Here is a 115706-nt window from a genome sequence, read left to right as displayed (position 1 = left end):
CAAGTTCGGTTTGATTTATTTAAAGCTGGATGTGGACAAGTTCGGCTTGACATGTTTAAAACTCGAATTAATCTAATCTCATTTGTTATCAAGCTCGAGTTTGAATAACAAATTTTGTTCGTTAAAAAACTTGAGGCGAGTATTATTAGTGTTCGACTTGAACTCGGCTCATTATCGATTCGGACTCGACTCGTTAAAGCATAATATATATATAAGCTCATGATCAAATAGAAACCACATTAAAATAAAACTAAAAACCAATCCTTTATACTCCCAGCAACTCCACCTTATCTCTTTCATCAACCCCACTTCATCGCTCTCCTCTCCTTCCACCTCTGTAACCACATCTATGCCCACACACTTATACCAACATTGCCATCCATGTCATTGTTTTCGATTTCACTATCATCATCACCACTTGTTGTTGATATGTTTACAAATTCCTTTAATATTCTGATATACTACTAATGATATCGGCTATACATTTTAGTGATATTCTCTTTCGAAATTAGTGATATTCGCTGTAGAAATAGTGATATTTGTAAAAATCTCCAAATTTGATGCAAACTTTCAGATCTGTTTCTATTTGTTGATTCTGGTGATGATGGGGGTGGTGGACATGAAGGGGGCGGGGGCATGGAGGATGCGGGGGTGAGGGTTGAGATGGTGGAGGTGGAGTTATGGCAGAGGTAGGGGCTGAGATAGCGCGCGGATGAAGGTGGTGGTGGTACCAGTGTCGAGGTGGAGGTGATGATGGCAGAGGTCGAGATGAAGGGGGTGGAAAAGGTGGAGGTGGGGTGGGCATGAACGGGGCGACATGAGACGACAAATGTGGAGGAGCGACGAACATGCACTACACCATAGATTGGCTATTGTAACCATATTTTTAAAAAATTGTCAGAAAATGTTGCAAATGAAAGAATATATTACATGTATTGTAAGGATTTTTAAAAGCATTGCAAATGAGGTGCAAAAAATGGAGGTAGTTAAAAACTAGAATTCTATTGTAATGAATTCTGTAATGTGTTGCGATAGGTTCGAATTTTGAGCTAATAATATTGTCGGCTTCTAAATTATTTGGGTAAAAACTTTTGCCGGGTTAACCAAAAATAACAAGGAAAAGAAAAGAATAAAACACAACACATGTTGATAAGAAAAGAAAATAAGTGATAAATGAATTGACTATAAATTATTAAATGTGTTTGGATAATTTTACTTTTATAAATTAATTGAGTTTTTGATAATTTAAAATTATAAATTGAGAAAATCATATTATCTCTTCTTTTTCATCTTATATTATTCTCGATATTATTTGTACATATCAACTTAATATTGTCAAATTGATTTTACATATATCATATTTATACAATAGTTACAATTTTTATATCCATAAATTGTAATACAACCATGCATCTACCCAACTAGGGCTTATTTGACTGAACTTAAAAAAAGTGACTTATTGTTTAAAGTATGGAAGTGGATTATAAGTGAAAAACTAGTTTGAACTTATAAGTTATTAAAAATGTTTGAATCCCCGTGACTTATTCTGTTATAAGAAGCTCTAAACCCAAAAAAAAACTAGAAAACCCAACTTTTTTTTTCCCTTCAAAACCTCATTTTAAGTACTCCTAATTTGCTAAACAGTATCTAAATAAGTTGAAGGCGCTTCTCTTTCAAATAAGCCATAAGCTCGGTTTGCCAAACACCCACTAAAAATCTATCTCCCTCCGATAGTTTTCTGATTACGGGCCGGTGCATGCAATGATTAGTTCGAAGTGCTAATGGGTTTCAATTAGTCACAATGCCATGCCAAGAATCTGATTTAGGATAAGTTTACATTAATGTTTGGAAACCAAACCATGTTTACCATTAATTATTCAGACATAATCATTCACATCACATAAAGATAAACCGAGTTAGTAGTGTCCAAATCTGATAAACTAATAGATGAACAAGTTGAAAAATAAGACCATCTTGATTAATATCAAAAAAACCCGGTGGTTAACTATTTCATGTTCGTGCAACCACAAAGAAATTGTAGCTGGACTTGTCAATGAGTAGTCCAATGAATGAATCATTTAACTACAAACATGTAGTTACAAATATGCAAGGGAAGAAGACAGTAATATGCTTTGTTTGCAAGACAAAGGAGTAGGTAAGGCAAATGTGCACTTTATTGTTTCCCCACTCCATCCTTATAATGAATCATTTGACGATATATATGACCTAGTCAGAGAATTATCTGTTACCGGATTGAATTAGATAATTTAACTAGATGCTTGAAATAGATTTTTTTAATAGTGTATTGAATTAGTGATTTTTTGTAAAATTGTTTGGTAGAGAGATGTTTGCTTAGCTTTTTATGATACATACTAAAACGGTTAATCCAATAAAATTTCAAAATAGCTTTTTAGCCCAAACCTCTATTTCAATCGAGGTCAAATCTTTAAAACACCTCAAACATCTAGTTTTATCCAAACCTCTAATTTTCAAACACGTGTGTTGCCGAAGTAAAAAAAACACATTCTTTTTATGGAATATCGTCACAGACTTAGAGTTTCAGAAGGATCAGAATTAAAACAAGAATAGTCTTACGTATCCCAAATAAATTTTCCAAATATTTATCAAATAATGTCATATAACACACAACAAATTTTAATTTGCCGAACATATCTATTGGAGTAAAATTTTTGGGAAAAATTTGGAGTATCTAGCATATGTTATGTCATATCTTAACATAGCATATTTTTCCCAACACTCTCTCAATTTCTTATTAATTTAAACTAATAGTTACCTGTCCATGTATAATTATCCTCTCGATAAAATAAGGAGATAATCAATTATTACTCAAAACGTATGATATCTTTTAATTTCAAAAAGATAACACAACTTGAAAATATATAATATTAAAATTAATTAATTCAATATTTATAGTACATACTAGTTTATCTGTAAAGTTTTTCGAGATAGGTTCAATAAGAATACAATTACATAAATTTCATCCTATAAAAACATAGGCATGCAGATTTTATAATATAATATTTGATATCCGAATTAAATCGAGGCATCTCTCAAACACATCATTTTTTTCAAAAAATTTTAAATTGTTAAAATCATTGTTAAATTTAAATTCTCCGTCAACAAGGTATTTTTGGAAAAAATTATATTATTTTTTCGAATATTAATTATGACGGTGAGTTACCGTGAAACTGCTTAATCACACTTTGTGTCGGATGTGAACTCATAGCTATTTTACCCAGCACCAAATCTTAAACTAGGCTCCGTTTGGATCGTCACATACATTTCTTGTTCATCATTATAGATGCAAATGCAATCTTTTTCTCCTCCACTCTCATATTTTCTATCATTGTTCTATTTATATTATATACATCAATTCGAGTACACGGCAAGAGACACGTAGATAGAAACTTAAAATCTCGGATCTTCTTGTTTAATTTTTTTTAAAAAATTTATTATTCATAAGTGATAAATATGTTTCAATTTATGTGTTTAAGTTGTTTTGATATTTATATTTTATCAAATTTCAAACAACCGAAAATGAAGTTACAAGTTGTTTGCGATTTCAAACGAGTCTGGAATGAAGCTACAAGTTGTTTCCAACTTCAATCTAGTCAATAATGAAGCTACAAGTTGTTTCCGGGCTCAAACGAGTCAAAAATTAAACTACAAGTTGATTCCAATTTCAAACAACCGAAAATAAAGCTACGAGTTGTTTTCGACTTCAAACGAGTCTGGAATGAAGCTACCAGTTGTTTCTAACTTCAATCTAGCCAATAATGAAGCTATAAGTTATTTCTGGGCTCAAACGAGCCAAGAATGATACTAGAAAGTGATTCCAATTTCAAACAACCGAAAATTGAGCTACAAGTTGTTTTCGACTTCAAACGAGTCTGGAATGAAAGTACAAGTTGTTTTCAACTTCAATCTAGCCAATAGTGAAGCTACATATTGTTTCCGGGCTCAAACGAGTCAAGAATGAAACTACAAATTGATTCCAATTTCAAACAACTGAAAACAAAGCTAAAAGTTGTTTGCGACTTCAAACGAGTCTGGAATGAAACTAAAGTTGTTTCTAACTTCAATCTAGTCAACAATGAAGCTACAAGTTGTTTCCGGGCTCAAGCGAGTCAAGAATTAATATAATAATTATCAATATAATAATAATATATTATAAATGATTTTTAAAATAATCTTTAACATTTTTATAAAATCAAAATAAATCACAAAAAATCTAGAATTTTCAACTTATCAGATCTTGTTTTGTAAACTAAAATTGATTTATAATCTTTTTACACAAATAGTAGAGACTCGTAAAATTAGAAGATGCGTTTCAAAACCTATCCAAACACTCCACTTGTAAAATTATAAGAATGTAGCTGAGGGCCTGAGGCAATTAAAATTAGCCGAGAAGTGTCACCACTTGGGTGCACAGTGCACGGATATATCACATTTATCAGTTTTAGATTTTACTCTTGCGGATTTGAAATATTAATAAGCTGATTTGACAAATGCAAAAGTTGTTTGGCACATGTATTTGTAGCTTTTGCCTAAATTTTGTGTCTAATCTGTCTCTAATTTGCATGTTTTCCGAAGGGAATTCCTGTTTATACTGTGCTTTTAGCTGGTACTTGATACCATATACATTACTCTAGTATTGTTCCGGGCTTCACGATTGTCAAAAACCAGAACCCGAATTAAAACCAGAACCCGAATTAAAATGAACGAACATTATTGTTCCAGCTTCATGATTGTCAATAATCCGGATTCCAAACTCAAATTAAAATGAACGAGCAGTAGTTTCAGACTTTGTAAACGATTGTCAATAATCCCGACTCAAAAATCCGATCATAACTTATAAGTCGGAAGTTGAACTATGGGGCCGTTTGGATGAGCTTAAAATAAGTGCTTCTTTGCTTAAAATAAAAAAGTGGAGTAGAAGTTAGAAGCAAATTAAGACTTATAAGTGATTAAAGTGTTTGGAAAATAAGCAAAAAACCCTGAAACAAAAGCTAGCATTCCTAACTTTTTATAAGTGCTTCTTGACTTTTTACACAAAAAGTACGAATAAGTGCTTCTAACTTATAAATCCAGAAGCCCGACTTTTAAGCCGGAAACAAACGCCCCGTATAAAACCCGACCAAACATGCACATTGTTTTTGGCTTTCGCCTTTCAAGGCTACCCGAGATAGAAAGCAGGAATGGAGCTGGGGGTCAGATGCCCAATCCCAAACAAGCACATGCATATGGAATGCTAGTTCTCCATGGCCCCATATGTTATGACTTTGAGATGTATGTGCACAAAAGACTACAATAATGGGCTCGACCACTCCCACCCCCAGCTCATATTATAGTATAGCCACCCAGTTTGTAACTTCTAAAGGTGATAACATCTTACCACATTTCCTCTAACTATTGCATCATGTCAATCATATTGTCCATGGTTTCAGTACCAACTGCTCATCTCACAACTAGATTATCAACAGATACCATGCATATAGTTTCTGTCGAGACACTGGTGTCGTCTGAGACTCCGTCAAGCAGGTAATGGAACTAAACAACATAATGTATGGAGAATGATTCAAGAATGCATCAGCAGAACAATCAAGATGGTACACTATGAGACCAACAAAAATTTCAGTCTGCAGGATAAAAAGAGAACTGCATGACCAGTCTTAGAGACGAGTAAACTGATTTTTGCAAAGAAAGTTGGGGTATATTAATGTTACATTAAAGTTACATTGCATTACTACATTTCTACCTACATGTTGGGCGAGAAAGGACGGTGGCCATATCTTAAAGCCATTTTTCCTTGTTTCAGAGCTTTCCAAGCCATCGCTGCTTATTGTAAAAACTTTCGCCAGTTCCTCAAAAATATGTTGATGAACCGACTTTGAACCAGAAAAAGTTGGGGCTTCATCAGTCTATGATGGATACGGCATAGTTCAAAAATCAAGTAGTTAGACGGGGGAATCACAAAAAGAATAATTTTCCAAAACCTTCCAATTTCAGCAAAATTTGTAGATAACTTTCCTACTGTTCAGGGCTCCAGGCCCACAAGTCTAAGGAAGCATCTGATCCATCAATTCACAAAGGGAATCCCAGAAGGAACCTGTTCGGCATAGACTTCATATCTTGACCCAAAAAACTGCTCCAAGAAGTACTCTTCGTATGGTATCCGTTGTGAGAAAAAACGCCAAACGACAAGTGCAAATGCAACCATGGATATTGGATTGCACAGCATTATTTGAGTGCCAACCGACCACATGAGAAAACCAGAATACCCAGGATGACGAACAAATCCGTAAACTCCATGCCTAACCAATTCATGGTGCTCCTCATGATCAACTTTGATCTGATGGGTGAATGCCCTCCCAGCAGTTATTATTGCCAATTTCCTTATACTTTCCCCAATTACGACCATGGCAAGGCCAAAGTTACTTATCCACCAGTGCTCCTTTAGACCAGGAAATAAATAAATTTCAACCAAGTACTCTAACAATGAAAAAATCATCGCCACAAGATAGTTTTTGCTGATCAGCAGAGACTTGAGGGTAACATTTGACTTCCCATGGAAGATAATTGCTAGAGTGTATTCTGAAACATGAAAAAAAGCTATAGAAAATAGCATTTCAGAAATCTGTCTGCAGGACGTGTAACCAAAGACTTCTTTCATGTTGTCTAATATTCTAATTAACGAATAAGCACCACTGCGTAGATGAAAGTCCAAACTACACCTATTATTGCCTTTAGCAAAGAGATAAATAACTGCAGCCTGTAAGCCCTGACTTGAAAATTTTCCCAAGCTAAATGGCAATAATAATAAAGTCTGACCTTCCACCTCAATCTAAAAAAATGCTTTTACAGTACCATCACCTGCAAAATATACATAAAGGAATGTTATAATAAGTAGGAGGAATTTGAAAGCAAATCAAAAAATTTCATGGCATATTGAAGGGAAAAAGAGCGTCACAGTACAACTTTAGTATAATCTCATATATGGTGATGTTGTCAATGCAAAAGATTTCAAAGTCAAACTAAAGTAAGAAACTTGCCATTTCTATTTCTGGACTGCGTATTCTGGCTTTTCAAATTTCGTTGTTATTAGTCCCATTTAGATCTTAAGTCTTAATATACTAATACTACTATACTAGAAGTTAATTATTACCAAAAACACACATATGGTAGAGCCATTGACATTAACTAGACTAATCCATGAAGATCATCAAGTCCACACAATATCAAAAAGGTGATCTTTATGTCAACTACAAAATGGTGAAAAGAGTGACATTATTGCCTTTGGTCATTTCCAAAGCAACAACATATGCCTTCTATCGACTTTTATCAGTTCACCAATAACAAATTTTCAACATTCTACATCCATGTTATACAAAATACAACTAAACCATGGGAATAAAGAGTGGAGTTTTTTAATTGATCAAGCTGACTGATTTCTTTTATGAGTACCACCAACATTTGTCTTCGCTGACACTTTGGGTTGAGTAAGAGTCATCTAATTATTTATAATTCTCTTCTGAAGAGACATTTGTTTCTGGATGGTGAAGTAAAGCTTCAGTTATAAAACGTCCCCTGACGTTGAGAATGGACTAGAAAAAAAAGAAGACGAAAGCTTTCATTTAAATTACGAACATGGTCATTTAATCAATGGTCCATCAAATGGCTGGTCGCTGCCATAAATTTAATGTTCGACAACAATACAAAGGTATAGTAGCAGTAGATATGAGAAGACAATATCAAGAAGCAAAATGAACAATACTTCAAGTTCAAAGGAAGTTGTACAGCTTTTCCGAAAATGGTTTTTTGCACTCCGTGTTGCCATTGAAGTGAATAAGCGAATTATGAAGTACGTAACAACACTTAAATTACATTAGGCATTTGAAGCAAATTTAATGAATGCAACAGTACTTAAGTTCTATTTAGCCATTGAATAAACCTTTAAGAACTAATAGCAAACAAATTTCCGAAAACATATTTAAAAGATCGAAGCACACTTTTAGGACTACGAGACCATCAAATTCCTAAGACACATCAACGGGTAAATCATATTTCCACACCTCTATATTTAGCCATTGATTCCTCTTCGTAATAACAGCAAACTATATGACTCACTTCTTCCAACCTGTTTGACACATTATAAAACACACTATATACATTCTATATAGCCCACATCAATCCATTAATTACAATAAAGATGGTAACTTTAAGATGTACTCAACCAATGCACATACTCAAGAATTAAAAATTATAACTTGGTTATCAAAATCACAACTTCAAGTGATACCCCACTCAGCAAAACAATAAAAAAGATAATAAAATCACAAACTGCAATCAGATGCCATCACATAGATCCAAAACATTTTTTAATCAATTATTTAATCAAGTAGAGTAGTAATTAGCAACAGAACTCAAAGCTAATAAATTAATGGTAGTTAAAAAAATGAATGAAATTTCAAGAAATACAAGAACTGGGAAATTTAGAACTCATTAGATACAAACCTGACAGCTTAGTTTAAGTTGCAAAGCAATCTGCTTCATAGGAGGTTCTGTGTTTTGATGCTTGTGTTGTTTGTTGTCTGTGCAGTGTGTGAGTTGAACTGACTGGTGGATCCAAAATAAACCCTGATTGCTGTTGACTTATTGTTATTTTTAAGCCCACACGTTGTTTTACAAGCCCATATTTTATGTACTTGCATCAGACTTGCAGAGGGAGAGGGAGAGCAGGTTCGAATAAATTTACATACGCTCTTTTTTTAAAATCGATGATTAATTGTCATTAATCACGTATGTTTCGTAATTTATCGGACTGATTAAGTGGGTGTTTGGGTGGGATTTTTAAGCTCCGTTTTTGGAGTTTTAAGTCAGAAGCACTTATTCGTACCGTTTGTGTAAAAAGTCGAGAATTACTTGTAAAAAGATAAGATTCTTAACTTTTGTTCCACGACTTCTACTTTTTTCCCGAAAACTTTAATCACTTATAATTCTTGACTAACTTCTAACTTATATTTTACTTTTTTTACTTTAAACAAGAATCACTTATTTTAAACTCACCCAAACGGCCCTTATATCTGATTATTTAATTAATCATGTGATTAACTCATAACTTTACTATTCTCAAAAAAAAAAACTCATAACTTTACTAATTGAATTCGTTTCTCATTTTTCACAATACTGTAAGTGGGATAATAAAATTAAAAAAAACTCATTACGTAACTAATTTTTCGTTATTATGTCATTGCATTAATAGCGTGTATTTAATTTTAACTCGAGATTTACTGATTTAGTGTCGTTATACAGATAATGTTATACTCAAACTCTGGTCACAATTTTTTTCATTATTTATAGAAAAATGACACAATTATCTTTTAATATAGTAGCAATTATTTTTCAATTATTTATGTAAATGCAATTGGAACAAATAAGATTTAAATAATTTAAAATCTGTAACTTTAAAGATATAGGCATCCCTGTTTGCAACTACATTCTAACAAGATCCCAAATTAGAAGAACTCGTTATTTTGGACACGCGATTTATAGTATAGCTGCTTCTCAGAGAGTAAATTTCAATGATTATCACACAAGTGTTTATTTATAGAAAATGATGAACAAAAGTTTGAGTTGGATTGTGCTGCAACTAATTACTCTTATGAATACTACTTCCTGCTTTGCAAAAATTTGAGAACATCTATGTCAAAACAGAAAGATATTGACAGGATCCTACAAAGATTTCTCCGCTGAGGAAAAATTATTTCGCGCTTTTTCTGCCATTACATATTTTGCGATTTCCTGCCATTACATATCAGCATGATTACTTGATACATGATCTGCAGAAACATATGCAAAATTATGAGCATAATAGTTACCAAAATGGAGTACACTGTACAAAATCCATGATATGCAGAAACATATGCAGAAATGTACATGACTTGATACATCATCCATGTACAGATATCCAAATACAGTTCCTACTACTGGACAATTTTTAATGATTGTAAGTTTCACTAACTAAATATATACCTTCAATTACTGTAGTCTGTAGTCAGTAGCTAATTCATGGAATTAGTCTTGAACAAATGAGCGGAGATGTAAAACACACCTACATAACGCTCCAGATCTTGGGTTAGATTAAATTAAAGATGTAGTCATTCCACTACAATAGAAAAGAAGAAGAAAACACACAAAAAACCAAGTTGAGAGAAAATTTAAGAATCATGCCTACCTTCCAATATCTGCATACCACCAAATTCACTAGCCTTAATCATTGTTCAAACTCCAGAACAGTATTAGATACTAAAGTACCAAATATTTCCCAATATTTCTTTCTTTTTGACAGTTTCTTTGCCGAAAGCAATGAATTTTTAAATAGTTCTCACTCGTGAAATCAAAAATTTCTTAATCATTCCTGATTCCTGAATTCGGCCAAGAGTGTGAAATTAAAGATCTCAAATTTGAATAGTTGAATTAATTGTAATATCTCGTATATTTCAAAGTTTGTAACTGTAAGGCATCTAGACCTTACGTAGTGAATCAGCAATAGTGGGCAAACTTTTTGAGGTCTATTATTATACAGCTTAAGATTTGTCCAAATCAGATGATTTAAAGGTTTTTGTAGAAATATTCTTTTGAATTTTCTTTCAGGACGATGTAGTTCATTATGCTCTACCCACTTTTTTTTGGTTAGGACTTAAGTAGTATGTAATATATTGTCACTTAAAGCATAAACCTATAGACAACTACAAGATGCTCGGTCTCTAAGTCATTATCTATGAACCAGAGACGGTCCTCACCTTAGCTCAAATATCTAATGCACTAGCAAGCTACTAGTTGTGAAGCAAGGAATTAAAACATTGATATGTATACAATATTAAATTATTATTTAGGGATGGAACTAATCAGAACTTATCATGAAATTTAATTACAAGTAAATAGTGTGTTAGGTAAGTTATAATCAAGAGATTATGACTTCTCAGGTAAGTTTTAAAGCTATACTCCTAAATAAGGAGATGTAATCTTTTACTATTGTCAGACTTTAATAAATTATTGAAGCGAGACTTTTCGCTTTTCATGGGTTTAAAGTTGCAACCCACAATTTGATCTCTTTCGTTGTTGAGATTTGAGAACTACTCGGCATAGTGGTTCTTCCAGGGTTTAATCACCTTATGACCAGTGGATTCCTGTTAATAATCTACCAAAACTTATTTGTATACTGTTTTCCTACCTTTAACTGTTGGGCTGCATCACTTTCTACCAAACAAATATCTTTGTTTTTTTAAGCCGATAAACAGTCTACAAACTCAATATCTGAAACACCAAGGCCATACATGCCACTTAAAAAAAGGATTAGAACAATAAGCATGGTGTATTCAATTTAGATTTAATAGATTGTAGCTGATTTATATTCCAAATTGAATACCCCCAGATTTTTGAAATCCAAAAGAATCCTATGATCTTCTCTAAGAAAAAGCCAAGTGATGATTCTCAACTTGATCATTTACTTGGCACTAATACAAACTGTAGACATTCTTCTTTGCATACATAGACCCTCACAAATAGTATGTTCAGTAACAGTAGGATTATGTGCAACTAAGATCAAGTATTTGACTGTTGAAGTTTTACTACAAGGAAGCTTAACAAATGGTGGCAAGCAGAGAAAGAGAATTTCATAACACGGTCACCTAAGTTATCAAAGAAAACCAAAAACACCGGTTCAACCAGCAGAGAGAGCAAAGAAAAATCATCAAATATTTCCCTGGCCATACCATTAAATAGTGCTGTAATCCGATCCGGGCAGCTCGCGAGCTCGCCCGGCTCGAACTCGTTTTGATGGGCTCGGCTCGGCTCGTTTAGTTAATCGAGCTCGAGTTCGGGCAGAGGTTTTGGCTCGTTTTGTTAAACGAGCTGGCTCGGCTCGACTCGTGAAAATTAACGAGTCGGATTCGGGTAGCATTTTAGGCTCGATTTAGTGTTAAATTAAACGAGCCGGCTCGCCCGACTCGTTAAACTCGGCTCGTTTAACTAAACGAGCCAGCTCGACTCGACTCGTGAAAATAAACGAGTCGAGTTCGGGCAAAGGTTTAGGCTCGTTTTCTTAAACGAGCCGGCTCGGCTCGACTAAATAAAACTCGGCTCGAATTATGCCCGGCTCGAAACTCGGCTCGCCCGGACCGAATAACAGCCCTACCATTAAACCAAGAAACTCCAGAGGTAGTTGCCAAAATTTGTATGTCCAATATAGAACCTGCAATGTTCTAGTAATCTAATTTCATAGTTTATTCCTTTTTCACCTGCAACACTGCAATGACATCTAGAAGGCCCTCATCTCTGTTTTCTCTTTTTTTTACTATATGTTTTTGTTTGCGTAGGAACTCAAAATGACACAAGTACAATTGAAATTACTAAAATATATTCAAAAGACAGCGACGAATATAAATTATGAACTCACCATCTAACAAGTACAATTGAAATTACTAAAATATATTCAAAAGACAGCGACGAATATAAATTATGAACTCACAATCTATTACTCTGGTTTCAATTGATTTTGAGGTTGAGCAAAAAATTGTTTTGCATTGTTTGCCACCTCTGCCTCTACAATAGCTTCCAAAACTAGGTCAGATCCACTGACACTTCCTGGCATCAGACATAATAGATAATAAGAACAGGACAAAAAAATTGCACAGACAAGTCTTTCGACAAAATCGACAATAAATTATGACAAAAAGCAACAAGTATGACCTTGCTTGTTAAGGAAAAGTGCACCACAGCTGGGACTAACTAGTGTCTAATTATATTCACCATATATCTTATATCTAAATATAGGTTATAGTTAAACCCTACTTAGGATGCTAATTCATCTTGCTATAGACGAGTGCACACTCAGTCCCCTCATGAAATTAAAGGTACACATGATAGGGATGAAGGTCTTTTCCAAAAACTCAATTACACAGATAAAATCTCAAAGAAGCACAAATTTAAATTGCAAGAGGACTTCTCTCATAGCGAAGCCATCCATCACACAAATCAAACAAAGTTCTGATATTCCATTACACTTATCCGTCATGAGCACCTGACCAATGCTATTAGAACCAAACTTGCAACATGTAAAGAATAAGATAAATGTTGTGTAACAGGTGCCCCTTGGCCAAATAAAATGAGAAAATTCACCCTTGCGATTTGGGAGCAATCCAGCACTTTCTGCTGATACAGGAAGGACAGCAAGAAGACCAGATTTATCACTTATATCACTAGTCCCAGGCCCAGAATTTAAAGCAGAGGATTCAGCCAAACTTGCATAAGCAGTTGCTTTGCTGTATTTATCAATCGAGCTTGACACAGCTGCTTTGCTTTGGATATTAAACGAGCTTGAGGCTTTTAAACTAGAATCCTGCAAATCATCAGGCTATGTAGAAGTTAATAAAACAGAGGTATCATATATATTCAAATAAGAAAACTATCGCTTTTGTGTTGCACCAACCTTAGGAGTAGTTGTCCTTGATATGTTCTCTTTTATTACTTTTTCTGATTCTGTGCTTTCTAATCCACCCCACGTAAAAAGTACAACTAAAATAGGTGCTCACACAAGATATAAAAAAGTATTTTACAGATTATAAAAGAAGATCGTACCATTTGCTGCAGTTGTCTGATCAAGATTATCCACCAGTCTTGTCGTCAATTGACCAGGATTCATAAAAGAGACGGTTCTAATTTCATGACGTATAGCTTCCAATTGAGCCATTGTATCTTTTAGTTCTTTATGCACCTGTAATCAAATAAAGACATATAACCAAATTGCAACATATATGTAGCAAAACTCTGATATCAACTTCTTTTACGTACTAACAAAAGAAAACCAAAACATTATGGTACTCGGAAGATTAGCAGAACTGCCAATAGGTCCATGAAACATGCCTTGCAAGAGAGATTCATCTAATAATGAATAAAATATATTATACTTTATTTACTTTCCTCTCCATGGTCAGCATAATGTAATATGTTCATTAAGCGAGAATATGATCCTACAATCACATTCTAGAGTAAATTTGTTACAGTTGATAAATTACAAAAACTACTTTAACTGCTGAATAAAATTCCTTTATCTTAAACACGTATAGAGACAGAATTCAGTTTATCCTTTTGAGTTATACATAATTACAATGTACTTAACTTAGTAATCCCCTGGAATTTTTATAAATATATACTCACTGAATATCTCTGTAGAAACAAGTGAAGATCAAAAAATTTACTTAGTATACACTTGGTTATATGAATAAAAATAATAAGGCAAATATAATATCATAAAAAAATTTAATGCCTGGGGTAAATGTTATCTTCTGTGAATTAATCTTGTTACCATTCTCCCTATTTCGTCAACAACTTTGAAATGAGACAGACACTTGTTCGAGTCCATTAATTTGGAATAGTGTACACAATTCACTTCATTCAAAGGTAGCTTTGATCATAACCTTCAAGGTCTCCGAATCGGAAATTATAAAAATCATAGTATAATTCTTTCGTAAATAGGAACCTTGAAGCCTAACAAAACAAAAACCAGTACTTGCCACATTTATAGCTCGACACTTGCATAAATTTTCCAATATCAACAGAATATGAATGCAATAAACAATACAAGTAAAAACAGAAAACAAAATCGAATTGAATTCAGTAAACGATGATTCGAGAAGTGAGGAGAGACCTGCTGAGCTTGAGATTGGTGCATGATAACATCGAACTGACCACGAGCTAACTGAACATAACCAATTGCACGACCAGCCATCCTCCCCGCTAATCTGGATACGCGTGGGAAGTCCTTTGGGCCTAAGAATTGATTCAATTCAATACAACGATGATAATGTGTGTAGAATGGAAGAAAGAAACAAAGAGACAGAGGTATAGAACAATTGAGGTACCTGTGAAGGCGACAACAGCTCCGATCAAGAGGAGGAGCTGTCCGTATGAGACTCCGAGCATGAGGGTACTGCAATCACCGGATTACAAGAATCGATGCTCAGCCCGCTGTATCTCTATTCGCTTTCTACTTGATGATTTTAGACGGTCACAAACTCACAGTACTCCTCAAGTGTTTAAGTCGGGACGTGTTCTGATGTTGGGCCTGTTTGGCAACCAGAAGCAGAAGCTGCCTCTGCTTTTCTTGACCCGTTTGTGTAAAGAAGTAGAAGCACTTTTAAGAAGCTAACTTCTCTCTCACAGCTTCTGCTTCTTTTCCAAACACTTTATTAGCTTATTTACTTCTCACTTCTACTCCACTTCTTTACTATAAGCAAGAAGTCACTTCTTTTAAGCTAACCCAAACGGCCCCAAGTTATCATAAAAATTTTATAGATTGACAAATTGTTTTAGATTTTTTAATTTGAAAATATAATTACATAATTTATTTTTAATTTTTTGATGATTAGGAATTTAAGTACAAAATTTTATTTAATTCGAAAAATAAATTATGAAACTAATCGGTAAAACTTAAGATGTGTGAGCGAAAAGGAAGGAGCGGTACCTGCTGGGAAGAGCATGGCCGGTTTGGCTCAATTTTCGGATAAAACTGGATCTGCAACTATATATTTTTGGATTTTAAAATTAAAAATCGCAATCGTCTGTTCGGTTTTGATTTAACAAGACTCGGTTCGATTGTAATCGGATCAGCAGGGAGTTATAACTTGAATCTAACTATTTAAATCAGTTTGGTTTATAATTTTTCGATTGCAATTTCAGTTCGGTTAAAAAATTTTTCTGATATTTCGATTGCAATTTCAGTTCGGTTAAATTTTTTTTCTGATATTTCTCGACTTGGGTTCCAAATTGATTTTTTTTCTCGGCCTAGTACACGCTCTCGGGCATAGTTGAGTAAATGTAAATCTGTCGCTAATTGATCTAAACTCTCCTCGTTTCTTTATACTATTTTCCCTCCTTTATTCGGTACTCCCTCCGTCCCACCAGATTCTTTACAGTTTCCTTATTTGGTCGTCCCACCCATTTCTTTACATCATAAAACTTTCCTAAAATAGTTAATGGGTCCCACCACTTTCTCACTTTTTCTTCTTTTTCACGCTACTTTTACTCCACCAACTCCCTTTTATATATTAAAAATCAATGGGTCCCACCACTTCACCCACTTTTCCTTCTCTTATCCACTACTTTATACATATTTCTTAACCTCCGTCCCAAACCGAATTGGGCGGGACTGAGGGAGTACAACAATTTACATATATTTAAATCCCCTCAGTCTCCACCAAGTCTTCTTTCTTACTCACTTTATTTCCCTTTTCATGAGATCACTGATCCATTAACAACCCTCATATGATTACGAAACCAAGCAGCTGCAAGTTACTTATAGTCAGAAACACGAGTATGTCTGCGTGAGTATTTAAATTTCTGTAATCGATCGTTACGAGAAAAGTATACAGGATTCTCCGATCCACCTCAGTTCTTAACCTGTAAGTTTTCCTCTATCGCTCTGTTGTATAATTCCAAACATTTCTGTCCCCTTATGCATGCGTGTACTTATCACTAATTTATTTTTATTTTATTTTTTTTGTGGAATCTTGATTATTTTTGTTACAGAAGTGTAAAATGTTGTCGTTTCTGCGGTGTGTGCTTTGTTGTGATGATGAAATAAACACTGGACAGTCTGAATCTGAGTCGTATTATGATGAAAGTCCCTCCCAGCCCTTTAATTATCGCGTAATTCTTGATAATTATGACACATTTTCAAGAACTCAAATTGATAAGACGACTCGAACTCATGACATTTGCACTACTTACCGGTTTCCCCCAAAATCAAACCCTCCCCCGGTTTATAATCCACCAAAACAAACCCTGTCAAGAATTAATGACAAAGTTATTTCAGAATCGAAAAAAACACCCACTGGAAAAGATACTATTGTCTTTCCGAGACCAGCTAGTTCCTCTTCCCGTGTTGTGTTACCACCTCAGCCATCCCCGATATCTCCTTCACTGTCAAAGAAGCCTATTCTGGCTCCTGCCCCGTCTAGTTCGACATTAAATCAGGCAAAGAGTCAATATAATGTGGTAGAGCAGGGTTCGACCCCTCTTTTTGTGATTCCGGAAGACATTAAAGGCTTGATCAGGAAAGATATTGTACCCGGAGTTTTGAAGAAACCTTTGTCTCCACAAACGTACAAGGATTACTTTGAGGCACTGCTATATGCTGAGGACTATTACCTCGAGGTACTTGCTTCGAAGTTTAAATGAAGTTTACTGCTTATTCCTTGCTAATATAATGAATGTACACAGACATAAATTTTGAGTTATATAATTACACATGTTGCCCAAGGTAATCACTTATAAAGTAAGTGCTTTGTATTTAGTGTAATTGTTTGCTACTGTATAACTGTCCTTTGCCAGAAGTATTGGTACTTTATATGTAGCTGTAATACAACATTCACGAACGAATTATGTTTTTGGTAATATGTGGCTATTGGAAATTACCCTCATAGCAAGGTGTATCTGTAAGTGTTCTGCATAGTTGTAGTATCAAGGGGCAGCCTTCTAGAATCTCGAAATCTAATCTTAAATTGGTAGTGTATATTAGTTCTATATATATTTGACATCGTTAGTATCTTGTCAGAAACTTGATGCCTCTTAATATTTGGGTTCGGTGTACAATTCATTTTGCTATATCTAGTTTGTGTACTAAAGTATGAAAGTGTGTTGATTGCTGCAAATATAGAGATGTTGTTTTACTGTTTTTGAATTTATCCCTGATGTTCAATCTGTTCAAATATGATCAGAAATGGGATGGGTTTGAGATGACGAATGTAACTTTGAAGTTGAATGAAGCTGAAATACATCGCAGGAAAGGCAAATCAAAAAACAAGAACAATAACCAAAAAGATGAAAAGATTTTTGTGGAATTTGAGGTAGACTCCATTCCTGAGAGGCGACCGTTTCTTCTATCAAGGGACTTTGCCTCTGTGCGACCTACTGGCACCAAAGTTGATCCATTTCAGGTAAGCATTATATACCATTATACCTTTGTATATCCTTCTGTCACAGTTCACAAATTAAGGTTCAAGCTTTTCCATTCTTCTCATAGCAACTAAAATTATTCAGATGAATTGATGTAACATATTTTATATATTGATATAGGAATTAATTTCTACACACTCGTTGCTCCTTCAATTAAGTATGTAACTATTTAGTTACCCGACATATGGGACGACTTACTGTTCCGATGACATCACGCTGAAGTAACTAACAATATATTTTCAAGTTGTCAATTACAACTAATTCTAGTTAAATTTGAATAGGGCATCATCTTCCGGGTAGTAAGAAGCAATATTGTGCTAGTTGAATTTGGGGAGGATTTTCATGCTCAGCATTACTCTTCATGCAAATACGACGTTAAGTTCTCATTTAACAGAGTATGTTTGAAGAGGGCTCACCAAGCAATTGCAGCAGTATCAGATATGTTCTTCAGGAAATTCCTATTTCCAGACTGCAGGCCTGAGAAAGTTTTATTGAAGGGAAAAATTCTGTTTAGCAGTCACAAACTCGATTCATCTGCTATTAGTCGAATCATAAACCTTAGTGGCCCCCCTGCTTATCTGTTGGAAGGCCCGATATCAGTAACTCGTGACAAACAATTGTCAAGAACTGGAATGGTGATTCGAGATGCAGTAGTCCAATTATGTCAAGTCTCATCACATAACAGAATTCTTATCTGTGCACCCACAAACAGTACATGTGATGTATTCATGAGAAGCCTGCGGAAAGAAGTTGGCGATTCTGACATATTTCGAGCCAATGCTGCCTTCAGAGAATTAGATGGTGTACCTATTGACATCCTCCCTTTTTGCCCTTACAAAAAGAAAGAAGAAGTCTTTTCTTGTCCTTCACTTTCACAACTTCAGAAATTTAAAGTTATTCTTTCAACTTTTATGAGTAGCTTTAGGCTTCACAATGAAGGGATAGAAGGTGGACATTTTACTCATATTTTCCTGGTTGATGCTAGCTCTGCAATTGAACCAGAGGTTCTGGTGCCTCTGACAAACTTGACAAATGCATCAACAAACGTAGTGATAACAGGTGCCCCAGAAAACCAGTCGGGATGGGTTCGTTCCACCATTGCTAGGCAAAATGGATTGAAGACTTCATACTTTGAGAGACTCCGGCAGAGCAAACTATACAGGGATCTCAATCCAGAGTCTATAACACAGATAAGTGATGACTCTAGTTCATCTTTATCATACTTCAGGTAAGCTAACGGTTCTCGAAATGTGTCAATCTTAGCCCATTAGTCCATTCTGTTCTATAATAATAATGGGCGTGAACTGGATTTGAATTCGTTGCTTTCTCATGAACTCTTCTATCAGCACACTTTACTTCTAGTTGTGCATGTTTGTAGTTTGTAAAATGCATGTGTGAACATTTTTGTTATATCCTAGTAGCTTTGTGTTAAGGTTTTGATCAATATAAAAAAAAGGAGAAGGAGATGACCAATAAAACAATTCAACAAACGAGGTAAATTTCGAAGCATCAACGTGCAATGATCTATGACATGACCAACCTCTATCAAAAATAAATTTTAAAATGAGAATAACTAACGATCACTCGGAGATAGGAAGTTGTGAAAGAGATTTTTTTTGAGTTTTTTTCTAAAATTTGTCTCTCAATTTTCCCCCAGAAAAAAATTCAGAAGACACAACAAAGGAATATATTGAAAGTCTTTCTTCCATTAATAAACAAGCTTGTCCTTTAAAAGATTCACTTAAGCTGAAAGGAAAGGAAGTCACTGTGAAGTCTCCTTTCTTTATTATACTTTTTTCTCCTTTTCACTAGTGCGATCATTTCTCTTGTTTAAGTCTACAATTACTTCATTTGCTTTCTCTTGCCAGAGCTGATCACTCACCTGCTGAATAATATCTCATAAACAAATCCTATATGATTTTCATGCCAAGCAGGCAGAATCTTAAGCCCAGCAAACTAGGCACGACGGAGACATATACGTGTGAGTATTTAAATTTCTGTAATCGTTGATAAAACTTTTTCTGGAAAACATTTTCTGGCAAACAAACAGAGCCCGAGTTTAGTCTTGCTTTCTAAATCTTGATTACCTATTGTTATCAAACACTACAGATATGTTGCTGTGAAGATTATCTAGATACTGGACAGTCTAATATGCTGAGATCTTATTGCAGGATATTATGATCTGAATTCTAGTAATACCATCATATTTACATATATTGTACACTTTGCTTTCAACTACAAGGATTCAAGTAGTCAAGAGCAAAGAAGAAGTAAACATGTTTGGTTTCTTTTTCTCGGCCCTTAAGAAAGTATATCATTTATTCCGGAAGGTTTTTGGTAATCGTCAGCAGTCATTGCCTTCGACAAAACAAGACCTTAAGGATCCTCAGAAATATCATCTCCGTCAGCAGTTATTGCCTTCGACGAAACAAGACCTTAAGGATCCTGACACATATCATCTTCTTCAGCAGTCATTGCCTTCGACAAAACAAGACCTTAAGGACCCTGAGAAATATCATCTTTGTCAGCAGTCATTGCCTTCGACAAAACAAGACCTTAAGGATCCTCAGAAATATCATCATTGTCAGCAGTCATTGCCTTCGACGAAACAAGACCTTAAGGATCCTCACAAATATCATCACAATGCTTTTTCGTTTTCAAGAATTAAATCACCTGATTCATTCCCCAGTGCTCAAAATGCTCCAACAACTCAGCGTCAGACCTTGCCCTCCCCGGTTTACAATCAACCGAAAGATACCCTACCTAGAGTTACACTGAAAGTTGATTCAGGAATTAACACTAGAAAAACACCATATGCACCAATTGAAACTCATAGTGCATTACCAGGTTCCGCAAAATCTCCTGCAGTGTTAAATAAGCCTGTTTTGTGTCACGCTGCACCTGGCTCCACATCGCACCTGACAAAGAGTACATATAATATTGTGGAGGAAGGTTCCACTCCCCTTTATGAAATTCCGGAAGACATCAAAACTCTGATCAAACGAGATATTGTGCCGCCAGTTCTGAAGAAGCCATTGTCTCCACAAACTTACAAGGATTACTTTGCAGCATTGCTTTATGCTGAGGACTATTACCTCGAGGTACTTCAATGCTTAAGTATAATATAGTGTTGCTTACTAATATGTTTCAGTCTGGCATCTGTTTCCTCATCTCGAGGTATAAGGAGGAGCCGGAGGGCTTACCAGGATCATATTATATTCTAACACTGCAGCATGTCTTACTACTCTTTGTTTTGTAAATCGGAATTCAGTAACTGGCCGGTTATGTTCAGTACTGGACTAGTCTGAGATCAGTAATGAGATTAGCTAGTCGTTTATTAATGCTAGTGAAACTCAGCTGCCTAATCTTGAAATCGCAACATATAGAAGCGTACTGCATCATCACATGGGATTATATTTTTGGTCATATGTAGTTACTGGAGACTGAATCTGTAATTAGGTGCATTTTTACTAGAACTATCCCACAGAGCTGCAGTAATTAGTGGAAGTAATGCTCTCCGGAGCCTCTAATCCAATGTCGCCTTATTAGTCCTTACTAGTTCTATCCTGTCAAAGGCCGCCTTTGACAGGATAGAACTAATAAGGCGTGTACCTCTTAATATCTGGTTTCCTGTAGAGTTGTTTTTTCTTTTTTCCTTGCTCAAGTATAAAATTGTCCCTCTAGCTTCATATATAGTAATTATTTGATGTAGTTCATTTTATATCTTTTGCATTCTTCCCTGTTAATTAACTTTTTAATACAATCAGAAATGGGACGGGTTTGAGATGAAGGATGTAACTCTAAGGCTGCATGAAGCAGAAATATATGAAAGGAAAGGCAAGTATAAACAAAGTAGCGGTGTTAAAAAAGATGATAAAATTTTTGTGGAATTTGAGATAAGTGCCATTCCTGAGAAGCGGCCATTTCTTCTATCCCGGGACTTTGCCTCTGTACGGCCTTCTGGCAGAAACATTGATCCATTTCAGGTCCGCCTTTCATCCCTTAAACGAGTTTTCTTTCCAGATGAAGCATGATCCTATAATTTTTCATTTTTATTCCATATTTATAGGGCATCATCTTTCGAGTGGTGAAGAGTAACATTGTGCTAGTTGAATTTGGAGACGATTTCCATGCCCAGCATTACTCGTCCTGCAAATACGATGTCAAGTTCTCATTCAACAGAGTCTGTCTAAAGAGGGCTCATCAATCAATTGCATCAGCATCCGATATGTTGTTCAAGAAGTTCCTCTTTCCCAACTGCCAGCCCAAATATAGCTCTCACTATTCTACTGCTATCACCCGAATTATAAACATCACCGACTCACATCCATATCTTCTAGAGGGCTCACTGTCAATAACCCGTAACAATCAATTGTCAGGAACCGGAACTCTGGTTAGAGACACAGTAGTCCAATTATGTCAGACCTCTTCCCTCAACAGAGTCCTCATATGTGCACCTTTGAATAGCACCTGTGACGTTTTCATGCGAAGCCTACAAAGAGAATTTAGCGATTCTGAGATATTCCGGGCCAATGCTGCCTTCAGAGAGGTCGACGGTGTCCCTGACGACATCCTCCCTTTCTGTCCCTACAAACAGAAAGAAGAGGTCTTTACTTGTCCATCACTTCCACAACTCCTGAAATTCAAAGTAATTTTATCGACGTTCATGAGTAGCTTCAGGCTGCATAGTAATGGCATAGAAGGCGGGCATTTTACGCATGTAATCCTGGTTGATGCAAGCTCAGCAACTGAGCCAGAGATCATGGTGCCTTTGACAAACCTGACAAGTGTATCAACAAAGGTCCTGGTAACTGGTTCCCCTGGAAACCAGTCTCGTTGGGTCCGGTCCGACATTGCCAGGCATAATGGATTGAGGACATCGTATTTCGAGAGACTGAGGAAGAGCAATTTCTACAGGGAGCTCAATCCAGAATTTATAACACAACTAGAAGATGATTCTGGTTTTCCAGCTACATCATACTTCAGGTAAGCTTTTTATTTATATTTGTAAACCGGAAGATGTTTGGATTTGCTTGTCGCGATAAATTCGCTTTCTGTGTGAAAGTTCTTGAGCTAATTATGCATGTTTGTAATTTGTAAGTGTGAACAATTTTGTTATCACTCAGCTTTGTAATAATCTTCTTTCTCAAGAAAATGAACACTCCAGGAGAATTCCCCTGACGGAAATTCTGTTGCAAAATTCGCTGTAGGGAATGCTTTTGCAGCGGATTTTGTTTCCGTTGCTAAATTCCTTTGCTAAATTATAATTGATTGTAAAATTATAATATATGTACATCATAAGATAATTGATCCTAATTATAGCCATTCTTGTCATGTCATCCAACTAAAATTGAAGGAGTTTGAAAAAAAAAAATTAGTAAAATCTAAATGTAGCTTAGTCTTATTTATAATATGCATAGGAACACTAGATATATTTTGGCATAATGTGTTAGAAAATGAGAAGTTTGAGACATAATATTTATATGTTCATCATTCAATTTCCGGAAACTAATCATTGGAGATTGTTTCCTGTTATGAAAACTTCAAACTTTCATATTTGGATCGAAGTCATTTCTTACAACAGAATTGTTCTTTGAGAATTTGATCAAGCTTTTGTTAAGAGCCAGGTGATTCTCCTTTCTTTTGTTAAATAAGTTTATGATTATTTTTGCTTGATGATTGTTTCGTTCATTGGTTAATTTCCTGTTTTTACTAATCTGGGATTATATATTTGTTTCATTGTTGCGAATATTCTCAAAATTGTGTTTATGTGATGGCGGATTAAGGTGGTGTTTGGCCAACACTTAAAACTCCGACTTTTGTGTTTATAAGTTGGAAACACTTACTCGTACTGTTTGTGTAAAAAGTCAAGTACTTAAAAAAGTTAAGAATCCTATCTTTTGTATCCTGACTTCTACTAAGCAAAAAACACTTATTTTAAGTTTACCCTAAATTCGGAATAAATTGACGTGTGAGTTAAAAAGATACAGTAATTTCTGGGGTCAGAATCCAGTAGTATTTCCTGGTTCCTCCGCTTTACGTGTAACTACTGAACCGAGTTGAAATCATCTGAACAGACAATGAAAACAAACAGGACACATCGGTTCTGAGCCCATTTAATCCGGCTGCTCCTTCAAATTTATAACCACCCTGAACTACTCTTAACAAAACTGACCACAAAAAATTTCGTTTTATAAATCTAACCACCCTAAATCATTCACCCCTGGGCGAACACAGAAGGCTTAAATGTTTTTCCGAAAACCCCACCCACAGGCGGACATAACAGGAAACATAGCTTCTTGTTCGCCCCACCCACGGGCGGACATAACACGGGCATACAACCAAGCTCCACCTTCACATTGTTTTTGAACTTTCCTTTTCCAAAGAAAACAGCCAGCTAAAACATTAAAACTAGGGCATCTTTTACAAGTCTTATAATATTAAATGAAAATAATATTATATAATATCAAATAATATTATTATCAAAGTACTATTATATATTTTGAGATTATAATATAATAATAATTTTTTTTGAAAAGCAAAAGCAAAATATAAATAATATATTTTTGACATTATAATAATATATTTTGATAACATAATATATAATAATATATTTTTATATTATAAATAATAATATATTTTGGTAATTGAATATAGAATATAATTTTTAATAGTATATTCTGATATTATATTATAATATCAAAATATATTATTATATCATTATATATTATTATTTTGATATATTATATTTATAATATAATATTAATTGATATATTATATAATATTATAATATAATATTATTATAATATTATCTCGTAAAAGAAATTAGCCTTTAACAAATCATATCGCTCTTAATTTTTCAGCTTTTCTTTTCGGTTTGTACAATTTTTGAAGCTCACAAGACAACTCTCAAAATAATATTATTTGGTATTAATACATCAAATATTACATCATATTGTTATATTATATCACATTATCATATTATATTATATTATAATATTATATTATTATATCATAATATAATATACTATATCAAAATAATAATATAATAATATTATGATATTATAGTATAATATTATATTTTGATAATATAATGTAATATATTAAAAATATAATAATATAATAATATATTTTGATATTATAATATTATAATCACAATATAATAATATATTGTGATATTAATGAACTGATGTCAAATAATACTCCATTCGTCTCTCTTTGGTTGTCACTTTGACTTTTTGCACGTAATTTATAATGATTAAAAAACATATTTCCACTTATTAATTTTAAAATATAAACTATAAACTTTAATTCAGAAAAAAAAATTTAGAAAAACAAGAGAAAGTAGAAAATACTAGTCAACTCAAAAGTAGAACTAAAAGGGAATTTAAGGGAGAACATGAATCTTAAAAAACTCAAAACTCCCGATATAATAAACCCAGTGTGTTCGCCCGAACCTGGGTCGGACACACTATCATTGCCCAAGTGTGTCCGCCCGGATGTGGAGCGTTATAAGTTTTTTTCTTGCCTTCTGTGTTCGCCCGAGAGGTAAATGATTTAGGGTGGTTAGATTTGTAAAACGAAATTTTGGGTGGTCAGTTTTGTAAAGAGTACGTTCAGGGTGGTTATAAATTTGAAGGAGCCCATTTAATCCCATATAAACCTGACGAGTCACTTTCTGAGCGGTCCAGAGTTCACGTGGATGCAGAATCATAAAGCAGTGCAGAGATTCAAATACAGGTCTCATCCTAAATAGTGACACAAAGAATTAGATGCCCGACAGAAAGTTTTCAGAAAAAATGGAATGCAAGAGAATTTCAACTATCCAAGCATTTCATTATCCGGCAGTCTCTATCACATTTATGCTTCTTCGGTGGGTTTAATATTAGCAAGAAAAATTTGCTAACAAGGATTCGTGGATTCGATTTTTGAAATTCTCGAATCAATTCGATTATTGAAATCAGATTAATCACTATATAATTTTTAGAATCAACCCAGTGAATTTTAAAAACTAAAATTTTTTTTGATTATCCAATCAATACCTAGCCGTTTAACTCTGGCTCTGGCTTTTTACAACACAAATACCATGTTTATAACCGTAAATGAGTTGATACGCTCGATAATTGTTCGGTGTTCGGTTCGAAAAAAGCTCGATTCGATTCATAAACGAGTCGATCTTGAGCACAATTTTAAGGTTTGTTTTATAAACGAGCTGAACTTGAGAACAGTAGAGTTCGACTCGATAGTTCGCGAGCAAGTTCGAATTATGAGTTCGTGAACTTGGCTCGTGAGCGTAGTTCATGAATTAGCTCGTGAACATGGCTCATGAGTGTAGTTCGTAAATTAGCTCGTGAATTGAACTCGTTAACATGCTCAATATTTTATAAATATTTAATTGTATTAATATAAATATATATATAGTTAATATTTTATTAAATTGAATTGCTTGTAATACTTTTGAAAAATTAATAATTTCAGTTAGTAAAAATAAAAAGTTAACGTGTTTTAGCTGAAAAAAACAATATTTTTTTGTTTGAAAAAATAAAAAAGCTAATATGTTTTGGTTTTAAGGTAAAGATCATATTTTTGCAAATGAAAGATTTTCAGTTATATATAACATATATTGAAATTTTGGAATATAAGTATATTGCATGTATGTGTTAAAACTAGATTAGGGTTTGGAGGAAAATTTTGACAATGAGTTAGTTAATGAGCGGTTCGTGAGCGATGTTCGTGAGCGGTTCGCAAACCATCCGTGAACAGAGTTATTCTTTAATGAGTTCATCCTCAAACGATATTTTTGGCTCAATCAAAGCTCGAGTTCGAGTTCGCTATTCCCCGGTCATCTTGCATGTCCGACGATTAGATAATAAGCTTTATTGAATGAAAGAATTATCACGGTGATTTACCGATTCTCGTTGAGATTTATTCTCATTTTCAAAAAAAGAAAAAAAGCTCGAGTTCGCTAATTTTTTTAACAAACGATACACGAGCACTCTAGAGTTCGGCTCGGCTCGGCTCGACTCATTTATACCCCTACTTATAACGGATTTGCATAACTTAAAAAATGATTATTATTTATAAATAAAAGTTATTTATAAGTGAGAAATAACTTTTATTTCGTATATTTGGATAAAATTTTTGATGTTTATAATTTAATGTGTAATAAAATTACTAATATAATAATATCTAAGCATGGGTGACTGGTGACATGGGTCATTGATAGTCTCGGCACTTTATATTGAAAAATTTGTAAGCAAATCTAAAACTCATGTAAAAGAAGGGAATCAAAATCTCTAGTGCCTGTAGAATGTAGATCCTACGAGGACAGTGTCACGTGAACCGCGAGGTACTCGCCTTCCTGATCAAGTTAATACTTTACACAACGGATATACCCTTTTCCGATTCCCCGGTTCAATTAAAATAATTAAAAAAAATCATACGTAGAAAATCTTCAAAGAGGTTGTCTATAATGGTGGGGTAAATTGAATCGGCAGGATATCATGTAAAATTTGTTAAAAACGTAAGACATTTTGCTTCGATGGTATTGAAATAGTATTGATATTTAATATTAATGGATCGATTTATATACAAATAAAATGATCCAGATTCAAATATGTACAACCTAACAATAATATGATCACGTATTTGAGCAGAGAAGCACCCGGTACCCGGACCGTTTTACTGCCATAGTTAACATATTCTACCCTCTGCGCATGGGCTGATTGCGTTTTCAACCTGGTGCCAACAGCAGTTTCTTCGCTCGAGGTCGGACATAATAATATCTGCTTCATATCCTCCCCCGATTTCCCTCCCTCCTCTATCACCGAATGTATATATAGCTGTCCACACACACCATTCTGCAGAATACTCAGATTGCTAGGTAGCTAGAAGGTACTGTAGTACTAGTTTAATGTTGATTTCTTGAGGATTGAACCCATGTTCAACCATGTTTATGATACGGAATTTTAGCCCTTCTAGGCAAGTGTTAGCAGCAGTGTCATAAGTCTCTTATGACTTTAAGCAAAATCCATGGGGTTGAGGATTTTGGTGTCTATACTATAGTCTATACAGTATACACCCTCCGTCCATGTGAATAGTATATATCGGGGATGAGGACGCGACATGTTGTTATATAATTTGGGATGAAGTAGTATTAATTTTTCGGTTTTGTTGGAGCGGATATAAAATTTAGTGCATGTTTAGCTGATAGTACTTATGATTCTTTTTAATATTAAAACCGGTTTTTACTTTTCTTGATCCGTTTGTGCAAAAAGCCAGAAGCATTTATAAAAAGTTGAGAATGCTAACTTTTGTTTCGGACTTCTACTTCTTGTTGTCGAGTATTTTCAAGAGTATCGTTCGCAGGGAAGGACTAATATCAATACCAATTTCAAGTCTTTTATCTCTTGTAATTCAGAAGTGTGGAGAAGAATTTGGTGGGTTTTTCTATCAACTAATTAATATAATAAATAAATAAATATAATAAATATGAGAGAAAACAACCCAAGAATTAGAGTTCTTCAATGGCTATCATGAATGTCTAATTTATATCTCTTGATTGCTAAAAACAATCCTTCTAATATTTATAAACTCCTCTCCCAAGGTAGATTATAATGCCTACAATTATCCATTAAAAGCCACTCCCATGGTCAATTAAAGAACACTTGTAAACTATTAAGAACCAAGGATTTTATGTCTCACAATTCTCATATCAATCTCCCGATCCAATACTCAAATTGTGTCCATCATATCATGTACTAGAATTATAACTCCTCTCCCGATTCGTTATAACTCCTAGAGATTCAATCACAAGTTAGCTACTCCTGTAATTGTATAAAGCGCTCAATGACAGATTAACAAATCAAGAGAAAACACAATCCAACTAAACAAACATAATGAGCCAAAGAATACTACCTAACTCTTGGATTAAGGAATTAACTACTCATGATAAGATGAAACAAATATGTATTTATACCACAGACCATGAGTGTAAGAATATAATTACGAAGAATACAACTTGACGAAAGTGCTCGAAGCCCGGATGAATCCCTTCACTCCTTCTTCCAATCTCTCTCTCACAAGTGTTTCTCTCCCTTTTCTCTCTAAAAGGCTATCTCTATATTATTCTATATGATACAAAGTTAGTTGTCTCTAATCTCTATCAAAACCCTAATATATATAAGAGTTTTCTTAATTTACAAGAAAATAAAATCATATCCTAAAACAGGTTGGATTCTGATGCTGAAATTCGTAGGCTGCTGTTCAGGCCTGATTCTGGGCTGATCCAGTTAGATTTTGATATCTGGACCACCTTAAACTTGTAGAAAATTCCAATATCTTCGCGTGGGCTGTTGAATCGCCCAATTCTGACATCCAGAACTCAAGTTACGGCCCAAACAAGATTTGCTTCGCTGGCTATCCATAAAGTTCGAATTTCCATCTAATTAAGCCCAAATAAGCTTGATTTAATCCAACTTCAGGAATATTTATTTTCCTGAAATTAAACACTTAAAATCAATTAGTAACATCCCGATTATTTACAAAATACTAAAATTATGGGAATAAAATCATATAAAAACATATATAAATATATGCTCTATCAAATATCCCCACACTTAGTCTTTTGCACGTCCTCGGGCAAATAAAATAAATAAAACTAACACCTAATAGATATATACCACTTCCGTAGGTGATCACGGTTGCATTTGGCATATGCAACAAGCCCTTTAAACCCCTAGGCAGCCCTAGTGGACGAGTAAGGTCTCGTGAGGGCCTATAGTGAATGTACCCACAAAATTCATCTAGCTCATGTAATAATAATATAGATGACCACAAGAACACAAGCATGGAGTGAAACTACATGAATGCAACTAATAAATAAATATGTATGGATCCCAATAATAATAGTATATTCCAAGTTAGTCATAACCATCAGATTATGCAACAAGTTTAGACACATCAAGCTCACACCGCAATAAAACCACTTAGTGAATACAAGTACAGAGTGTGCGTGTGTGCTTAGCTTAACAACATGCTCTTCTTTGAATCAAGAACAGAGACACACAAGTTTCAACATGACTAGTCATGTGAGTTAATAGCTCCCAACTTGATTACTAGAATAAATCTTAAACACTTCGTTACTTAGCACTAGCTATCATTCAAGTTTACAAGGGATTTCTATGTCTTCTTTTTATTTCTATAATACTACTATATATAATTTTTTATTCTTTTTTTTTTAACATGCTTGGTCTAAAGTCGGGACGCTCCTCAGGGTAAGTGAGTTACGACCACCAAAAGACTTCACAAGCTCTTTTTTTTCTTTTTTTTTAAAGTCAAGTAATTCTCCAGTAATCAAGGATAATGAAAAGTCACCAAGAAAATTATATTTCCAGCACAATTGCACTTAATACCAGCACAAGTACATGGGTCGTCCCTTTCATTTTCGTCACCCATTGATCTCAAAGGAGTACTTGATACTTTATTGATTTTTTTCTTTTTTTTTTCTCTTTTTTTTTGAAGAAAACATTTACACCCCACAATCACCTCAAACTCAAGCATTTACGTACTAAGCTCAAAAGGGAATAGTCAAAATTCTAATCATCAACAAGCGGCTACCCCTCAAGAAGCAAGTATATCTAAGTCTCAATTCGATATTTAAGAGCATAATAAGCTTGTGTCAATAAATAAACTCTGCACTAGTGACACTACGCATGTAACATCGCTAATATGTGATCATAGCAAGAATTAATCAAAAACAAGCTACACATAGTATCATCATAGGTTACTACTTGGACTATTATATGGGATCATGCTATGTTATGCTATGCAATGAAACATGTTATGCAACTATATGAACTAATGTATGCAATGTATGAGTGTTTATCCTAGCATGATATGATCATCTAACTATTTTACAAGGCTAGAATTATTTTTGATTTTTAAAGTTATAGTTTTTTTTTTTTGTTGTGTTTTTTTTAATCAATCATACTATTGAGAACACATCCCCACACTTAAATGAGTCAATGTCCTCAATGACACACTAATACTCCTCCTATAAATAAAATAAAGTTAAGAATACTCCCCTATGCATACGCATGAAGTGCCGTTTGAAAAATAAGCGAAGTGTGTTGCCTCTAAGTCGATGCACCGCGGGCACCTTAACCATGCCCATGGTGCAAATCATTCTGCCCGGACTTCATAAACTGACCTTCTGGACCTTAAAATCCGATCTCCACCGTTCAGAATTTAGATATTAGTGTAAGGAAGATGCTGTCCAAAATTCAGGACGATCCGACCGTTGGAACTCCGGGAAACGCAAAAATAAGGCAGCTGATGCAACCAGAAAAATTGCTGCGAATTTTTGATTTTCAGCACCTGAAACAACCACTTCAAACAAACACATCAAGGTAACTTGTGGGAGTAAAAAAAAATCAAAATCTATCTAATATTATAATCATGGGTTGCCTCCCAAGAAGCGCTTGTTTATTGTCATTAGCTCGACTTATTCACAAACAAGTAGCAAAACTAATGTGGTGAAAAAGCAAATAAGTGCACATATCTACGAATCAATAATATAATTATGATGTGCAAATATATATATGGTCCAAAAACATATAAGAAAATTAAAATGGACCACACTTGCTCAAGAGACCTCGTAAAATCAAAGTAGCTAGAAAAGTCGTCAGAATAATCATCATAAGTACGACTCATAAACTCTTCCCAAACTGGATCCTTATACTCCAAAGCAAAATTATCAAGTATCACATTCTTCTCAAGTATAATTGGACACTCATCAATTTTTATCTCATCTACCAATTCGTTGAGCACAACATCATCATCTAAATTTGGTAGAATTTCAGCTACATCCAATTTATCACTTTCAAGCAAGGGACAATTGTCATCTAGACAAGTAGATTTATCAGACACTAAATTTTCATCAGTTGCTAAATAAGTATCATGACAAAGTGGAAAATCGACACAAGGAGGAATCCTAAAACAACCATCATGCATCACAAGTTGAACTTCCATAATAAAAGTATTTCTTTTAGCATTCTCCTCGTACCAACTTATCGAATCTTGACAGATTATATCACGCTTATTAGCAACTTCAAATTTTGGTTCATTAATATGTGCAAAAAGTCCCATAGACATTAAAGAAGAATTGTACTGAACTAAGCTTTTATCAACATCATAACATGGGTAAGGATCATAACATTGATTTTCAGATGCATAAAAACAATCAATGTTAGGTGGGTATGGAGGGTAATATGAGTTGCAACAATCAAACGAGTTCACCTGATACGCATTAAAATCTTGAAAATAATTATAATCTAGATATCGTTCTTGATCATTGTAGAAATTCTGAGCATTATTCCAACCAAAATTGTAATCCATGTCGTCTCTTTAGCTCACAACTTTTTTGGTGTCAACCTCTAAGAACCTGTAGACACACCAAAAACAACAAAAGACGGAAAAAAAAATAAATAATAATATACAACAATAAAATCTAAACCACAAGAAACAATTAACCTAAAATCAGTATTGCTGCCTTCCCCGGCAGCGGCGCCAATTTGTTGTCGAGTATTTTCAAGAGTATCGTTCGCAGGGAAGGACTAATATCAATACCAATTTCAAGTCTTTTATCTCTTGTAATTCAGAAGTGTGGAGAAGAATTTGGTGGGTTTTTCTATCAACTAATTAATATAATAAATAAATAAATATAATAAATATGAGAGAAAACAACCCAAGAATTAGAGTTCTTCAATGGCTATCATGAATGTCTAATTTATATCTCTTGATTGCTAAAAACAATCCTTCTAATATTTATAAACTCCTCTCCCAAGGTAGATTATAATGCCTACAATTATCCATTAAAAGCCACTCCCATGGTCAATTAAAGAACACTTGTAAACTATTAAGAACCAAGGATTTTATGTCTCACAATTCTCATATCAATCTCCCGATCCAATACTCAAATTGTGTCCATCATATCATGTACTAGAATTATAACTCCTCTCCCGATTCGTTATAACTCCTAGAGATTCAATCACAAGTTAGCTACTCCTGTAATTGTATAAAGCGCTCAATGACAGATTAACAAATCAAGAGAAAACACAATCCAACTAAACAAACATAATGAGCCAAAGAATACTACCTAACTCTTGGATTAAGGAATTAACTACTCATGATAAGATGAAACAAATATGTATTTATACCACAGACCATGAGTGTAAGAATATAATTACGAAGAATACAACTTGACGAAAGTGCTCGAAGCCCGGATGAATCCCTTCACTCCTTCTTCCAATCTCTCTCTCACAAGTGTTTCTCTCCCTTTTCTCTCTAAAAGGCTATCTCTATATTATTCTATATGATACAAAGTTAGTTGTCTCTAATCTCTATCAAAACCCTAATATATATAAGAGTTTTCTTAATTTACAAGAAAATAAAATCATATCCTAAAACAGGTTGGATTCTGATGCTGAAATTCGTAGGCTGCTGTTCAGGCCTGATTCTGGGCTGATCCAGTTAGATTTTGATATCTGGACCACCTTAAACTTGTAGAAAATTCCAATATCTTCGCGTGGGCTGTTGAATCGCCCAATTCTGACATCCAGAACTCAAGTTACGGCCCAAACAAGATTTGCTTCGCTGGCTATCCATAAAGTTCGAATTTCCATCTAATTAAGCCCAAATAAGCTTGATTTAATCCAACTTCAGGAATATTTATTTTCCTGAAATTAAACACTTAAAATCAATTAGTAACATCCCGATTATTTACAAAATACTAAAATTATGGGAATAAAATCATATAAAAACATATATAAATATATGCTCTATCACTTCTTTCTTAATAGTTTAATCACTTTTAAGTCTTAATTCACTCCTCCCTATTTGTCCATTTCTTTAGCACTTTTTTTTTAATTTTACCCAAACGACCGTTTAGTGTTCATGTTCCCTTAGGGTGGCAATATCAGACACTACACGAATCCGACCTAAACCCGCAACCCCATTTACTGAGACAAAACCCGAAAGTGACCTGAAATTGAAATTTCATTTCTAAAAATTTCAATTTCAAGTTTTATTCAATTTTAAATAATTTTAGGTTGATCCGAAATCGACCTAATTACTGACACAAACTGTTACCCGAAATTGCCTTACTTATGTTCCCCGTGCTGCCCAAAAGCCATACTACAAAGATTCTAGAGAACCAGGTCTAAAAAATGACATGGGACGAGGGTGGGGGAGGTATTAATAAGTTTTGATTGATTAAAGATGATTGACAAAAGGACAGAGAGAGCTCGATGGGGACAAGGGCTTGGCAGGGACAACACAAAAAAGCTCAAATAACAGTAATAATAATACTAGTCCTCCTCCTTAGATAAAGCATGCAACTCCTTTTTCATCTGCGCCAAAGGCGCTTCTGTTCTCCTCAGACTACTCCCTGCATCTTTTTTCACCAGAATACACTTTTCTTCCTCTTGTACAAAACCCTTCCCTTTGACCTTTTACTACTCTCATTCTCACGTTCTCAGTATTATTATTTTACTTCTACTAGTTTATCATCCCCCGGTTTATCTGTTTACCCCGCATAAATTTTCAGCATTTCAATCATCATTATGAAGAATCTAGGTAATTACTCTACTCATTAGGGTAATGTATTCTCAGACAAAGGATGTACATCCGCACGTTGCTTGTGATATACGTACTCCCCGTCTCCGGTTACTTGTCGTGTTTGATAGGTCGGGACTGTTCATGACATATAAATTATTAATTTACGTATAATTTATAAATGTAATATTAGATAAATTATTAATTTACCTATAATTTATAAAGGTAAAAATAAACGTGAGTGATTTTGTTGATTCAGTATCAATAAGAATACTTTAGTGCGAAATCAAAAATATTTATAATAAAAAATATGTGTTGGTAAAAGTGATATTGGAAAATAAAAAAAATATTAATATATGAAGGGAATAACTATTATTGCCATGTACATGTACACCATTGGCACATGATCACCCTTTCTTAAGGTTTTTTTCATTACTTAACATTATTTTAAGATGTATATAAAATATAATTTTTGTAAATTATTTTTAAATGTTCAATTTTTATATACATAATTTAATATTAAATTTTGATTTAAAAGAAAATTTTAAAAGAATTTATAAAACTAAATTTTATAAAATATTTAAAATAGGTGAAAAGCCGTGATACTCTGCCATAAACAGTCCGGGTTAAATGGAGTACACAAATTCACGAAATGTAGGGTTGAGCAAAGGTCTCACGTATTCTCGATTTGTTAAAAGAGAATGTATATTTTAAGTAAAGATTCACTGTTGGTCCTTAAATTTTTAAATACATCATTATTTGATGATTGTCAAGATTTCAAAATTTAGAAAATAATCCAACTATGTTCATCCACCTCCGGTAAAAGGAAGTATTATACGTTCAATCCGCTCGATCAAAATTTCAAAATCTAGAAATAATCTAAGATGTACTCACATCTAATGAAAGATATGATTATAGGTTCAATCTGCTCAACTTCATCAACCACCCACAATAACAAATATCGCAATAATGTAGATGATGTTCGGCTTTTTTCCTAATGCTCAATTGCGACGAAGATTTTGAAAAAAAAAATGCAAAATCACGATTTGGTGCGATTTTTACCCTTTAATTACATTAAACCGAACCGAACCGCACACCGCACGGTGGAAGGCAAACCCTGTCCAAGAGTTTCCACATTTAATATAATTTCTGCGCATAATAACAGGTTATATAAAGTCCTAGGGGGTTCAAGACCTACCAAACCAAACACCCCTTTCTCTCTGCCAACTCCAGTCCACACACATTCTCTCCCTGCAAGATATTGACTACTACATTTGTTGCTGGTAGCTGCAAGACAGAGAAGTCAGATGGAGGTGGTGATAGGAGTGTATTGTGAGCCATGGATCTTGGTTGAACAAGGAAAGAAGAAGCTGAGGAGCTTGTTTTGGAGGGCCAAGGCTCAAGTCAAGAGACAGATAATGTGGAGGAAGATGGAGAAGCAGAGATTCAGCTTCCATTATGATTCTTTCAGTTACTCTCTCAACTTTGATAATGGTGACTTTGGTTTCTTCTGCTAGTATCTCATCACTATCAAACTTAGTCACATTATATATTCAAGCTAGTGTAGTATGTAGGGAAGGTTAGGAATATATATCAGCTTTTTTTCTTTTTTGTTTTGTTGGTCTCCTTGCTTGTGAAGTTTTCACTCTTTCCATTTGCAACTAGAAGTTACTTTTATGTGGAAAAGCCAATTCTGTTTTCTGGGTCCATCAAGATTCAAGTTATTAGAGGTGTTGACTGTTTGACATGTATCTAGGTCTTTATATTCACTTGTGAAGTTGTGTTCATCTCTTCTCTAACAATGAAACATACTCAGGAAAACAAAATCAAGAATAATATAAGAATTGCAATGTTTTCCCCATGATCATAAAAAGAGGAAGGTTCAGATTCCATGCTGTGTGTATATAAAACTTGTATACTTGACATGTGATGGTACATTGTAGCATTGGTGATGCAAGGTTTCTCTTAAATTTTTCTCTTCTAACAAACAAGAAAAGCTTAATCTTTCTCTTCAATGCATGAAACATAGTAGTAGGGTACATTTGACTCATTTTATTTTTTAGAAATAAATCAATATTTTTGAGAAAATAGAGATAAATCACTTATTTCAGAAGTTAAAAGAAGTATGTAATGCAAATATGGAATGTTAAATGATTATTAATTCTTTCATACAAAAAAAATATATAAATATGGTATTCTTTTTCACGAAATAAGCCCTTATCTTCGTAAAATAAGGTAAGCCAAACACCCTCTGTTGAGATCATCATTACAAGGAGATAAGACAGTAAAAAGCCACAAGGAGGTAGCACAGTGCAGCAATTGCATCTTTGTTTCCCAAACATAGGCAACAAAACAGTATATTTCAGGAAGATAATATAATTAGATGACAGCAAAAAAACAAGAAAAACGGTGCCCCAAGTTACAATTGTTTCCAAAAGAACTGCTGAGATTGACGGGCTTCAAAATTTTAACATCTTAAAATCAAGGAAAGATCTAGATTACGGTGTTTGGTCTTTTAATACAAAGTTTGATTAACCTTGCACAAAATATATCTATTCATAATCCACTACAGTTTATGTTGCAGGAGTCAATTGCTTCAGTTTAGCTTGTAAAATTACTCCCGCCTCATCCGCTATACTTTTCTTCTTAGCTGCCACCTGCATTGGAATAAACAGTTTTAATCCAAAAGAATCCAGTAATGCCTTATGCTAATTTGCTACTTCGAATTATGTTGCACTTGCAAAGGAAAAACAAGGATGAATGCTCTATTTACTAGTATGAATAACTCAATGTGAATGAATGCTCTATCCAACAGTATGAAATAACAATTTGTGTAGTACTTATGTTTCACAGAAAAGCTCACATTTTTCCTCAGTATCTATGCAGAGGTGGAAAATAACATTTTAGTGTCGTGATGTGTTACAACTGACTGGTAAGGGAACTAAAACTAGAGGTAAGGTTGCCAAAATAATATAAATCTGTAATATGAGCTGAGATGCTTGCATTTTGACTTGAGCAGACAAATAAGTCGAGCTTCAATATTCTTCTTATCCAAGCTGAGCTAAACCTCTCTAATCTACACTTTAACTCGACACTTCATCTTGACACAATTATGATTAATATTACAGAAATTGTGTAAATTTTAACCATTAAAGAAGACATATTTATCAATTTTTACTCACTAATGCAAGTTCTGATTACATCCTAGTTTCTTGTTGTCTGTTTCTCATGAAATCGAACCACAAAAAACAGGTTATGCTTAATTGATCAGATTACAGCAAGTTGACTAGCTATATCTCAGTTTGTGGCGAGACAGCCTAAACACATATGTGAGATGATGTAATTCTAAACTCGGCCCAACTTGTGAAAAACAGAACTTGAGGCTTGAAGTTTGGTAAAAGCTCGGTGAATCTCAACATGAACTAAATCATTTTATTAAGAACTGACAGTTCTACCATTAGTAATCGATTCACCTACTTAATTTAACGAAATTATATTTTATGATAGAACCAATAGGAGAAGAAACACTCAACATGAACCAAATCATTTAATTAAGAACTGACAGTTCTACCATTAGTACTCGTTTCACCTACCTAATTTAACGAAATCATATTTTAAAAAAGAACAGATAGGAGAGGAAACACGGTGATTTGTCGAAAACCCCTACACACTTTATTCCTGTATAAACAATATAACTATATCAAATAATGCTAAAGAATACCTAGAGTGCATTCAACATCTTACAATTGAAGGGAGAATCAAGGCAAACTTGGGATGCACATACATAATTCAAGTTTTTATAGGACAGCAATCTTGAGAGGAAATTTTGATCATAAAAGGATTTGCTTAGACCTCATACATGATCATATTATAACGAGGTCATTAACATCAAGATATAAATAAAAGTCAAACAAAGCAATCTACCATATGCGTACCTCAAAAAGCTGGTCATAATTTGATTTCAGCAAGTTAATCTTCCGCTCACAGTAATCCTTCCCCTCAAGCATTGTTTTCTAATTTAAAAGAAGAAACATTGGTTGTCCAAATCAGTAGAAGAAAAAACTGTCAACACATGTAGTGGATTTCAATTTTTAGGAGTTCCTCTGTAATAATTAATAACATTTAATGGCATTCACTAACTCAACAACTGAAGAGGGAGCTCCAGTGTTGAGTTGCATTATAAATTCCGTCGCACGAGAGGTTATATTAATTTGACCAACAAGGCAACGATTGTAATAATTTTTATATCAACATCTTTTGTAAGTTTGTAACTACTGGGCCTGGCCATAGGTGGTACCAATAATAATATCGAGATACAAGGTCTTCCAAAACAACAGATTACAAAAGATCATTCGCAATTTACTAGACAATTAACACCAGGTTTATTTTATCTGTAACTTATCTCAACAAACATATTTTTAGTAATTAATAACGCATCCCCGGAAAAACAGGTAATAAATGATATCCCCAGAAAAAGAGGTAATAAAAGAAATATGTTGCAGGACGGAAAGAACTTATGGTACAAACTAATCCAGGCGACACAATTTGGGAAATCATGCATGATTTCTCTTCCATTTATTGGCTATTGCAACAAATATTATGGGGCGGATAAGCATCACATCCTCTTTAAAGCTACAGATATGAAGAGCACTGTATATTATAAGAATTTAAAAAGCCTTTGAAACTAATATTGACAGAAAGTGTCAATCATGCAATCTCTTTGACTAATACTAAATTAAATTTGCAATAGGCTAACATGCAGCTTGTGGTAAAAAAAAACATTTCTTCAGCTGCTTGAGCAATAATAATGAAAGCCCCACAGACCTAAATTAAAAAAGCTCACGAATGGCAAAACATCAAATCTTAATTCTGAGTTCTGACAACAAATAAGAAAACAACTAAGGGGATCCATATCATATATCTTCCCTGCAAATCGCTAAAAAAACTGTTGCAAAACACGTAAAATTGTTAAAAGAGAAAGCTTCAATTGAGAAGCGCGATTACTCGCACGATTTTTTGCCAAATATGAAATTATCTATATAATTATCTATATTGATACTTATATAATTTTGAAAATGTTTTTCTAATATCTCACCATTTTTTAGTCGTTCGCGCGAGGGACTATCCTTTCTATCGCTTGTTAAACAATAGAATAGTACTTAAAATAGTTTCAAACATAAATAAAAGTCTCGAACATAGTGGGAACATCAAATGAAAGTATCAAACTATCAATCAATAACATTTAGCAAGTCAAAGGCTTCCCAATTGTTTAGCTCGATCTCAATTCCCTCAAATTCTTTCTCTTCCTTGTAAAGGGCTATAACTTATAAAGATGAGTAGGGGTTTCTTTTTAACTTGGGTATCTTAGTCTTTTTCGATTATTTTTTTGCGTATTTTTGTGCAATTTTTTGAGTGTAATCATGAGTCAAGAGCTGTTTTATGCCAATTTCATAATCGCACTAACTCGCTCATACGGAGCTCAGAGAACTCTTAACGCCTATGTGGCAAAGCAACTTCATGAAGAGCAAAGCGTGCCTAAGCGCGAAGCTATAGAAAAGCCCGCTTCAGTGAAGCTAAGCGCACGATCATATAATTAATGTTATTGGGTCAATTTTACGGCCCAGTACTAACCAAAAACAGAACTAGACTCATAAGCCCAAATAAAAAGATTATTTTAATTTCCAACAACCTAAAAAAGGGATATAAACAACCGGAGGAGTTTACAGTGTTAAAGAACATGTAACTGGAAGTCGAAGAAATGAAAAGGGCTGTCCAAAAGTTCCATCAGAGGTGAAAAAAGAGACCGAAGAGTGGATGGCTGGCAAGCAGCAGGATAAAAAGGATAAAAAAAATACCATTTCCAAATCTGGGATCAGATTCAAAAGATTTAGAGGAGACCGTAATTCTGCAAAAGAGCATCACAAAGACATCTTGTGCCTCAACTTCAGAACAGCAAATGGAGGGGGCACTTGATTTATGGTTGAGGCCACGTCCTGAAATTTCGGTGCAAAACCTTAAGGGACAGACAAGGATGTTGGATGAAAACAACGCTGTTATGAAAGAATTAGGGGTCAGGCCATGTAAGAGCTTTTGCAAGCCGGATGTATGACACAGCGTATTCCATTAAATGGAGTGAACTATGAGAGTTCCGATACAGCAATAGAGGCTATCGGACAATATGGTTCAGGAATGAAGCCACCAAGTTACCTATGTAAATTTATATATGACCTAAATGATATTATTTTAAAAAATTTAAATTGTGCGCCCAGCTTCAAAGAAGTGCACGCCTTGCTTCTGCACTCTCCGCCTAGACTACAGGGAGCTTTCTGCCCCAGTATGCATAACGCTTCCGATAACACTGATAAATATCTATATATTGTTTTTTTTGATCTTTTTGAATAGAAAGTCCGGTAATTCTGTTGCTCGATCACAGAAAAGAAATAACGAAATTCCAACTTATATATATCCATTTCATAGTGAAAGCTCTATCTTACTAATCATTCTACAGGAAGAAGCTAGCAAAAAAATAAAAAGCCAAGGGGAAGGGGAGGGGGAGGGGGAGGGGGAGAGAGAGAGAGACCTCAATGAAGTAGCCAGTACCAACATCAACCAGAACTTTATCAGAATCATCAAGCGTTCCAGGTACATAAAGCGACGCCGTTAAAGGGACCAGCATTTTCTTTCCTAAACCCCCAAATATACAACCAATAAATCAATTCACTTGCAATCAAAAACCCATACATACAAACCCTGTATACGTATATTTAAGGAGAGGGACATATAGAGAGAGAGGGAGGGAGAGGGAGAGAGAGGGAGAGAGAGGGAGGGAGAGGGATGGAGGGAGGGAGAGGAATGGAGAGAGAGAGAGGGGAAGGGGGAGAGAGGGAGAGAGAGATTACCTTGGGGACGGAGGGAGAGATCATGAAGAGCGGTGGAAGCGAGATCGAGACGAGAAGTGGCGGTGCGAATATTCGTGAGACTGTCTTGCAAGAGATTGACTTCGAGATCTGTTTGTTCTTTAACTGCTTTCAGCTGCTCCACGCTCATTCTCTCCATCTCCGCCGTTGCTGTCGTCATCATCGTCTTTCCTCCTTTCCCCGCCGTCGCCATTTCTCGCTCTCCGACTTCTTTCTCTCTGCTGCTCTAACAAGTCTGCTTTTTCTTATTACTGGTCGTCAACACGAGCCAAAGGTAACTCTATAATTTTAATTTTAATATTTTTTTAATATTGATGAATTAAATTATATTGAGCAATTAATTGTATTTGCTCTCAAAAAAATTAGATTTTACAACATTTTTATATAATAAATCACTAATGTAAGTAAAAAATATATCTATCTGTAAATATTTTTCTAATATTAATATATGATAATATATTTTTCAATTAATTTTAAATCATATGTTTCATATTTTATATATCTTTGTTTATATGGAAAAAATTTGTCCTATGATACTCACAATATCATGGTTAAAAAAGATTATCGACGTGAAATTTGTCCAATTTTTATACACAAAATGATTGTGACTTTATATAATTTTTCTAAAATTAACTTTAGAAACATTTTTTGTTAATTTAAATTTTTATAAGATCCCCAAGACATTTGATATCCGTTAATATGAGGTAAAATTTTGAGTTAGAAAGTATATGTACCAAATTTTGAGTTAGAAAGTTAGAAAGGATATTAGTTGTTAATATGCACCAAAAAGATATGTAACAGAGAAAGACACTTAGAGCATCTCCAAGAGCCTGGCTCCTAAATATAATATAAAAAATGCGGTTCTTAGTAATTTAGGACAAAATTAAGAGTGTAAACTCCAACAATACTCTCTACATCTCTTCTCTATTTCATATTTTATTCATATATTGGGCTCCACTACAACAAAAGAGAGTGAAAGATGGAGGTTGATTGGAGGGAAGGATTTTTTTATTGTGAAAAAATAAGTTGGGAGCCATGTGGGACTTTGAGGAGAGAGGAGAGAGAAACAAGAGGCTCTTAAGATTTAAGAGCCACTTAAGAGTCTCTTGGAGCAACATTTTGCTTCTCCCTCCTCAAATCTCAAGTTAGGAGTCTAAATGAAGAGCCTCTTAGAGATGCTCTTAGCAAATAAATAGATAAACTGAGACCAATTGAAGAAAAGCAAAATGTTGTTAATTTTCTACCACCTTCCACACCAACCAGTAAATTATACATATGATGAGATATGCTTAACAATATAGAATAGGGCTTAGCAACAAATCAACACACAGGATGATAAAACTCCTTACAATAGAAGGTAACAATTATTTTCATTTTTGTACGAATAACTTATATTTATATTTATGTTAGCTCTTTGAATGAGAGTGTGTGTAATTCAGCATTGCCAACTTCTCTTTCTTTCTCAACTTCATTGCCTAGGGTAGTGACCTCTCTTAACTTTTCTGCCTCAATTAGTCATCCACTTCTTTCTTGCTCAACTTCAAGGATCATTTCTGAGGCATTATCACAATGTTTGTCCAAAAACAAAAGCATTTCTGATACTTCTTAAACGAAGAACGTAAAACTTTCTGCTCAAGGCATTGCATGACAGGTGGCTTAATTAGAGTTTTTATGAATAAAGTTTTAGTTAAATTTGGCTTCTGCAAAAGTAGAAGTAGGAATAAACCCACGGTCATAATATATTTGATAGTGAAAGCTCTAGTGTTTTCGTACTTGTTTCATTTCTGAAAGTTCATGGATAAGAAACTTCTATCGCTTTGGAGGATTTATAAGCTAAACGTGCCAATGTTGACGCAGCCTACATATTTAGATAACAAATCTAGTTACATTGCATTCACAGTGATAAGAAAACTGACTCGGAAACTCCTACAGATTACCGGAGTTGCTACTTGAGGCGCGTCACTGCATATATATTTCAAAAGGACTGGAATTGCCTCTTTTATAACTTTGCCGCACTTGTCAAAACTTAAACGCGAGAGAATTCCAGCAGCCATAGACTGACACAAGTGCAAAACTGTTGTGTCCTTGATATAGAAAAGATTGTAACAAATTTTTAATGTACACAGCATTAACACTCAGCAAACCTGAATGTCAAAAAGGTCAATTTCTTCGAGGATCTTAACAAGACGCGAAGCAACTTCAGAGCTTAAAAGATCAGCCAATCCTCGGCCTGTTTGTCATTAGTTTCCTCAACTTTCAATATTCAAATTGTACTACATTGCGTATAAATAATAAAATAGAGTTGGACATTCTTTGACCTTCAGTCACAAAATATATATCTACAACGGCCGTCCGTAGCTTCTCAATTGAGGTGGTCAAATGCGGATCCAAATTCTTAGACAAATAAACAGAAGACCTTACTTTCGGTTTTAGGCTCGAGCACAGTATTATAATACGTTTCGAACAATCCTCCTCCACCAAGAAATTGCTGGATTTCAGGAACTCGGCAACATATTTATCAAGTTCCGGATCCTGGAGATTAGTACCAACAAATATGTAAGACAGCCTATAAAGAAATCAATCAATACACAATAGGTATCTAATACATTACAGCCACAGAGCCACTACAAAATAACGAGGATAAGAACTGTTATGTAACCAACTTCCCCAATACAATATCGATTTGTCTATAAATTCTTCTCTTCTGTGACTTCTCAATCTGTCACTATCTTGATTCCTAGATAAGAAAAAAAAACATAGACTATCTATCGGTGTACACAACAAAGCTTCATTTAAGCACAACGAATTAATATTTTACATGTCACAACAAATTAAGGATAAAATTGTCACTTGCTTGATTTTATTCAACTTATATATTAGAAGTGATTATTTTTTCAAGTGACACGAATAGAAGTAAATTTAATTAGGTTACACAGAAGAGGTTACACAGAAGAAAAGGCTTAGCTGAAAGACGTGAGTGCTTTCATTAACAGTGCCAGGTCAACTCAACTAATTCAGAATTTTGCAGACCGTTCTCAGAATAAAAACATTATTCATATAGTAAGCCACTTTCCAATCTGAGTTAGATGTATAATGTAGTAAATAATTAGTCAGTATATCAATGTCTAATCTGAATTTGTGGAATTTTAATCAAAAATCTGAAAGAGATGACATGACTAAAACTACAGTTAATTGCACAACATCAAGGAAAGCTTTAAGATATATCGTTATACCTCTTTGGATGTTTTGGCGCCAGAACATCTTGGTCCATGTCAAACTTTTGCATTGTCGCCAAAGATGATTTTTCCCAGACCCTGTCCACCAATATTTGACATGTCTGGTCCATCCGACTCTTGACCTTAAGGTGGGGTGCTGCCTGGAGAGGTAAAATCCAAATACACATGAATACAAACCTGGAAATCCCAATCTTTCAAAACATGTCACTAATATTCTATTGCAGCTTGCTCTACATCACTTCTATAATAAATTAGGGTTCTAAAAAGAAAAAAAAATCTAAATTTTCAAGGTTGATAATTAATCCGGACACCAAAATCATTAATCCATCAAAAAGTATACAAGCTAAAAATTAATACAAAAGCTAAATGGAATATAGAACGATAAAGAGAGCAAATATAGTACACGTTTTAAAGCAGAAAGATAAAAAGTGGATAAATTGCTTCTCAACACTAATAGATAAATCTCAGCAAATTTAAGATCAACGAAAATATAAAATTGGAACTTTCAGTATCGTTATAAATATGAAATGCCAATTTGAAATTTCAGACAATGATTCATGCAACAGAACAAAAACTATCTTGCATGATTCAACTGCAACACCACACAACATTAATCAGAATAAATACATTGACAAATCTTGGGTTATTGAAGAACGACGAATCAGTCACTGTGGGTAAAATGGTTTCGTTGTTTTGTGATAAGAGCAAAGCCTTTCTGGACCATGGATGTGCCCCGTAATGCTGCTTGGTGTGTTAGAAAAATACTCAATTTGCGTCATGATGCTCTGAAATTTGCGCATTATTCAGTGGAGAGGAATGATAGGATGCATACGCCAGGTCATGTGAGGTTTCCCCATCAAATTAGACGGTTGGTTTTTAGAATGGTTGGTGAAAAATTGTTCACATGTAATGCTTTCAAAGTAGCTACAAGAAAAAATGTTGCTCTATTAGCTCTGCTATATTAGATGTAGTTTATGTTGCTCTGTTAACGTAGTCTGATGGTTAGTCATTTAGCTTTTAGGTGAGTTCTTACTCTTCTGTGCAGCATATGCCCCTGATCTTGTATATTCTTGTTCTTCTATAAAATTTAACTTTAGCAAAAAAATAAAAAAATCACTGCCCCAAGAGCTTTATAACAACCATAACAAAAAATAAAATATATAATCCCATAACTTTTTAAACAAAAATGTCACTCCTCAAAATGCCTAAAACATGACCATCCCACCTAAAGATAACACCTTACTGGAGTAGGGGCATAGTAGAGCCTATCAAATATATAGAACATGGTTGAACAAGTTTAGAACAGGGTGAAACTGCTCCGATCAATAACTAACACAAACAAAAAAAATAACTATCTCACGGGAACCAGAGTTTCTACAAAACTTGAAAAACCATTAATATACCCCGTTGAATGATCCAGCGGAATTTTCTTCAAGGATCTAGTTTCAACATCATAAAAGAAAAACACCTGCAACTGATCAAAGCCCCTCTTCAAACATGCTGTCCGGTCAAGTAACATCAATCCATTAGTCCAATAACCCATGGGATTTACATAACTACACAAAGTATCAGCAATTTGAAAGAGGCGAGTCCAGGAATTATCAATACCATAATCATTCATCACCCATACTTCGAATAAGTTCCCTCGTTCCCCGCACCAATGTATCATGGCTAATCTTTCATCTATCACCGAAAGTTTCCAATCATCAAAAGATCTCTCATCATCATCCACCACTATATCAAAAATAGCACTATAATTATCAAAGACATTCATAATTCCTACCTTCTCATCTTTAACTTTATAGTACACAATATAGTCGGTCTCATTTGTTCTGTGCCATTTGCTCCTTTTGGTGGCCCAATGAAAAGATCCATTCAAGAAGACAGGAGTCCGAACTCGATAGACAGTCGGAATGGAATCAACACCAGCAAAATAATTGCAATGAATAGTTGTCCAAGAATCGGCCCTCATCTTGTAGACCTCAATATCGAATCCCGGAGATCCAACTTTTACAATCACATAATCATTAATTTCGGGGACATAACCAAATTCCAGAACATCGGGCTTACAAGTAGACTGATGTTTAGGGAGAAACCTACATTGTCTAATAACCGGATTCCATAATAGTAATGAAAAATCAGGAGTTTCGGCATTAGCAGTATGATCATACCAAACAGCAACACAAATCAAACCGTTGCACGAACCAATAACAGAGCAGAAAGTTGTGGCAGTAATTGGAATGGGGGGATTAAGGGGTAAACAAGAAAAACACTATTAAGAATACACTTTCTCTAGAGTGGTGGGTGAACTTGATATGTTAAATCTGTCTAATTAATAAGATGATAAATAACTGTAATTTGTTGGTAAGTTCACAAGTATTTTAAATGTCTATATTTTTACAAAACGTGAAATTACAACTGCACCTAGTATTTTATTTGATAATTAGTATCATTTGATTGCCATGATTTTATGTGATTATCTGCTCATTTATGTGATAATTATTTAGGATAATAATTGATATAAATGAGTTCCTGTTAAACTTGTAATTTGTATTATTTTTGGCAAATCAACAAGCTGGTAGAGAGCTGAACTGAGATGGTCAGATTTCTGGAGGTAAATTTACAGAGTGTGCACTGTGCACTTCACCATCCTGAGCCTATACATTTTGTTTACACATATCCTTAAACTAAAGGAGTGTATGTCTTGCCCTTGCGGTGGCCATGGGAAGCAGCATTATCAGGAATGAACTTGGACCAGAACCAATGTGTCTTCCACACTTTGTTCATCTCCTCAATTGGGATGTTCTTGGTTTCGGGCACAAAGAAGTAGACGAAGATGGTCATTATGATGACACATCCTCCGAAGAAGTAGAACAAGGTGAACTTCATGTGGCAGAGCAAGGTGAGGAAGACCTGGCCAATGATGAAGGTGAACAGCATGTTTACTGATACATTGATGGATTGACCAGCTGATCGGATTTCGAGTGGGAAGATTTCACTAGGGACTAGCCAGGCCAATGGACCCCAAGACCAGGCGAATCCAGCCACGTATAAGCATATGAATAGGACAGTCACATTGCCTGCAGAAGTGCTGAAATTGCCTTGCCCTGACGTTCCAAATTCTGCGCCTATCATGCTACCAACGACTATCTGCAATTTGAAAATTTTATACATTAATTAATTTAAGCTATTTTTTTGGTGTTGTGGAACATGAATTTATGAATTTTTAAAACCGACCTGGCAAATAATCATTTGGACTCCGCCTTGAAGAAACAATATCCTTCTGCCAATCCTGTCGACTGTGAAGAGTGACACCAATGTACTAAAGACATTGACAAGGCCAGTGATTACAGCCGCCATGAGGGAGGCATCATCACCAAAGCCTAATGTCTTGAACAGAACCGGGGCGTAGAACATGATCACATTAATGCCAGTAAGCTGCTGGAAAAATGCAATTAAGAGCGTGATGACTAGCTGAGGCCTGTATTGCATTCGAAGAATGTTCCTCCATGGATGAGTTACTAGTTTTGCAACTTCGTTGGCTTCCAAAAGATCTTCAAACTCCTCATTGACATTCTTAGTGCCTCGGATTTTCTGCAGAACCTGCCTTGCCTTGTCATTGTGGCCTCTCTGAATAAAGGAATTGGGAGTGTCTGGAAGAAAGATGGCTCCCATGGTCATAATAAGTGCAGGCACGGCTGCTAAGCCCAAGGACCATCTCCAACCATTGTGTTCCATCTTTGCAAATCCGTAGTTCAATAAGTTTGCTATCAATATTCCTGCTGTGATGGCCAGTTGGAAAGCAATATTGAGGGCTCCCCTTATTTGTGGTGGTGCCATTTCAGAAAGATATAGCGGAATAGACTGCATATGTGAAAGGCCTTCTTGTTAAAACTTTTCTTATGGAACTTGTACAACATATGGTAGCACTAAAGTACATATGCATATAAATACAAACCTGGTTAGCAAATCCAACACCAGCGCCAAGCAATAGGCGGCCAATTATAAGCATGGGAACATCCTGGGCAAATCCATTAATGAAAGAACCAGCAAGGAACAAAATCCCTCCCACAAACATGGTTATTTTTCGACCATAATTTCTGTTAACTATTGAGGCTATGAAGGAAGCTACAAGTGCTGCTAGGTAGAGCGAAGACGTGAACAATGTGAGCAGCTGGCTATCAAATTTGCAGTACTGATTAGTATCCCCGGATTCATCTTTGGACTTTTTGTACACTGTTGGAAAAAACTTCAACAGAAATTCATCCATAGATGTGACTCCTCCTGCAAAATTCACAAACAAAACATAAAATTATAATTTAACATCTGATTGCTCCATAATTCATGACTAAAACAAAACAGGTAGACAAGTAATTAAACTCTTATCAATAAACATACCTGAAATGCCAATATCATAACCGAACATAAGACCACCGGTGGCTGCAACAATGCATGTCATGATCACAAAGCCATTGACATGGGATTCATAACGTTTTCCACCAGAATCAGCAGCAACTCCTCCACCTGCCATTTTTCTGTAGCAACCCAGCTAAGTCTTGCTGTGTATTTACAGAAATTTGGTTTGTTCTTTTCTGTGTCTGCTTCGGGGAATTTATTGAGATGCCTGATGGTGCCAAGCAAGGCTTAATTTACATAGGCTTTATTAAGCTATAACATTTTCAGATTTTGAGCTGTATATAGATATGATCAATAAATTCTTTGTTAAATATAGGATTATGATAAGTTATCCATGCATATATAGAGGATTGACAAGATTATGATAGGTCCTATATATGCATAACGATCCACCTTATATTAGAAGGGAAGAAAATAACATAACAGAAGAAATTTGTTTATATCATGCAACAATTTTAGGACAAAATTATTTAGCAAGACTAATAGAAGTCTTTAATCTATAAAAAGTGCATACATAATTGCTCCCTTCCAAATATAAAGAGTCACCATATAATTTGTAAATGCATGTTTGACATGGCGTATAAATGTTTTTTTTATCAAGCTTACTAATTCTGCAATATAAAATAGAGATTTCAGGACTATATTTATCCAGAGGCCCTGGCAAACGCATGTGGACGCAGCCTTGTAGAAACAATATCCTTCTACCAACCCTGTCAACTGTAAGAACTGACACCAATGTGCTGAGACATTGATAGAGCCAATGATCACAATTCACAAAGCCGTGAGGGAGGCGCCGTCTCCAAAGCCTGGTGACTTGAACAGAACAGAGGCATGAAACATGATCACATTAATACCAGAAAGCTCATGTTGCTCTAAAAAATCTCTTTTTTTTTTTTGTTAAGAGGAAGATTTTAACGGAGTGCCATACCAAAAAGAAAATATTTGAGGAGTTATCTTTACAGTTGCAATCTCTTATCAACGCTAACTTAAGTCAGGTAATTTGTCACATTGAGTTCACCGAGTCCATTGAGTTCATACAAATGAATCTTGGATTGATAGTGCATGCTATTTAGATGGGTTTCGCAATGTAAAGGGTGCAGACCCCATTATTAATATGATGTTTTTGTTCCTGCTCAGTTTCATTCAAAATTTTTTAATTAAATTTTTGTTGCAGGATGCAAATGACTTTCTTAAACTTCCTGTTGAAGATAATTTTGTCAACAAACTTAAAAGATCCACAACAAGCAGAAAAAACTTTACCAAGAGTTCTTAATATTGACAAAATTGCGAATAAGCAAATGTATTCTCAGGCTAATGGTATCTTGAGGCAGCAAAAACTTCACTAAGAATTTCTTGAGCTATTTAGAAGATTGAAAATGACCATATGTACTCAGGCTGATGTTCTGAAGAAGCGCTAAGGTACCTGGCCTAGTGAAATTTTAAGGTGAGTTTGTTCTTAATCAATGCCTTTTTGTGCCAGATAATAGCAGGGTTTTATATCAAAGAGATCACTCGTCCAAAAATCTCACCTAAACCATCCATTGAAAAACCATATCATTAAAACCACTAAATTGAGTATATATATCATCTCATTTGATGACGTCATGGTAATTGACGGAGAACATTAAGTTTTTAAATTTTCTGTCCCAATTCAAACTTGAGGGTTTATGAGCTCCTAAATTCATTTTATCCCGAATGTATAGTTTAATTAGGATTTTTAATCTACTTACACTTTTTTATTAGGTTGGCCGATTAATCTATTTAATTTATCTTTTCTTTCTAGACGTCATGCCGGAAGCAATATTGATGAATATGTCAACTTTGAATTGGGACACAAATTTAAAATTTTAACATTTTCTGTCAATTACCATTACATCATCAAACAGAATGATATATACTCAATTTAGTGGTCTAAATGATATGGGTTTTTAATGAGTGGTCTAGTTGAAATTTTTGGACGTAATGAGTGGCTCATCTGATATAAAACCCGATAATATAATAGCATCCCAATTTTACATTCAGCCGATATCCTGAATTTTGTTTCTAGTATGAGAGCTTTAATTAGCATCCAGTTGTTATGCAATTGCTTGTTTCAACTTGCGAGGCTGCAAGTCTGCAACACCTTTGAAGCTCAAGTTTTACGGATATTAATTGACATATTAGATCATTAGTCTAGCAAAGCAGTAGCTGTTAGGTTTGGTTCACTAAGCTTGTGGAAATTTTGCAGTTGTCCGTTCCATCATATTGTTTACGGGAGAGCTGTGAATCTGTAAGAAACTTGTATATTTCACGAGGTTGAAATTCTTTATCATAGATGATAAGTGTTTGAAAGATAGTTGTTCCTTTTAAATCTCACTTCTCAATTTTGGAGCAGCGAGAGCCGAATCACCATAGGAAAGGAGGTATTTAAATCAGAAACTCTGCATCCATCAAGTCGTTTGTATTAAACTCTAAATTCTTTTCACGTATTTTAAGGCTTATGGTTTCATATATTATTTTAATTTCCTTCTTCATAGGAATTAATATTTCAAATTTTAGTTAAAAAATAGTTTGGAAAATAAATTATGAAACTATACTTTATTTATCGCACGCTTTGAAATGTGCGTTAAGCGGAAAAAAAATCATTAACATGTTATTAGTTTTGCAAAATGCAGCTTTCTTGGTGAAAATATGCCAGTACCAAAGTAAGAGTTGCTGCAAGGAATGAAACAGCATCATTCTGAAGCTAAAGGTTTCTCATTATCCCACTTATAACTCGAAAAAAGTACCAAAAAACTTTTAGAATCAAGATATCAATTTTAACTTATAAGCCCGAAAATAATCTAAATTTTTTGTGTGGATAAATTTGGAAGAACCACATGTCTTTCATCAAACATCATTCTGTAACTTGAGATGATCATTCATCCTAGTTAAACTTGGTGCAGTACACGCAAATGTTTTTGCCCCTTTGTGCAAGTTATTCTATTCTTTAATTCTATTTGCCACACAAGCCAGGGATATTTTATTAAAGATCCTTTCCTACCTACCGTAAAAGTTTTGATTTTAAAAGTTTGTATCATCCTTTTAAAATTTGACAACTTCGGAACAAATCTTGTAGTAGTAATATTCTCGTATCTTAAAAGCATATAAGAATTATGGGCCACATCATCCAGATATATACTCCCTCCGTCCCACCCATTTCTTTACACTTTTCTTTTTGGGGTGTCCCACCCAATTCTTTACATTTCAAAACTTACTAAAAATAGTCAATGGGTCCCACTATTTCTCCACTTTTCTTTCCTTTTCACACTACTTTTACTCCACTATCTTTTTTTTATATATTAAAAATTAATGGGTCCTACCACTTCACCCACTTTTCTTTCTATTTTCAAATACTTTATACATATTTCTTAACCTCCGTGCCCAACCCATTCGATAAGAAATGGGTGGGACGGAGGGAGTATTAATCTTGTAGATGAAACTACAAAGGAGCTCTAGCTGATACAAGTTATTTTAAAATATAAAAAGCAGAGATTGAGGAAATTTTCAGAACTCCCTTTATTATATAGATATATAGTTATACTCCTGTGATAGTTAACAATTAATTATATGCTTTATTTTCTAGTAGAAAACATACCAACAAAACTTTACCCTTTCTCGTCCTTTTTATATGATGTTTGATAAATATTTTTATTCCAAAAAATTATTAAAATGTGGTTAGAACTTTTAAAATTATGTATAAAAATATAAAACACGTCTTTTATAAAAACATCTTTAACGGTGTTGAGTTCCTCTAAATATATAATTAACAATCTAATTTTTTAAAAGTATGCTGAACGACGATTTCAACAATAATCTTTATTTGTATTTCATATTATTTTTATAATATTAAATTTGATAATACAAAAAAATGTGGAGAAAAGTGTATAAAAAGTGTGAAGTGGACATTTAATCGTAAAAAATCAAATGAGGAATATTGTATTTGGTTAGGGTGAATGATTCGGGAAGTAATAGAATGAAAAATGATTTAATGAATAATTGTTAATAAAATTCATTCCTTATATCATGCGTTGAATGCTCCATTTTCTATCCTCAATTTCTTCTCAAATCTCACGTAGTAATTTTGTCCTCCCTCATACTTTTTTCAAAATTTTCTTCCGACCTCTATTAGTTTCAAGTATTTTTACTCATTTCATTCCATTTTATTCTCCCCGACCAAACACAACTAGTTATTACATATTCACGAGAGATGAGATGGATCCTAAAAATTAGCAAAAGAATATAATTATGCTCAAGTGAATAATTTATATATTTCTCAAAATTGTAATGTAAAAAATTATATAACTAAATTTTTTTTAACGAACAATAAAATTTTATTGAAAATAAAATACTGGAACACAGCCGGGACAAAATCCCAAACTGCCAACTACAACCTGGCTGTTAAACAAAAAAAGCTAAGCAAATAGCCGTTTTGTTTTCAGATTGCTTGATAATAAAAATGATTACAATGGTTTCTCTAACAATCCGGTTTGACACCAACATCCCTGAAAATAGTAGAATCACAATTGACCTGCGCACCTACGAAACCGGTGATAGCCAAGTGTTCATGCCCATCAGTTACACCAACTGAGGTTGAGGATATTGATATCCCATATATTGAACAATCTTTTGTTGTGCGAGGTGAACTCTCGCAATAATCACCACCATTTCATATTTGAAGCGAGTTGCCCAGATCTGCCAATACACCATAGAAAATCATCCTAACGCAGCATGACGACAAATAAAAACACACCAAAACATACACCCAAAAATCGGGGACAATCAACAACTCAAAAGGATAGGTATGGCAACGATCACCCCCAGAAAGAATGAGACCTCGATTTTATTAAAAAAAACCTAATAAAAAGAAATTAAAGATTCTGAAATGGAGGAAATGGGATGAGAGGATGGTTAGGACGGACGTAAGTTGATGGAAAGATGAGACGATGACGGATAGATGACGGCCGACTCCCATTCGTAAAGTTTCTCTCCATCACAAAAATTAAATTATACTCACAATAAGATATCATAATTCATTTCCCTTTATTTCACTTCTCTTTGTATTCATTTAGTTTTCGACCTTAAAAAATTTAAGAACTGTTATGTTAAAAGAATCATAAAGAAAAAAACTCAGAAAAACTCCAGATACGGATGCAATTCTTCCTGTTATTAATAAAATACGACACAAACTTAAATTCGAATCTTTCACACACAACTAAACTAATAATTTCTTTTTTTTGTAATTTATACATTTATATCTAAAATATTTGATATTTAATTATTGCGAACACAACCAATAAAGAGAAATGACCAGATTTAAATATTTAAAATAGCAAATTTGAAAAAGAAAGTAAATAAAAGGCCTCTGGGTAATCCCACTCAGAAAAGAAATTCAAAACAGGTTTGTGTGTCATAAACTCATAGTACGAATACAATTCCAACACACACACACACACCTATATATACAAATACACACCTCACAGATTTCAATCCCCAAACCCACACTCCTCTTCAATTCGATTCAGTTAGAATTTCAATTCCCATGGCGGATTCAAAATCTGGAAACGATGACCACAAAACTAATGAAGAAAACCCTAGTTTCAATTCCTCCCCAGCTGCTGCCGATTCTAACCAAGTCGCTGCGATGAACACCGGGGAAGATAATAGTATTAGTAACAATAACCAAGGGAGACAGAGTAGAACTCCGTTCACCGACCTTAGTCAGGTCGATGCTGATCTCGCTCTTGCTCGTACTTTACAGGAACAGGTCTCTCTCTCTCTCTCTCTCTCTCTCTCTCTCTCTCTCTCTCTCTCCCCCTCTCCCTGTCCCTCCCTCCCTCTGTGTCTCTATCCCCCTCTCGCCTCTCTCTCTCTCTCTCTCTCTCTCTCTCTCTCTCTCTCTCCCCTCTCTTTATCTGTGTTGTTATTATTAATTTTAATATACTTTGTTTACTTATGTTATTCTGTATATATTAATTTGTGTGTGTGTGTGAAGTGTAAAGATATGTTCTTTTGTGCTGGACGTTGGTGACTGGATATTGTCTTTCCGGAAGAATTGCTATGTGCTTTCTTGTATGTTTATATGTATGTATAGCTAGATGTGTGCTCTATTGAGTTGGTTTGTCATATAGATCATTTCTTCATGTAAATTTGGTGCAGTTTTGTTGTTTTATGCTAGTATTAGTGTGTGGTTGCTTTGTGGAATTTAAAATTCTTGTTTTTGTTATATCGGTATGATTTGCTAAGTGTTGGTTTTTAATTGGTTTGCGTTTTAAGGTGTATTTCAATAATATTCAATGCATTTGAAGCAAAGAGTTAAATGACCTAGATTTTTATTCTATTATATCTGATTTTACTAATTTTTTTGTTATATATTGCGGCTAGTAGTAGTGTTTGGTTGCCTCTTGGAACTTAAAGTTTGCTTTTACATTTGTTTTCTTTGTCATTTGCTGAGGAAGTGATGTGCCTAGTTAGTTTTTAAGCTGCCCTTTCAAGCAATTTAAAGTAAAAACTTTGGTTTTTTTGTGTATTTATTTGCTATAATGTCTGGTTGCCCGTTAGAATTTAAAGTTCTCCTTTTGGTTTATTTCGGTGTGACTTGTTAGGTACGCGCCTAATTAATTTGTAGGTGGCTTTACATAGTAGTATATGGGATGTGTGACGGAAGGAACTTACTAACAACCTAAATCCTAATTTTTTATTACTGTTCCTCTCTTTTTGATTACTTCGAACCTGAATTTACTAGTTATTATTATTTTTAACAGTTTCTTATGCGGGGTTGAAATCTTTCTCTTCTATACTTATTCTTTCCTGATTATGTTTGAAATAGATGTTGTGGGAACCATCAATGGTATTGTGTCTTTATTACATTGGTTAAAACTTATTTCTTCCTTAATTATTCGTATCACAAGGCTAAGATTCCAAGAATAAACCAACAATATAATTTTTAGTGGAAATTTCTTTTATTTCAATTGTCTCGGCAATTTGTTGATAAGAACTTTTTCCTGACATATATGTTCACGTGTGTTAAAAATTCACGTTTTTGTAGCTTAGTGACAGAATCTTCATTTTGCTCAAAGATTTTCTCATTTTTTATGACGTTCTGATGTTTATAACACATTTTGCTTCAATGGTGTAAACTGCTTGATCTATATGGATTCCTGATGGTGTAATTGAACTACTCTTTGTTGGAACAGGAAAGGGCCTATATGATGCTTACAATGAATGCAGATGTAAGTGATTATGGAAGGTGGGAGGCTGCGGATCATGATCTTGATGATGTTAGTGAAGATGAGTATGAAGGTTCTGATGGAGGTGATGATCATGAGCATGACCTTGACCATGAATCTGAAGATTATGATGATGAAGAAGATGCATTTGATGTGCATGCTCATGAAGATGGAGATCATGATAACAATCCTATTACTGAATTAAATCCTGCTGATTTTCCAAATGATGAGGCCTATGCAAGAGCCCTACAAGATGCTGAAGATCGTGAAATGGCTTCTAGATTGCTTGCACTTTCTGGGATAAGCGGGAGTAAGATTTGCAATTTTAATTGTTATTATTTCAGATTTTTTGTTTTTATCTTGCTGTAATGCTGCAATTTTCTGACTAATGGACCTTTAAACATAGTGGTAGCAAGCGAATCTGAGGAGCTAGAAGATCATGGTCATGATTCTCAGGTACTAGTTTGTTTATCTCTGGCTTATGCTTCACCATAGTATCAAGAAAATCTTTTTTTGATAGCCTTTCAATAGACATAGCGCAGTTAATTTGTGTACATTGATCTATGACCCCTCTGTATTTTCGAAAGTAAGAACACAGATTTCCCCAAAAATTAGTTAGAAGCGTCTTTAGCCAATCATGGATCAAATCTCGAGAAAGAAGGAAAAATTTAAATTATGTGCAACTTAATTTTGTATGGAATAAGAACTGCACATCACTTGTGTTGACCCGCTTCAAATCCACGAGAGTACATTGTACACACAAATTTAATCTCTATTCTTTCCTCCCAAACTCGGTGTACTAAACATCATTTGTAAGTGTCACGGATTGATATTCATTTCCTTTTCCTTCCTTCCCAAGCTGGGTATAGATGCATATTTCTTGTGAACTTTGTTGATTGATTATAAGGATCATTTTTTTCTTGGATCTTTCAGGATGCTTGGGAGGAGGTTGATCCAGATGAATTATCATATGAGGTAAGTTTGTTGTGCTCTCTGGTGACTCTAGTAGGCTCACAAATAATAGCTTCATGTTCTGATATTGCATCTTATGATGCTTTTTTAGGAATTAATTGCACTAGGTGATGTTGTTGGAACTGAGAGTAGAGGGTTGTCTGCTGATACAATAGCCTCTTTGCCTTCAAAGAGTTTCAAGATGCAGAACAATCAAGAAGAAAACATTGAATCGTAAGTATGCTTGGTCAGTTCTCTAGAAATGGGTCATCGCTCAGTGCTAACATGAATCTGCCATTGTGTTTCAGGTGTGTAATTTGCCGGCTGGACTACGAAGAGGGTGAAACATTGACTGTGCTTGGTTGTAAGCATTCATACCATCAGGAGTGCATAAATAATTGGTTATGCATAAATAAGGTACTGCATTTTCAGATTAACTTTGTCTTGTACTGATTTTATTTTTCTTGCCTTGTGTTGGTGAATGGATGCAGCCTGAGGAGATTAAACTGTTTTACTTCTTCCAATTTCGTACATATTCCCTTATATTTTAGCAGTAGATTTATAATTATAATTATTAAACAATGAATATACTGCAAATAATCATTAACGGGTGAGGCTTAAAAGCTAATCTGATATTATTGATGTAGAAGACTGCAATTGGAGCTTTTCATAAAAAGTGTGTATGCTGAATGTGATAAGAGACTTTTTTACTATGTATCTCGAATTTTTACCTGTCTTTGATATTTTAGTAGATGACGATTAGGTGTATCATACTTAGGTGACTAAATGATGCCCTGCTTAGCCTCTTTTACTGGTTAATATGTTTTGCCCAAACACTTGTATTTCACTCATATAAAGTCTTAGAAGTTAAGATAAGATAATCTTGATATGTTATGGAAGTGCTGCATTTTGCTAATATATTCACCTAGGTAGGAATCGTGTATTATTTCAGAAGAAAGGTGCGGGGTTCTTGCTTTATTTTTAAGCATAAAAAATTATATAATGTTGTGTTTGGTTGGGGTAAATGAATTTGGAAGGAATTTATGGACTGCTTTTCAAAAATTTGATTCTTTCCCCTATTCCATTCCTTGCACCTTATGGTGTAAGTTACACCCTGATTTGAGAAGGAATGCTCCATTTTTTTTATACCCAATTTATTTTCAAATCTCATCATAACAATTTTGCACTCACTTATTTTTTCAGAATTTCCTTCATACCTCTGATAATTTTATATTTTTACCGATGCCACTCCATTCTCCCCAACCAAACACAACATTATTCGATTGGAGCTCAGTTCTCATTCCCAACTTGTATAATTGTGAAAATACTTGTATATTGACAACTCATGATTTTTCTACCAAACAATGTGGCACTTTAGGACCTAAATAGCTTAACTAATGACTTAAGGCCTTCATAATGGATTTTCATTTTATGCTTGTTATTTGATGCATTTGGAAACATTTATTGAAATGTAGGCTGAATTTGTGGCAGACTGATAAGATTATGACTGTACATGGCAGACTTCTCTTTCTTTTATAATTGGGTCGTCCATAAACTATTACTTAAGCTGTGTGTTTTTTGCTGACACATTTGTATAGAGTTTACATTATCAGTGGAGTACATCAGTGCAAGGTTTCTTTTTTACTTGATTTCTGTTTCTTCTCCTTTATGATGATATAAAAATATATAATTTAATACTAGTCGGTAGTTGTTAGGGAGCTAATCTTGAAAGAATTGAATTTGTATTTTTACTAGCTTGATATAGAAGGATAATCATTGTTACAGTCGATGTTGATGTACATATGTTTGTTTTGGTGCTGCATTTCAAAGAGCACTAATAGATTATAAATTATTTATGGCTGTAGGTTTGCCCCGTTTGTAGCGCTGAGGTCTCTACAACAGGAAACAGTTAGCAGATGTCTGGATGGTGATCTGCTACAATTTACTAAATCTATGGTGTAACATTGGCAGACCACAGAAGTACTAAGCTAGATCTTGTTTAAATTATCGTGCTTCTGTTAGAGTAAAGACTGTACATTTCCGTTTTTGGATGCATTTGGCACTGCCCAATTCAATCATTCTCAGACTTTGGAATTGTCCGAAGTGATTTGTTGTTCATTACATTATCTATGGTTTGATTTCATTTTTTATATTACATACACGCATCACTAACATTACAATATCAAGTATGTATGAACATATGCTGCTACAAATTTGCTTCAAATACGAATTCATCAGATGGATGTGGTACTGTGGTGGGTCGAGTCGGATTGAACTAGTTAGTAATTGCTTGCAAAGTGTGTGAGATCAAATTATTTGAACTCTCAGTAACTGCAGTCTTTTTGTTTTTGCTAGTTCACTTTTGTGTGAACTAGTTGATTGCATTTGCATACTTCAAATTTGTAACGATTGTGGTACTAATTAACAAATAATTATTGTATTTAAATGTAATATATAATATTCAAATTGAAAAGTTGTCTATTTGGAGATAAAAGTCGTATATTTTCTAATTACCAGTAAGGACTTGGACTATTTAAAGTTTATTCTCCCAGAAAAAAATGATTGTACCTAAAATATTACTCATAAACTAGCGAACAAGCTGCAAGTATAATATTTCGTTTATTTTCTTGCAAGACTTGTCATAATAGTTATCGTAATTCGTTTATTTTCTTGCAAGACTTGTTATAATAGTTATCGTAATTCGTTTATTTTCTTGCAAAATTTATTATTATAGTTGTGATATGATAATCATGTATAATTATTTCGTAATTATAAATTTCATTTATTTTCTTATAAATACATAATTATAAAATTTTGAAAATATATTTGTCCGCGCTTCGGGCAGGTCTAAGATTAGTATCTTCTGATTAGTATTTTAAAATTTCATTATTTTAATAATATTTAAACAATATTATATTTGAATAATCTCTTTAATTAATTAAAATTTGTGCGTCAGAACAAAGAGAGGGGAATATTGTAATTATATGTTTGGTGAACGGAGCCCCGTTTCTGAACACACTCCTGTTACGACGTCGTAAAGACCAGATTCAGAAGAACCCTAGCCAGCTCAGGTCACTGATGTGAGTTCTCTTCTCCTAATCGTGATCTGTAGTGTTATATAGTTACATACTTGCTGTTTAATTGATTGCTTGTTGCTTATTTATATACGTGCTTGATAATTGATTCGATGATTCAACAAATTGTATAATTTCGCTGATTTTTCCACATTTTTGTGTGTTTTTGTGTTAGTGTAGTCTGTGCAAGTGTTCGATAGCTGCGAAAACACAGGATGTTACATTTTTGTGGTTTTTAACTCATTTTGTTAGTGTACTGTATAATTGCAACCTCGATGAATGAATACGCTTGGGACGGTGAATGTGTTGATTCCTTTATAGATGTTAAGAGTACACTGTACTTATTACGTTGGGGACGGAAAGAGTTATTCATTTGGCAAGCTTATTTATGTAGAATGATCACGAATCGATGTTGTACTGTAATGGTGTGTTGTTGCTCTATTGTATTATTTTCAGGCTGGATCAAGGACTGACTTAGTGTAATGATTGTAGACATCTCTCTCGATATATAAATATATTTGTGATTTGTGTAACTCGTTATAAATTTGTCGAGATTTTATGCGCTCAATTGACAGAATGGGGGAGCTAGCTGCTGATGCTCATGTTAAATACATTTTGGCGGTTGAAAAGGTATACCTATTCTATTTTAGTCTTATACTCTGTATGCTAAGCTATAACACTCAATCTAAGCTTTAATTTATTTTTAGGCAGTGTTTGTGTACTTTAGTCTTTAAGCCTAAAGCTTGTGACCGAGTTACGAAGTGGGGTCTTACTATTTCTGCATCCCTTTGTGTTTGTTTCTAGAGGAAGGATGATTTTGAGTCTGTTGTGACTGAGCACCTGCGAATTAATGGGGCGTACTGGGGATTGACGACGGTCGATATATTAGGGAAGTTGGAAGCTGTGGATCGGGAAGAGATTGTAGCATGGGTCATGAAGTGCCAACACGAATCTGGTTTGTGAGAATAGTAATCAGTATTCAAAATGAATTCCTCACATTAACTTATAGGTTAGAACATGTGGATAATTTATATATTGTTCATGCAGGTGGATTTGGCGGTAACATCGGACATGATCCTCATTTACTCTATACCCTTAGCGCGGTACAAATTTTGGCATTATTTGACAGAATAAATGTTCTCGACATCGATAAGGTTTCAAATTGTATCCTTTAGCATGTAGGATTTTCTCCAAGGCCTGTCACATTAGTTTCCTTTAAACCTAATTTTAAAAGGATTGTTTTAAATATTTTATTTATCTTCCATGACCTAGAAACCAGAATTTTTGATTTTCTTTGTTCGTTTTTCGAATATATTTTTGGTCACCAGAGTCATGCAAATGCACCTCCTTAAATTCAATTCATACAAGTATTGTTACTGTCAAATGACAACTAGGCTTTTGCATTATGCAACTTGTTGAACTTGACCATGAAGCTAGATATTGTTGGCTTACAAAATGAAGATGGGTCATTTTCAGGGGATATTTGGGGAGAAATTGACACACGGTATCTTTTTTGCTCTCAGTTTTGGAACTGTTTAGCTTTATTGTATAATCTTTACAACCAAACTGCTTTTTCCTGTAGGTTCTCTTATGTGGCTATCTGTTGTCTCTCACTGCTGCGTTGCTTGGATAAAATAAATGTGGAAAAGGCTGTAAGCTACATTGTAAGTTGCAAGAATCTCGATGGGGGATTTGGATGCACGCCTGGTGCAGAATCTCATGCAGGGCAAAGTATGTATGTTTTGTAGGTTGTATATTCTGTATTTTGATAGACTTTGTAATCTTAATCCTGCATTGCAAGTACATCCACCACAAAACACTTTTCAAAACTATCCACCATAAGCACATGGACCCATTCAAACCTCACCACAACATTATCTACCAAACTATATAGCGCATAAAGAAATGGGGTTGGTCTTGGTTGTATCTTCAATATCTTAATAGGTTTTTTGTCCAACCAGCAATAAAAATATTTCGTGGTAAAGTGGAGGAAGTGTTAAAAGACTGAAAGAAGAATTTAACAAATCAGAAGAATTACAGTATTTTAGCTTGTGTGAGACGGTGTTATAATTAAATTGTTGGTTGATATAATAAAGATTTTTGACATATTGAATCTTTTGAGCCTATCAAGTTTCCTTTTGTTAGTTCTTTAGAGCATCTTCAACACTAGAAAACCCTTAGCAAAAAATCTAGGTAGCATGCGATGAATAGGAAATATAGATAATATTTAAAAAAAAGGCACTCCAATCGATCATTCTCCTTAGCAAAAAATATACCTTACCATTTCATATTGGCTATATTTGCTCAACCACTCAAGACATGTAGCAAGATTTGACATCATCTATATCATATTAAAATAATATATTTTAGTTATAACAACTGGGAATAAAAATGACATACTATTTTTAAAATATAGCCAAAAAATATAGGCAATTCCAGTGGAGCACAATGTCTTACAGTTTCGACAAATTATACATAATTGGTATTTTATACTCTGTCCGTCCCATAATACATGTTCCAGTTATATTAATATAAATTTCCAATGGTATAGTGTTTTTTCCAATTATATTATAATTTATATTAATACAGTTTTTTAAATATTTAGTCAAAGATTGGTCGATTTGACTTCTAGAAAAGTGAGAGGGACATGTGATTTTGGACGGAGTAAGTATAATTTAGCCAACTATTTTTAGCCAACACCGTTCAGTATGCTATTATATGCAAGTGTTTTGTTAATATATGCTCAAATTTCACTTAACACGCATGGAGAAAATGTTATTATTGCTTTTTTAAATGAAAAAAGGAAAATTTGCTCAAAACTGTGACCTTTATGCTTGTAGTTTTTTGCTGTGTTGGTGCTCTTGCTATAACTGGTTCTCTGCATCATGTTGACAAGGACCTCCTAGGATGGTGGTTGTGCGAGCGACAAGTTAAATCTGGAGGTCTAAATGGTCGCCCTGAGAAGCTTCCTGATGTTGGTTCTACAATTCATTTTAACACTGAGATTGTCTCATTCTATGCACTTACACTATCATTAATGTAGTTGCATTACATCAGGTCTGCTACTCATGGTGGGTCCTTTCTAGCTTGATCATTATAGACAGAGTTCATTGGATTGACAAGGAAAAACTTGTTAGATTTATTTTGGATTGCCAGGTTATAATCTGACGAGTCATTTTTGGTTTATAATTAAAATATATCATCTAAAGTTTTTTAGAACTATGAGAGTTTTCGTTATACGTTTTAACAAGCCAAAAACTGTAGGATAAGGAGAATGGAGGTATATCCGACAGACCGGATGATGCTGTTGATGTGTTCCACACATATTTCGGAGTTGCTGGTAAATCATCAGATTCTCCTTGGTTCCTTCCCGTATTTCCATTTGATATCTGGGAGTGAGATATTAGTAGATATGCCAATCTTTATCAATAGCTTACTGTAGTTCTTTCTGTACTGCTGGTCTGCTGATACTCTGATAGTTTATTCCTCGCCCCTATTCTCAGATATCCCTTATACAAGTCGGTATAATAGATGGTTTATACCGAAACAGCTCTTTTCTGGAGTTGGTTAGTTTGTGGTAACTTTTTTTTTTTATATAGCGAAGTAACATTTCATGGCTGAATTGTTTGCAGGTCTCTCCCTGCTTGAATATTCAAATCTGAAAGCTATTGATCCAGCTTATGCATTGCCTGTGGATGTGGTGAATAGGATTTTCCTCAAGTAATTCATGGATTACTGGACACAAGTCACCAGACAATTATGGCTTTTTCTCTCATTGTTTTTTGTATATTTCATATTTATAAAAATGGTTCTGTATCACAGTTGACAGTAGTGCTAGTTACTGCATCTTTTGTATCGAATAGCTTTAGAATATAGTTCTAGTATTAGAAACGTTTTGTAATGGTGGGCTCAGAATTGCACCTGCACTGCAAGTTGGAGTTATATTCATTATCAGATTCGTGATATTAAATCAGTCTTTTATGTTTAATACTGATAAGTGACAAGAGCATCTCTAACAGAAATGACTAAAATTGGTTGGCAAATTTGGACCTGAATATCATGTAAAATTGGTTGAACATGTAGACATTGTGCTATTACATTGATTGATTAGATTTTTGTTAAAAATTATGCAAAATTAGATTATTTTTTTTGACAATAAATTAGTTAGTGTTATACATGCTTTGACGATGTAATTAATTACCTACCCATTAATAATTAACATATTATTTTCAAATTTAGTTATGAGTAAATTAACATGTTAGATATAATCTCACATATTAATTACAAATATTAATTTTATGTATTAATAAAGCAGGCAAACACATTAATTACATGCCCGATTATGAATTCATTAAAGTTTTAGATATAATTATGCGTATTAATTGAAAGTTATTAATTATATATATTAATGGAAGATGTATTAATTACAAGTTATTAATTATGTGTATTAATGAAAGAGAGGGTTAAAAGAGTAATTATATGCCGAATAAAATGTGGCATGTTGATCTATTAATAGATAGATAGATTTTAAAATATAAAAATCAAATGCTCCCACTATTAATTTTTCCATTATACTTATTTTATACATTAAATATCAATCCGTCCCATCACTATCCTCACCTTTTTTTCCCCACTCCTTTTCACTTATTCTTTTAATCCCGTGCCAACCCAAATGTAAACATTTGGATGAGACGGACGGAGTAACATATAAAATAAACATAATGCATAATTTATTTTTGATTTATACAATTGACATTGTAATCGTGTTATTTCAAAACTTGGCACATTTTTAATAAACCAAAAACATCGGGTGCTAGCTTTCTTGATTGTTAGTCTAACTCGCAAGCAATTGGATTTCGTGTTTCATATCATTCAAATCATTAAAAGTTAGTAAATAAGTATTGATTCTTAGTCATGTTAATTAGAATTACAAATTTTAACATAATAACATATGTGGATTGGCTATGCTTCTTTCAGAAATTTGAATACACATATATATCATCTATATTAGACTTATTTTTTTACAATAATTACAGAAGCTAAATTTAGACAGGGGAACCACTCTCCGGTAATTATTGGAACAAGTTTGTATTTCTTAGACAATTTCTCAGCTTCAATCAACAATTCAGAAACTGAATCCTTGTGTAAACTTTTCGATTCTAATATGTTTTCACCGCAACCACCCAAAATTTTGGAAGGACAAGGGATGCTACCATCTTCATGAGATTTCCACTGAGATATTGACTTCAAATAATCCTCGTGACTAGTTTCATATGATATGGGTATTGTAGGCTTGATTTACCTACACCATGCATATATGGGGATCCTGGCTACAAACTGAAAATCCACCTCCTCATTAGATCCTTTTAGGCAACCATCACGGAACTTTATATAACTAGGAAGGTCTTCGGCCAATGTATTCCTATAATGATTCCTAGCCTGCAAATTTTCGGAACAAGCCAATTCAATATCAATCACCTATATACAAACTATTATAAAATAAAAGAAAGCATAATCCTTCTTTAAAAAATACCTCCCGGCTCCTATACAATTTTTTATATTCTTCAATGGAGACCTCAAATTTTGGCATATATATTGGATAAGCCCGATGTTCCGAGAATCGTGAAGCACATATATATGTGTTATTTGAGAAGATTGCAAGAAGACAACCTTTCGAATAATCTGTAGTCAACAAGTTTTTTGTTAGAACATATTTTCTCTTTTCAAAATTGTGGACAATAATAGTATATTTGATATCCTATATTCAAGATGCAAGAAGTAGGGACTAGTTAAAATTTATTATAACAATTCTAGGTAGAAAAATATTTTTATTAAGAAAGCAAAAAGTAGATAATAAATAAGAAGTATTTAATCAATTATTACTTTTTATTATTTTTGATAAAATTCCAAACAATATATAGCTTTTAAATAATAAATCAAACCTTGATGTAGAATGAACAATCCTGTTTTTGTTTAGAATACTTCTCGTGACCTGCAATTAAATAATTGACATCAAAATAAAGTTTGACAATGATTTGGATGGGGGGAATTTTTTTCTCATTGATCAGTTTCTATTAAAGGATTCTTGTTATGAAATTTTAACCAAACTATTAAATATAGATCATATCATTCCGAATGCTTAATTTTCCTCATTATCTACAAATACAAACATTGATTGTAAAACAATATATAAAAAAAAGTTGCAATACAAGGTTTTGAGCACATAATGAAATTAAGATCTCAGTCTAATATATTGTTAATTTTTTTAAGTTATATTACATCCAATATGCACCAAATTATAAATTTTCTTTATATTTATCACAACATGCATGTTGATCTTACATAATTAAATAATGACAAAACAATACTAATGCTAATGATTAGCATTAGACATGAAAATTATGAATAATCTACCTATCATATAATGAATTCAAATAATGAAATGGAAATACTAATCTTAGTGATAACTATGTTACTATAAAAATATTAATATGAAAATTATACCTATACACATTTTAATTCATTTGTGTAAAAACTATAATTCATATCATCATATGAAGATATATTGATTTGTTTGTATGATTGATTATGATGCTTGCTTCTTATATAGTTGATGCATTGATAGTTAAGCTAGATTTGAAATATCTCCACCGTTCATTTTATTTTGTATGTATGGATACGATTGAATCAGCCCACAGTATTCATTATCCACAGTTTTGCAAGAATCTGGTTTTGAATTTTATACGCGACTTTGAAATTACTTGAAATCTTTCTGATTTAATAGTGTCCAAGCAAGATTTAAAGGATCTCTATCGTCCATTTTATTTCGCATGCATGGATACGATTGAATATGCCCACAGTAGTCATAATCCACAGTTTTACAAGAATGTGGTTTTGAATTTCGTATGCGGCTTTAAAATTACATGAAATCTTTTATGATTTAGTAGTGTCCCAGAGAAATCAGCCCATAGTATTCATAATCCACAGTTTTACAAGAATCTGGTTTTGAATTTCATACACGACTTTAAAATTACAAGAAATCATTTCTGATTTAGTAGTGTTGCAGTGTTTTTTTATAAATTTTATTTCTAATTATACGCCAACATATATATCATCACTCGAGTTATAATATATATAAGCACACTAGCTTATAACCCGTGTGTAGTGATATGCATGGTGCGGTTTGCACCTAAAACCACAACCGAAACTACAAAAGTGATGTTTCTAAAATTGAAAACCAAAACCAAACCAAATACCATTGGTGTGGTTTGGTTTATAAATGAGTCGTTTCAATTTTATATGGTGCCGTTGGGTTTTTAAACTGTGAAGAGTCCGATAAACTCTCGGATGCCGGGGCCTTTAACAAGTTTTCAAATCAGTTGTGCATTAAAATATTTTCAAAATGACTAGGCGTTGTGGTCCTTTTCTCCCACTACATTATGAATCCTTAAGCATCTCTCAACTGCATACAGAACCAACATGAATACATCTAATCTTCAATTTAGCAAAGCAATTTGTTTACGAGTTGCAAGTACAAATTCTCCGAACTTTATTTATACATCATAGCTTCACAATCACAGTCCTAACAGAAAACAATCGCAAAAAACAACAACAGCGGAATCAATAGCACTGACCCAGTAAATTGTTTTAGACTGGTGCAAAAGGTATAAACTAGTGCCAGGGTTGGTTTAATATGGTAGGCATTGGACAGTTTATAAGTATATATATATATACACACACACACACACACACATACATATACATATATATATATATATATTAGAGAATATATAAATTATATATTATATTTAAATGTATAAAATAAATAAATAAACATAGATATTATTGCGGTTCGGTCTGGTTAATATTCGGTTTTAAAATTTTTTAAAACCAAAATCAAAATATCAGTGTGATTTTTATTCGGTGCGGTATCGTCCGATTATTGATTCGGTTTCTGCAAATCTATGCCCGTGTGATGTAAGGTGACTTGTACTATTTTTTTAACTTTTCTATTTTAGTATTTGGTTTTATTTTGACGATACATACAGGTTGGAATAATATGTGTTTTTCATTAAAGTATATTTAATAATTAATAGAGTAAATGACAAAATGGTGGCCGAGGTTTGGCGAATTTTACAAAACGGTGGCTGGACTTCAAAAACTACATAATGGTGGCTCGACTTGACTTCCGCATTTTAAAATGGTGGCGGCCGTCCATCTCCGTTAGTTTTGCACTTTTAACTCCCAAAACAATATAGAAAAAGGGTAAAAGGGGGTTTTAGGTTAAAACAACGGTCATTAGCAAGGGCAGTGTATATACACACTAAACAGAGGCATAATCAGTTAGAAGAAGCTCATTTCTACCTAGCAATCTGAGAGGAACAAGGTAGAGGGCATGGATTACTGTCATTGTGGCATGATTGCAGCCAAAAGGGTGGCCTGGACAGATGCAAATGCTGGCCGCCGTTTCAGAAATTGCTCCAATAGTGGATGTGGCTTTTTCAAATAGGTGAATGCTCCCCTCTGCAATCGAGCTAAAGTCGTTATACCCGATCTATTGAGAAGGTTAAGAGCCATGGAAGCCGAAATTGAGAATAAGTTAATTGAGGTAAAAAAGTTGGAAAATAAAAAATGGAGGCTTCGTATGGTGCTTGTGTTTGTATTTTTCTTTGTTGTTTATGTAGTAACTAGGTCAGTGGAGACAGTGGAGTAAAGTTGTATGTGTGGTAGGTTGAATTTAACGGGGGTCCAATGAGGATGCTTAAGCTAGGCCAGCTGAGGATGAAGCCCAAGCCATTCCATCAGAAGTTCAGCCAACCACTCAATCTACTGAAAGTGAGGGAGCTGTGTTTGGTTCTCAGCCTCCACCACAAAATGAAGGACCTAGCTCAACTGGTGTGGCTCCAAAGTCATGGCAAAAGAAGCAAAAAAACTGTGACTACAAGGGCAGAAATTCTAAGAGCAAGGAGCACCCGGGAGAAAAGGATCAATAAGAAATATGTGGACTAGCTAGCCAGTTTCATGTTCATCTAAACTTGTTTCATGCCTTTTGATCAAACTTTTGTAAGGCTAAACTAATGCCTCTTTTGTTGGCCTAAGTCATTTGCCAAGTTCAAGTTTGCTTTTGGAGTTATTTTGTAAGGCTAAACTAATGCTTCTTTTGTTGGCCTAAGCTATGTACAAATTTTTAACATCTATGTATGTATTTAGGCAAAATTTAAATGTCACTTTCTCTTGTCACAATTCTTTCTGTGCAGAGCATTTCAATTTATTTCCATATCATCTCTACCATTTATTTCCATGTCAATTACTTTTGTGCAATTTATAGTAAAGGTAAAGACAAATTCTAGACAACAAACATTCAATACAATGCTCTACCATTTCATTCATTACACCGCATCAACCACAATTCATTACAAACTCACAACCTCCGTCCACCATACTTTAATACAGATCTAATCTACCACACATACAACCTTACTCCAGTGTCTCCACCGACCTAGTTACTACATAAACAACAAAGAAAAATACAAACACAAGCACCATATGAAGCCTCCATTTTCTACTTTCCATCTTTTTTACCTCAACTAACTTCTTCTCATTTCCGGCTTCATGCCACATGGCAGTAATCCATGTCCTCTGCCTTGTTCCTCTCAGATTGCTAGGTAGAAATGAGCTTCTTCTAACTAATTATGCCTCTGTTTAGTGTATATATATACTGCCCGTGCTATTGACCGTTGTTTTAACATAAAACCTCCTTTTACCCATTCTTTTTTTTTTTTTTTAATTTTTTTGGAAGTTAACGGTGCAAAACTAATGGAGATAGACGACCGTCACCATTTTAAAACGCGGAGGTCAAGTCGAACCACTATTCTGTAGTTTTTGAAGTCCAGCCATCATTTTGTAAAATTCGCCAAACTCAGCCACCACTTTGTCATTCTTTAATATATTTTTGATGATATTGGGTATATTAGTTGATCGTAATTTGAAATTAGTATGTTTTTAATATATTAGATTGTTATAAATAGAATATATCATTTTAATATGATAATGGGGGATCTGTAATCTTCATACAAATTTCATATATGTCTGTAGTGGATCAAGTGATAGACAAATATAGTCATCCATCATAAAAAGTGGGCAATAAGTATAGATAATCGGCGGGTATGGTTGGAGAATAATTTTTTGAAAAGATCGATTATATTATTTTATTTTTGATATGTCAAATTGAATTTTTCGTTACGATATTTTCTTGGATATGCTCCGAAAACAATTTAACATGTCAATAAATAAACATATTCAAACTTTTAAACCAATTAAAGTTCTCCTAGTATTTAAAATTTAGGACAGTCCTAATATTCTTTCTATTTCTCCGTTGCCAATTTATTATTCACTTTCAAGTTTCAACCCCAAATCTCAATCAATTCAACCATCTGAGTCAAACCCTAACCCTAGCTCAGCCATTGTTTCCGATGGCTCGACAAGGCGCCACTAAGCTCATCGCCAATCTGTCCTCGAAGCTCGCGCAGCAGTCTCGATGCTTCGCCACTGCTCCGCCGCCGCCGGCGGTGTTCGTTGACAAGAATACACGTGTGATCTGTCAGGGGATCACCGGTAAAAACGGCACCTTTCACACTGAACAAGCAATTGAGTACGGCACTAAAATGGTAACAAAGGAGGATCGGAGAATTTAATTAATTTATCGAGATTATTAATACAATGTTGCTATTATGTTGGGACCGAAAAAAATATTAATTTATAGAGATTATACTGATTATTTATGTATGTGTGCACATTTTATTATGTGGTACACGAGGTGGCGTTTTGATTGTTTTATGGTTAATTGCGAGTTGATTATGAAGTGGAATTATCGGTTTTGTTTTGTTCTTAGAGCGAAAGCTATGATGTTTCGTGGAATTTAAGTTGTCGAAAGTGGTGTGTACTTTAAAAATTAGCAAGAAGTTTACACAAGGAATAGTGATTGAGGTCGTTTGAGTTTTGAAGTACAGTAAATTTGAAGACGTAATGGCGTTTATTTCGCTGGTTAGGCAAAAGCTACCTACGGTTGTTATTACATAAATGGCTGGCTTAGGGGTTTTTAGTGTCTGGATTGTCGTATAAGCATTGGTGTGTGGATAGGCAAGTTTAATTTGACAATATATCGACATTTGTACAACTAAATGATTGCTCATCCTGTAAATGTATTTGGTTGGTTTAGACTGGAGTGTTTATGATTTCTGATATTATTTACTTCAAACAGTTTGATTGTACACTCTTGTACCAGTAATATTTGTTCTGCTCTTCTATTCATGGGACTAATAAATAAGGGAATACTATAACATGTTAACAAAATATCGCCTTTTGTTGTTTTTGCATGAATAGGTCGGTGGTGTTACTCCCAAGAAGGGGGGGACTGAACACTTGGGGCTTCCTGTCTATAATACAGTCGCAGAAGCAAAAGCTGATACCAAGGCTAATGCATCCGTTATATATGTTCCTCCAGCTTTTGCTTATAAAGCTATTATGGAGGCACTGGAAGCTGAGTTGGATTTGATTGTGTGCATCACAGAAGGAATTCCTCAGCATGACATGGTATTATGCTTTTTCATCTATTAGACACCACATAAGAAACATGACACAAATCCACAGGTATAAATAAGCATATACAGGCTAGCTTGGGTCGTGATGTGTATCTATTCACGTCATAAGTTTTTGAAGGTTTAGTAGAATTTCTAGCGTCTAGCTATCCAGCTATGCAACCATATAAAAGCTATCCTCACAAAATAGAAATAAAAAGATGTTGTGACTGTAATATGTGAAGTCTTATTTTTCATTCGGATGGAATATGTACTTCCTTGACATCCTTGTGGCTGTAACATTTCATATATCTCTGTTATAGAGTAATGTATAGTACGTTCTTACAGAATAGTGTTTATAAGATGTGCTTTAATAGAGAAATAGAATTCTGCTTGCAACAATTTGGATCAATGTTTGCTATAGCATTGTTCTCTTAAATTCTGCATGATGGATACAGTGGCTGTGAAAATGTTTATTCTAGCTGCACCACTATAGTTTGTACTTTACAATAATTCTTTAGCTATTACAAATATGGTTTTATGAACAAAGAGAATTAATGAGAACTTTGGATCTTTGTTGGTTGACAGCAGGCTATCGACCGGATTGCATTTCTGTACTTGTAGGTGTGACGATCTTGTTTTACATATTTAATATCTAATGCTTCATTTGCCAGATTTCTCTTATGTGTTTAACTTCTTCTTTAATTTTTGTGAATACAAACTATGATTGCATTGTGAGCATGAACATTATTCTAGATCTGTGAAGGCAATAATTGATTTTTTTTTTTGTCTGCTTGTTTTATAAAAGTTTGTTATTTATGTTTGGATAATATGATATTTAGTACCATCCTGCAGGTTCGTGTCAAGGCTGCTCTCTTACAGCAATCGAAAACCCGATTAATTGGTCCAAACTGCCCTGGTATCATTAAGCCCGGAGAATGCAAGATCGGGATTATGCCTGGGTACATTCACAAACCAGGAAGGATTGGAATTGTTTCTCGATCCGGCACATTGACTTATGAGGCGGTGAGTTATATATAAGGGTTTGTACACTGAATGCTACCTATGATGATTTTGAAATTACGGACATAGAGACTCCTTAATCCTGATATCGACTAGGCAAAAGTTCTGCTGTAGCATATATGTTGTTTTAGTACTGGTTGCCTATGAGCTGTTTTTCCATTTATGATCATTTTCCATTGCCAAGAATGTTTATGTAAATACCTTTGATAGGTTTTCCAAACAACTGCTGTTGGCCTAGGGCAATCAACTTGTGTTGGTATTGGAGGGGATCCATTTAATGGTACAAATTTTGTGGATTGCCTGAAGAAATTTATTGCTGATCCCCAGACAGAAGGTGAACTTCGATGCACTATGAGAAAATTTAATTGGCTGTTTTTCAGTATATGCTGATTCATGTGCGTCCTTGTGCATTTAGAAGTTGTAACTTATATTTCTGATAACTAGTGCTTTTTAAAAAGGTGCTAGGTTTTTATGTGGTTCCTCTGATAGACCTAGGGTCCACTTTGAATGTTAGTTTTGAACTGTAATAGATTTTCACCTAAATTAATTGTACTCCTTTCGGTGCTTGTAGTTCTGGTAGCTGTAATTTGGCTGCACAAAAGGGTATTGCCAGCTCATGTAATACCATTAAACTTAGGGAAAACTAACGTTTCTCGCTCCCTTCCTCAACCCATCTAAATCTTTCTTAAATATAATTTACTTTTGTACATCTTTACCCGAATGATGTCATATCATCATTATGATACAAAGCTTGAAGAAATTGTATAAATATACATTCTCTAATTTGCAGCGCTCTATTTTGTAAACTAAGGCAGGAGTAGGTTTATTACTTTTTCTCTGTAACTTTTTACTTCTGCTCTCGACCCTTTTATTTTTATTGAGTGTCTCAACTCTGTGCTTGGATCTAGCTTTGTTAATTTTTTTATTGGGGTTTTGAAAGAAAGGTATCCCTTGTCACAATGTTGCTTGGTCTAGTTCTTTCAATCTCTAATTGAATTTTACTTAAATTCAAATTTCAGGTATCGTTCTCATTGGTGAAATAGGTGGTACTGCAGAAGAGGATGCTGCAGCCCTTATAAAGGTGAAAATTTATCGATGTAATGTACCTTATTTGTTTTAAAAAGATGTCACCTGTTATTGATATATCGACAATGGATCCTGAGCTTATCTATGCTCGATAGTGAATAAGACTGACTGGTGCATTTTTTTTATATGAGAAGATGAACATATTTCTTGTTGAAGTTATTTTCAACAAAAGACTTCATTATTTACTTAACGAGCATGTTCTATCATATGATTTTGGGATAGCCCGAGATAAACGTTGTCCGTGATGTTAAAAATATCTTTGACCAGTATTTAACTACAACAAGTGAAACAGGAAAGTGGAACTGAAAAGCCTGTAGTTGCTTTCATTGCTGGACTCACTGCTCCACCTGGACGACGTATGGGTCACGCTGGAGGTATTGCTATGTTTTTTTTGGTCCAAAAATTTGAAGCATTCATACTTCTCTATGAACTACATGATCACAAAGACATAGGCCATTAGATTATTGTACCTTTTTCTAACAAAAATATCGTGTGCATTTGAAGGCTTTAAGTACCAATATTTCCTGTAAAGTGTAAACTAATGAATTTGGTCTGTAGTCTTTAGTTTATATCTGATGAGGCACGCATAAATTGCTAATTAATTGTGTATAATACTGTCTGGAGATATTTTAGCCTAGATAAGACATGGTTTACTGTTTCTGTACAAGACATGCTTTTTATTTGAATCTCCTTTTTAAGGAGCCGTGATTAGTCAACCTAATTTTTGTTCCCTTTTTTATCATTTGCAGCCATAGTATCAGGTGGAAAGGGTACTGCACAAGACAAAATTAAGACCTTGAGGGAAGCTGGGGTAACAGTAGTGGAGTCTCCAGCAAAGATAGGAACAGCCATGTTTGACGTCTTCAAACAACGAGGTCTTCTTTAGGCAAGGCAGGAGCCTGCTATGCATGCGCTGCAGCAGGATTTGCAAACAATGCATACTCTTTTTGTTGCAAATTGCGTACTCTTTTTGTCAATATTTACGGGTATTATATCTTTTCCAGCTGTTCCAAATAAACGCTCACACTCTTATGCTAAAATGGTTAATGGTGTATCATGTCTTCTTAATTAACCCAAAAGATGCCGAAAAAACCGAAATATGTGGGTATGATATTAGGAATATGTAAGCATTACTTTTGACTATCGAACATATGAGATTTTCTTGAGTTTACATTTCATGTGATGCTCGAGATAATTATCTGAATTTTGATCAAGCTAAGACAAGGTATGTCATCTTCAGTTACTTTATTACTCTTAAACAAAGAAGCTTCAACAGAAGCTGGTCTTATATTGCGTGTACTCCTCTCCAGCTAGTAACAAAATGCCAAATGTTACCACTTACCACCAAAATATATATGGATAAATGAAATGGGAAAAGAGTTTTTGAAAGTAAAATTATCATCTGAGTCGCAATTTATTGATTTCACCCTGATTTGATCAAAGATTCTTGATTTTTTGAAAAATCTCCAATAAATTTAGAATTGGCGGATCAACCTATTAGTTCCGATCCTTGATTTTAACAATCATGGGCTCGAGAATCAAGCATTTATTCATATATATATTCTTATAACTAAACTAGTTGTTTCAGAGCAACTACAAAACAATGGAATCTAAAAGATAGTGTGAATGATTCAGTAAAAATTTAATTCAAAAAATAATATTGATAAAAAAGCTTCTTTTGAAAGTACAAGACCTTGAAGAAAAAAAAAATATCTCCCACCTAAAAGGGCTTACTTTTCTGTATGACATGCATGTGGGAACAAAAACATAAACATCAAGCTCCAGGACACTGAACCAAAAATAAAATCAAGAATGCTAGCTCACAAAATATCTTGCTTCCAACATCCTAGATAATCAAATCTAAGCCTCTCCCTTCTCTCAATCTTTATCTTTAAAAAAAAAGTGAAGGAGAACCAAAAGTACCAAAAATGTTGAGCTCTGCAAGAATCTTTGCATGCACTCCAGCTCCTTCTGTAAACAATCTCAGTCCAAACTCCAGACTGTTTGCTTCTTCAACCACTTGTCGAAAATCATACGATCATCGTCTTGTTTGTAAAGCAGCTTCAAATTCTAGCTCTTCGATCTCGGACTTTGATCTTTATGATCTTCTTGGGGTGGACAGCTCTTCTGATCAAGCTGATATAAAGCTGGCTTATAGGACTCTGCAAAAGCGTTGCCACCCTGATATAGCTGGAGCAGCTGGTCATGATATGGCTATTGTGCTTAATGAAGCTTATGCTCTTCTCTCTGATCCCAACACTCGTTTTCTCTACGACAAGGTTAGTAGTTTTTGTTCATATGTGCTCTGGTGGACAATTGACTATTACACCAAACACGACCTTCAGACAATTAGAAAAGAAGAAAATACAGGAAATTCAAGCTATGATTTACTGGATCTGATCCGAATTATTTAGAACAGTGTTGCCTAATTCCACACTTTATTGCTGTTTTGTATTTGGAATTTTAGTTAAGGAATTGAGAAGATTGAAAAACGGATCGTATAAAGTTTGAGTCCGTGACCTGATGGATAATTGACTGTTGCAATTTGCACCGAACACGAACTTCTGAAAAATAAAAAGATTTATGGGAATTGAAGCTATAATTAACTAGATCTGATCCGAGATAATTAGATAAATAGAACATTTCTGCCTAATTCCACACTTTTTTGCTGTTTTTAGGAAGAGCTTTGTAGAACTATGTGAATCTGTTATTTCTTTCATATTAGTGGCTCCTTAAATTTGCATGTCCAAGACTAAGAGAAAATTACTACAGGAACAAGCAAAGTTTGAAGGATTTCGAGGCTACACAGGAAAGCCCTTATACTCATCATGGTTTGGATCAGAGAGTGAGGAAAGAGCTGTTTTTGTTGATGAAGTGAAGTGTGTTGGCTGCTTAAAATGTGCCCTGTTAGCCGAGAAAACGTTTGCTATTGAATCTGTTCATGGGAGAGCAAGAGTTGTTGGACAATGGGCTGATCCTGAAGATAAAATCCAAGAGGCTATTGGAGCGTGCCCTGTTGATTGCATCTCGTAAGGATCTTAACTTCTTTTATAGATTACTAGAAGTTTCAGAGAAAAGCCTGATGAAAGATAGGTTATGTCTGAAGTTTTTAAAATGTTTATGTGAATCCTGTAGTGTAATTGAGAGGTCAAACCTGGCAGCACTGGAGTTTCTAATGTCGAAGCAGCCACGAGGTAATGTTAGAGTTGGTGCAGGCAACACTGCTGGTGTTCGTGTCTCAAATATATTTGTTGACGTAGAGAAATTCCAGCAAAAATTTAAAGAAAACAAGGACAGAACTACTGTAAAACATTCCAAGGTAAGGGTGATTTTAGACAAATTATCAACAATATTCCTTCAGATCTTACATGGAAAAATATGAACTTTCAGGATTCAGACCTTCAGAAGGAATCAAGGATATCAGCAATTCAGACTATTAGAGCAATCTCAAACTGGTTATACTGGCAGGCGCCTATTGCAAGAGGATCGCCTTCATCAAATTCTGGCCAACACATGAGGCTACTTCCAGATAAATCCTCAGAACATATATCCTCAGACCCGAGCCTAGATAAAATTAGAGAAGTGGCTGCTTCAAGAAAGCAAGCACGAGAAACTCCAAGACTTGCCCAGAAAGTAGCATCAGAAAGCATAGTACACGATGATTATTGGGTTCCATTAAGTGATGTCCAGGTCCCAAAATCAACAGCAGAGAAAAGAGCTTCAGAATTCACCCCTTCTTGGAAATCAGAAGTGAGAAATAAGAGAAGAAATGTCGCTCTAAGGAAGAAACAAAACAACCCATTTGTAGACTTTGTTCCACTGGGATTATCCATGGTTGCAGCAGTGATTGTCCGAGCACAGATTGGAGAAGGCTCTGCTGGGGGACTTCAAGATCATATATACGGTTCTTTTGCGTTGGAGTTTGTGAATAGCTCATGGTTACCGGTGATTCTAACAGGTATTACATGGTATCTCATAGGCCTATATGTAGCAAAAGTAGTAGAGGCTGTTCAAAGTAAGATAGGCAATGATAAGTAGAGTATTGAGGCACTGAAAGGGCCTCGAGTATATTTAGCCATGTAGGTAAAGTATAGATAATACACACATATTTGCACACATAAGATCACATTATCACTGCATGTAGTTGCAGTATGCCAGTATATATTGCTACATTTCATACCTAGCCTTCTCTATTTTACATTTCTGAATAGAACCTAGACACGTTATGAACAGAATCAGTCGAGGAAATGAACAAATCTCACTACAATAAGAATGATCAACAAAAAAACACTTGAAGTGAGACTGATATCAGAAAAACAGGATTGCAGAGGAAGATCTATTATACTCTGTAATAAAAATGTTAAATTACATTCAATAAGTTATATAATGGACTCTATTTTCTTCTTCTTCTTCCCTTTCTGTTAGAAGAAGGATTCAAAGTTTTAATATGGAGTGATTGGCAACTTCTTATCGGCCAAAAAATGCCTGACTAGTTGAAGGGCTTCTTTGGGCTTAAAGGTTGGAACTTGATGTCCAGCTCCTCTTACAGTAACAAACATCAGCCCTTCATACTCTATTGTCCATCCACCAACCTATGAGTTTCAAATCTGTTAGTTCTTGAGAACAGATTTATAAATAAAATCTTAATGCATATAATAAATAGATTATTAAGTTGCTGGTTAAACTTCTTAAGATTGGATGATTACTTGTTGATTGCTGTACCAAGGAGTCCAATCTTTAACAGTCTTGAGTCCTAACTTCTTCAGTGTTAACCTTGTTGCTGTTACTGGTATTCTTCCATCAGTATCTCCACTGCAAATACAACATTAAGCATCTGTTATGTTCGAAACAATCAACTCATCTTCCACCAGGCAACAATAAACATTCTTAAACATTTTACAGATCGGCATTAAGTTATTAGTAGGTTAAGTGTACCTAAATATCCATACACGAAGGCCACCATTCACAAGCTTTCGGATAACTGGTAGCACAGAAGATGGCGCATCTTCCCAAAATGATATAGCATCACTGCAATACATATCCTGTCTCGATGAGAACCATACATTGGATTTATCCGAGCAGAATGCTCTTTAGATTTGATTACATATAAAATTCAAGTTGTACCTGCAGTGAGTCCAAGGATATGATATTTTTGTGACATTTGCATGAAGTGCTTTCTGCACATCAGCTCTGTTCAGATACACTTCTGTATACTCTGATAAGCAAGGGTCATAACCAGCTGGTTTCTTGTGCCATCCATCCTGCAAAATCAAGGGAGCGATTTTAATGAATTTATAAAAACCATTAGTTTTATATCATATGATCTTTTATGGTTGTGTCAGAAGAAAACTCACATGTTTGGAGAACAAATGAGGGGCAATGCCATGGATCTTTGGCAGCTGCCTACTGATGCTGGTTCCGTTGTTATCAAAGCACGAAGGTGTGTACAAGCTATACATGTCTATGATCTTGTAAACATTGTAATATTTATCAAGGGCATCGCCACAGGCATCTGTTTGATTACGTTCACTGAAGTTGCACTCAAGCTTAAGTTCGTCGTAAAGGTGATCAGATATTACAGCATGATCCCATGCATAATCAATCATTCCTTTCTGATCAGTTTCGTCATCCAACAATGCATTCCCAATCTACATTTACATGTAATCTTAGTAACTTCATCTTGCAATAACTCGAATTGAACTATTTATTCTTGCTTAGAATTGAAGTATAGAACTGATTACCATAAATCCCTTGAAATTTATATATTCTTCCTTCGAGACATGCTTATTACTATCAAAAATGACTTCAGAAAGTTGAGGAACATAGTGACCTGGAATCATACCATGAACACTGATTAGGAACATACATCGCGGAAAAATTATACGAAATTCTGATCTATGTACTGCATTTGCAGATGAAAATGCATACCTGCATAACTCTCTCCAGCAATGTAGAAGTCATGGGACTTGAACTGAGGGAACCTCTTAAACCAGTTCACTAGAAATATATACGAGTCCTTGGCTGATAAAACCGGAACAGAATAGTAAGAGCATATTACCACACTATGTTCAATTTATACTTTATGTAAGTGTGTATGTTCCCACACCTGTAATTGTATCACCAAGATTGCTGATATCACTGCTGGTATTCGTGTAAGAAAATCCGACTCCAACAGGGGATTCTAGGAACAACAAATTTGCCTCTGCAGAGAGTAATCAAACATTGCAAGCATGTTAACGAATGTGGTACTGTGTTCACTACTCAAAATTTGGTCAATTTGACCACAAAAAAGTCAAATAAGACAAAAGATTTGGGACGGAGGGAGTACTACAGTATAGTATCAGAATGTCATAATCAAAGTCTTAGACTATTCGAGTTTTTAAAGTTATAAGATTCATTTAGCTAGTGCATTTTCCCAGTACCTTAAAATGTATAAAGATCAAGATCTAACAGTTAATAAAAATGACATTGTTTAACACTATTCTTTGTCATCAGATTCTTTTATAAGATTCATTTTCTTTATCTTTTCAACCCACGAAACTCGTATCATCAGCTGAATCTAAAACCTAGGCTCCTTTTAAGAGTGTATCTGCAGAAAATGTATTAGGGTCAACTTCTGGAGAAAGTTATCAAAGTTCCTTTTCCTAAGTTACAAGAATGTAAAAGCACACATGAGGAAACTAAAAAGAAGTGGCGCATTATACAAATAATATTCAAGTCCACCTTTATTCCATGAGTGCTTGTTGAAGCTAAGCTCTGGTTTGCCTTTCTGTGTGAGAAAAGGACCCAACTCCTCTGCTTCTCCATACCCTATCGAAGAACATCCAGGCCCTGAAAAACGACAATAGCCATTTACTACTTTTAGAAAACTTAATTATTCCAGTATTACCTTAAAAATTATTTGTTCTGCTTTACATGAGTGCATGCTAGATGTTCCGTAAATTTTTAAAAAACGGGTCATTTTTAGTAGTAAAGCAAAGTGGTCACATTGTGATAAGAGGGGACCTTTGCTAATATTCTTTTTGCAAAAAATTAAAAGCTGGGGACCTGTTTTTTAGCATTTGACTGTATTTTAGGGGAGTGGATTCTATGAACTTTATCAACGGTAGTTGTTTCCAAAGAAGTCCACTCACTCTAAGGTATTGACTAGTTATGGATTATGACACTACTGTAAATTCTTTAAAGCTGATGCAGTAACTCAAGCCTGCAAACTTTGTGAGTTTCCTGGCAAAGCTAATCTAAATTGTAAAGGTGCCTTCAAATCCCCAGTTTATCAGATCATTTTTTCCAAGAATTATATGATTATACTATTATTATTAAGATTCCGGTTATATAGTTTAAAGTAAAGGTGTGTGGGACAAATCTATCGCGAAAAATGTGTAGAAAGGAACAAGAACAACAGAAAGGGTTCATTGCTGAGATGATGACAGGCAGGTTCTGTCAGGAATTTGGATAGTTCCATATCTGAATCAAACTGAATGTATTGTATCAGAATATGCAACCACTGGCAGGACATCCACATGCAGACTAGAGAGTTATCATGCAAAGGAATAGTTGGTTAGAACTGCATCACAAAGTTTATGTAATGTAACAATCTGTTAAGTCCATATAACTAACTGAATTAGACAAGATATGTTGGTTGGTAAGAAATACATCACTCCTTTTGCTTTATCTGAAATATGACAAATTGCAAAACTGTCCCCAGACAATAAATAATACCAGTACATTATATTTTAATGAGAAATTTATATATAATTAAGGATCACATAATTCATGCTAACCACTTTTTTTAAAATCTAGATACTTAATTTATTCACAGAAGTTTTCTATTTGTTTATGATCTACGTACATCTAACCTTCTTCCGTCAACACATGCAGGATGATCACACATAAATAAAAATCAAAAATTGGCAACATAATTACCAGAGAAGCATGCAAATATCAATATAAAAAAGAAAGAGTAATATTAACTAATATTACCTCCATTGAGCCAAAGAAGAAGAGGCTTCTTCTCAGGAGCCTCAGTTGCTTCAAAAAACCAATAAAACAATGCCCTTCCATGGCTTTCATTAACCGTCACATACCCTGAATACTGCTTGAAACTCACCTCAGGCTGCCCCGGAAGCTTCCCAATCCGGTCTGCCCCTTGCTGAGCCTTGGCCTCCTCATAGCTCACCTCACTAGGCTGATGCCTAGCCAAAACAACTCCATCCAAAACAACCACCACAAGAAAAACAACAACAATATTAATATTAAAACTATTCATAAACTTAGAGACAGCCATATTAAAGTCTCTCTGCTTCTCCAAACCTTCTGGTCTTGTGTTTTCTAGTGTGCATCTCTATATATAGTAAAAGACTGACAGATAAGAATCATCTGTACAAAATTAATAATGCACTTTACATAAATAAATGTTCATAAATTATAATATTTGCATGTACAGCAATAAACTTGTTGTGATAAGAACCTTTATACTTATTTATTTATGTAAATTTGTTGCTTAGAGTAAATGCAAAAGGAAAAAGTTGGGATTTGTGGGTAATTTCTAGTTTAAGTTTTCTATCAGCTGGTCAATTGCTTTGTAATGAAAAGTTTGAAGTCTTTTTCCATTAATAAACTTCCATAATATGGTATCTTTGTATTTAGTTATTATCGGTGGTTATAAAATTACAAATATATATGATTTGTTTTTCTTGATCTTTTGGGAATATTGTTTTCTAGGGAGTCATATTGAATTGAATATGTTTCTTTATTAGCTTCTAGAATTTCTATTTTGGCATGGAAATTCTTTATTTAATGGTTGATGGATATCATTTAGTAATCAATTATTTTGTTAATTAGACTTGATATCATTCCGTTATCGATTCTTTAGGGTTAAATAACTCTGCGATTTGACATAAAAATAAATAATAACTCTATTTACTCTAAATATCACCTACTGATTCTCATGAATTAACTGAATTATATATCCGAGATATTAATTTTTTTGGTTGATCAATATTCGGGTCTAAAATTTCGAATGACGTTGTTTATAATCGTTGGCTAAAGTGGACATGCAAGACATTATGTAAAATTTGCTGAACTCACAAGACATTGTGCTTCAATGGTATTGACTATATTGGTTGGTTATAATTTAAAAATAATACGTTATTAATATTTAGATTGTTATAAATAGAATATATCTATTTAATATGGTAATAAATAATTTGTAATCAGCGGGAAGGAGGAATATAAACTGCGGGATATGAGGTGAAATTCACTACAGATTTGTAGTGGTTCGACAAATATAACCATCATAGGGGTGGCTATAATTATAGACTATAGCTTGCTATGGTTGGAGTGATCTTTTTGTGTGCATTGGCTATAATTTTTTATTTTAGTAAGCGAACTAGACTTTTAACTAAGGGTTTCTAATGATTGGAAGAGATGCTCTTACATGAAATTTTTATAATTTATAACACGTTCTGATATTTTATAAAACATTTTCGTCCAAACCTAGTTATTCATATATTTTTGAGTCAATTATAACTTCTAACACTTAATTTTAGTCCAAACAGATGAGTATTTACAATCCAAATTTTATAATCAACTCGCTTTTCTAATTAAAAATTACAGTTATTTATTCATATTTTTATGATTTTATTTGTCTTACATAAGAATTAAGCCATTTATTTATTAAAAAAATAAGAAATTATGTATTATTTTCAAGTTCATCCAGACACATCCCACATAAACACTTCCATATTTTAAAAAAATATTTTTTCTTGAATTATTATTTATCTTAGACGTGTTTGGGTGAACTTGAAAAAAATACACATTATCATATTTTTTTATTAATATATAATTTATTTTTATGAAAATAAGGTAAAATAAACATGGACATAAAATAAACATTAACGACAATTTAAAACGGTTTGGGATTATAAAATACATGGATTATAAAGTTTAGATTGCAAGTTTTCACAAAAAATGTATTGATAATCCTGTGTTTTTTTTTGACGAACAATAAGATTTTATTAAACATAGAACATACGAACACCAGTCGGGACAAATCCCCAAACCGACAATTACAACCTGATTGTGAAACAAAAATCGAGCTAAACAAATAGCCGCTTTGTTTTCAAGATTGCTTAACCGATAAAATATAAATATTCTTGATAATAAAAATGATTACAAAAGTTTCTCGAGCAATCCAGTCGACACCAACATCACTGAAAATCGTAGAATCACAATTGACCTGCGCACATAAAAAATCGGTGATAGACCAGTGTTCATATCCATCAGTGACACCAACTGAGGTTGGGGGTACTGGGTAAAGATGCCCCATATATTGAACAATTTGTGCCAGGTGAGCTTTCGCGATAAGTACCACAATTCCAGATTTGAAGCGGGTTGCCCAGATCTCTCAATACACCGTAGAAATCATTCTAAACGCAACATGACAACGAATAAAAAACGCAACAAGATATACATCCTCAAATTGGGGGCAAGCAACAACCCAAAAAGATGGGTACGGTAACAAGATCACACCTAAAAAGATTTAGATTTCGATTTTATTGAAAATTATTATAATAGAAATTAAAGATTTAGAAATGGAAAAAACGGGATGAGATGGATGTGGATTTGATAGAAGGAGGGGTGATGAAGGATAGATGATAGTTATAAATGGCGTCGACTCTCATTAGGGTTTTTAAATAGCTAGGATATACTCCTGTGTGTCTGGGTCAAAATCAAGGATTACAAAATATGATTAACTCTGAATTTGTTTCTGATGAATTTAACTTTTAAAAACTAATTTAATATTGAATTTGTTTCTGATGAATTTAACTTTTAAGAACTAATTTAATATTTAATAAAAAAATACTTATTTAACATAATCAATAGAAATATAATCCATACATGTTTATTAATTATTTCATCTATCATAGTGCGTTGTTTTTGGAAAAGAGGTTCTACATGCATAATGTTATTCAGAAAAAGAAAATGTTAAACGGGTATTATGAAACTATATTTTATATACATTAAAAATGCGTGTCAAAAATTGAGAATAACCATATATGAATGAAAGGGAAGGAGTACTAAAAACTGTTTTAATTTTAAGAAAATGTATTTACTACCATAACTGTATGCTCCATATAATATATTTTTTAACACAAAATAGTATTTTATAATTTCAAAATACGATAAAATCATAAAAATTTAAATTTACTATTTGTATATTTAAATTTATGTGATAAAATAATATTATTTATAAGAGTCTAGACAGCATCCGCCGCGAATAAACTGACATCATGCGATCTTATTATCTTAAGATATAAACCTAAACTAGAAGATGCGATTATGTAGCTGCCGGTGAATTGAATAACACAAATCGAGTGAAAACTCGGCTGGATAATTGGATATCTACATGGTTTACCAAAAAGTTTATCTTCGTCAAAAGAATTAAACTATACGGTATATTGAGGATTTGAGGTTGAATCCATGTATCAAGGGATTCTATCTATCTGGTGATTATGTTTTCACATTATAAATAAAATAGACAGCTAAACAGCAAAATTTGACGTCGACAAATATTCTTAAATTAATAAAATTGAAATATATATATAGACTCATGATCAAATAGAAACTATTTTTAAAATAAAAACTAGAAATTAATACAAGTGATTGATATTCCCAATTCTATTTAGTGATATCCTCTTTCGAATTTAGTGATATGTGTTGCAAAAAATGGTGAAAATCTCCGGAGTCAGCGAAACCTCCAGATCTGTGCTTGTTATCGATTTTGGGAGTAATAATGACGGTGGAGATTACGGAAGAGGTGGACATGAAAAGGCGGGAACATGGAGGGGATGGGCCGAGGTCAAAACAGGACGGCAGAGGAGGTAGACAACGACATGAAGCTCTGGTTTCAGGCGGCGTAGCTTCGTCGGAGCTGTGGAAGACAATTGGGGTTGCAATTAAAATACGACGGTGGAAGTGAAAGAGGCGGAAGAGAGGAGGCGGCGGTGGAGGTGAGGGGGCACCCATCCTATCTGTAAAACTAGGAACTGCAGGTAAAACGTAGGATAAATATGTTTGTCCACACAACGAGTTATGAAGGATAAATTTCTTCTGCAAGTTAATTTAAAAAATTAAAATTTTTGTTCAATAATTGGTCGATATTTGGGTTAAAATAATTTTTTTTATTTTAAGACTTATTTTGGCGGTTTAACTCTATTCTCAATATGACACTTTTAAATATTATGATTCAAACATATATATTCTTATAAAAATATTTTGACGAAAGTAGTTATCGAAATCTTATAGAGACAAATTAATCCAATTCAAATACATCCATAAATCGAATAATAAAATTCTAATATTTTACACCGGGTAAATAAAACCTTCTAGCTGCCGTAATTAGGGCCTTCCTGTTGCGCCTAAGAGCAAGTCCAATGGTGGTGTTAAAGAAGGTGCTATTGCTATAATATAGCACCCAAGCAAAAAACTCAACTCCAATGGGTTGCTAAACTTGAATGTAAAATAGCAAAATGTTATACTTGGTTCTAAATATAGAACCAAGTATAGATGGTGCTATAATTGCCACATAAGCATGCAAGTGACAAAATGCATTAATAAAGTAATAGTGACAAATATAGTTATGTACTTTAAGATTATGTAATTAGAATATAGCTTGATTTGGAAATGTTTGGTTCTATTTTGCATTTACCATTGGACCATAAGTTCTATTTTAGCATCAAAAATCACTTTTTGATTTCAAATTATAACAATAGCTACATCTATTTTAGCATCACCATTGGACTTGCTCTAAGAGCAACTCCAATCCAATGCTATACTTGGTTCTATTGCTATATTATAGCATCAAAAGTAAAAAAACTCAACTCCAAAGGGTGCTATATTTGGATGCATCCATGCATAGATGCATCCTTGGTTCTATATTTGAAACCAAGGATGGATCCATCCATGTTGCCACATCATCAATACCTAGAAATTGTAAACTAGTTAATGAGTTAATGAGTTAGGTAAAAGTTAATGAGTTGGTTCTATATAGAAGTTAGGTAAAAGTTAATGAGTTAGTTAAATTTGAAACTAGTTATAGAACTTAGCATTGGAGTGCAAGTTTTATTTTAGCACCAAAAAACACTTTTTGGTGCTATATTATAACAATAGCAATAGATATATAGCATCTAGTATTGGACTTGCTCTAAATACATAGTGGACTTGCTACTTTATATGTGGGCTTAGCAATTTAGTTAGACCCTTTTATTTGGGCTTACAACTGAAATCATCAAGCCTTTTTCCTTTTTATGTTCTTTCGGCTGTTTTTAAGGTTTACATGAACAGCCAGCTCAGCCATACAAATCAATGGAAATTTATTTTCCTTTTAAAATAAATAAATTATAAGTTGTAACAATAAAGATCGAAGTGTAAATCGACTTTGACTTGAGAACAGACACTATTAAGATAGGCTTAAAATAGCAGCCCTGTGAGCTAATCAATGAGGTAGTACTTAACTACAAAATTAATCAGTCTTTGTTAATTGCTGCTGCTCAGATTAACATATGATAAAACTAATTGCTTCTAAAGCAAAGTTTAGTATGTTTTCTTCTCTGAGTTTTTGGGTTTTTTCTTCAAAAGGTTGCCTCTTTTTATTATATATACAGTTTATATTCTTAATACAGACTGTCAAAAATCTAGCATCGTGTTTCGTATTATTATTTACTTATGTTTTTGGGAATATATTTACGTTTATTTTCTTTTTCCAAATTAGTTTATATTCCTTCCATTCCAAAATAATAGTCGCTTTGACTTTGTGCACGTATTTTGAGGTGTAAAAAAATCATATTTTTACACATTATTTTTGAAATTTTCTTTTTTAAGATAAAAGTTTAACATCTCTATTTTTATTCAGAAAAAAAAATATTCAAAAATAACATGTAGAAGTATGTTTTTTTTGCACCTCAAAATACGTGCACAAAGTCAAAGCGACTATTATTTTGAAATGGAGGGAGTAATTATTTAGTTAATACACATTATTTAAAAAACCATGATCAAATAAAAAATTCATATTTTGAAAAATTGTTTTATATTTATTAAAAATATCAAACTAAGCTGTCAAGACCAGAGTTAAAATTAAAAAATTCTCATATTTAGTGTATTTATAAGTTAATATTTTATATTAGTTAAAATTTGAAGAGACTCGTATTTAGTTAATTTGTAGAATTTAAAACTATTATGCTATTAATTAGCAGTATGAGATAATTTTGCTTTTATATAAAATTGAGAACAAGTTTCATTTTTTTACATGAAGGGAAATGAGAAACCAACCAACAAAACTAAAAGAAACCAACATCACTCATCAAGATCGAGGATAACATAATATGAAAATTTGAAACCCAGGCTAGAGGAACAAAATTGTGAAAAAATTTCTCATCAGCAGTCTAATGAGCTGCATGATTACAAGAAATATACTTCAAATAGATATCATAAATCGGATATCCTCTATAACAACAGTTGAGTCCTAAGAAGGCGCAATGTCTGATTATAAAAGTTGAATAACAATCTAGCGATCAGAAAATACTGTGAGAAATACGGTGTTGAGTAATATTTATCGTGCAGGTTTTGCGAATCGTAAGAAGTTCAAATTGAAAATAATATATAACATTAACTTCGCAACCTAAGTTATTAATAAGACGTCCATCAAAGTTTCTTCCCACAATATCAATAGCTGCGGAGCATCGTTTTACGATCACGATTGACTTCATCGATAATGGATGGGAGGGATACACTGTGGTGGAGAATTGATGACAAAGTTTGAAATTATATTTATGTTACATTTATTTTTACGAATTATATTTATGTATTATTTATTTTTCAAAAATTAGTTTATAAATATTTATTTAATACATACTGCCTCCATCCCACCACGTATTTACACTTTCCTTTTTGAGATGTCCCATCCAATTCTTTACATTTCAAAACTTACCAAAAATAATCGATGGGTTCCACCACTATCCAATTTTTCCTCCCTTTTCACAATATTTTTACTCCACTATCTCCTTTTTATACATTAAAAATTAACAAGTTCCACCACTTCACCCACTTTTCATTCTCTTTTTCACTACTTTATACATATTTAATAAAAAACCATGATGAAATACCAAATTTATATTCTGAAAACTGTTTTATGTGTATAAACATAGAAATTAAACCGTCATTGAAGACCAGAGTTAAAATTAAAAAAAAGAATCACATAGTTAACGAATTAATTTGTCAATAGTTTTATATTTCTTCCGTCGCAATTTATTTGTCTTGTTTGACCTTTTTTGTTCAAATCGATTAAACTCTGACTGAAATTTACATATATAAAATAATTAGAAAAAATTATGAAAAATATATTACTATAATCTATATCTTTTTCATTTTAAAATCTATTTTTTCGATATTAAAGATCATGTAAGAATAATTACTAATTAACGGTCAAAATTTGGTTAATTTGACAACAAAAAGTAAACGACGGATAAAATATTAGTATATGAGTAGTACTAGGTGCACAAGATTGTGTACATAAAATTTGTACATAATAATGTGTCAATTGATGTGGTGAATTTTAATTCGGGTTGTTGATATAAATACATGGGATCATTCTAATTAAACCCATCACATATTATTATGTACAAAATTTTATTATAAACTGTCATGTGCACCAATCATTTTCGTTATTACAGATAGTCATTAAAGATCACACTTAAAATCCAAAAACTCTCAAACTTAACTAATAATTTGTTGAACATAAAATTATCGTACTATTAATACAGGAGTATGAAATGATTTTACTTTTATATAAACTCGAACATGTTCCATGTACTTTTACCCTTTCCACAATGATCGAGTCCAAAAACTTAAGGCCCCATTTTGCTTAGAATAGATCAATAAGCGTGGAGAAGGGGAAAACGTGTGTTTCACTTATAAAAACTACTTACCCACCAAAGTCCAATGCAGTGGTACTAATTAACCATTATTATAAATAATATATTTGTTAATATTTTGTAAGAACTCACGTTTATGTTGATGGTTATTATAATTAATACATTTTAGGTTAAATCAAACTTATTCACAAGAAGTTAACCTATAAGAGACCTGTATTCTCCGTCAATCAGTCACTTGGGATAATACTATCTATAATATTCATTTGTTATTAGAAGCAAATGATACCATAAATAATAATATACTAGCGTAAAAACCCGTGCAAGGCACGGGCCCGTCATCTATAATTTTTTTTTATATTATATATTTTGATTAATAGTCTAAATTTTGATTTTTTATAAAATATTAATTTTATTAATATCTAAATAATTTTTTATGATAAACTAATAATATCCATGACAACTGATTTGAAATAACTAATAAATTTTCATATAACTCAAGTTGGCATGGTAAAATTTCCACATGAAAGTGGTTTATATTACAATTTTTCAGTGTGGTATTCATCAAAACACAACCAAATGTGTTTATAAACGATAAATGTAATAGGCGCGGTTCGAGTGAATCATATAAACAAAGTCATGAAATAATATGATAATTAAAATTGATTTAATATGTTTATGGGCTACGATAAAAAGAGATAAGATCAAACACTGACGAACATATTATATAAAACATATTTATATGAGGCAGTCATACAGTGAAGATAAACATAATACTTGTTAATACTTGTTATCTTTTCCTCCATCTCTCTTTCCTCTCCTCCTCTTTCTCTGGTAAAATTCTACATATTTATATATCTTACTCGTTAGCTTATTTTACTAATTATCAATCAATTATCGATTAGTGATACATTGATTATCAGTCGGTCGTATTAGAGATAACAAATACGAAATTCGAATTCTGATGTATGGCATAAGCACAAAAATATATGTCGCGGAAAACTCACGTCCAACCAGTACTATTAATCAAATTCATATCAATAATATAGTCAATCAAGTTATGAGAATCAAGCCTAACATACTCAAGCATCCGCTCTCAAATAATACCCAAAGTTTGAACCACATTATAGACAAAATATGGCCATGTATATATAATCATCTTAAATTTAGCTAAATCAGAATCTTACCTAACTTCAATTCTGAAATCTCTAACTCAAATCATAATTCAATTCATACAGGGTTAATACTAACCCACTAATCCTTCACCAACCCATACCCTTCTTCTTTGTGTAACCAACCTATATCTTCTATAATAATTGTAAACATGCAATTATATCTATATATATTTTGGATCACTCAAGCCCATACTATTATTATAACGGTTGATATCTAACAGGTCGATCGATTATTAAATACTCTGTTGTTACCTTATCATGCGAGTTTATCGATATTTAATTGATTGATTTATTTATTTATTAATAGTTTATATGTGATTATTTATTTAATAGTCAACGGTTAAAATATATTGACTAAAATTTGACCAGTTTGATCAGTAACTCGACCGAGTACCCGCGCTCCGAGTTGGATATATTAGCTAGATGATAACTCAATTTTGAGCCTAACTCATATAAATCTCAACATAACTCGAGTCAAAAGTTTCTTTTTTCTTTGTGGGAGATTTTGTTATTTTGTTATTTTAGTTTCTATTGATGTTCCCTCATTTGAGATGTGTTTTTAGAGATTTAATTTGAGAGTCATTATAAATTCTCTTTTTTTAGTATAAAATTTTATGAGATGTCACCCTCATTTACCAAAAAAATAAAAATCAGGGCACCTTGGATTATACAATTAAAAATTGAAAAATAATTGAAGGTTAAAAATAGAAAAGATCCCACATAACATAATCATCCAACATTTGTAAAATTTTATATATAATTATAACATAAACTACGATTCATCATATAGTAATCTCTAAAATGAGTTTACAAGTGTATCCAAACATTTTAAATAAACACTTTTTAATTAATACGAGTACTCATACGCTTACCACGTCAAATCAAAATTCAATTTTTAATATATTAGTTAGAGCAATTAATTGACTTGTCACTTGAGTGTTAGAATTTGATTGAACACAAACATCGATTATAGTCTTTGGATCACACGATACATGTCTAGAAAAAATTTTCTGTACTCCCACCCTTTAAACACAACACATAACAAATCTATTATTTGTTATAAAATTTAATGTTAATAATTAATGTAAAAATTCCAAACGGATAAATATGGTTGTACTGCCTTTTGTTCCGGTTAGTTTCCTCAATTCTGAAGTATTTTTACTTCTTTGATTACGTACTATTCTTTGCTCGTTTATTTAAAACCATATCATAGTATATTTGCAGGATTGTGCAAATGTGTAATATAATCGTAAGACTGTTGCAAGAAATCAGTAGCTTAATACTTTTCACACAAAGTTAAATCGAAATAATTTGACGTATCCGCACATGTAAAAGAATTATATTTATTTTTTTATAAAATGAGAATCAAGAAATCTTAATTTAATAATTATGATTGTACAATTTACATGGGAGTTTATTTATATGTCATAAGTTGAATTCACATTAATTAATTTTATATAAATTAACTAACTACATCAACATTTAATATTTTAATTTCTTTGTAGTGAGTGGTCATAAGTAAGTGATAACTGTAATTAAATAGATACTTATTATGCAATGTATTAATTACTAATACTTAATTTTCAAGTATAATAAATGAATCACTTGGTAATTTTGTAATTACAACTAATATAAGGGTATAATGGATATTTCACCACCATTTTCTTTGCTCTTTTTGCCCTTGGTTGCCATTTAATATATAGAAGTAGATTGTACATACTTTACAATGATTAATTAAGCATGTCTCTAATATATAATTATATTATATTTTATTATTTAGAATTGATTATTAAATTTCAAAATAAAATTTGGTCGGTTTTATAAAGTCTATATTAATTTTCAAATTTACGTAATTCACTTGTATAAGGGGATTTATCCAAAATGCTACTTTTTCTAAGTTTTTTTACGATTTTACTATCTTTTGAAAAAAATTACAGAAAAACTATTTTTTTGGAAAATAGTTGCAAAAATACGGTCTGTAATCAGATACAACTTCAGTTAATTAGCCTCGAGGTTGCAAATATGGTTGCATGTGGTTGCAAATATGGTTACATGGGATTGCATACAGTATTTTTGCAAATATTTTCAAAAGTTTGATATTTTTGCAAAATATCTAAAAATGATGTAGTATTTTTGCAAAAACAATTTTGGATTTAATTATTTATGAGAAAACCCCAAACTATTTTATATGGTGTAAATTATCATTTTATAACAATGCGATATCTTTAAAATACCTCTCAAGTACGTACGCATATATATAACTATGGCGTGTGTTTATACCGACTATATTATTCAGATATATTCAGTAATGAGCTCAACAGCACTGCACCCACATCAAATTCAACGAAAACCTCCTCACCAAACTCTCCCAAACCCATAAATATTAGTATACAACACCGCTGAAGCTTCATATATCATGGCATGTTTCGGCTGCTCCAGACGAGCTTCCAAGAAAAATATGTCCCATGACAGTGAAGAAGACTCGGTCAAAACTGGTAGCTTGACTAAGAAGAAGAAGAAGAACTCAATGACATCTTGGCCGAGGCTCTGGACCAAGAAGTCTGACGCTAAAACTGTTCCGGTCGATGTTTCGGTTTCCGGGAGCTTGGATCCGGTTAGCAAGTCGCATGAGATTGAGGTGGAGAGGAAGAACATTGGTTCTTCCAAAAAATATAGGCTGCCCATCGGAGTCAACGCTCTTAGTAATTACAAGGTAATGTTTATATCATTTGTATTTTTGTAGGTATTTTTATGTATTTAGCATACAAGAACTTCAAAATTTTCGAGTTTAATCCAGCCGCCCTCCCCCTCACTCAAAATCCGCTCATGACCTCCGTCAAACGTAAGCTCTGATACTATGTTGAGAATCAGTTCATCTTAAAATAGAACCAAGGCCGACATATCTTTCTGATCAGAGGTCGAATCAGAAGAAGAATTAGGCCAAAAATTAAGATACATTCCGGGAAAGTCAAGCTTCCATCGAAGAAGAGAAGTAACTGAAAGGCTTTCATAAAAATTTTCGTAGAATCGAGAATGAAGTTTTTATTAAATACCTCAAATGAATATTATGCTATATTTCAACGGTTCAACTGCACATTTGTGTAGTACATATCTGGCTGCTAGCTTGGCTAATTTAGTGTAGTATTTCATGGTTTCAGAAGAGGTTGGGGACTGTCAAGGAAATCATCCTCGAAAGGCGCGAAATAAACTCCTTAAATTCTTTAGCGAAGGATGAAAAGAATGATAAGAAGAAATCCAGCCGGAAAAAAGAGCCAACCAAGAAAACCAGGCCAAGCAAATCCAGTTCACCACCGGAAAACATAAATCCTGGTTCCGTCACTGCCAGTACTGCTCGAGTTGCTCAAACGTCCGCTCTACCGCCCCAGAAGAAAGCAAAATTGACCACCCGCCAAAAGAGTAACGACAATATCGTCAATCATGAGAAGGACAGTAACGAGGCTACGAATTCGAATTCGATGATTGGATTATCAGTCATAATTGTAATTTTATTATTAATGTTGTTTTTAGGTAAGTTGTCTGCGATTCTTTGTACATCTGCATGGTTTTATATGATTCCTAGGTTACGAGCGGCAGTGGATTCCAATGTTACTGTCGATAATGTACTGGAATATTCCACTGTGCCAGATTTGAATTCCGATGAACACAAGAAGAAGGTGGTGCTCGAGGGGCTTCTCCAGAGAAATCAGCGAAATATCATCCGAATTTTTTGATTTTTGTTGATTTGATTCGGAATGTATTGCTGTCACGTATTTATTTTTGTTCGGGAATTAAATGTAAATATCGAAGAGAAATAATATGTGACGAGTAAAACAAATTTGTATTCGATGTGGTGTGATATGCAAGTGTGGCTTCTTTTCCTCAGGTTGAGGACAGAAAGATGTGTAAGTTTGAATAAGAGAGGCTGCTTTTGAAGTTGATTCCAGATATTCACAGACTTTGAAGTTTATCTAAAATCGGCAGTTGGGAACAAGTTGGAATATAAGGAAATGGCAGTTGGAAAGTTCACATGATTTCACTGGATTGTCTAAAGTGTGTTGGTACCTTAGGATTGATATTGGAGCTCCGGATTTGTCAAATTTATGAAATAAAAACTAAAATAAAATATATGGGTTGCGAGTAACTCAAGTGGTAAAGTTATTCGTCAGTAGTTCCCCACGTTTCGAGTTTGATTCTCACTCATATCAAATTTTAGGTATTAATATCTCTGAGATGAGTTTTTGTATTTAATGATTTCAGTATGAGATTAATCGGACCATATATTATTTTAGTAACAAGACCAATATTTTACTATTCACTAACAAGATCAAAATTTACTGTTATACTCGTTTTTCAAGTGAATTATATTTATATTATTATTAGTTTATATCATTATAAATTTCATAAACGGAGACGCATGCCTAACACACTGTAATAGAAAACCAAGGCCATCGGCACATTGAAAATATATTTCATTTTCAAAGGGTCCGCCAGATTTTATAAAGATTTTAGTTTCTCAAATGATTCAAAATTCGAATTCAACGCACTTAGCATGTTTAAATAAATATTCAAAAATTAAAAATAATTAACAGGTGATGTGCAAGTGGAAAGTTCAGCGCAAATGCATAAGACGTAGGGTACAAAATCGATTTGAATCAATATTCAATATTTCAATATATAAATAACGAACGAAAGCAACCGTGTGGGCTCGATCGAGTTTTGAGTCTATTTTGGTTTGCCAACTTCGAAGCCACCGAACAGTTTGTAGATCAGAGGCAACTGATTCAAATATATCTGTTGGTTTTATTGTTGTTTACAAAACTAAATTATTGGGATGTAGAATTGTTCAGCACATATATATGTTTCAATAATCCAAATGTTTTTTTAATCCACATGATGAACGCATCACTAGTTGTTAAGTAATACTCCTGTTGTTTATGAAGATATGTTGGTGAGTTATCTGTTAAATATGCATAAAATCTACTAAACTGCGCGCCTAGTGGTTTCTAAACAACCATGCATGATTATAAATACGAAACTTGTTTAAACATGTGCCACATAAAAATATTTAATAAACAAGGATATTTTTTATGGTACACTCGTGGAATTAGCTTTTCTTTGTGGTATCAGCGTATTTTTTACTTCTATTTTTGATAACTCGGTTTTCCACATATACATTCATGTTATGTAAAATTTAATGAAATTGATTTCAGACTGTAAAAAAATTGAATATTAGAAATCTTTGTAAAAAAAAATGAAATAGACTTCTAAATCATATAAATCAGAGACAATTATGTGAAATATGAATGATCAAAGTTCGGTTATGAAATTTAAATATATCTTACTCGGTTTAACTCCGATTTATATAATTCAAAGGTCTATTTCATGTATTTTTAATAAGGATTTCAAATAAACGATTTATTTTATTATCGGAAATTAAATTTATTATATTTTACATAACATGTGGATATTATACGTGAAAAATCATAAACACAAAGTTACCAGAGAGATAAGACAAAAATGTGACAGTATCATTGGGAAATAGCCAATTCCACGAGTGTATCATGAAGAATATCCCTAATCTTAATTATCATGATTTTATTTATTTTTCTAAAATCACAAGTCCAAATATCATTGCTTTTTCTATTCCATCGATTTTTTTATACTAGAATTAGGTACGAAAAAATGTATAAAGTAATGTTAAATAAGGGAAAGGACAAAAATAGATAAGCTAAAATAATTCATAAGAAAAATAAAAACAATAATTTTAGACATAGTCAAAAAAAGAAGTCAAGAGTACTATTTATTTGGGCCAGGGCCATTTTGATAATTTTGTTTATGTTTATGAAAATACGGTTCTTTGTAACGATAAAACGTAGAATTCCACTAAGAATACTGAGAATACAAGAAAGGGAGGAAGAATAGAAGTGTTCTACAAACAAGAACAGAGAAAATTGTATCAAAACACAAGCTACTTTCTACCTATCAGCTTATGGACTTTATAGCTGATTCTAGATTCTATTCCAACTGATTCTTAACAACTAACCACTATTCCCGCTCTTGACAATCGATCCCCCATAAAGACGAGCTTGTCCTCAAGCTCTAAATTGCGGAAACTGGTTTGTTATAAAACTATAGTCCTCCCATGATGCTTCAGATATGTCCAAATCTTTCCATTTTACTAGCCACTGGCTAACAAGCTTCCCTCCCCTCTCAATCTGTCTTCTCTGCAGAACCTTTTCAGGACTCAAGATCAGCACTTCGTCACTGTCATAATCTGGCAAATCTCCCACAGTAATTGGCACATTTCCTACGAATTTCTTGAGCAGTGATACGTGAAATACCGGGTGTGCTTTGGAATGTGCTGGTAACTTCAACTTGTATGCCACTTCTCCTATCTTTTCTTCTATTTGGAACGGACCAAAGAACTTGGCTGACAGTTTAAATGATACTCTGCCAGCCACAGAATGCTGTCTATATGGCTGTAGTTTCAGGAACACCCACTCCCCTTGCTTAAACACCCTCTCTGATCTCTTTTGATCCGCATAATATTTCATTCGCTGTTGTGCCTTTGTTAAATTCTCTTTGAGTTGTTTAAGCACATTCTCTCTTTGTAACAACAAATCCTGAGCTGCTGGAATAATCATGTCCTGAAATGTTCCCAGATTCAAGGGTACTGGTTTGTTACCGTACAACGCCTCATATGGAGTAATTCCCAAGCTAGCATGAAACCCCGTATTATACCAATACTCTGCCATACTTAACCATTTTTTCCAGCTACACGGCCTGTCTCCTGAAAAACACCTCAAATAGGACTCTAAACATTGATTCAAGCGCTCTGTTTGTCCATCACTTTGAGGGTGATAAGCTGTCGAAAAGTTTAAAGTCACCCCCAACTTTTCGAACAATGACTTCCAAAATATGCTTGTAAATATCCTGTCCCTGTCACACACAATAGTGTCTGGAAGACCATGTAATTTGAAGATATTGTCCATAAACAATGTTGCCACTTTTTCAGCTGTGAAAGGATGACTTAAAGGAATGAAGTGACCATACTTGGAGAGTCTATCGATCACTACTAGTACAGTATCTGCTCCTTCTGATAAAGGCAACTTTTCCACAAAGTCCATTGATATGTGTTTCCAAGTACTGTTAGGAATCTGTAGTGGCTGCAATAATCCTGGAGACATCACATGCTCATTCTTATACCTCTGGCAAACCTCACACTTCTGTATCCAATCCACCACATCCTGTTTCATTTTTGGCCAAAAAAATGCAATTTGAATACGCTGTAAACATGCTGTTTGTCCAGAGTGCCCTCCTAATGCTGAGTTATGTAATGCCTCAATGACTTGATTCCTTATGTTTCCACCTTTTCCCAAATAAATCTTGCCCTTTTTCTTTAACACTCCTTGAACATACTGATAATCAGTAATATTTCCAGGTTCTATTAATATCTGTGATATTAATAGCTGACACTCTTCATCCCCTTCATAGCTCTCTACAACTTGCTGTAACCACATAGGTTGCAGTTCTGAGATAGCAGCCAAATTTATATCTGCAGTCTGCTCTGGAACCACTCTAGATAAGGCATCTGCTGCTATATTCTCACATCCTTTCTTATACTGGATTTCATAATCCATACCCAGCATCTTAGACAACCATTTATATTGTAAAGATGTATGCAATGGTTGCTCTAGTAGATATTTCAGTGACTGATGATCTGTTTTAATAATGAAGTGGTGGCCAACCAAATAATGCCTCCACTTTGTCACAGCCAACACTAAAGCCAACAATTCTTTTTCATATACTGAACAACCCATATTTTTCTTGTTGAAGGCCTTACTGAGATAGGAAATAGGTTTACCTTCTTGCATCAACACAGCACCCATTCCTGTAGCACAAGCGTCAGTCTCCACTACAAAAGGAACCTCAAAATTTGGCATGGCCAGAACTGGAGCTTCACACAATTTAGTCTTCAGTAATTGAAATGCTGCAGTGGCCTCTTGCCCCCACTGGAATCCATCCTTTTTCAGCAAATCAGTTAAAGGTTTTGTAAGGATACCATACCCTTTTATAAACCTCCTATAATACCCAGACAATCCCAAGAACCCTCTCAAGGTTTTTACAGAATCTGGAATAGGCCATTTCATTATACCCTCAATTTTTGCAGGGTCCATGCTCACCCCTTTTCCAGAAATCATATGCCCCAAATACTCCACTGAATCCACAGCAAAACTACACTTTGACATCTTTGCATAAAGCTGATTTGCTTGCAATAATTCCAGTACTGCCTCTAAATGTTTTTCATGCAATTCCAGTGTAGAACTATATATCAAAATATCATCAAAGAATACCAACACAAACTTCCTCAACATGCTCTGAAAAACCTGATTCATGAGACCTTGAAATGTTGCAGGGGCATTAGTTAACCCAAATGGCATCACAACAAACTCAAAATGTCCATGGTGAGTCTGAAATGCAGTCTTGTAAGTATCAGTAGGCTTCACCAAAATTTGATGATAACCTGATCTTAGGTCTAATTTTGAAAACACACTGGCTCCATGTAACTCATCTAATAACTCATCAATATTAGGAATAGGAAACTTATCCTTAATTGTGAGCTTGTTTAAATGCCTATAATCTACACAGAACCTCCAAGAATCATCCTTCTTTCTTACTAAAATAACAGGAGAAGCAAAAGGACTATTACTTGGCTTAATAGTCCCACTTTCCAACATCTGTTGCACTTGTTCTTCAATTTCTGTCTTTTGTGAATGTGGATACCTATAAGGCTTCATTTTAAAAGGCACAGATCCCTGTACCAGTGGAATCTCATGGTCCACATTCCTGTTAGGTGGTAAACCAACTGGCACCTCAAATACTTTTGCAAACTTCTGCAAAATCTCAGAAATGTGACCTGGAGCTTTCTCTAAATTGTCTGTAGCAAACACATTTTCTTTTAAAGCCTTCTGTACCAGTTTCTTATTCATTACTTGCAACTCCTTTCCTCTCACCAACTGCAGAGTTGCTGACTCCACCCTACCATGTAATACCATCTGATTTTGATCCTCAGAATCTGCATTTAGTTTCAAGAATAGTTTCTTGAAATCAAACATAATAGGACTGTATTGTTCCAACCAGTCTACCCCTATTATCATATCCCACCCTGCAATATCTATTACCCTTAAATCAAACACAAATTCATACTGGTCAATTCTCCATTTGACCTTAGGAATATAGAAAGAGCTGGTCACTGTTCTTCCATCAGCCAATTTGACCTTAATAGCATTACATTCCTTTTTTTGCAAACCCACTTTTTCTGCCATCTTACTGTCAATGAAGCTAAGGGAACTTCCAGTATCAGTCAACATCAACACTCTATTACCTTGAATAAAACCCTCCAATGTTATTGTTTTTCTCACCATCTTTTCTGATAAAGCATTCAAAGATACTTCTGTAACAGTACCCTCTCTATCCTCTTCCAAAACCTCTTCCAACTCATCTTTTTCTCCTTCTTCTAACAGCATAAAAGTATACTGTTGGTTCTTGCACTGGTGACCTTGACTAAATTTATCCCCACATTTGTAACACAAATGATTATTTCTTCTATATTGAAATTCCTCAGGAGTTATTTTCTTGAAATTATCCTTGATACTCCCTTCTTTCTTTTCCTCTATCACCTTTGCCTCCCCCTTTTTCTCATTAGCATTCCACCTGACATTGATGTTACTAACTGTCTTCTTGATTTCATGTTTTCTCACCATGACCTCAATTGTTTGTTCCTGATACTGAGCAATCTCCATTGCATCCAACAAATTCTTTGGTTTCATTAACCTAACCATAGGTTTGAGTTCTGCTTTCAACCCCGAAACAAAACTGGAAATGAAATACTTCTCATCTAATTGAGAGTTCCTACAGAGTAACACAGATTTTAGCTCCTCAAATTTCTCCACATATTCCAACACAGTTCCTACTTGTGTCAATTTATTGAACTCTTCTTGTTCATCTAATCCCCCTTTCCTCCCAAACCTTTTTGTGAAAGCCTCACAAAAATCATCCCAAGAAATACTCCCTTTTCCCAACTTAAAACTCTGAAACCATACATCAGCTTTGCCATCAAGAAACATTTCTACATATTCTAACTTGTGCAGATCACTAACCTGGTGAACTTGAAAGAACTTGTTGCATTTTCGTATCCAACTTCTCGGATCATCATCTTGAAAACAACTGAGTTCGATTCTTGGTTGCTGCAACACATTTCTATTACCACGATCTCGTCCCATCCTTTCAGCCGACCCCAAATTCTCATTTTCCCTGCGATTATGGCCCTCTGGTGATGGCAACAATGGTGTCCTGTCCACCAATCTTTCCCCATCCCTTGAAACTATTCTCTCAAACCCTGGACCTTTCAAGATCCCCGTCATTTGCTGCTTAATACGATCGTTCATTGTAGCATTGTATGACTCAATCTTTGCATCACACTTAGTTACCAATGAAACCAACTGCTCAATTTTATCGATAATCTTGGTTTCCAACGAAGCATTGCTGGACTCAATCAACCGATGACAAGAATTGTTCATTTCGTTGAGTCGATTATCGAAATCTCTCCATTGATCTTCCGACGATCGAGAACGAGTGCTGGAAGCCATCGCCTGAAAATCGTACCGATCTGATACCACTTGTAACGATAAAACGTAGAATTCCACTAAGAATACTGAGAATACAAGAAAGGGAGGAAGAATAGAACTGTTCTACAAACAAGAACAGAGAGAATTGTATCAAAACACAAGCTACTTTCTACCTATCAGCTTATGGACTTTATAGCTGATTCTAGATTCTATTCCAACTGATTCTTAACAACTAACCACTATTCCCGCTCTTGACATTCTTTTCTCCGTGTCTCTCATTCCAGGCCCAAATGAAATACCCACACTGAACTCCGAAAGCCCATTCAAAACCTAACCCTAGTTTATTGCAACAGCTTGCACAAATCATATCGCGATTACTTTGCACTCGTTTCGGCGGCAACAATCAAGTGATCAGCCATGGTAATCACTCTCAATTACTTCAATTGCATATTTATATACATGAATGTGTCTTAATATCTATATATCCCGAGTAATTGTCAATTAAATTTAAGCAAATTTGTGATGTGTAACAATTTTTTATGGTTTCGATTAGGATTTATTTTGTGCTATATCTCTTTGATTGATTTGAAGAATTGCGCGAGTTTTATATATACTTGATGTATCCAGGCCCTGTCAATTGGGAGGTTTCGATATTTTTATGTTAAGCGAAACTACAAGATTGCCCAGAGCACTAGCTACTAGTCGAATCGGTTAACTGTGCAATTATTTTGTTAGGTTTTAAGGTTGAACTGAACTAATATACCTCGATACGTTGTCTAGGATTAGAAATTTTCTTATATATCGGTTGATGGATGTTTTTCTAGTGTGGCAAAAATGGCTTTTGAATGATGTTTTAGCTCTGAATATGATGAGATTTTCAACGTACAGAGTTGAATAATAGTAAGCTTAGTGAATGCAGCAATTTATTGGTGCGGATGCAGAGAATTTTTGTGGTTTTCTGTAGATACAACTAGAAGCTCGCAATGGGCAAAAAAAGAGGCAGCTCGTTGTTTAATATAGTTCAGGTCTTCAGATGTCATCTGCTGTTGAAGAGTTAGCAACATTGTGCTTGTGAAATATTGGAAATGTATTGTTTGTTTTGCATTTGGAAGAATATAATATGTATCTAGTTCTTCTTGCAACATGAATTGCTTTGTGCGAGCTAATGAATGTGACTTTTTTTAGCGGTGGCTGAATTTGTGTGCTATTACACGTTAATAATTGAACATTTTTGGTGTTCAGTATATGACACTCTCTCTCTCTCTTTCTCTCTCACACACACACACACATATCCTTGTGTATGATTTCATGGGCAAACTTCTGACAATGCAGCATTTTCTATGTTCAATTTATATATCGTGTGTATAGGAGTTGTGATTCCATAGGATTGTTTATGTTAAGAACTTGTGACATTTTCCTTGTAATCACACTTTTTAAGATATATGTGATATGATGCCTATTGATGTTGGAAATTTATATCTGTCTGTTCTTGTTCTTGCAGGTGAATGTCCCAAAGACAAAAAAGACTTACTGCAAGTCAAAGGACTGCCGCAAGCATACCTTACACAAGGTGACACAATATAAAAAGGGCAAAGATTCTTTGGCTGCCCAGGGAAAGCGCCGATATGACCGGAAACAATCTGGTTATGGTGGTCAAACAAAGCCTGTTTTTCACAAGAAGGTAATAATTAGTCATATGCATTCTTTTATTGACCTGACATGTATATATCTGGTAATTGAACACTCCAAACCTTGATCTTTTTGTTACTTGGGCAAATTTTCTTACCTTTTTATTGTTTATTGTTGCTACTTTGCTAGGCCAAGACCACTAAAAAGATTGTTTTGAGGCTTCAATGTCAAGGTTGCAAGCATGTATCTCAGCACCCAATCAAGGTGTTCATCTAACTTTGACAGTACTTTATCTGCTTTCTTAGCGATAATTATTTCTTATTTTGTCCATACTCATATGAAGTATGAATGTTCCACTAATATTGTGTTATTGCAGAGATGCAAGCATTTTGAGATCGGTGGGGACAAGAAGGGGAAGGGAACATCTCTCTTTTAGAAGACTGCAGCGGTTGCAACTTTCTACCTGGATGCTGCCAGTGTTTAAGCAGAATACTCTTAGTTCCAATGTTGGCTACTGTGACTTCATTACAACTGTATCTGGTTTGTTATTATGAAGATCAGCAGTCATATGTTTATTGTTTTGCACCTATAGTTGTACTAATTGATTTGCATATTTGGTGTCAATCCCATTGGATAAAAGGTTTTGGGTATTTCAAGGCAATTCTCTTGCTTCTTTGTAAACAAAGAAATCGATGATAAATATGCAAATTATAGATTAAGCACCTGATCAGTTATGGGGGCGTATTTGACTTCAGTTTTGAAGGACTTAACCGCATCAGATGTCCATTGGATTATAACCTTATTTTTGAAGGACTTTGACGAATTTTAGTGACAAACTAGGTCTGAGCTACTTTAGAGGTCTAGGTAGAAAAGTTGCAAGGTTTGTCTAGCGTGTGTCATGAGCAGATAGTTTGATACTAAGCATTAAAATCTATGAATTTGAATATTATTGATTGGTGTGGTTATTGTAAATTCAGGGGTCCATCATTATTAAAGAGTGTAAGTCAATAATAACAAGAGAAATTTATCAAATTTTGTACTAATTGTGTGTCCATGAGCACATCATAAAAAAAAATCGAAGTCGTAAAGTTGTGCAATCTTCAAAATTTCTATGTCATCCTATCAATTTTGATTTGTTATTTTTATGAGCTTGAGTTTTCTTATCTACATCGGAAAGTTGTGCAGTCTTAGGGCCTGTTTGGGAAGCAGAATCGACTTCTGCTTCTGGCTTCTATTTTTCTTTAACCCGTTTGTGTAAAGAAGTAGAAGCACTTTTAAGAAGCTGAGAATGCTAGCTTCTCCTTCACAGCTTCTGCTTCTTTTCCAAACACTTTATTAACTTATTTACTTCTCACTTCTACTCCACTTCTTCGATTTAAGCAAAAAATCACTTCTTTTAAGCTAACCCAAACGGCCCCTTAAAATATCTCATGTCATCATTCAAATTTCATTTATTATTTTTTAGTAATTTAATGGTAAAATGATAGTTTTGACGGAAAATGAAGAATTTAATAAATTGTTGAAACCCAACCCAGTCCAGCTAAACTCCTGAACAGTTAATTACGATCTCATTATGAAACAAAAAAGAGCTAAAACAAATAATCGAATACAAAGATAAAAGGGTTAGTTGGTTGATGATCTTAAGAAAATACTACTCACCTCTTTGCACCAAATTGAAACGAGTTAATATGATATTTTTATTTTTGAAAAACATATACTCCGTTTGTCTCCTCATTTGTTTACATTGGGAACGGGAGCTCGGCATACATTCTAATGCTCTCGTAAAACGTAGTTCGATAAATTATTTTAACTTTTTTTTCTTCTGAATAAGAATTTGATGTATAGAAAAGGAAAATTTCAAAAATAAGTTATTGAAGTATGTTTTATATGCGTCTTAAAATGCGCGCCGAACAGTGAAAACGCTGTAACAGTAAAGAGATGAGAGGGATAGAGGGAGTACAATATTCAAATACAATGAATTAATTACATATGAACACATTTCTTATCGTAATATTAACAAAAGAAACGAGGCCATTTTAGAATCACCACTTTACGAGTCCCCTGGCGGTGTCACAACATAAACCCTAACAATTATCCACCACTGTTAACAACTCGCACACTTCCTACACACCATGCGAAGCCTCATTTCTCGGAGTCTGTGCCACGTCAGCGCCGGAATCGGGAAAACAATCACCGGCGGCCACACATCCACCTTCACTCACCGGAGATGTTATATTCCGATGGTGATTGAGCACTCATCTCGAGGAGAAAGAGCTTACGACATCTTCTCTCGTCTCCTCAAGGAGCGAATAGTGTACATAAACGGTCCTATCTCTGACGACACTTCGCACGTCGTAGTTGCGCAACTGCTTTTCCTTGAATCGGAGAATCCGTCCAAGCCGATTCATATGTACATCAACTCCCCCGGTGGCGCGGTCACAGCAGGTCGAAAATCTCGAAAAATTCTACACAGACAAATTAATTTTATTAGTTTGTTAATTATTGTTTGTGCATTTTGATTTAATTAGGTCATTGTATCTTATGTTTTAAAAAATAAATAACTATTGATTGTTTAAAGTATTGTTGTAACGGAGTTATAAATGTTTGATTGGAAGCTTTATTTGTGAATCGGAAGGAATGAGGGTTAGTTTGAGCTTGCGGACTGTATTGGAGTTATAATTGAAATGTTTCAGAAATGATGAGTTTATACTTTTAAATTTTAATCTTGTTCCACTGTTCCCATACGCTGCTTCTGGACAAACTTAGTGTAGTAACGTACTTTAAGAGATTAAAAACTTTATGTATTTTATATGATTTATGCTTGAATCTAAGAAGAATATGGAATTTTTGTTTTATGTATATTCACGTTAGCTAGCATCGATGAAGGTTGTGTGGAGATCGATAAAAATGCATGAGGAATGTTTTCGACTTTTCGGGAAGCTGTTTTTAGATTTTCAGCTGAACTTATTTGTTTACTATGCAGTATTTGCAAAATTACTTTCTATTATGACCTTGTATACTTATCCTTCTATGTTTAGCCGAAACACTGATGATGTGTTCCAATATTATTTTTTCCATTGATGAGGCAGGATCAGCACAGTGCTTTTCCATACTTCTCATTGTACTTTTTATATTGTAGGTCTTGCAATATACGATACAATGCAGTATATTCGATCTCCAATCAGTACAATATGCATTGGTCAAGCTGCTTCAATGGGTTCCCTTCTCTTAGCTGCTGGTGCAAAGGGTGAGAGGAGGTCTCTTCCTAATGCCAGAGTTATGATTCATCAGCCATCAGGTGGGTATAGTGGACAGGCTAAAGACATAACCATTCACACCAAAGAAATTGTCCGGATTTGGGATGCACTAAATACACTGTATGTAAAGCATACAGGACAACCTATTGAAGTAATTCAGAAAAACATGGACCGGGATTATTTTATGACTCCAGAAGAGGCGAAAGAATTTGGAATTATTGATGAGGTCGTAGATGAGAGGCCAATGGCTCTAGTCACTGATGCTGTTAGGACTGAAGGCAAAGATAAAACATCAACTTAAAAAGGCAAGATTGAAAATACTCTCCGTCTCTAATGTTTTTGTTTTTTTTATTTCTTAATGTTGATACCTGCATATTTGAAGTGTTCTAATTTTTTGTCTTCTTGACCACTTTATCCATCTTTTTTAATCAACTCAAATGTTAGATAATATGATTAAATTTTTTATTTGTTACGCAATGTTTCTTAACATAGGATTGTTTGTATCTTAATAAATAGACTTTCCATGGCAATATAATTTAGAGGTAGCCTTTTACTGTTTTACTTGACAAAGAGCATGCAGGAACAAGAGTTGCTACAGTACTTTCCTTGTCAGTACTCAGTAATACATGTTTAAGTGTGAAGTAAGAACAAATTTAGTTGCATATCATGTTTCAACGTACTGAATTTACTGCATTACTTGGGTTGGACAGTTGGTAGATTATGTACATCTGGCATCCAGACAATCAAGCATAGTCATACGCGGGCCAATTGTTTGTATGTAGTATATGCATCACTAGGCTACTTCTACATGTGAATATGAAATAGCTGCCTGAGAATAAACTCTGTAACTTGAGCTGCAATAGAACAGGTTTAGTAGGCAATAGTAACGCTAGTCCCAAACGGCTTACATTTGCAATTCCAATGTGACAATTGACATCATCTTGCATTGGTTAATTGCAATTGCAGTGTTGCACATGGATCACGTAGTATATATGAACAGTAAATTATGAATGGAGATTGAAATATCAAATTGGAATGCGAAGATGGCAAACCATATGGAAATAAGTCATTTAGGGAACCAAGTATAGAAAGCTACTTGACATTAATATCTATATGCATCTTAAAGTGGGCCGTAAGTTTCAGATCCTCTACGCATGCTAAATTTTAGAAGTCCTAAAAAGAACCTTTTTTTTAGGGACAATCTTCTTTCCATTCTCATGTATTATAACATTAATTGTTGTCTGAAATTCTTGAGATTTTCATTAATGATATTACTAGATGGTAGGGGGCACGACGTGCATTGTCCTGGAAACAAAAGTCAATACATAAGGGTTGGAGCTTACAACAACTAATATATGGAGTAGCCTTCTGTGTCAACTTTATAATCTTATTTTAACTAATTTTGGTTTTACCTCTTAACATATATTCCGGTGAATTTATAGAACATTACAAGGAATTTCTTATGTTAACACTATTTGTAATAGTGGTGCTTATAGTTATCTGACTATAACAATCTGATAACTGATTAAGGATTTTTTGCAAGAACAACATGGCTGGATTGATTGACATACATGAAGGATTTATTAGATCATCTTATTATATGAGTGGACTTGAAATTATTGGACCTCTTTACATTGTTATAGATTTTTAATGGAACTTGATAGTTCTACAATATTTTCTCTAAGCTTTTAAGTATTTGGCATATGGATTGGATAATAATTAAGCATATTATTCATGACCTTGCTTCCAAATTTAACTTTGTAATAATGATTCTGCTGCCATTGTTTCAGTTATTAAGTGGAGTCTGACTAATTTTTCCTTGGGGCCATTTGTTCATTTCGTGGAGAAACTGGGAGCAACGTGAAGCTGTAAATCTTTCTGCAATTTAAGTCAAGAATTTTGCAGTGGCATATTTTTAGATTTTCATAAAAACAAGCATGTCATCATACTTTGTATCTTCCTCCATAGTATCTTGCCTTCATTGTTGACCAACTTTACCTCGACAGGGTCTATAATTAGATTGTTGTTTTGATAGAAATATTGTACCAACCTGAACCTGCATGAGCTACTACAGAGACTAGATAAATTCCAATAAAAATGGATGAGGTTTTTGCGTACGATTAATGTTTTCCGATTTCATTTATACAATGGTTACTGATGGCTACACATTGACACTGTTTCCCCAGTTTTGCTTAAATGTTCACTGCATGATCAGCATAGAGTACTGTAACAATGAACTTAGAATATCTGATAATATAGTCAGAGAGCTACCTTGCTGGAATGCAAAATGACTGCCACGACAACTGGATTGCAAATTGGGTGGAACTAAGAATGATCATTGTTAACAGGATTACAAAAATAAAATAAGAAATGACACGATATAAATTATTTAATTTTTTCGAATTGATGGACACAAAAGGGTCGAGAAATATGTACGGTTGAAGTTGTTTTCGTAGCCCCTTCACTATTGCTATTTTTATTTTACCAAATTATTTTCTTAATCATATAATTCACTCTGCTAACATTCTATCTATGCACAGCCTTAGCTTGCTGTGGATTAAATAACTCTTACATTTTTCCATCAAAAATATTATTTCAATGTAACTAGCCATTTTCTTTGACATTTATGTTGCGACATTGTATTTTTGTTCATTACATACATATTTCTTCTAAAAATTCTTTTCTAGAAAACTTTATTATCACATAAGCCATTTAAAAAGATAAAATACACTTTCATTTACTATGTTTTCAACTTCTTTCAACTAATATTATAATCTCGTTCTTTGTATTTTTATAAAATAAAAGCAAAAATCAATAATTAATTTCTTTAAAACACCCTGTTGATATTGGTACTCAAATGAACGATAACATGAAACGAAAGAACTATTATTAATGAATGTCTATTTGGCAATTTTCTTGTGACATTAGCATATAATTATAATTAGTTAAAAAAGATTCTCTTATTGAAAATTTAGTTTTATATATTTTAAAAACGATTATCCATATTAATCCTCTGTGAAGTAAGCAATAATCAAATCCGGTGGCCCGAAAGATAATTCAAAACTATTGACGACATTGAGTATACGTGAGTATGTAAAAGGAGGGAAACAAAAATTAATTAGAAATTAATTAAATTAATTAAAACTTAATTGAATAATTAATTTAATGAAGATGGATTAGTGGACTAGTGATTAATACAACTTTTTTTTTTTTTTTTGAAAAGGTGATTAATACAACTTTTAAAACAATGGGATCGATACGTATAAAACAACGTCAGTTGTTACATTTTGAGCGCGCTCTAACCATGAGAACTTCGAAACAACACAGACCTCACTGCAACTACTTGATCTCCTTATTACTCAACCACTACAATCACCGAGTGATCCAACAAATCCACGCCCAAACACTCACTTCAAAATCACACTCACACAAACTCATCAACACTCTTCTCCGCCACTACGCGCTCAGCGACTCTCCGCAACTGGCTCTCTCATTCTTCAAACACCTCAGGAGTCGAGAAAATCCCTTCTCTTTCGACAGCTTCGCGCTCTCTTTTATCGTGAAATCCACGGCGAATTTGAAGGATTGGACAAGTGGGTCGGAGCTGCATTGTGTGATTACGAAGTGTGGGTTCGGGGTTCATGTTTATGTGCAGACTGCGTTGATGAATATGTACGGGGAGTGTGGGTGGTTGGGTGATGCGCGGAAGGTGTTTGATGAAATGCCGCTGAGGAATAGTGTGAGTTGGAATGTTTTGATTACTGGGTTTGCGAAGTGGGGTGGTGTGGATAAGGCTAGGGAAGTGTTTGAGTTGATGCCGGGGAAGAATGTGGTTTCTTGGACTTGTGTGATTGATGGGTATACTCGGGTGAACCGGGCTAGGGAGGCGTTGGGTATGTTTAGGAGGATGGTGGATGAGGGTGTTAGGACGAGTGAGTTGACAATGCTGGCAGTTTTTCCTTCTGTTTGGAGTGTACGGTGGCTTGAACTTTGTCGGTGTGTTCATGGTTATGTAGAGAAAAGTGGGTTTTGTGTGGGTGATATTAGGGTTTCTAATTCGCTTATTGATGTTTATGCAAAATGTGGTAGTGTGGAGGGTGCTTTTAGAGTTTTTGAGTGTATTTCTGAGGAAAGGAAGAATGTGGTTTCTTGGACGTCGATTATAGCTTGTTGTGCAGCGTATGGGATGGTGAAAGAAGCTGTTGAGAACTTTAAAAAAATGCAGAGCATGGGTTTTGAGCCTAATCGAGTAACATTCTTGTGTATAATTAATGCTTGTAGTCATGGAGGTTTAGTTGATGAAGGGCTGCATTTCTTTAAAAAGATGGTATATGAATGTGGCATAGTGCCGGATGTGAAGCATTATGGGTGTCTTGTTGACATGCTAGGAAGAGCAGGGAGGCTTGACGAAGCAGAGAAGATGGCTAATGATATTCCAACTAAAATGGTCACTGTTGTTATTTGGAGAACTCTGCTTGGTGCTTGTAGCTTTTATGGTGATGCTCATATGGGAGAGAGAGTTACGAGAAAGATTATGGAGATGGAGAGGGGGTATGCTGGTGACTACGTGCTTTTGTCAAACATATTTGTTGATGTTGGTAGGTATACAGATTCAGAGAGAGTGAGGGGAGTAATGGAAAAGAGTAATGCTTTAAAAGCTCCTGGAATGAGCTTGGCTTGACAAGAGGACACTGTAGTTCTATCAAAGCCCTTTAAGATAATGACTCATACTCATGCTTGAATGCTAGTAAGGATGGCAGTTAATCGATGGCAAAAGGGCACTCTTCGAGTGGAGGTGTAATGGACGGTTCTTCACCTGCGCCTTCATCAGTTCACACTTATTAAAAGCAATGCGATTATAGGTTGTAATCTTCTATGAGGAAGCGTTGGCTGCATTAAAAGTTGCACCTCTTAGCCAGCATTTTGAAAAAGCTTGGCATTCACATGTCCAGTTAAAGGAAGCTTTGTTTTATGCTGAGGCTTGCTATAGGTATGGTTTGGAGCTTCATGAGAAAGAAGAGATCGGTGAGGAAATTTCCCGGTTGAAGAGTGGGATCAATGATTTGTCTGAGGCAAGAAAATCATCTCCAAAGGGGGCTGCTCAGCAGCTAATAGATGCATATACTATTTTAGAAGGCAATCTGAATCGCAATCTTGAAAGGGCTGTGAAGGAGAATGACAGAGTCTACCTTATGAGGGTTCCACCAGCTAGTTCTTTACAATTACTTCCTGCATTTCAAATGGTCAAGTCTATGCCAATGACTGAGGTGTTTGATGCAAGCAAGGAAAAGATGTTTGCTAGTCTTGTTCCTGACAGCAGTGCGAAAGCTCTTTCCAGGTACACGGAAATGGTTGATGATGTCATCCGAACACAAGCTTAAATTCTACAGCAGGGCAGTGTGCTTACTCGTGTTAGACTTAAGGAAATGGACTTACCTGAGTCGATTTTGGCATTAGAAGGGCATTCTGCTCTGCCAACTGCTCTTAAAGAAGATGTGGATGCAGTGGAAATTTGCGGTGGCCCTGCTGGTTTAGAAGCTGAGCTCCAGCAGCTTAGAGATCTGAGAGGGGTAAACCAAGAATTGCTAGTTCAAACAGAGGAGCTTTTGCAAAAAGAAGCAACAGAAGATGCACAATTTAGAAGCCAATTTGGTACTCGATGGACCAGACCCCAATCAAGCACATTAACAAAAATTTGCAGGATAGGTTGAACAGGTTTGCAGCAAATTTAAAGCAAGCTGCAGAGAGCGATACCTGGAACATTCATCTCTCATGTCAATACTTGATCGACATCCAGTATGTTCCTGTATTGTCTTTACATAAAATATATCTGTTGTTCATAAATGTGTAGTTTTATAATATCAATTCATCATCAAGTTGGAGAATTAAAGGAAGAAAATAAGTTGAGGAAGATTTTGAGAATTTTATCATCAGGAGATCAGTTTCGTTTCCTAACTGAGTTGCATTTTTTATTTTTGACCTGTACAGCCATATTGCTAGTAATATGAACCAAGTACTCAGAATAGTGTAATAAGATCTTAAACTATGCCATTGCCAATGAAGCTTGTTGTTCAAGTATAGCTTGATTTAATAATTTATTGTTGGGTCTTGTTCCTTAGGAACTGGTTGTTAGGAGGCAATTATATAACAAACAGTTTGTCCACAGTTAGAATTATTGAAGGGCCAGGATTAAAAAATATGAATCACCTATCCGCTACTAACCTATCCGCTACTAATTTTAGGAGTTGTTTATAAAACAATACACAACTTAGAGTTGTTTATAAAACAATACACAACTTATCCGCGTGAGAATTAGTTATAAATAAACAAATTTAAAATTCTGTACTAAACAAATAATTGCAATACATAAATTTTAAAAATATCATTCCAAAAAATTAAAGTAGCATAGAAAATAATAAATTAAGATAATATATAATTGATATCAAATTATTTACATATAAAAAATAGCTAAATGGCTTATAAGAAAAAAATAAGACATAAATATCATTAAAAATTTGTGAAAAATAAAGAAAAAAAAATGTTATTATGAATTATCCAAAAAAAATAAAAAGCTCGGAACGTAGACAAATTTAACTAAGATATATTGAAATAAATAAATATACAACTTTATAACTATTCAGATTCATACCACTCAAATATTAATTTACAATAGATAAAATTTTATATAAAAATATAAATTTTATATGTTACAGAGTTGAAATACAATTTCACACCTTAAACATAAAAATAGAAAATTTTAGTGAGATTTATGTCTACGTTCCAAGCTTTTTAATATTTTTTTGGGTGATTCTTAATTACATATTTTTTTTATTCTTTACAAATTTTTAATGAGATTTATGTCTTATTTTTTTTTCTTATAAGACATTTAGCTATTTTTTATATGTCAATAATTTGATATTAATTATATATTATTTTAATTTATTATTTTTTATGTTACTTTAATTTTTTGGAATGATATTTTTAAAATTTGTTAAAATTTATGTATTGTAATTAATTGTTTAGTACAAAATTTTAAATTTGTTTATTTATAACTAATTCTCACTGATAAGTTGTGTATTGTTTTATAAACATGTTTTTGTTTATCTATAACATTAGGTCGCCTGATGAATGATCTGTCACGCTAAAATTTAGAGCGGAGTCTATCAACTGAGTTCTACGTTCCGTAAAAATTAGTAGTGGATAGGTGATTCACATTTTTTATTCCTTGCCTTCCAATAATTCATCCAACGGTGGACAAACTGTTAGTTATATAATTGTCTCCTAACAACCATTTGCCAATTTTTATTCCTTGCCTTCCAATAATTCATCCAACGGTGGACAAACTGTTTGTTATATAATTGTCTCCTAACAACCATTCGCCAAGGAACAGGACCCTTTATTGTGATGTTTATATATGTCATTTCTGAACAAATTTAATTTTGCAATTGTGCCAGATAGTTACCGTCCTTCCAACAATAGGGAGGCCAATCATGTCTTTAAGACGCCAAGGAAGATGCAATATTGGGGGCTTTGAACAAAGCTTGGTAATTTAATGTTTATAGTATGAATGTATTGTTGCTTTAAAATACTTAAAATAATTAAACTCTTCATCTCAGCCACACTAGAGAGTAGAATTTCATCTTGTCGGAGTAATAAATTAGTTTGTTGAAAAGGAAATGAACTTGTTTTCTAAGATAAGTTTACAAGTAAATGTAACGAATTTTCTATAGTGTGCCCATGAGCACACAATAGTCACTAACTCCCATGAAAATACTAACTTTTGATTGGTGGATGGATGATAAATGTTGATGGCCCCTCTGCATTTACACCAATTCCACCAATCAAATGAAGCCATTTTCATGAGAGTTGGTGCTTATTTTTATGCATCATTCCTATTTGCTAGACGTTTTAGAAAAAATTCGACATACCAAGGTGTCATAAACACACTGCGACACATTTAATATGGTCTCCTTTTTTACTATTATGCCCTTATCTCAGTTATTAAATAGGGGCATTTGGTGGAAAGTAGGTTATTAAATGGACTTTGGAAGCAAAAAAACGTCTAAGAAAAAGGAACTGCCGGAGAAGATTACAATGATCAGTAAAAAGGAATGGGTGTGTCTAGTGTGTGCCGCACATGCTAAACACCAAATTCTATAAGTTTGGTGGATTTTGATTGGTGTGGTGGTGAATCTGCAAGGGTTTCACCATTACGAAGAAATAAGAGCCCGTCAAAATCACCTTCACTTATAAATTTTAGTACTTAACATGTGTACATGAGCACATCATAGAAAAACCGAAAAGAAATGGATGGAGTATATAATGTTGTTGGTGGCAGTGAAAATTTAATATTGATGGTTGAACTTTCGCAAAGCTTAATCATTGGTAGGTAAATGAATGAAAATATATCCCAGTATTAGTGGTAGTTCTACCTTTAACATGGGGTAATTATATATAATCTTGCAGATGGGTCAAAATGAGGATAAAGCAGTACCATATATTTTCCGTCTTTCTTATATACTTGCACTATTTTATAATTGATCATTAAAATACCAGCATTCATATTAATTGTCATTTTCAATTCCAAGAATCTCATGCATACAATATGAGATATGGAAATAAAATTAAAATTTTTTTTGACAAACAAATAATTTTATTAACATAAATAGTCGTTTTATTTTCAGATCGCTTAATACATAGAATATTCAAATTCTTTGATTTAAAAGGTATTACAATGACATATCGAACAATCCAACCTACATCAGGTAGCATCACAATTGACCTTCACATAAGCATCATCTGTAACTCAACGTACAGAACTATCAGTTATATCAACTGATATTGGAGCAACAAATGCTCCTAAATTATAAACAACCTTTTGTTGTGAAAGGTTAGCTCCTGCGATATCCACCGCC

General features: G+C 34.0%; 16 protein-coding genes across 27 annotated transcripts; 10 read left to right on the top strand and 6 right to left on the bottom strand.

The window, feature by feature from the left end:
• Window positions 1-5693: 5693 nt before the first annotated feature.
• LOC108194218 (protein-S-isoprenylcysteine O-methyltransferase A) lies at window positions 5694-8701 on the bottom strand. Of its 2 annotated transcripts, none has more exons than XM_017361152.2 (2): window positions 8536-8701; window positions 5694-6894 (listed from the first exon to the last, which is right to left on the bottom strand). In XM_017361152.2, exon 2 carries the CDS (start codon window positions 6692-6694, stop codon window positions 6101-6103), a length of 594 nt encoding a protein of 197 aa, XP_017216641.1. In that variant the 5' UTR covers window positions 6695-6894; window positions 8536-8701; the 3' UTR covers window positions 5694-6100. The 2 variants fall into 2 exon arrangements, with proteins under 2 accessions (XP_017216641.1, XP_017216642.1); XM_017361153.2 differs by lacking the exon at window positions 8536-8701 and adding an exon at window positions 8094-8520.
• A 902-nt stretch (window positions 8702-9603) lies between these two features.
• LOC108193651 (uncharacterized) lies at window positions 9604-15148 on the bottom strand. 4 transcript variants are annotated; one of them, XR_010285675.1, is made up of 8 exons: window positions 14943-15094; window positions 14729-14850; window positions 13660-13795; window positions 13511-13569; window positions 13201-13435; window positions 12551-12666; window positions 10054-10132; window positions 9604-9860 (listed from the first exon to the last, which is right to left on the bottom strand). XR_010285675.1 is itself a non-coding variant. In XM_064081557.1 (7 exons), exons 1-6 carry the CDS (start codon window positions 15001-15003, stop codon window positions 12557-12559), a joined length of 708 nt encoding a protein of 235 aa, XP_063937627.1. In that variant the 5' UTR covers window positions 15004-15148; the 3' UTR covers window positions 9604-9860; window positions 12551-12556. The 4 variants fall into 4 exon arrangements, 2 of the variants coding, with proteins under 2 accessions (XP_063937627.1, XP_017215890.1); XR_010285676.1 differs by having other exon boundaries at window positions 13201-13420; window positions 14943-15093; XM_064081557.1 differs by lacking the exon at window positions 10054-10132 and having other exon boundaries at window positions 13201-13420; window positions 14943-15148.
• A 1204-nt stretch (window positions 15149-16352) lies between these two features.
• Window positions 16353-19821, top strand: LOC108196287 (probable RNA helicase SDE3). The gene is made up of 5 exons (XM_064081089.1): window positions 16353-16481; window positions 16609-17235; window positions 17799-18017; window positions 18318-19264; window positions 19694-19821. Exons 2-5 carry the CDS (start codon window positions 16618-16620, stop codon window positions 19728-19730), a joined length of 1821 nt encoding a protein of 606 aa, XP_063937159.1. The 5' UTR covers window positions 16353-16481; window positions 16609-16617; the 3' UTR covers window positions 19731-19821.
• A 29-nt stretch (window positions 19822-19850) lies between these two features.
• On the top strand, window positions 19851-23217 carry LOC108196286 (probable RNA helicase SDE3). Of its 2 annotated transcripts, none has more exons than XM_017363506.2 (4): window positions 19851-20017; window positions 20146-21137; window positions 21804-22022; window positions 22106-23217. In XM_017363506.2, the coding sequence occupies exons 2-4, from the start codon at window positions 20313-20315 to the stop codon at window positions 23024-23026; spliced, it is 1965 nt and encodes a 654-aa protein (XP_017218995.1). In that variant the 5' UTR covers window positions 19851-20017; window positions 20146-20312; the 3' UTR covers window positions 23027-23217. The 2 variants fall into 2 exon arrangements, with proteins under 2 accessions (XP_017218995.1, XP_017218993.1); XM_017363504.2 differs by having other exon boundaries at window positions 19855-20017; window positions 20208-21137.
• Window positions 23218-37008: 13791 nt separating this feature from the next.
• Window positions 37009-41826, bottom strand: LOC108193440 (prefoldin subunit 5). The gene is made up of 4 exons (XM_017360093.2): window positions 41550-41826; window positions 41231-41334; window positions 38586-38663; window positions 37009-37307 (listed from the first exon to the last, which is right to left on the bottom strand). Exons 1-4 carry the CDS (start codon window positions 41758-41760, stop codon window positions 37224-37226), a joined length of 477 nt encoding a protein of 158 aa, XP_017215582.1. The 5' UTR covers window positions 41761-41826; the 3' UTR covers window positions 37009-37223.
• Window positions 41827-43161: 1335 nt separating this feature from the next.
• LOC135147628 (uncharacterized) lies at window positions 43162-47077 on the bottom strand. Of its 7 annotated transcripts, none has more exons than XM_064080770.1 (5): window positions 46207-47077; window positions 44801-44943; window positions 43712-44304; window positions 43498-43624; window positions 43162-43195 (listed from the first exon to the last, which is right to left on the bottom strand). In XM_064080770.1, the coding sequence occupies exons 1-3, from the start codon at window positions 46773-46775 to the stop codon at window positions 44282-44284; spliced, it is 735 nt and encodes a 244-aa protein (XP_063936840.1). In that variant the 5' UTR covers window positions 46776-47077; the 3' UTR covers window positions 43162-43195; window positions 43498-43624; window positions 43712-44281. The 7 variants fall into 7 exon arrangements, 6 of the variants coding, with proteins under 6 accessions (XP_063936840.1, XP_063936841.1, XP_063936843.1 ...); XM_064080771.1 differs by having other exon boundaries at window positions 43505-43624; XR_010285286.1 differs by lacking the exon at window positions 43162-43195 and having other exon boundaries at window positions 43310-43624; window positions 43712-44099; window positions 46207-46486; window positions 46587-47077.
• A 258-nt stretch (window positions 47078-47335) lies between these two features.
• Window positions 47336-49466, bottom strand: LOC108194393 (sugar transport protein 10). The gene is made up of 4 exons (XM_017361340.2): window positions 49202-49466; window positions 48762-49087; window positions 48041-48667; window positions 47336-47953 (listed from the first exon to the last, which is right to left on the bottom strand). Exons 1-4 carry the CDS (start codon window positions 49332-49334, stop codon window positions 47486-47488), a joined length of 1554 nt encoding a protein of 517 aa, XP_017216829.2. The 5' UTR covers window positions 49335-49466; the 3' UTR covers window positions 47336-47485.
• Window positions 49467-54631: 5165 nt separating this feature from the next.
• On the top strand, window positions 54632-59572 carry LOC108193544 (E3 ubiquitin ligase BIG BROTHER-related-like). Its single transcript, XM_017360251.2, has 7 exons — window positions 54632-55004; window positions 56434-56776; window positions 56873-56922; window positions 57400-57441; window positions 57530-57651; window positions 57726-57834; window positions 59283-59572. The coding sequence occupies exons 1-7, from the start codon at window positions 54780-54782 to the stop codon at window positions 59328-59330; spliced, it is 939 nt and encodes a 312-aa protein (XP_017215740.1). The 5' UTR covers window positions 54632-54779; the 3' UTR covers window positions 59331-59572.
• Window positions 59573-60375: 803 nt separating this feature from the next.
• On the top strand, window positions 60376-64463 carry LOC108193575 (geranylgeranyl transferase type-2 subunit beta 1-like). The gene is made up of 10 exons (XM_017360293.2): window positions 60376-60497; window positions 61067-61121; window positions 61296-61446; window positions 61539-61655; window positions 61929-61995; window positions 62074-62222; window positions 63332-63465; window positions 63549-63647; window positions 63756-63831; window positions 64124-64463. The coding sequence occupies exons 2-10, from the start codon at window positions 61068-61070 to the stop codon at window positions 64213-64215; spliced, it is 939 nt and encodes a 312-aa protein (XP_017215782.1). The 5' UTR covers window positions 60376-60497; window position 61067; the 3' UTR covers window positions 64216-64463.
• Window positions 64464-70787: 6324 nt separating this feature from the next.
• Window positions 70788-75419, top strand: LOC108193197 (succinate--CoA ligase [ADP-forming] subunit alpha-2, mitochondrial). The gene is made up of 7 exons (XM_017359754.2): window positions 70788-71158; window positions 71874-72083; window positions 72923-73093; window positions 73301-73424; window positions 74110-74171; window positions 74469-74550; window positions 74926-75419. Exons 1-7 carry the CDS (start codon window positions 70964-70966, stop codon window positions 75060-75062), a joined length of 981 nt encoding a protein of 326 aa, XP_017215243.1. The 5' UTR covers window positions 70788-70963; the 3' UTR covers window positions 75063-75419.
• A 567-nt stretch (window positions 75420-75986) lies between these two features.
• Window positions 75987-78359, top strand: LOC108196766 (chaperone protein dnaJ C76, chloroplastic). Its single transcript, XM_017364200.2, has 4 exons — window positions 75987-76455; window positions 76949-77205; window positions 77312-77495; window positions 77567-78359. Exons 1-4 carry the CDS (start codon window positions 76105-76107, stop codon window positions 78212-78214), a joined length of 1440 nt encoding a protein of 479 aa, XP_017219689.1. The 5' UTR covers window positions 75987-76104; the 3' UTR covers window positions 78215-78359.
• Window positions 78360-78498: 139 nt separating this feature from the next.
• On the bottom strand, window positions 78499-82688 carry LOC108196764 (serine carboxypeptidase-like 34). The gene is made up of 10 exons (XM_017364199.2): window positions 82157-82688; window positions 80900-81007; window positions 80283-80378; window positions 80105-80197; window positions 79918-80006; window positions 79531-79824; window positions 79301-79437; window positions 79112-79204; window positions 78883-78988; window positions 78499-78768 (listed from the first exon to the last, which is right to left on the bottom strand). The coding sequence occupies exons 1-10, from the start codon at window positions 82458-82460 to the stop codon at window positions 78619-78621; spliced, it is 1470 nt and encodes a 489-aa protein (XP_017219688.1). The 5' UTR covers window positions 82461-82688; the 3' UTR covers window positions 78499-78618.
• Window positions 82689-93567: 10879 nt separating this feature from the next.
• Window positions 93568-95123, top strand: LOC108195416 (uncharacterized protein At5g23160). Its single transcript, XM_017362377.2, has 2 exons — window positions 93568-93990; window positions 94436-95123. The coding sequence occupies exons 1-2, from the start codon at window positions 93694-93696 to the stop codon at window positions 95006-95008; spliced, it is 870 nt and encodes a 289-aa protein (XP_017217866.1). The 5' UTR covers window positions 93568-93693; the 3' UTR covers window positions 95009-95123.
• Window positions 95124-102146: 7023 nt separating this feature from the next.
• LOC108194160 (large ribosomal subunit protein eL42) lies at window positions 102147-104195 on the top strand. Its single transcript, XM_017361068.2, has 4 exons — window positions 102147-102325; window positions 103407-103586; window positions 103724-103798; window positions 103911-104195. The coding sequence occupies exons 1-4, from the start codon at window positions 102323-102325 to the stop codon at window positions 103968-103970; spliced, it is 318 nt and encodes a 105-aa protein (XP_017216557.1). The 5' UTR covers window positions 102147-102322; the 3' UTR covers window positions 103971-104195.
• Window positions 104196-105531: 1336 nt separating this feature from the next.
• Window positions 105532-108908, top strand: LOC108193814 (ATP-dependent Clp protease proteolytic subunit 2, mitochondrial). Its single transcript, XM_017360638.2, has 3 exons — window positions 105532-105979; window positions 106674-107096; window positions 108582-108908. The coding sequence occupies exons 1-2, from the start codon at window positions 105667-105669 to the stop codon at window positions 107090-107092; spliced, it is 732 nt and encodes a 243-aa protein (XP_017216127.1). The 5' UTR covers window positions 105532-105666; the 3' UTR covers window positions 107093-107096; window positions 108582-108908.
• Window positions 108909-110023: 1115 nt separating this feature from the next.
• LOC108194066 (pentatricopeptide repeat-containing protein At1g09220, mitochondrial) lies at window positions 110024-114468 on the top strand. Its single transcript, XM_017360961.2, has 2 exons — window positions 110024-112587; window positions 114246-114468. The coding sequence occupies exon 1, from the start codon at window positions 110039-110041 to the stop codon at window positions 111470-111472; it is 1434 nt and encodes a 477-aa protein (XP_017216450.2). The 5' UTR covers window positions 110024-110038; the 3' UTR covers window positions 111473-112587; window positions 114246-114468.
• Window positions 114469-115706: the final 1238 nt, after the last annotated feature.

The sequence above is a fragment of the Daucus carota genome, chromosome 7 (genome assembly GCF_001625215.2).
Source record: "Daucus carota subsp. sativus chromosome 7, DH1 v3.0, whole genome shotgun sequence".
NCBI classification, from domain to species: domain Eukaryota; kingdom Viridiplantae; phylum Streptophyta; class Magnoliopsida; order Apiales; family Apiaceae; genus Daucus; species Daucus carota.
This window is presented reverse-complemented; position numbering and strand designations above follow the sequence as displayed.

Excerpts from the sequence above, each read along its gene's own strand:
- LOC108194218 (XM_017361152.2), bottom strand. The coding sequence starts at position 6,694 with ATGAAAGAAGTCTTTGGTTACACGTCCTGCAGACAGATTTCTGAAATG.
- LOC108193651 (XM_017360401.2), bottom strand. The coding sequence starts at position 15,003 with ATGCTCGGAGTCTCATACGGACAGCTCCTCCTCTTGATCGGAGCTGTT. Across the intron at positions 14,851-14,942 it reads AGCTGTTGTCGCCTTCACAG|GCCCAAAGGACTTCCCACGC; the intron begins GTACCTCAATTG and ends ATCAATTCTTAG. Across the intron at positions 13,436-13,510 it reads CAAGGACAACTACTCCTAAG|CCTGATGATTTGCAGGATTC; the intron begins GTTGGTGCAACA and ends ACTTCTACATAG.
- LOC108196287 (XM_064081089.1), top strand. The coding sequence starts at position 16,618 with ATGTTGTCGTTTCTGCGGTGTGTGCTTTGTTGTGATGATGAAATAAAC. Across the intron at positions 17,236-17,798 it reads CTGAGGACTATTACCTCGAG|AAATGGGATGGGTTTGAGAT; the intron begins GTACTTGCTTCG and ends AAATATGATCAG. Across the intron at positions 19,265-19,693 it reads TCATCTTTATCATACTTCAG|AAAAAAATTCAGAAGACACA; the intron begins GTAAGCTAACGG and ends ATTTTCCCCCAG.
- LOC108196286 (XM_017363506.2), top strand. The coding sequence starts at position 20,313 with ATGTTTGGTTTCTTTTTCTCGGCCCTTAAGAAAGTATATCATTTATTC. Across the intron at positions 21,138-21,803 it reads CTGAGGACTATTACCTCGAG|AAATGGGACGGGTTTGAGAT; the intron begins GTACTTCAATGC and ends TAATACAATCAG. Across the intron at positions 22,023-22,105 it reads GAAACATTGATCCATTTCAG|GGCATCATCTTTCGAGTGGT; the intron begins GTCCGCCTTTCA and ends CCATATTTATAG.
- LOC108193440 (XM_017360093.2), bottom strand. The coding sequence starts at position 41,760 with ATGGCGACGGCGGGGAAAGGAGGAAAGACGATGATGACGACAGCAACG. Across the intron at positions 41,335-41,549 it reads TCTCTCCCTCCGTCCCCAAG|GAAAGAAAATGCTGGTCCCT; the intron begins GTAATCTCTCTC and ends TTGGGGGTTTAG. Across the intron at positions 37,308-38,585 it reads ATTATGACCAGCTTTTTGAG|GTGGCAGCTAAGAAGAAAAG; the intron begins GTACGCATATGG and ends ATTCCAATGCAG.
- LOC135147628 (XM_064080770.1), bottom strand. The coding sequence starts at position 46,775 with ATGAGGGCCGATTCTTGGACAACTATTCATTGCAATTATTTTGCTGGT. Across the intron at positions 44,944-46,206 it reads CCGCTGGATCATTCAACGGG|GCAGCACCCCACCTTAAGGT; the intron begins GTATATTAATGG and ends TTACCTCTCCAG. Across the intron at positions 44,305-44,800 it reads GCGCCAAAACATCCAAAGAG|GAATCAAGATAGTGACAGAT; the intron begins GTATAACGATAT and ends TTTCTTATCTAG.
- LOC108194393 (XM_017361340.2), bottom strand. The coding sequence starts at position 49,334 with ATGGCAGGTGGAGGAGTTGCTGCTGATTCTGGTGGAAAACGTTATGAA. Across the intron at positions 48,668-48,761 it reads GTGTTGGATTTGCTAACCAG|TCTATTCCGCTATATCTTTC; the intron begins GTTTGTATTTAT and ends TCACATATGCAG. Across the intron at positions 47,954-48,040 it reads TCCAAATGATTATTTGCCAG|ATAGTCGTTGGTAGCATGAT; the intron begins GTCGGTTTTAAA and ends TTCAAATTGCAG.
- LOC108193544 (XM_017360251.2), top strand. The coding sequence starts at position 54,780 with ATGGCGGATTCAAAATCTGGAAACGATGACCACAAAACTAATGAAGAA. Across the intron at positions 57,652-57,725 it reads CAAGAAGAAAACATTGAATC|GTGTGTAATTTGCCGGCTGG; the intron begins GTAAGTATGCTT and ends ATTGTGTTTCAG. Across the intron at positions 57,835-59,282 it reads ATTGGTTATGCATAAATAAG|GTTTGCCCCGTTTGTAGCGC; the intron begins GTACTGCATTTT and ends TTATGGCTGTAG.
- LOC108193575 (XM_017360293.2), top strand. The coding sequence starts at position 61,068 with ATGGGGGAGCTAGCTGCTGATGCTCATGTTAAATACATTTTGGCGGTT. Across the intron at positions 61,996-62,073 it reads TGGGGAGAAATTGACACACG|GTTCTCTTATGTGGCTATCT; the intron begins GTATCTTTTTTG and ends TTTTTCCTGTAG. Across the intron at positions 62,223-63,331 it reads AGAATCTCATGCAGGGCAAA|TTTTTTGCTGTGTTGGTGCT; the intron begins GTATGTATGTTT and ends TTATGCTTGTAG.
- LOC108193197 (XM_017359754.2), top strand. The coding sequence starts at position 70,964 with ATGGCTCGACAAGGCGCCACTAAGCTCATCGCCAATCTGTCCTCGAAG. Across the intron at positions 71,159-71,873 it reads TTGAGTACGGCACTAAAATG|GTCGGTGGTGTTACTCCCAA; the intron begins GTAACAAAGGAG and ends TTGCATGAATAG. Across the intron at positions 73,094-73,300 it reads GCACATTGACTTATGAGGCG|GTTTTCCAAACAACTGCTGT; the intron begins GTGAGTTATATA and ends TACCTTTGATAG.
- LOC108196766 (XM_017364200.2), top strand. The coding sequence starts at position 76,105 with ATGTTGAGCTCTGCAAGAATCTTTGCATGCACTCCAGCTCCTTCTGTA. Across the intron at positions 76,456-76,948 it reads CTCGTTTTCTCTACGACAAG|GAACAAGCAAAGTTTGAAGG; the intron begins GTTAGTAGTTTT and ends AAATTACTACAG. Across the intron at positions 77,206-77,311 it reads TGCCCTGTTGATTGCATCTC|TGTAATTGAGAGGTCAAACC; the intron begins GTAAGGATCTTA and ends TGAATCCTGTAG.
- LOC108196764 (XM_017364199.2), bottom strand. The coding sequence starts at position 82,460 with ATGGCTGTCTCTAAGTTTATGAATAGTTTTAATATTAATATTGTTGTT. Across the intron at positions 80,379-80,899 it reads CAAGCACTCATGGAATAAAG|AGGCAAATTTGTTGTTCCTA; the intron begins GTGGACTTGAAT and ends TACTCTCTGCAG. Across the intron at positions 79,205-79,300 it reads TATCCTTGGACTCACTGCAG|TGATGCTATATCATTTTGGG; the intron begins GTACAACTTGAA and ends TATGTATTGCAG.
- LOC108195416 (XM_017362377.2), top strand. The coding sequence starts at position 93,694 with ATGGCATGTTTCGGCTGCTCCAGACGAGCTTCCAAGAAAAATATGTCC. Across the intron at positions 93,991-94,435 it reads ACGCTCTTAGTAATTACAAG|AAGAGGTTGGGGACTGTCAA; the intron begins GTAATGTTTATA and ends TCATGGTTTCAG.
- LOC108194160 (XM_017361068.2), top strand. Across the intron at positions 103,587-103,723 it reads AGCCTGTTTTTCACAAGAAG|GCCAAGACCACTAAAAAGAT; the intron begins GTAATAATTAGT and ends CTACTTTGCTAG. Across the intron at positions 103,799-103,910 it reads TATCTCAGCACCCAATCAAG|AGATGCAAGCATTTTGAGAT; the intron begins GTGTTCATCTAA and ends GTGTTATTGCAG.
- LOC108193814 (XM_017360638.2), top strand. The coding sequence starts at position 105,667 with ATGCGAAGCCTCATTTCTCGGAGTCTGTGCCACGTCAGCGCCGGAATC. Across the intron at positions 105,980-106,673 it reads CGGTGGCGCGGTCACAGCAG|GTCTTGCAATATACGATACA; the intron begins GTCGAAAATCTC and ends TTTATATTGTAG.
- LOC108194066 (XM_017360961.2), top strand. The coding sequence starts at position 110,039 with ATGGGATCGATACGTATAAAACAACGTCAGTTGTTACATTTTGAGCGC.